The following is a 144,179-nucleotide window of genomic DNA, read 5'->3' as shown; positions in this document are numbered from 1 at the left end:
AAAAACGCTTCTTTTGTTTTCATCAATATTTGAAATATGTTTTGAAATTGTGCTCATTGTTAACCAATCGACTTAAAATAAATTCTTTCATTTTGAGTCGGCAGATGTATCGGGAGTTAATATATATGTACATACATTTACTCAATGTTTATTGTTATGAAATACCACTTTGGAAATTCTTATAAAAACTTTTTTGAATTTGAATTTATTTGCAGTTATATGATTTTTTATATAATCGTTCAGTTTCTGAACAACCTGGTCGACAAATATACTTGAATAATTGAATGATTTTATTTGGTACAGAACGGATGACCCATCAAGTACATACCTCTTTAAAGTTCAATGTTATATAGGTTAAGCCCTATTTGATATGATTCACCTTCATCAAACAATCTAATCTTCTGAATATCTTTATCATACCGATGGAATATAATGTACCTAGTATTAAGTATACGAAGTTTGATAAAAAAAAGTACTCGGCCCAATGTACGTCCGGTAGTCAGAGAACCCAACTAATGGTCTTACTTTTCAATATAATCGCCCTCTACATCAATGCACTTTGCCCACCTGTGCTCCAACTTATTTAACCCTTAGAATTGGAACTCTCTATTTTGGTCATAAAATACCTCATTGACCGCTTTCATGAGACCTTCATTGCTTCCAAAACATCTGCCACGGAGGTTGGTTTTCAGTTTCGGAAACAGATAGAAGTTAGAGCGGGCCAAGTCCGGAAACATGGGGGATAGGAAAGAATTTTCAAAGTCAGTTGCAGCAGCCAGAGCAACTTTGGCTGTGTTAGCTGGCGCATTGTCGTGAGGGAGCAGAACGTCTTGAGTCCGTTTGCACCTCATTTTACGCGCGATTTATTGACGCAGATGTCTCAATTTGTCTGCAAAGTATGTACCTTTTATGGCACGACCTTGCTCAATATAGTCAATCATGATTTTACCCTGACTTTCCCAAAATTAGTGCACAGCTTTGGCAGTTTCATCGTTGTTGGCCGCCCGGGCCACTCATCATCTCCAATGCTCTCCTTGCCCCTCTTAAATTCAGCATCCCATTCTTTTCACAGTGCTTTAGGAAGGGGCCTCTTTCCCAAATGTATCCATGAAGTCTTCATGGATTTCCTTGGGGACATTCCGTTCTTACAGAGGTACTTAATGACGGCTTTGAATTCAACTTTCTCCTTTTGGTCTAAACGACACTCCCCTCTGCTGATCAAAATGTGTTTTGTGTTACTTAATATGTTATTTAATCTGGGTAAAACCGCGTGTAACTCGGTCAGTAACCTTTAATTAGATATTGGTATCGACGTATTGTGCCCTAATGTCAGAGTAATGGCTAGAAGTATATCGGACCAAAATTTTTTTGATCATACCTCGTATAATGACTAAAAGTACAATGGTATAATAAAATGAACAATTAAGTGAAGACCGCACTTTTTAAATGACAAATATAAACTGTAATTAGATATACCAATAAGCTGTAGTTATGATATTGAACACCGTAATGTATGTTATCCCAGCTTTATTTCCTACCCACAACAAGGATAAATTATTCAACATTTAGAATGGATAGAGTTGGTGTTAGTCTAAACAATTCATTGACATATGTTGAAAACTCTCTTTGACGTTAAATATGGAGCAGTAAATGACAATACGTCGCCAGTTTGAAAATAAGACAGAAAGCCAAGTTACTTTTACCAAAAAGCTACATCAAAGAAATACAGACTAAGGTGTGTTTATGGGGCCTGTGAGCACAACACCTAGGACGGCTCCTCCGAAACGTTATAATATGGTAAATTAGCAAAGTAAGACATTTTTCTCTGATTGGGAAAACGGTAAGTTAAGTGGCATGAAATAGGTAAAAATATTGATAAGTTGCCTAGGTATTTGACTTGAGATTTGTAGTGGCTGGAAAGTGCATTGTTCCTGGTCATTATATTTTCAAAATAAAAGTCAAACTTAAATAAAAGTATACAAGGTGTGTTCTAATTACACATGCGTAGGAGTGATTGAGTTGTCTGCAAAGAACCTTTGTTTCCTCAGCCCGAATGAACTTGTTTTTAAAACCACCCCTATAACAAAATTACTCCTCATAACGATTATGTACGAGTAACATTGTTTGATTTGAATACTATATATGTACAAGTTATCTCGTACACTAGATACTATTATATAGGGTATCTTCAAAATGAATGTCAGTTAAATCGGTGAAGGTTTTTTGTACCAATAGACATATTAAGGGGGTTTTGAAGGTCCTTTTAATTATAAGTAATAACGAATAAATTAACAAACAAATTTAAACAAACATAATATTTTCGTGTTTCTCTTTTCATAGTGGTTGTTTGGGAATTTGGGAAATTTTTAACCCCAAATTAATCATATTATATCTATAATGAGGTGTGCATGCAAATGTATGTGTTCACATACATTATCGATTGCATTATCCATTTGTATTGTTTACTTAATGGGAGACAATTGATTCTTTTTATCTTAATGTACGTACATTCTCATGGGTATAATAACCTAATTTTCAACTATTTCAAAATTATGTGATCGACAATAAAAGGATGATTTTGTTAAATATGAATCATCCCCTACATTATTTACTTTTTGTGTTTCAACAAATCGTGTGTACAGTATCATGTATATTTGAATATATAAAAACAGATAATTGTAATATTGTTTGTTTATTCAGATAGTGTATCCTTAAAATGATAAGTATTTAGTCACAAGAGTCGTGAGTAGATATATTGAAAAAAATAATGATACAATGTACGTTTGGTTGAACTGAAAGTGAAAGTCGTTATTTTTACCAGAATTATTATGAACCACTTAAAAAACTTCTTGCAAGCAGAATTACAACAATATTATCAACAGCTAAAGATGTATATTACGTAGTCAGATTTGGTGTCCACAATTAAGAACAGGCACGCGTCTCTGTTGAATGATATATCCAATGATAAACAAATGGCTTGTCACATGATTGAAACTATAGATAACAATAAGTATAAAACTTTAACACCCGTCAAATTAAAGTAAATCAATTGTTGTTTGTGAATAGAAAGAGGGAATCATTTTCAAAGGAGATAATGAAAAAGCGTTAAAGGTAAGTTGTTATATCAGCATATATGATTCTTAATACTTACAAATTTATTTACCTTCGATTATTGACCAATTCATTTTAATATATTTATATAGTTAAAATTCATTTTACATTTAATTTTATAAAATATACTAAATATAAAAGAAACTTCCAATTTCGATACCACTCACAACTCAATTGTACGCATCTTACACAAACGCTCACACACAAGTGAATCGTTATATGCCATTGCATGGCAGTTTCTGTGGTGGCATAAATATGATCATAAGGGCTGCACGTAGCATTAGATAACATCGCTTTCTGACCTGGTGGCTGTTGATATCAATAAGGATGGTTAAGTGCCGTTTTTCGATCAGTAAAATTGGTATGCAGGCAGCATAATTTTACATGACGTCAATTCTTTTATATTTAAGTTAAATATTGAGACAGTTATATGGCCCTAATAAACCCTATTTGTAATTATAGCCCCAAGCCGCTCGCGGGCGCTTATATGCAAACAGCCGTTTACATACGGCCATATAAACTGTCAACAATAATTATAACGAATTTAGAGAAAAAGTAAGATTTCTTCCTGAATCGACAGCAGCTGTGTTTATATTTTTTTATAAAGGTTGTTGACAGGTAAGATGGCCCTATATAAACGGTTGTTTGTAAATATAACCCTGGCTGTCTGGCGAGGCTTATATTGCAAACACCCGTTTATATTCGGCCATATAACCTGTCAACAATCATTATAACGAATTTATAATACTGCAAACTTCCTTTTTTAGAGATAAAATTGACAATTCTTTACAAATTGACAGCAGCTGTGTATATAATAAGATATTTATACACGGCAGAGTAGGGCCGGCCCGCAAAATGAATAATGGACCCGAGAGCTTCAGCCCGAGGGCATTATTCATTTCAGGGCCGATTATCACCTTCTGGCACAACTATGACGTGTATTAATGTCTTTGATACACTAGATTTTTCTAAAACAAATACTTTGATATTTCTTTCGTTGAAATTCCTGGTACAGTTACTTCTACAGAGTTGTTTACTTGTTATGTGTACAAAGTACACTAAAATCTAGAAGCAAACTTGTATTTCTTTTTTCGGAATGAATTTGTCGTATTCATTATGTCGTAAATTTCAATAGTTGAAAGGATGTGCTTGTACGAAATACGCTTAAGCTCTCATAATAAAATCAATCGATTCGTACTTAGAACCTACTTTCACTTTTACAGTTAAACTGTTTAATGACGTAAAATCTGACGTCATTGTTTCAGTTTGTGAACGTGCATTAATTCTGCGGGCTGATAACTAGTTCTTGGCCCCGGGCCGCAAACTCATAATAGGTAACTTGACACTCATAATCAGTTGAAATCATGGGCAATTTTGTTACTATATATAGTAACAAGTGTATTAATACTATATAAACGTCACGATTATCCACTGAAAAATGACGTTACAAAAGTGCAGTATTATAAACGTACGTATAGGTGTTCCCAGAGGTGGCCAAAAGTTTCAATAGTGAGGCAAAATTTAACTTGTTAACCCTGAACTAATCAAATGGCTATAGTTTGTACCCACTGTGCTTTATTTTTATAGAAAAATGATTAATCATTTATGCCCATGCATCATTGTCATACATTGAGGTTAAAGACGTATGAGGAAAATCTTTGTACCACAATAATTTAACTGGCAATTGTTACCGTAAAGTATGCTTGTCTGAGGCATGCACGCGAGCACAATACTTATTTTATAAATATGGACTTATTGAAAATTAATAACACCAATTGTGAATTAAATTGATAGATCACAAGGTACAAACGCTGGAATTTCATTGGTTACATTTTGTGAAAACTGAAATATTTTCACAAGTGCGTGTATATATAGGGCGAATGGACCCTCATTAAGCATAGAATACATACATACAATGTCTATGATCTTTTTGCTTTTCGGTGTGTGATATGTAGCGAAAAACAAACTCATTATTTCTTTTATTTCATTCAAAATGTCTCCGCAAACAATACTCAATCCTAAGTTATTTTAAAGCTTCATCATTACTTTAATCTATTTAAATGAAGTAATGATATTTGAATTGAGAAATGTGCTATGACAAACAAAAAGCAATGAGTTGAAAAGGAGGAAAGATACACTATCGGAAGGATCTAATTATTATTCGAAAGGACACAGTAACAAGTACAACTGGACATATTTGTAAAGAAAGTACAAATCAATATTAACACTAAATCAATAAAATGTATAATCTTTCATATGAAGGCCAACTGAGAGATGACAATGAGTAAGCTTCTGACCTAAACAGTAATGTCTTTTAATCGAAATTCTCAAAAAATTCACATATCCCGGAATCTGCATCCTAAGTAACCAAAAACGATAGTGTTGACTCTAAATGAGCTGTTGAACGGTCATTTTAGTGAACATCGTAATACACTAGTCGGTCTATTTGATACTTTTATGATATTTATATGCATTGTATTTGTTTTAAAACCGCAACAAGTAAAACAATCAGATAAGTAATTATATTACTTTTATCACGCCTTATAAAATATACCGATAAACTTTCAGCATTTGAACTACGTGATGTTCCAATGAACATCAATATTGGATCTTATCTTTTCACTTTAACCGCGTTCCCAATTTCAGAGTCCAAAAAACATCATCAAATCCATATTGTATCCCATACAGCATCGTTTTCATTTCAATGTCTAAAATATTTATATTAGATCCAAACTTGAATTTGTCTAGCCTTATTATTACTTTTAGGGTCAAAGAAAGTTATCATGACCAAAAATTCTGGACCGTTTTTTTGTATTGGTTTTTGCTCTTGCAGATCACAAACAGTCACGTGGTACAGGCACCATGAAATTGAAAACATCCAATTATACAATCTGCGTATTTCTGAGAACTATATAACGCAACATTTGTACATGCCTTACATTTGGATGCAGATAATTAAACAGTAAACATTGTAAATTTAATTTGAATACATATATCTTTCTAACCTATAATACTTTATTAAATACATGTAAATATTCAATATATATAACTGTAATATCCAATGAGTATATGTCACAAATTTTAAATAATACGAAGTGGAATTTTACTTAAATTAAAATAAAAGCTTTAAAAGCCGGACTTTCATCGTTTCAAAAAAAAATGTTACTTTCACATGGGAGATATAAATGAATTTTTATAAATATCTGATAGCTTTAGTCATTTTATATATTATCACGCACCCGTGCCGATTCTGCGACTCCGTAAAAATGGTATTGCACGGCCGTGCATATATTTTGTCGTGGCGTTATTAGCGTTATACAAATATAGTGTAAAGACGCGCTAAATGTTCGCGTTATACTATAGGCGCGTCAATGAAAAATGGCTCTTATTTCACTTTAAACGGTCTTTAATTTAGTAATATGACAAATAGAATATTAAATTCGTGTAAGTTCATTACTGAATTTATTGCACTCGTTGAATAAAATAATATTATGCTCGCCTCAATATAATTTTATTCAACTCGTACAATAAATCCAGTATCGAACGTACACTCATTCAATATCCTCTATTTATTTGTTACGGAACGTCGGTGGTTCTACTCAGGTGCCCGTTCGTGCCTGAAATAATGCACGGAAGGGCACCTGAGGTCTTCCTCCACCAGTAAAGCTGGAACGTCGCGATATGACCTATACTGTGTCGATGTGACGTAAAACCCAAAACAAACAAACAAATTTATTTGTTATAAAGATTGTTGACAGGTTATATGGCCTATATAAACGGCTATTTGTAAATATAACCCGAGCCGCCAGGCGAGGGTTATATTCGAACAGCCGTTTATATACGGCCATATAACCTGTCAACAATCTTTATAACGAATTTATAATACAACAAGCATCATTTTTTAAAGAAAAAAGTAAGATTTCTTCATGAGTCGTTAGCAGCTGTGTATATAAAACTATATAAACGTCACGATTTTTCAATGAAAAGTGACGTTACAAACGTGCTGTATTATAAGTTTAACTATATAATTTACGTGAAATTACTGATATTGTCTTCATTTGGATAAATATAAGGGTGGTCAGTACACGTTTCCGTAGTTTTGTACGGAAACGTATACTGACCCCCATATATTTATCAAAATGAAGACAATATCAGTAATTTCACGTATTAAGTTCTGCAGTAAAACAGATATAAAATGACTAAATCTGTCTGACATTTATAAAAAGAAAATCAGTTATAACGCCCACGTGAAAGTAAAATTAGTTTTATTGAACAATGAAAGCCCAGCATTTTCAGAAATTATTTTCATTTGTGCTTATGTAAGTTAAATTCCACATCGTATTCTCTAAAATTTGTGAAATAAAATCATTGGATTTTACCATAATATAATGAATAAATATTTAATTTCATAATTTAATTATTTTAATGTACAAATCTTATTCACAATACTAGTTTAAGATAAACGTCTTAGATAAGTAAATAAACATACCTGTATGTCTGGTAATCTAACGGGTTGTAATTCTTTATGTTAATTAACATCAATTGCAGACGACACAGGTCAGAGGAATACAAATTCTCGTTTTTTCTCGTGCTTAATGACATAAGACAGTCGATACTTGAAGCACAAAAACTAAATATTTCTTTTCGTTCTTTTAACCATATGTTTATAACGTAATTGTGTTAAATATTCTTGTAATCATTTGTATCTAAAACATTTAAGAACTAGCATCGCATTGTTTTCTACATTAATTGGTTAACCATATTTTCCCTTTGATGGGATTAGCTTAAAACAATTATTTCTTTATTCATAAGATTTTTAACATTTTTTCTTTATTCGTTATTTAATTGTATACCATGTTTGGATAGACATCCGATGATTGCTCAAGCGTATTGATTTTTCTTTGAATTTATAATGATTTCGATATTTTATTGGCAAGTAGGATAATATGAGTGCTCTCCCCTTTTTTGAAAAGTACTCTATATGCGTACATTTTGTTAACTTCTATTGTTTAGTTTATTTAATCTCTCACCATCTATCTTATTGCATCAGTGCTATGTAGCTATAAAGTATACATGTTATATATGCTTTTATATTATTTTACCATACATGAATTAAAACTTACTTATACATGTATAACTACTTCAATATATCTAAAATAATTTATTACATTATACATATCATAACTATTTACACCCCAAAGATTCTACATCTTACAAAACAATAAAACCTCTGGTGACCGATTATAATTTTTAAAAATTACTTAACCCATTACTTCATGAGCATTTTGTGAAAAATGGCTTTTTTCATTGAAAAGTCTCTCGTCACAAGTTGCTATTAAACTATAAAAACTACCTTAATACTTATCAAACTTGGCACAAATGTTGACTTGACCATTGCCTTTGCAACAAAATGTTCAGGCTTAAATTTCCTGTTACCATGGCCTTGATGAACATCTCAAAATTGCAAAAAAAAATCACTATTTTTTCCATCAAAATGGATTTCAAAGTGCTGCAACTTCTCAATGGATTGAGATAGAGTCAAATGCTTTCAGCGTTGGTTACACGTTACCTTATAATCGATCTGGGTTCATTTTTAGCCAAAGTCCAAAATTTTCATGGCAATGAGGGGGACTGCCGCCACCTTCACCCCCCCCCACCCCAGAAGGGGGCACATCCCCCTTCTGGCAACCCCCTGATGTATCTTTTGGTTGAGGGGCCGCGTCGAAAAAGTGGACACTTTGTTAAACAACATTCTCAAACAAAAACAAGTGTTGGGGGCCTAAATAAGTCATTTTTTAACCATTTAGACAACAAAAAGGGGGGTGAAAAAGGCTTTGAGAGGCGTGTATATTGCGTAATGGGTTAAGTGATTTTAGCATAATGTTATAGTGACCAGTGCTGACCAGTTAGATTTATTCATCATGAACTATCTTTGTACTTGTCGAGAAAACTTATGTATGACTGACAAAATAAATACAAGGAGTCTTTCTATTTTGTATTTTATAAAGACTTTTGAAATCTACATTGTTATCATTATCATTTTCCATTTGATTGCCTGTAACTTGGTAATTATAGTAAATAGATAAGATTCATACTTGGACAAAACAACATGAATATTATTATGAAATATTGATCTGACATTGACATGAAGCTTTAATTGACATTGACTGTCAAGTTAAAATTATTGAATTTTGTGTTAAATTGTCAGAATTTTGTTATTTATACACGAAATTGATTTAAACTTGGATACAACTATTGTGGTTCTACAGATCTATTTAAATTATAAAAAGGAAAAGTTAACCTTTTTTTTTTGACAATTGTTCAAACCGTTTATTTGTTTTCTTTTAGAAAAAGTAAAAAAGTCGAGCGTTGCTCCCGCCCGGAGGAAGCTCTTGCTCTAGCTGTACTAATTGCCAAAAGTAACAGCGGAAAAAGAGTTAGATAATTCACAATGGGTCACTTTCCAGAAATTTTAGAATTTCATTATATATTAAGGCTTTGAGAAAGAAAAAAATTCTAAAAATTTCGAAAAAAATATAACCTCAATTATCACGTTTTCTCTAAGGCAAACTCGTTTTGAAAAGACATATTAATATTTAGCATCGGTTAGTAAGTAAGTAAGTAAGTAAGTAAGTAAGTAACGACTTTATTTAACGAGGCTTACACATTCAGTTTCCCGATCTTCCATGTGGGCCTCAGCATAACATTATTACAATCAGTTTACATGTACACAACATATACACAACATATATACACAAATATTATTAAAATAGATCAATTAAATTGAAGTAATGATTGATAAAGCAAAAGATGATATGATTGTACAATAATACAGAGAAAAAGAGCAATATGTACAGATAGGTAAAACTAACATAGTACCTGTTTAAAACAATATTTAGTACATATTTAAAACAATATTTATACTTATTAATACACCATGGAAATTCAAATGATAATTTAAGTGATATTATTATCTAATACATATTGGCTCATGAGTTATTTTAAAATATAACTAAAATATATCTATATATATACATAAATTTAAGTTCAAATGGAGTAGGAAATCATCATTTGGCATCATTGAATCATAAATTTTCCTACTGGGAGAATATGGGACAAAAGTAAAAGAAACGATAACAATAGTAATATAGTAATAATAAAAGTACATATAAGTAATTTATACAACAGGAATAAATCAACAGCTAGTTTAAGGTGAAAACTGCCATTTGATATAAGCTGATTGAAATTTCCGAAGAGTATCGGAATTTCTTATATGTACTGGTATGTCATTCCATATTTTTGGTCCAGAGTATGCGAATGATTTTCTGAAGAATTCTGTTTTAGGTTTTGGTATAATTAGCTTTGCATTTTGTGCTGATTTGAGGTTTAAGTTGTGCCTTTCGTTTACTGTCTGGAATTTATTTTTCATATATGTTGGAAAGTCAGGTTCATTAATTGATTTATACATAAAAATTGACTTTTTGTATATGATTCTTTGGTCAAAAGACATCCAGTTTAATTCTTTGAATAATTCACTTGATGGTGTATCAAAATTTTGGTCAAGGAGTATTCTTGCTGCCCTTTTTTGAAATTTAATGACATCAGATAGTAATTCGTTATTGCAGTTTCCCCAAATAGTACAACAGTAGTCCAAGTGAGGCAGTATGTATGCATTAAAAAAAAGTTTTCTTGAATGAAGATTAAGATACTGTTTAAGTCTAAGAAGTAAATACAGCTGTGAGTTGCATTTTTTTATAGTTGACTGGACCTGTGTTTTCCATTTAAGATTGTTGTCTACATACATTCCAAGTAGTTTTTCAGTGTTTGTGTATTCTATTTCTTGGTTATTAAGAAACAAAGTAGGGGGTTGCATATTATCTGTTTTTGTTCTTTTTATTGATAAATGCATAGCTTTAGATTTCTGAGCATTCAGAACCATTGCATTTTGCATGCACCATGTGTTAACATTATCAAGATCTTTTTGAAGGTTGCTGTTTACTTCTTGTAAAGTATTGCCAGTAGTTGTCAGAGAAGTGTCATCTGCAAACATATCAGTAATTGATTGTTTGATATGAAATGGTAGATCATTGATGAATATAATGAATAGAAGGGGCCCAAGGACTGAGCCTTGGGGTACACCTGAGACAACTTCAGCTGGTTCAGATAATACACCAGAAACATTTACTTTTTGATACCTTTCTGACAGATAAGATTTAATCCAATTTATAACTTGTGAAGAGAGATGATAAAAAGGTAGTTTTTCAAGTAGTAGGTTATGGTTTACTAAGTCAAATGCCTTAGATAGGTCCAGAAAAAGTGTACCAACAAGTTCGCCATTGTTTAGTGTATTGATCCAGTTATCAACTATATTTGTAAGTGCTGTTTCACAGGAGTGGCTTGTTCTGAAACCGGACTGTGTAGTGAAAAGTAAATTATTATTTTCTAGAAAGCATTTCAAATGGTCTGATACATGCTTTTCGAATATTTTAGAAATAAGTGGAAGTATTAATATTGGTCTATAGCTATTTTTGTCTGATTTTGACCCTTTTTTGTAGACGGGTATTACCTTTGATTGTTTAAGCTGTGTTGGGAATTTTCCATGTTCTATACTTAGATTTATTACAGAACAGAGAGGTTTACAAATGACGTCTGAGGCTGTTTTTAGGAATTTTGCACTTATGCCATCTAAACCAGTTGCTTTTGTAATATCAAGACTGTCCAACTTTTGTTTGACATAACTTATTTCAACAAAGGGTATTTTGAATTTATTAGAATGATTTAGAGTGTCAGATTTCAGAGAATCATTTAAAGCGGTTTTCATAGAATCCGATAATTCATAAATGTTTTCAGCCTTTTTAAATATATTTGCAAAAAAGTTGTTAAAAGTTTGTGCTGTTGATTTTGGGTCAGTTATTGGTGAACCATTCTCATCATTTATGTAGTTTGTTTGATGATTTTCTGTTTTGCCAGATTGAATTTTTAAGTTTTTCCATAATTTTCTAGGGTTTTTCTTGTTTGAGTTTATCTCTTGTTCAAAGAAATCTGTTTTTGCCTTATGTGTTAATGTTTTTACTTGTGATTTCCAGTATTTGAAGTCATGAATATTATTTTTCTTTTTTGCATAGTTCCTTTTTTGTATTGCATCAGCTATATCATCATTAAACCAATCAGCTTGGTTTCTATGTTTTACTCGTTTCTGCTTGAATGGAGCATGCTTATCTAAAGTTTGTAAAAATAATTTGTTAAATGTATCTAAAGCATCATCTGGATCACTAAACATGTCAATGAGAGACCATGGCTGCTCTGACAATTCATGTACGAAATTTTCTGCATTAAAGTTCTTTAAGTACCTATATTTTATAGTGGCATGCATTGGACCTTTGTTAACAGTTTTAATTGTTCGTCGTGTGAAAAATATAGGATAATGGTCGCTTATAGAGAGTATAGGGACTGCAGTGTAGGATACATTATGTGGCTGGTTACTGTAAATGTGGTCAATAGTGGTAGAAGTCAATGGTGTGACTCTAGTAGGATGTGTTATAAGTTGAGAAAGGTTAAATGTGTTAATAATATTATTCCACCTTGTATTATTTGAGCAATTTGTAACAAAATTATAGTTGAAATCTCCAAAAAGAATTAATTCTTTGTTTTCAATAAATATTTTATCAAGGATTTCTTCAATTTTATCATTCCATGATGCCAATGATGAAGGTGGCCTATAGATGTAACCCACCAGAAATGGTTTCTGTTTGTCAAGTTTTATTTCAAGCCATATTGACTCAATATCCTCTGATTCTAAGTCAGATCTTAATTCACATGGTATTGTAGACTTAACATATAACACAACTCCACCACCATTTGATATCCTATCGCGTCTAAACAGTTGATAATTTTTTAAACATATCTCTGAATCAGAAAAAACATCACTAAGAAAAGTTTCTTGTAGTCCCAGAATGTCAATATCTTGATATTTGTCTACCAGGTGTTTTATTTCATCTATTTTTGGATAAAGATAATGGATATTTAAGTGCATAAGGTTAATACCTTTTTTGTCAAATTGTATTTCATCTAAAATGGGACTTGTATTTACTTTATCATTGTCTTCTGTTAGAGAAAGGTTATGTGATGATGTTCTATCAGTTACATTTTTCACAGTCTGTTTTGGTTCAGTATTGGTTATAGCTGAATTATCAATTACAGTGTTATTTACCAGCGTGGCATCATCCAAGCTGTTCTGGGCCAGGGATTCCAGGCATCGCGATATGGTTTTCTCCGAAAATGTCTCTGACTGCTGTGGACGTTGTGAAAATTTCCTTGCTTTCTGGAAGCATTATTGGTACTTGATCTATTTCTGTGTACAAGTTCTTGGTTGGTGATGCCGAGGATATCTCTAATTCCTGCATTTAGCTGTTTTCCTAGCAAGACTGAGCCTTCTTTATTTAGATGTACCTCATCATCTAAATACCTTTTTAACCTTTTTTGAAAATCGAGTTTAAAATAGAAAGACTGCGAGGCGTGTTTGATAAGTTGTGCGACATGTTTTCAAGACGTTTATCAGCCCTACTATTCCTTTCCTGTTTAAGTCGTACTTATACTTCAGAACCTTTTTAAATACTCATATCTTGACGTATTTTTCTGAAAGACAAATAGTCCCCAGAGCCTTTTTTCCGTCGGGCCGTTAAAGGGCGGATTTCACGCATGCAGTTTTTCCAAAGATTTGAATTTACATCAATTTTCTTCTTTCCCTTTTGGAAATATACCGCATTATTTTCCACAAAAAATAGGCCAGAACTGCTTTCCCATCCAAAATGTTTACCTGATACCTAAGCATCAAAGATGTTGTATCAATGTGAAATCTTACTCTGACTTTTCAACATTGAACATTTTAGATCGTCATAGTTGCAATAACTAGTGTTCTCATGTAATACCTAATGCCACACAAATCAATCTAAAAACTCAATATTTGAGTATTCTGTACTCTCCAGTAGAATCATACCAAAAGTGGTTCATCAACGTACTTGAACAGATACAGATTCAGGGTTACTTATGAAAAAAAAACTTTTCTGCTTTCCAGAAAATACTTCCTTAATTATTCTACGGAATTCTTTTAGGTAGTTTAATTTGTAGCATTACGTAATGGCACAGAACAATAACAGGACCCGAGAACAGGAACACACGGCCAGCATAGAACATAGCAAATTAACTGCTTGGGTTTTAATTACTGTCGTAATTTCTGGCGCTCAAACATTACAATTGAACAATTCTACATGAAATGACAAGCATATAAATTTAGACTTTAACTCAAAATATAATATATCTACAAACAATGAAAATTGAGCCCAGATTTTGGACGAACCGGCACCGATATTTACCCGATCTTTGTTTCGGTTAAATAAATAAATTTATCAAATACACGACCTAAGTAGGTTATCATTAAGGTAAATAATCCTAAAATGTCGAATCAAATGATTACCTTGTATCACATATAATTTTTTTCAAATAGTAAACTGGCGTAGTTCATATAGATTTCTTTATTTTCAAGACAACGAACGTAAGTCCAATTAATCTAAATACGAGCAGTTACATAGTGTTGTTTAATAATGAAAACATATGTTTGATATTGTGCTAAGTAGGTAAACTTAGTATATCTATTCAATAGATTTAATGACGTTTATTGAACCAGAGAAAACAGCGGCACTAAATTCATATACAGGTTAGGGATATAATTTCAAGATAAAGAGGATATTTAAGATTTTTAAAAAAAAAAATATGTAATAAAGGATTTATTATATAGAAAGGAATGAAAATAAATATTTCATGAGTTCCGATAGCCATAAGTGAAATATGATATTTTTCATATTACAATTTCATCTCTTTTGTAAACTTTAAAATTTTGTAGAATCCCCTTATATATTGTGTATTGGCTGAATTTAGCCGACAGTGGTCCGGCAAGACATCAGTGAAAATATAGAAAATATATTCCAATGAAATGAAAAAACAACGTTTTCAATGAAAATACGGAAAGTAAAAATATGCATTTTCTTAAAAAATATTTTTCAATATTTTATTTATTATACCGCTATAGAAATCATATGTTAGCAAATATATCTTTAATACATTAAACATGTTGTCAAGCAATCCATACTGTGTTATATGTACATTGTTTGATAAATGATGAATTATAAATCTATATTTAAGAAAACTGGAGATGGCAGAGTCTTCTGACAATGAGATTTTCCGAAAAGTAATAGTTAAGAATTATGTGGCAGTCAAGAAGTATTTGCATCCTGATCCTATAATTGATTGTGAAACAGGCTTTGAATTACTCACCGTTACAGACAGAAAGAATATAAAGGTACGATATAAAACAATTTAAAGGCCAATGAAATTTAGTTGACTTTATTCAATTGTCAGTATTTTATGATAAACTTTTATTTAAATTGTTGATTGTAGTATAAAAATCTGAGGCATTTGAGGAATGATATTATTTCATGCTTGGAACTTACATTTTTTATATTCTTATCATTTCTGCATTAGTTATTTCAACAGAAAGTGATTTTTTTAAAATTATCTTATTTTTACTATCAAAACACAAACTGAACAAGTACCGAACGTATTGGAATTGTAATCAACATTAAATTTATATAAAAATAAAACAATTGTAAATCTTTTTTATTAAAATACAATGTTTCAGGTTAAAGACCCAAGTGATAAGAATGAAACGATATTGAGAAAAGTAAAATCCAAAGGTGCTGAAGGTTACACAGATTTTAAAGAGCGTCTGAGAAAGACCTGGCAGAGAGAACTATTAGAGCTTATAGTTTGTGCAGAAAAGGGAAAGGACACTAAAGAGATTGAGCAACGGCTTAAGAAAACCGCAGTGTTATGTCCAGAGTATATCAAACACAGAGGTGGTAAGTCAATTGTTTTACGCTCACATTGTTCAGATGTGCACTTTTGTCACTACAAGCTTTTGGTTGTTAGTTGGCTATCATTTGTTGTGAATATATGTCTTTAAACAACATCTCCACCCAAAATAACCGATAAATAACAACTTTTACAGAAATGATTTAAAGTAGGCTTCTACAATATTTCCCCTGTTGATAATTGCCTCCTACCCAGTGTTAAATATAATTTATTTGGGTCGCTTATTATTTCCTGGTAGTTTTTTTACTCAAAGTTATCACTGTCATCCTATTATTAGACGCCGCGTGCAGTAGATATGCATTCGTTCGGTCAGCAATGGGGAACATTTTAGTCTTGTTTTAGTTTATTTTTTTTGTCCTACAACAGTTTTCAGATTTTCGGATAAAAATAGCTTTTCTGATGATCAACATGTCCCCGAGCGTCATGGAATAATAATAAACGATCAACAAAAGTGATACTTCCATGGTTAAATATCATATTCTTTTTACTTTTTTTTTACAATTTACCAATAAAATAACGTGCCAGTGAGCCAGTCTACATTCCAAAGCAGGAAATTGTCGAGCGGTATATCCTCGGCTATTATCAATATCAACAAAAAAGACCGAAAAGTTGCGCTCGAGGAAATTAGGGTATAATCAGCGTAATTATTTTAATTACCGCAATGCATTTTCAATCTAAATATTGTATCGACCATATATAGAATATGTTTTACAACAAACACGGATAAGTGTAAACTTGCATTTTGAAAAATAATAAAAAGGGGTTAAATTGAAAATCTTAAATTTAGTAAACAAACATTTAATTATGCCTCGGCACTACAGGCTAAACGTGTAATATTTTATTACAAAAAAAATCATTCTTTATTTCATTCATCCAAATCATTTAATAACAACGAAAAAACGTTTAAAAGTTTTATAAAAACTAGTTTATTTCTCTTCCTCTGTCTTTGTCTTCAATTTATTTTAAGTATACCAATCATTTCATTTTTATTTGTTACCCAATTTATTTTGTTTGGAGTAGACCTTTCAATCTTTGTCAAAACAGACAAACGTTGTCTAGCATCAACATTTAACTTGTCTATTTAATATTATTTTACTACAAAAACTACGATTATGCGAAAAGCTTGATTTATGTTTATATAAACAATAAAATGGGCAGATTTGACACTTCCTGCAAGATAATAAAAAAATGAAACCCAACCCATTGCAACTATGGTTAAGAAATAATAATCCCAAACAGCGATAAAGTCACTAGTTTGAATATATTATTTCGATTCTGACCTACATGATCAATCTCCCACGCAGTGATCTCCCCTAAAAGCCAGTCAAGATTTTGACGATGTCATTTTTTTTTTAATTTTGACATTTCTTTTAAAAAGTAATCACAGTTTTGCTTATGTGTCAAGACCGTAAGTGTTAGTTGTGAACTAAAGCAAAAACTTATTTCGGAAACATAAATATTATGTAAATAATTTTTATATCGCACAATTTATTTCCATTACAATAGCCGCCTTCGAAAGAGAAGTCATTCAAGTAATTAATTATTTCGATTCTACACTTAACAAAATTGATTTTGTCCAATCATATCGACTGACTTGATACAAGAGCTCAAGATATAGTCACTGCTGTACAGCGTCAACCGAATATAGCCCCACAGAAAACAAAAGTAAAAAGGTTTAGTTTAAACATAGCTTATTTCAAACAATGAAACAAGTACATCATGTTGTTAATACATTTACAATAATTAGATACACGAATGAAAAAGGATTAGAGACGAAAGCTATAAAGCTTATAAAGGTCTTCTCCTATATATTGTTGGCATTTGCAGACGATGTTGATATTTACCTGTAAATCAAGACCAAAAGGCATTTGTTCTATTAAAACACGCAATAAAAAGAAGATGTAGACTTTTTTCTACTTGTATTTGAGTGGTCATCCATCAAATCGAGCTGTTTTAGCAATTTGCGAAAAACGGTCTTTACTTGTGTACAGAGTCTAGCAAGAAAAACACATTTAAGTGAATGCGGTGTAGAACTTTAATGTTCAGGGCTAAGAAGAATGTTACGGTGTATAGCACTCACATATTTTTATTTTTTTTGTAGTCTTTTATGAGCTGCCAGTCATTCTGATGCAAGGAATGACACAAGATATTGATTGTTTAGTTCAATAATTAGTTAAATTCATACTATAGAATCATGAGCATATCATCACGACACTTTGACAAGTTAACATGTTGTCTGCACAAGTCATCATGATACTTTGACAAGTTAACATGTTGTTTGCACATGTCATCACGATAATTAGACAAGTTAACATGGTGTTTGCACATGTCATCATGAAATTCTGACAAGTTAACAGTCATTTGCACAAGTCATCACGATACTTTGACAAGTTAAAATGTTGTTTGCACATGTCATCACAATAATTCGACAAGTTAACATGCTGTTTGTGTGTGTATTTGCGTTTATTTATACTCGCCACCGGTTGCCCATATGGGCGAGCCCTCCAGAAGAGTATTAGTCATTTTATTTTTCGGAGGATAGTGCAATTACAGATACAGAAAGATGCCCCAATTCCAGAAGCTTCTCCTGGTTCTTTAGCGTGCCAAGTGTTTAAGCACCCATACACGGGACCTCGATTTAAAGTCTCATCCGAAAGACTGATTAGTAATTTTAGTTGGCCAGCCCGGGAATCGAACCCACAATGTCGAGATTACAAGTCTCGCGCTCTAACCGATTGAGCTATGCGGGCTGGCGTAACATGCTGTTTGCACATGTCATCACGGTTATTCGACAAGTTAACATGGTGTATGCACAAGTCATTATAAAATTTTGACAGGTTAACATGTTCTTTGCACGTGTCATGACAGTAATTCGAAAAGTTAACATGCTATTTGCACATTTCATCATGAAATTTTGACAAGTTAACATGTCATTTGCACAAGTTATCACAATACTTTGACAAGTTAACATGCTGTCTGCACATGTCAACATGATAATTTGACATGTTAGCATGGTGTTTGCACACGTTATCATAATACTCTGACAAATTAACAGTGCATTTTGACATGTCAGCATGATACAAGATAAAATGTCGTTTGCACAAGTCATCACGATTCTTTGACAAGTTCACATGTTGTCCGCACAAGTCACAATGATAGCTTGACAAGTTAACGTGGTATTTGCACATGTCATCACGATACTTTGACAAGCTAACATGCTTTTTGCACATGTCATCATGAAATTTTGACAAGATAACATAAATTTCATAATAAATAATATATACATGTAATGTGTTCGAATACACATCAAAATCTGCATTCATTAGCGTAGTGGTGGAGAGTTTGCTTTTAAGGCTAGCTTAATTTATACTTTAATGTAACTCTATTTATTCATTAAATTGCATATAAAGTAACATTCACAAACATTCCACAACAATGTAATTCAGATTGGATTGGAAAACAAGTAAAACGATACTTCTCCAGCTAAAGTAATTTTCAAAATAAAGATACAAAAATGATAAGGACAGATGTAAGCTCTTTGTATGGTTAAAACATTTTAATTTAAGCTCGATTATGAAAGAAGTTCTTACAACAAATATGAAACACTTTCGAGTCTGCTTCCTGGTGTCATATAAAGATACATGGTCGTGACCCGAGTAGGGCTCAAACCCATGATCTTTGAAGTAAGCTCCTTGAAGATACAACGAAAAATAAGAGAAAATAATTGATTGTTGAATTATCACTATAGAGTGTCTTGTGTTATATAGAGAAATATTAGAAGAAAAGAAGAATGTAAGAAAAAAATGACTGAAAATATTGGATATTTTCAGTTCTTAAAATAAACATGTTTTGTTTGTTTGGTTTGGGTTTTACGTCACATCGACACAGTATAGGTCATATCGCGACATTCCTGCTTTACTGGTGGTAGAAGACCTCAGGTGCCCTTCCGTGCATTATTTCAGGCACGAACGGGCACCTGAGTAGAACCACCGACGTTCCGTAAGCTAGCTGGATAGCTTCCTCACATGAAAGAATCCAAAATCCCTGTCGGGATTCGAACCCAGAGCGGTGAGGGGCAAGTGAAATAAACATGTAAATTAATATGAGCGTTTTGAAATGCCAAGTTCATTCACTTTGATAGTAAACCTTACAATTGTGAAAAAGATTTTTGAACATTCTAAAACTACTCCGCGCGAAATAGTTCATTCAAATTACGAAAATGTTCTTCGGAATTCTGTTACCGTAGGTAACGTACTTAATGAATTACTGTGGGTGTAAGTTTACTTTGTCTGTACTTTGACTTCACGTAAACATTCTATTCTATGTTCTATTTACGAGTATGTGTAACCATAAACAATAAAAAGATGTTTTCGTTTATGAATTATGGAAGCATAAAATCTTATTGGCTGTTTGTGTGACATCATCATTGTCCGGTGAAGCAAGGTGGCATTAAGGATGAGTTTCTATTTCATGGCGTTCTATTTGTTGACCTTAAAGTTTCTTTTTATTATTTTCTAATTATATATTCAGACATTATTTTTAATTTTTAAATTTTGATGTTTGATGTTTGCTTAAAATTTTGAATAAATTTGTTCTCTTTAGTTCTGGATTCATATATCATTACCCCAAAGTTATATACGGAAAAAAGCTCTTTTTGCCACAATGTCACAATGTAGCTTTGCGTTATTAAGTTAGTGGTATAAGTATGGTCATCATTATATTGATGGTAATAATGTAACCAAAATGCAGCAAAATTATGAATTCTCTTCTTTCAGAACATGCCTTAACATACAGAAAAAAAAATCAAACATCTTCTTCTACAGAACTAATGGATGGATGATCACCAAACTTTGTCTGTAGCATTCTTGGGTAGTCTTTTATCAAGTTTGCTCATATGAATTTGATTGTCCCCTTTTAGGGGCCGCTTAAGCTAAAAATAGAAACACGTTTAAATGTCTATTTCTAGAGAACTAATTGATGGATGATCACCAAATTTTGTATGTAGCATTCTCGGGTGGTGTTTTATCAAGTTTGCTCATATTAATTTGGTTGGCCCCTTTTAGGGGCCGCTAAGGGGCCGCTAAAGCTAAAAATGTAAGTACAGTTAAATGTTTATTTCTAGAGAACTAATTGATGGATGATCACCAAACTTTGTCTGTAGCATGCTTGGGTAGTCTTTTATCAAGTTTGTTAATATTATTTTGATTGGCCCCTTTTAGGGGCCGCAAAAGCTAAAAATAGAAATACCTTTAAATGTCTATTTCTACAGAACTAATTGATGGATGATCACCAAACTTTGTCTGTAGCATTCGCATTTTCGGGTAGTGTTTTATCAAGTTTGCTCATATTAATTTGATTGGCCCCTTTTAGGCGCCGCTAAAGCTAAAAATAGAAATACCGTTAAATGTATATTTCTAGAGAACTAATTGATAGATGATCACTAAACTTTGTCTGTATTATGCTTGGGTAGTCTTTTATCATGTTTGCTAATGTGATTTTGATTGGCCCCTTTTAGGGGCCGCAAAAGCTAAAAATAGAAATACCTTTAAATGTTTATTTCTACAGAACTAATTGATGGATGATTACCAAACTTTGTCTGTAGTATTGTTGGGTAGTCTTTTATCAAGTTTGCTCATAATAATTTGATTGACCCCTTATAGGGGCCTCTATAGCTAAAAATAGAAAAAAAACCTTGAGATATCCTTTTCTAGAAAACTAATTGATGGATGATCTCCAAACTTTGTCTGTAGCATTTTTGGGTACTCTTTTATCAAGTTTGCTCATATGAATTTGATTGGCCTCTTTTAGGGGCCGCTTAAGCTAAAAATAGAAATACCTTTTAATGTCTATTTCTACAGAACTAACTGATGGATGATCACCAAACTTTGTCTGTAGCATTCTTGGGTACTCTTTTATCAAGTTTGATTTGGCTCCTTATAGGGGCCGCTAAAATTAAAAAAAGAAATACATTAAAACATCTATTGCTACAGAATTAATTGATGGATGGTCACCAAACTTTGTCTGTAGCATTGTTGGGTAGTCTTTTATCAAGTTGGCTTATATTATTTTGATTGGTCCCTTATAGGGGCCGCTAAAATTAAAAATAGAAACACGTTTAAACGTCTATTGCTACAGAACTAATTGATGGATGATCATCAAACTTTGTCTGTAGCATTCGCATTTTCGGGTAGTGTTTTATCAAGTTTGGTCATATTCATTTGATTGGCCCCTTTTAGGCGCCGCTAAAGCAAAAAATAGAAAAACCGTTAAATGTCTCTTTCTAGAGAACTAATTGATAGATGATCACCAAACTTAGTCTGTAGCATGCTTGGGTAGTTTTTTATCAAGTTTGCTAATGTTATTTTGATTGGCCCCTTTTAGGGGCTGCAAAAGCTAAAAATAGAAATACCTTTAAATGTTTATTTCTACAGAACTAATTGATGGATGATTACCAAACTTTGTCTGTAGTATTGTTAGGTAGTCTGTTATCAAGTTTGCTCATATTAATTTGATTGGCCCCTTATAGGGGCCTCTATAGCTAAAAATAGAAAAAACCTTGAGATATCCTTTTCTAGAGAACTAATTGATGGATGATCTCCAAACTTTGTCTGTAGCATTCTTGGGTACTCTTTTATCAAGTTTGCTCATATGAATTTGATTGGCCTCTTTTAGGGGCCGCTTAAGCTTAAAATAGAAATACCTTTTAATGTCTATTTCTACAGAACTAATTGATGGATGATCACCAAACTTTGTCTGTAGCATTCTTGGGTACTCTTTTATCAAGTTTGATTTGGCTCCTTATAGGGGTCGCTAAAATTAAAAAAAGAAATACATTTAAACGTCTTTTGCTACAGAATTAATTGATGGATGGTCACCAAACTTTGTCTGTAGCATTGTTGGGTAGTCTTTTATCAAGTTGGCTTATATTATTTTGATTGGTCCCTTATAGGGGCCGCTAAAATTAAAAATAGAAATACGTTTAAACGTCTATTGCTACAGAACTAATTGATGGATGATCACAAAACTTTGTCTGTGGCATTATTGGGTAGTCTTTTATCAAGTTTGCTCATATTGATTTGATAAGCCCCTTTTATGTGCCGCCAAAATTAAAAATAGAAAAACCTTTAAACATCTTCTACTTTAAAACCTATTGATGGATGATCACCAAACTTTGTCTGTAGCATTCTTGGGTACTGTTTTATCAAGTTTGTTTATATTAACTTGATTAGTCCCTTTTAGGGGCCACTAAAGCTAAAATAGAAAAACATCTTCCAACATCATTTCCTACTAAAATAATTGATAGATGATCACCATTCTTTGTAGAATTTTAGGTAGTTTTTTATCAAGTTTGTTCATATTAATGTGATTAGCCACATTTAAGCTAAAGCTTAAATGCCCCAGGTCATGGCATTTCTTCAAATTATTGTTTAAACATATTCTATGCTTAAATTTAATATTAGGAAATATTGACATTCCAACACTGAAAAGCATTTGTTTCTGGTTGGCGACTTAGGGCCATCATGGCCGTCTTGTAATATTATTTCTTACCACAGCGTCTGTATCAAGATATTTACTTATAAAATATTTGAATACAAATTGAAAGTAAGCAGTAGATCTAATATATTTAACTAGTTTAACTATACGTCTGACTTGTAAGAAATTATGCACATCTCATCTTGGTATGAATGGTTTCCATAAAATGTAATTTTAAGCCAGTAGCTGCAGAGAAGTAGCGGGGAAACAATTATTGCCTTATATGCATACTGCATAACAAATCAAGGGCCATATCTCTGGGTGAGCGTCTGATCGAAACAAAGCGCGATATGCGCATCTCCTGTTGGTGTTGAAGGTTCACATAAAATTTCGTTGAATTCCAGTTAGTCGTTGCAGAGAAGAAGCACGAAAATTATTATTGCTCTATATGCATACTGCATAACTAATCAAGGGTCATAATCTGGGTTAAAGAGTCTGACCGGAACAAGCAAATGATATGCGCATCTCCTCTTGATATTGATTATTTCCATAAAGTTTCTTTGAATTCCAGCCAGTAGTTGCTTGACTGGAACAAGGCAACGATATGCGCATCTCCTCTTAGTATTGAAGGGTCCCATAAAGTTTACTTGAATTTCCACTCAGGAGTTGCTGAAAAGTAGCAAAGAAACGATAATTGCTCTATACGCATACTGCATAACTAATCAAGGGCCATAACTCTGAGGTAAAGTGTCTGACGGGAACAAGACAACGAAATGCGCATCTCCTTTTGGTATTGAAGGTGCACATAAAGTTTTGTAGAATTCCAGCCAGTAGTTGCAGAGAAGTAGCGGGGAAACAATTATTGCCATATATGCATACTGCATAACTTATCAAGGGCCGTAACTCTTAGTTAAAGGGTCTGACTGGAACAAGCAAATGATATGCACATCTCCTCTTGATATTGATTATTTTCATAAAGTTTCGTCGAATTCTAGCCAGTAGTTGCAGAGCAGTAGCGCGGAAACGATTTTTGTACTATATGCATACTGCATAACTAATCAAAGGCTATATCTCTGAGTTAAAGGGTCTGACCAGAACAAGGTGACGATATGCGCATCTCCTCTTGGTGTTGAATGTTCACATAAAATTTCATTGAATTCTAGCCAGTAGTTGCAGAGAAAGCAGCGCGGAAACGATTTTTTGTGTTATATGCATATTGCATAACTGATCAAAGGCCATTTAACTCTGAGTTAAAGTATCCAACCAGAACAAACCGATGACATGCGCATCTACTTTTGGTATTAATGGTTCCCATAAAGTGTCGTTGAATTTGGTAAAAAAAATTCGTCTCTACCTTGAAGGTCAAGGTCACAGCATTATCTTGCAGCAAAATCGTATTTTAAGTCAGATTTTAAAACTATTTTTCTTATTCAGTACATTTTGCATTATCACTTAATCCAGTTTATGTGTTAAATTTGCCATAGTTTCAATCTATTTGTTGCCATAGCAACCAGAATTTTCAACATAGGAAGAAAAAAACGTGCATAATCTTCAGACAGCCATCAACCCATATTTCAAGTTTCATAGAAATATTTTCTGCACCTATAGCATTATCACTGGATCCTGTTTATAAGTTAAATTTCCCATACTTTCAGTCTATTTGTTGTAATAACAACCAGAATTTTCAACGTAGGAAGAAAAGAAAAAGACGTGCATAATTGTCATACTGTCATCTATATATATATTAAGTTTCATAAAAAATTGTTCAGTACTTTTTGCGTTACCACGGGGTCCAGTTTTGTGTACTGACGGACTGACACACGGACGGATGAAGGGACAGACGGACGGACGGTAAACCTTAAGTCCGCTCCGGTAAACTGGTAGGGGACTAAAAAAATACTTAAGTAGTTGTTTACTATTAGTACTATAATTTTACAGATAAACATTTCAAGATAACAAAGGTACAAAAATGACAATTCATGTAGTCTAAATGTGCAAATAAGGTGTTAGAGTTAGTCTAATATGGGAATGAATTGTAACAGTAGCAACAGGAAACCCGAATAACAAATTACTTATAAATAGAATATATACAAAGATAATAAAATTGTCAAAAAGTAGGAGGCATATGAAAGTAAATTACATAAAATTGTAATTTAGCAGTAGACATACACTGGGGGATAGTCCCTTCCAACAGTTTTGTCTGTCTTGTTAACGAGAGGTCTGTCTCGTGAAAAATATTTGGAATTGTTTCATATTTTGTGAAAATTTATTCTATATTCTACTGAAACGAAAAATATCCTCTTATTATTAATGAGATATGTTTTAAAATTTAGGTTTATTACATGCTTTCTGGTGGTTTGTAGGAATATATCATTCAGTGAAATATAAAACTGATAATTTCAATATAGTTTTAATGTGTATAATGTGCATACATGTCGGTGATTCTCAAATAAACAAATGAATATGAAACCTGCGAAATAAAATGGAAGTGGAACTTACATCTTAACAGCTATCTCATATACAATGTATTCGTTTTGTATTTAATATCTCAACCAGAAATGATAAATGTTCCGAAACAGACTAGATATTAGTAGATGCTATATCGTTTGGTGTTATTTCAAGTAAGATTGAATCACATATAATTGTCTCCGAGACGTTGAAAAAATATCAATTATGAAATATACCTTCGTGACAATTCAAATGCATATTTTTCTCGTATAATTCCGTTAAGTGATTGCATATGTACAACCGTTTTGTATGTTTGATATATTTTTTTTCTTATTCTCCTTATTAACAGCAGTTTTTAATCAATTCTCTTCGGAGTTTAAAATATATTTATCTATATTGTATAATTATATCTGTAGTCTTTTTACATTTTCTTTTTTTATTTTATAAATTTAAGAAAACAATCTTATTTGAAATATATTTGATTTTTTCCTTAAAAGGACTGGTACATGCATTGAATCATTGCTAAGCGGTGAAAAACCCTGAAAACGTTTCTTAATTCGAATTTAGTCTAACCGCTGAGCTCAGACTAGATATGTGCTAAAGGGCATTAATGTTGCATTAACCACTACCATTCGTAAACAGGCTCAAACAATCCGACCCTGTATCATTTCAATTTTTCCTGTTTGTGACATTTAATATTATTAACATTCTCAAGTTATATGCTTAATGATACGGATGCATCGTAAAAATTGAATACAAATTGACATTTTCCCCTTACTTTTGAGAAATTCTGCCTCATGAGATATATAAAAAGCCCTTTGTTTTTCCGGGGCATTTAGTAAGAGGAGAAATTAAAACATTTGCGAAGTGTTATTATCTATGCACTGACTAACAGAAGTTCGCCGACGGAAAATGGTATGTACATATAACTCATTCAAGAGTCCGAGTAAAACGGATGAAAGTTTGAGAATTTGACCGATTTTTACCTTCTTTGCACTGTTGCGTTAATGAGATAGCCTTAAGCTTTTTTTCGCGCCATTTAATGGCATTTTCGCGCCATATGAGTTAATGATCTTTAAATAGAACTAATGACAGTTGTATCTTCATATGAAATAGCCATTAAATTATGTCGTTTGCAGTTCATTTAGTACATAAAATGAAACTCCAGACGAGAATAATTAACCAGGAATTTTGATGCTGTTTTCATTTTTTTTATTAATGTCTAGGTAAGAATTTGTTTTCCTGTATTTATTATTTATAACTTTACTTTTAAATAAATTTACATATTTCTTTTTTCATTGACAAAATATATATACTGTTAATAATGACTTTTGACTGATTTTATCTATAAATTTATAATGCCGGACAAATGCACAGTAAATTGTATCTTTGGTCTGATTATTTGGAGGGGGTGGAGGGGATATATTTTCATTTCCTATGTTCCTCCGGATCAATATTTGGAGCAACGAAGAATTGTTAAACACTTGGGGTCGGTTATTTTACGGTCAGATTGTCCCTCGGTGCTTTCTTTCTTATTCAATGGCATTGTAGCATGCATACAGAGAAGTGAAATGCGTTACGGAGGGGGGAATTAGGGGACATAAAAACATATTTATAAAATATACTATATGTATAAATATATGTAACTCACATACCATTTTGTTTTCAGACAACAATATCCCTGTCTGTTCCACTTTTTGGAAAAAGTAAATATATTTTGTTTTGAAGGGGTTATTTTTTTAAAAATGAAATAGCGAGAAAACATATTCCTTAAATGTAGGGAAATTTGGTCGCATTTCGTCAAAATGTTGGCCCTAAAACTCAGTTCCCGTACAGCGGGACATTGACCACTTGTATGATCATAGACAGACTCGCGTGGTGACAGAGCGGGACCCCTATAATCTGCGTCTGACCCCCAAGTGTCTGTGTAATCCATACAATAAAAACGCTGTCAGCATTTTTTCTACTTTCACTGCTGTGTACATGCAGCAATGATTATTTGGCATACATGTATATTAAGGTGCAGGAACATATGATTAATGTTTGACAAGTAAAGTTATTAAGTGTTTCTTAACAAAGTGTTTATAGAATATACAAACATTCAAAGGAAATTATTATTTATTTTATTTAGGAAATTAAGTACAGATGCATATTTTCATTTTTCGCTTTATTGTCATTATTCAAATTTAATCCATTGCATCGAAGTTACTAAGTATGTCCATTCATTATAAAGGTGCTAATTTTGGAATTTGTATAAACAATTGAAATGTTTATCAGGTGAGCGACTTATCTGTGACCATTCTCTTTATGTAGAATTGTGTGGAGAATAAATACACTGTTATCATGTCATATAAAACAAAACATCTTCATATTTTTTATAAATCTGTTCCGTAGCTAAAATTGTTCAAAATGAAATTGTGGACACTATTTCATTTGAACCACTAGCATGATTTAATGGTTAGGGCGTAATTAAGACTATTACCCAATTCTCATAAAGATCCTGCATGTTTCAATTCAAATTGTAACAATACTTCAGTGAAATTTTATATATGTATATAATCTTGTTTTTAAAAACAATTTTCGAACATCGAAGAATATGTAAAATATGTACTGCAAATATTGGTTCACATTAATTATGTGTAATCATTAAAATATATCAGGCTTGTTCCTTCTACAGCAGGGGCCAATACAGGCTGCTTTCCCAAAGAAAAATTCTTTAACATCATGCCGTTTTCCCTAAACAAATGAATTGACGTCAAGTTTTTTCTCCCCATTTTGCAAATATACCATGTAATTTTCCCCAAAATTAAGGTCAGGGCTGCATCCCAACCTGTGAGTAAAAGCCCTGGTATGCATTCATTTCTTATTGAAAAAATAGACTTTATAGAAAATGAATTTCTAATTACCTTCCTTTATTAACATGAAATTAAATTCTTTAATAATTTTACAATAATGCTTTTTTGAACTTACGAAATTGATAAATTTTAATTTGAACATTATATTTATTATATAAAACCATAAAAAAATCGAGGATCTTTAAATGATTGACAAGAACAACGTATTCGATTTGTAACTTCTGTCACTTTGTAAATGAATATGAACAGCACTTTCTTGGTACAAAGTCGGCACTGGTAAATTATATCCAAAAACTGCAAAAGTTATAAACAGCATATATACTTTGATATTATCAAAATTAATATGAAAACTGAATGAAATGTAAAAATTAACAAAAACAGTCTAAACATGTGATTTTTTCTTCATTTTTGTTCTTTTAACGAAATGAAACATCGTTTGACCTTTTCTATTTACATATTAAAAAAACTACACAAAATAGTAATAATTTATATTACCGATAGTCAAACATGTTTTACTAATCAGCATGTTACGTCAATATTGTTTAATTGAAATACCGTTCGAATCCTTGTGACAGTGTTACTTTAATACATTGCTTGTACAGTAGATTTTTATTTTTTTTTATTCATATAACATATAACATATATTTTTTTCAAAATAAAATTGTATACATGCAATTTATAGTCATATATATTTTCAAATACTGTGTGGTGTAAAGTGTAAGTTAAAGTAAGTTAGCCGAGAAGTATAAACAACGGTTAAGACATATCTAACACAGTTTGCATAAAGAGAAAGATATTTGTTAACGTTGCATTATATCTTTAGTCGATTATTAATATACTAAGCATTTGTTGTCGTATTAACTTCCTTTCTACCAATCTTCATAAGGAAAAAAATGTGTTTATGGATACTATAAGGGTAAAATCTTAAGTTATGTCCTTTCTTTAAATGCATAATACAGATAACTTGCCAGATTATTAATTGTTTTGATATTTGTGCATGCCATTAGTGTTTTGAATTTCTGCATTGTAGGCCATCTTCAAAATATGTCTAATAGATGTAAATTATTAATTATTAATAAAAAATGATATTCTGTGTCTACCAAATCAATTATGACATTATCGATTTTCTCTTGGAATATCATCGTGACTTCCCTTTTCTATCTCCAGAAAGTGAGTTGTCTAAGTTTGGTTAATTTCAAAAAGCACATTGATGCAAAGCTTTACATTCATTGAGGAATTGTATTTAATAACAAATAATTACCTTAAAATATTTATACAGTTTTCATTTATCATCTTTTCTTTTAATTAATTTCAAATTCATTAGTATGTAAACATGTGTTTTTATTTTATACTTCAGATCTAAAAGATGGTTTGATTGAATTCTACAAGGCAAGACACAGTAAAGTTTTCCTGTCGCCTCTTTTTGAAGAGAAAGACACACCGTTGGCTTCTTTCTATATCAGACCGGAACTGAGCTCAATAGTCTCAACATCGACGAGAAATGATGAAAAAATACCAGTCAAATCAATATCAGAATTGTTCAAAACTAAAAATATAGACAATCGAGAAATATATGTACTCGCTGATGCTGGACTCGGGAAAACTGCATTTTCAAAGTATCTGGCGAACGTGTGGTGTCAAGCACATTGCCCGGATGAAGACTTAAATGAACTTTTGTTAAAGGATGATGTAGACTGTATGCAAGAATTTGATTTCTTATTCCTAGTCTTATTGCGAGATTCGGACGATTTGTGCTCTATAGATGGGCTCATATTTGAAAAAATTGTTTCAAATTTGGGTCTTGAAGAAAAGCTTTCCAAAGAAATCCTGCTTAAAATTTTGAAGAAGGAGAAATGCTTAATTGTACTTGATGGACTGGATGAATGGACTCACTCCGACAAGAAATGTTACAGATCGCCACGATCGATCCCCCACAGGAATGACCAAAAAAGCTGTACAATACTGACAACCACGCGACCATGGAAATTAGGTGTTTTGGATCTAAATTCGTGTCAAATAGGGAAAAAGGTAGAAATTACACAATTAAGTTTCGACTCAGCCGTCACACTTATAAGAAGGATATTACAAAGATTGAAATCTCACCAGAATATGGATTTATTAGACCGTGACGTCAGGCAGTTCATACAAACAATCAATAGAAGACAAAACGCCCAGCTTGCTTTTGTGCCTCTTCTTTTGATATATACTATTTGTTTATGGTGTGACGGTATTCAAATAGGATATTCAAAATGTGATCTATATATAAATATAGTCGAGCTTCTTATATCGAGAACGATTCAGATCCACGGGGAGCTTCAACAATTGCAGGAACTTTCTTCCATTGCCATCCCAGAATGCTTTGCTAAGTATGATAACTGTACGAAATACTACCCACTCCTGATGCATTTAGGGCAGTTAGCTTACAAAACATTATTCAGTAAAACAAAAGAAAACACGCTAGTATTTAATGGATCAATTGCTAGAAAAAATCTCACATCAGACGAGATTAAATTCACCCTTCACTCAGGAATGCTGTCAGAAAGTACATCTAAAACACTAACGAAAAAATTTAGTAAAGTATCGTTTTCTCACAAAACAGTTCAAGAATTTTTTGCCGCCATATATATGAGTTCTCACAGTGACGCTCAGAAAACTGTTGTAGAAAAATGTAGAAATGTTCAAGATATTCTGGACATGTCAAAAATTTGTGAATTTATAAGAGAAATGAATGCTGACCGGATGTGTGCAATATCAAATGATTGGATGTCTGTGATAAATGAAGACGAGATAACACGCAACTATAGAACTAGGACAGGTGGCGAGAGCTTCGTGTACAATAAACCATTGTATAACATACAGAAAATGTTCATGTCTTGTTTACAAGAAATGCCTGAAAGTGACAATATTCAATTATGTTTACAAGATTTCTTCATTGACGAGGACACCAAGCACAGTAAGCAGTTACAACATTTGTTAAAACAAAATAAAACCAACATAAAATCACTTTATATATACCCCGATGAAACTTCCATCAGTTTACGTGAAATTATAGATTTATTCTCTCTCACAGATCTCAGTCATATACAGAAACTTTACTATCGTGGTGACTGTCGGGAGAAGAAGGAAGCTGAGATAACCCGGATATTGTTTCCCAGTTTACAGAACGTATATTTGGGGTGGGGTAAATGGACAAATGATGAAGAAAATCTGAGTGAAAATTTAGCGCGAGTACAAAACTTACACTATTTATATATTGAACACTTCAAGTTATCTCACAAAATACTGGAACCATTGTTCAATTTTATCCCCGGTCAAAAATCAATGATAGAGTTAACATTGTGGGGGTTATACTGTAAAGAACATGGCGATGATGATTGTAAGAGATGGAACTTGGACTTGTCTCAACATTCAACTCTATCAAAGTTATACTTGTCAATGTTACCTGGAAGGCTACAATTAAATATAACAACACCGTCATTAGTTGATGTTACGTTGAGGAGAATCAATCTAGATAAAAGTTCATTGCTACTGTCACGTGACATGTTGAATATTAAACGTGTGGGGTTGTTGTTTATAGAAATGTCTGCAGAAAGTTTACAGAACTTTATTACCGTGCTGGAAAATCTGCCGCAGTCAGTTACAGTAAAGATGAAATGGATTACACCAAAATCAGAATATAGACGTGTTAGAGAAAATATTCGGAGTTCACAAATTTTTCATGTGATAGAAGGCGACTGGTGGGATATTGAGTTCAAAACAATAAAATCAAGTAAAGAATAAACAAACGAAAAACATTGTACAATAAATTAATGAAATGACTTTAATAATTTTGATAAATAAAAACAATTTAAATATGGACACTTAGAAAACAAAATGGTGATTTCTTCAACGTTATACATGTACTGTATAGTTTGGTTATTTAATTTACAAACATTTATTTCTGTTTAAAGTTTAGTTAAGTGACAGTTGTTTATAAATAAAAAATAAAAACAATCTTAAGAGGAGAAATAATTCAAGGAAGTTTTTTATCGGAAGTTAATGGACAACTTGGAATTAGGATTTGGCAATATTTTACAGGTAAGAGATTTTATATTATAAATTTTTTTTTGAATTATTTATTTTTTATATTATTTCATCTTACACACCTAAGTGTTGAAATAGATTATTCTAATTGATTTATAAGATTTTCCTTTAACTAAATAAAATTGATCTTCTTTTAATATTTTTCATATTTTTTTTATTTTATAGTTAAAACAAATTTAAACTTTTAATTAACCTAGACACGTGAACAGGGTCAATATATGACCAATTGTTGAATAAATACCACCTCAAATATCTTCAAAGTCCATGGACATATTGCTTTGCTACTTTGTACACTTTTTTACCATCGTGCCCCCTCCCAAGCTGTAGACAGGTTGAGGTAACACTATTAAGCATTTTGACAGAATTATGTCCCTTCTTTGACTTAGAATTTATGCTTAAGTTTGCGTACCACTTCAAATATTTTCAGAGTCCATTGATATATATAACTTTGTAACTTTGAACATTTATTCAACACCATGCCCCCAACATGTAGACACAGGAGGTAACTCTATTTTGCATTTTGACAGAATTATGCCCTTTTTTGACTTAGAATTTATGCTTAAGTTTGTGTACCACTTCAAATATTTTTTAAGTCCATTGACATATAACTCATTTATTCACCATTATCATGACCCATATCTGTAGACAGGTGGAGGTAACTCTATTAGGCATTTTGACAGAATAATGTCCCTTTTTTACTTAGAATTAATGCTTAAGTTTGTGTACCACCTCAAATATTTCCAAAGTCCTTTGACATAAAGCTTTGTTACTTTGCTCATTTATTAAACATCATGCCCCCAACATGTAGACAGGTTGAGGTAACTCTATTAGGCATTTTGACAGAAAAATGTCCCGTTTTTACTAAGAATTTATGCTTAAGTTTGCGTACCAATTCAAATATTTTAAAAGTCCTTTGACAAATAGCTTTGTTACTTTGCACATTTATTCAACATCATGCAGACAACATGTAGACAGGTGGAGGCAACTCTATTAACATTTTACAGAACTATGTTCCTTTTTTACTTAGAATTTATGCTTAAGTTTGCGTACCACTTCAAATATTTTCAAAGCTCATTGACATATCGCTTTGTTACTTTGCACACTTTAATATTCAACATCATGATCACAAGCTGTACACTGGAGGAGGTTACAGAATTATGCCCCTTTTTCAACTTACAATTTGCGCTAAAGTTTAAGTACCACCTCATATATTTTCAGAATCCATTGACATATGTTTTTATTACTTTGCACACTTATTCATCATCATGACCAAAACATTTAGACTGTAGGAACACTGCGAAAGATATACTGATATACGGGAATATACGGTCCCGTATTTTTGACATTTACGGGCGTGTACGGGATGTATTCGTCGAATATACGGACCAAGTATACGAGTACGTATAGGGAACACCGGGTATACGGGAAGTCCGTATATGCATCAGGCATATACGGAATTCCGTATTTGCCCCATATACATGTACGTATATCTGTTCGTACTTCTGAAGTATACGGAGAATAAAATCCTGTATACGGACTATATCAAGGTTGTTATCCCTAGTATACTATATATATACCAAGGATATACGGGACCGTTTTTTCTACATATACAGAGGATATACGGACTCGTATTTTCTACGTATACAGAGGATATACGGAACCGTATATTCTACATATACATAGGATATACGGACTCGTATTTTCCACATATACAGATGATATACGGAGTCGTATTTTCTACATATACAGACGATATACGGATTCGTATTTTCTACATATACAGGGGATATACGGAATCGTATTTTCAATATATACAGGGGATATACGGAATTGCATGTTTTAGTTGTCCACAGGGAATACAGAACTGTATTTTCTTGATAAAAGAAGATACAGATAATATCAAAAGCATGCATTTACATATAAGTGACACGTATGCATGACCGAAATGAAGACTTGTACAATAGAACATGTTTTATTACACATTTTGAATGGGAACTGTAAAGTCATATGCTTAAGAACTTTATCTTCACAATTGGAGTATTTCAAATAATAAAGTAAAAACCAAATCGAGTCACTCTTAAATATTTATTATTTCATAAACATATATTCAATATGTATACATATATTAAACAAAATAAACATGTCTTCGCTACAACAGTCATATATTGTTGCAAGCCTTATTCCAGAGGGACAAATTAATGTAGCGTTGCAACGGAACAGCGATATACCGTTATGTTGCGATACAGAATCATGAAATACGTATCACGGTGGAGAAAATCCGCACTGCGATATTTTCTTTAGGGATCGAATTATACATGTACAGTTTTCGATATTTTCAAGCCGTAACCTTTATGAATTGCATGTTGTTTAAATCTAGAAACAACTATACAAACTTGAAGTTCTTTTCTATTTATCTTAGCAATGATTTTTATGAGCCACTTGTATTACACCCATAAAACATTTTAAAGATATTCATATCATTTGTTCGTGTTAACATTCACATATTATTTTAGGAAAATGAGTCCATAACACAACTTGATTATTACAGAAAGTTTTAATAATATTCATTAAAACTAAAAATCCGTATTCACAGAAATTCGTCATTCAAACACAGTTCTTAAAAACACTTTAATACATGTATATCAATCATCTATAGGAATGTTACGTAGACCAGTGTGACGGTGTCTATTTCGTGACGTAGGAAATGTTATCTTAAGATATTACAATCTTCTTCGGCATGTGTGTATCTGAAAAAGAGAGTTTAAAATCTTGTTTAGATAGTGTCATGAAATAGTTATCACAACTTTCAAAAAGACTATACACGTATACATATATACATATTTTTTTCTTACGCAAATTTCAAAATTATTTTATATTATTAGGATAAAGATGTCATATATAAGCAACCATTTACACAGGGTTTAAATGAAATGATTAATCTATGACGGATGATAAGTTATATGTTTTTGTTATAAAACCTTTACGAATATATTTATTTCACACCTGTAATATAAATAATAATGGTATCTTTGTTCTATGTAAAGAGTGTTTTAGTGATTAAAAATATATTAATACAAAATAACATTGTATCGGGAAAAAGTGCTGACATAATCTTTTTGGTCGTTTTACGATGTATATTAGCATCGTTAGTAGGAGTCAATTCGTTTGAAAAAAGGCTTAAACAGTACAGATATTTGCTACTCAGATGTAGATCCGTGTTTGCACAATGATATCCAGTTAAGTAAAAGGCGGAATACCCAGCTATACTTCTCATTTGTATAAAAACGTTAATCTTAACAAATTTGGATTATTGTTTGTTTCAATTTCAATTGTTTCAAAAACTATCTCAGCAACGAATGAATACCTTCAATATACAATAGTGTAGATTAATATTTTTTATTATTAAGACTGTTTAACTAGGTAAGTTGACAATAGAATCTCTTACAGTGTGCTATCTCTAAAAATTAAGTGATTATTCTCACAAAATATAAATCAAAATATCCTCCCTTGCCTATAGCATTAATCTGATGGTATGAAATCAAATTCAGATAATAAAATATACGTATCATATGTGACAATTGCATAAAATAACATAGTTAATATTTTAGTAAATACATGCGAATACGACTATTACGTGTGCACGTGAAACATTTACGTATCAACGCAATATGTTTCACGTGCGCACAAGTACAAATATAATAATTAAGTGACGAGGTGGTCAGGTCCACTATCCAGGTGTAAAACAGCTATCATATTGTGTTTATTATCTTCAAACAGGCTAGCTATATAAATTAAATTATCAACAAATTTACCAACTCTCAGCGTAATGCAGTAGGTAAGGTTGTGGTAAGTATCAATGCAAGACAGCTAGGCTCGGATTGCACCTTTTTCCCAAAAATATTGCTTTATAATTATCAATCAGGTAAGAAAGTTTTGTATCATTTATTGTAAAGATTATAAATGCTGTGATTTTTTCTATTAACTTCTCATTTTGTTTTAAATGTAGCTATATTTAGCCATATTTAGCAAGTTGGTGCAAACTTATACGGAATGCATGATACTGTACGCAGACTGTTTCAACAATAGTTAAGTTAGCACGAAATACTATTGCACTGCAAAAGTACTATGACTACTACATACTATACAGGATAAAAATCACTATCATCTGTGCTTGTATATCTAAATTATTAAATATCATAACAAAACTGCCTTTCTATCCCAATTCATTTTTCTAATGTAATATTAAAAAAAATATATGGAAAGAAAAACGCAAAAAAGTAAGACAACTTGTGAGGCTCGAACTTGTGATAAAATTTAATGTGTATGAAGTTCTAATGACTTTACTAACTTTGCCATCAAGACATTTCAAATTCTGTTTCTTATCTTACATTATATTCGCTTTGAAAACCCTGTTTTACCTATTCAGACAAATGTTGTTAACTTTAGTGTACATGTACAAAAGAAAATGTAACGTGACTCTCACATTATCAAAGCGGCGTACTTATCGCTTACGCACGTAGTAACTATAAAAAATACTATCATTAACATATATAAAAGTGATTAAACTGTAAAGAAATACATATGAGCCATGTCACGACAAAACCAACAGAATGGGTTTGCGACCAGCATGGATCCAGACCAGCCTGCGCATCCGCGCAGTCTGATCAGGATCCATGCTGTTCGCTATCCGTTTCTCTACTTGTACTAGACTTGGTAAGCGAACAGCATGGATTCTGATGCGCGGACGCGCAGGCTGGTCTGGATTCATGCTGGTCGCAAACCCATTATGTTGGTTTTGTCATGACACGGCTCATATTTTTTGATACAGTAACATATTTGAGAAAAAAAACTAATTTAATAAAATAAAGTCACATGCACAGTTCATCTATATCAAACCATTGTGTGTGTTCGAGTTAATTCTTATATTTTATATAATTATTTGATTATATTAAAAGCAAGTATATTTTAGCATTTTCAAATGCGCGGCAAAATGCTTATATCATATATGCCTTAAGAAGTTAATTGACATCATTTTATGAAGTGTGACATCATTCCGCCTAAGAATTGATTCTAACAAGATATAAAAGAGAACCAATGTATTTATAACTAACCACATTTATTCATGTCAAAATAAATGTGTGTAATTAAGGAAATTTGACTTTGTCTTGAGAAAGAATAAAACACATGATGTCAGTACAGATGGGGATATATGAGTCTGGGTAACTCTTCTTTACAGACAGTACGTCCGTGTAATTGTCTTATTTTATTCACAAAACACAACAATGTATATACGTGAATTTACATCTATATAACTTGCTACCATAATTTGCTTCATCTATAATTGCTGTAAAGAGGACACAGCTGCATTTCTAGAAGATTTAAACACGCTGTACACTGTCCTGAAAAATCATAATATAACTTCAGCATAAAATGATAAAGAGCACATTGAAAATATTTCATAAGTGATCACATGTGCGAAAGTGTTAATACTGTAGGAACGTGTTCACTTTTATGTGCATGTGTAGTTATGTATGGTTGTGTGTTCGTGCGTGCGTGCGTGTGCTACCATATTGCTTTATGTGAAATATAAGTCAAAATATGGAATGTCGAAAAATGTGTGCTGTACAAAGGCTCAATACAGTTTACAAGCGTTTAAATTTATGTATAACGAAATATTAAACTGTTTCCTCAAACAGGCGCGTGTTTGTGACTAACCCATGCGATATCACCTTATGCATAATGTTTATCTTAAAAACTAAACAAAGAGTTTTAATTTTAATAAGAAAAAAATAATTAAATTTTAATTTGTCCAATAAAAAATCCAATGTAAATGTTGAAAACTCAGTTCATGTATATACAACTTAAAATCTGGGTAATCCTGAATAACGCAGATAAATAACCAAAAATATCGAATGAAAACCAAGAGTTGTCTGTCCTGAATTGCGAGTAAGCTCGATCTTGCTAATTACTATTAATGCTAAAACAATACAAACAAAACCGTTTTAAAACTTCTGGTTCGTTGCGATTTGTTATATTCACGAGTTTTAAAATTCTTACACCGACAACGGGCTCCTGATCTAAGCTTCGTATCAAAGTGAACAGCATGGATCCTGATCAGATTGCGCGGATGCGCAGGCTGGTCTGGATCCATGCTTGTCGCAAACCCATTATGTTGATTTTGTCGTGACGCGGCTTATATCTTTTGACACCAAGGGTAAGTGGATTAACAGTTAACTGTTAAACTTAACACCTGTCGGCCATATAACATGCAATCATACAGATATGTATCTGTCATTCTTTGTATTAATGTAAATAAAACATTCCGACAATTATTTTTATTTTATTTATACATCTAAATGTATAATGATTTAAATAAAAAAGAAATATTTGTTTGCTATTTTTGTTAAAGATTTGTATTCATTTAAGAATAGGTTAATATAAATAAGAAATATATAACAACATGTGTACAGAAACTTAAAAAAGTGAATCAAATTGAAAAAGAGCGGAGTCTTTAAATTGACTTATGTTTGCATCAAATAATGGGGATTTGTATAAAAATAAAAACTGAGAATATAAAACAAGTATTCTGCTCGTTAAATTATTAAGACTGAGAAACAATTTTATCTAAAAATTTATAAACCTATTTTTTAGAAGTATTAAGCAATTTTCTTTTATAATAATATTATGTTAATCTTTTAAATCTTATAATTTTTGTTATTATATTGAATAGATAAAAAATAGCCTATTTTTCGGCTATCAATTTCATAAATTACTATTAACTGAAAAGATATCATCGTATGTCGATAACATACTCAAACCACATATGGAATCATTACCCTCATATGTCAAGGATACTACAGATTTTATCAGAAAAATACAAAACATAACAAATATTTCAACAGAATCATTCTTAGTAACAATGGATGTATCATCTTTATACAGTAATATACCTCATAATGATGGAATCAAAGCATGTCAGTACTACCTTAATCAGAGAACAGGACAACAACATTCAGTTAAAGACATTTTACATCTTATTGAAATAGTGCTTACAAAAAACAACTTCCAGTTTGGTGATGATAACTATATACAAAATTTAGGAACAGCTATGGGAACTAAAATGGCACCATCTTATGCTTCATTATTTATGGGAAAATTTGAAATGGACTTTTTAAATACATGTGAAAGAAAACCCTCAATATGGCTGCGATTTCTTGATGATATTTTTTCCATTTGGGACCACAGTGAAGAGGAGCTTATTACATTTTTTAATGAAATTAACAACTATCACAACACTATTAAATTTACTTATAACTACTCAAAAACAAATGCAACATTTCTAGACGTAAATTTGGAAAAGAAAAATAACTGTGAAATTGAAACTAGTGTCCATGAAAAAATAACAAATGCCCATCAAGATATTGAATTATCTTCATGCCATCCTTTGTCGTGTAAAAAAGGTATTCCATTTACCCAGGCTAAACGATACAGACGAATTACATCAAATAACAACATATATGAAAAAGACTGTGACAAACTACGAGGTTATTTCCGTGCCAGAAAATATCATTACAGACACAATTACCAGAGCATCAACTTTATCGAGGGAGGATACATTAAAATTAAAAGACAAATCAGAAGAACGTGAAAATATTATCCCCTTTGTGTGTACATATAATCGATCTTTACCTAATATAGTTAAAATAATTAACCAATATTGGAACCTATTGAAATTTTCTCCAAATGAAAGTGTACGTAAATTATACAAATACAAACCAATTGTTGCTTATAAGAGACCGAGAAATTTACAAGACAATTTAGTTCATACTCATTTAAATGCCAAACTCACGGTTGGTTCAGTATCTAAATGCTGTCGACCTCGTTGTACTCATTGTAATAATATTGTTGAAACTATAGTCTATAATATTTTTTCAAGTACTACTATACCTAAAGAATTTGCTATAAAACGTGATTTTTCATGTATATCTTCAGATGTCATTTATCTTATAACTTGTAAAAAATATAAAAAACAGTATGTTGGTCAAACTCAGCAAAAATGTAGTCAAAGAATGAATAGCCAAAAATTTGATATTAAACACTTTCCTGACACTATTACCAATGTATCTGAACATTTTAATTCTGAAGGGCATTCTATCAAAGATTTTTCATTTATGCCAATTGATAAAGTAAAGAATAATTGGCAAAGATTATTAAAAGAAACTTCATGGATGTATAAGCTAGGTACAATTATTCTTGATGGCATGAATTCCAAAATACTTTATTAATTTTGTTGATTATAATTCTTCATTTTATTTTTTTTTTTTAATAAAAAATTGTATTTTCTATTTTTTGCTTAATATGACTTAAACTAATTTCATGTCAATATGTAGTTTATGCTGGTTTTCTTACTTTACATTGCTTTTTACTGCATCTCCACCAGTGTTTTGTATCTTTTATAAATATCCTACATATAACATTTATACGCCAAATTATGTATTACATTTTGACGTCGTTGTCCTTGACGTCATATGACGTTGACGTCATTTCCTATAAACAAAGTATACCTGATGAAGACTTTTGAGTCGAAACGTTGTATATTTTTCAAATAAAATAATTACATTTTTAAATTGAAACTGGGGTTGATTTCTATATTCAAACTTACATTATTAAAATAAATAGAATTTGAGTGTCTCTTTTCAGCTTGATTGCACATTGATTCGCACCCCTGACTTTAAGTGAGATCGCTCAAGATTATAAAGTCCAATCAGTTGACCAATCAAGCATACATAGGTCGTGTCACACACACTGATTAATCCCTTTGTACTACCATGTCCAGGGGCTGTAATACCTTGACATCTTCGATGTTAAAATGTCGTAATTTTTAACTCGGTGTCTTTTTTACCCTGAAGGGAAGTTATGATTAACGCATTTATCAAATGCCCTTTTCATTTTTTTTTTTTTTTTGCATTTTTCATACAAATTATTAATTAAACAAGATACAGTTTAGAAATCAAAATTAAACTCGTAACCTCCCAGTCTAAATTTGGGTATATAATCCTGCTTTAATTATCTAATCCGGCGGCCATATTGAATAGCGAAACAGATTAAAGAGTGTTAAAGTTTTCTAAAAACAAATCAGTTTAACCCTGAATTAAGCTGTTGTTCACAAAATGCAACTATTCTATTGATCGCATATTGATATTGCAACGATAAAATAACTTTTAACCTACCTTGTTTTGCAATATTTTGAATTTTATTAACTATCCATTTCCAATCCCGTTTTTCTTTTTTCATTTCGCCCGCGCTATTTCCGATTGGTTGATAGGATTCACGTGATACAAAACCAACGCTTTAAACTCATTGGCTGTTTTAAAAACGCGTTAGCCAGCCCGCATAGCTCAATCGGTTAGAGCGCGAGACTTGTAATCTCGACATTGTGGGTTCGATTCCCGGGCTGGCCAACTAAAATTACTAATCAGTCTTTCGGATGAGACTTTAAATCGAGGTCCCGTGTATGGGTGCTTAAACACTTGGCACGCTAAAGAACCAGGAGAAGCTTCTGGAATTGGGGCATCTTTCTGTATCTGTAATTGCACTATCCTCCAAAAATCTAAAATGACTAATACTCTTCTGGAGGACTCGCCTATATGGGCAACCGGTGGCGAGTATAAATAAACGCAAATACACACACACAAAACGCGTTATATGCCTAGATACCGTTTGTGTAATAAAGCATTTAGCAGTAATAATGCAACGGATTTATATTAAGGTCAGTGATAACTCGGAAGAAACCACCATACTAAGACCTTTATTCAATCCAAAATAATGCAATATTAAATTGGAAATATCATGTATCCATAAACGATAACTTTGCATACATGCATAACATAACCATTGATACTTTTTCATAGGCAAAACTTTGATTCTAATGCTCAATCGGTTATTTATTTTTTTTGATAATAATAATAATAATAATAATAATACGTGTAATAATAATAATAATAATTTTATGATAATAATAATAAAATAATAATAATAATAATAAATAATAATAATAACAATAATAATACATATGATGATGATGATGATGATGATTGATGATGATGATAGATGATGATAATAATAATAATACTTATAATGATGATGATGATGATGACTATGAGGATGTTGATGATAATAATGATGATGATGATAATAATTATAATAATAATAATAATAATAATGATTATGATGATGATGATGATGATGATGATGATGATGATGAATAATACTTATAATGATGATGATGATAATAATAATAATAATACTACTACTACTACTACTAATAATAATAATATTTATGACAATAATAAAAGACGTTTTAGAAGCGCTAAGAAATATTTATAAATAACACAAATTTTTTTTACAACAACAAGAAGCGGGTAAAACAAAAGCCCCCCCCCCCCATTAAATTTACACATATGACAAAAGCCCCCACCCCCCCTCCATCAAAATTACAGGTAGGACAAAAGACCGCCCCCAGTCCATCAAACAAAAGCCCCCCTAAGGTTTATAGACCAGACTGATTACTATCTTTTTTACATGCCCAGTGTTCGGGAACTTAGGTTATACTTCAAATAAATCTTAACAAGCGATTCTCTGAAAATATTTATTTACATTAATTTGTACTGCACAATATATAATAAAGTAAACATAAAAACATTCATATCATCAATGAATTATAAGTACGAATTACACAATAAATCAAATTAGAACTTTTGTACCTTTAAATTTAAATCTTAATTAAATTATCTTTTAAAACAATTGCATTTATTTGTTAAAATACATCAAGTTCCAGATTTAAACTGACGAGATTCTCAATAACAATTGTTTGATGGACTGGGGGGTCTTTTGTCCTACCTGTATTTTTGATGGGGGGTTTTGTCCTTAGTGTAAATTTCATGGGGGGGATTTTTGTCCACCTTGTCATTTTTAGCTTTCAACAAGGGGGGGGGGGGTTGTCCGTATCCCCATTAAAATAAATAAATTACTTACTAACTTACTTACTTACTTACTTATACACATAAACGAAGTATAAAGATCCTTTCACATTATCTTCGGATTTCATAATTAAAATAAAACTTTATTATAGTATAAGAATATTTGGAGTATCGGTAAAAATTCGAAAGTCCAATTTAAAAAGTGATTTTACTATCAATATATAATTTAGTATGTTCTTAACTTGAGTTTTTAAATCAAGCTACGATAATTTTCATTTTTTAAACAGAAAATCACTTTTACAAAAACTGTTTCCAAGATACATAATTTTATTTTAACCAGGGTACAAATATTAATTATATAGCACGGTCATGTTCCCCTGTCCTGAACAATGTTCAAGTCACCGAATTATGCAGAAGCATGGCTGATGGGAGACGAGGAAACTCGGGAGATGATGATGATATTTTTCAAGAAATGTTATTTCGAATAATTTGACATCATCTATCAACAATACATGTACATACACCCCAGTGACATCCATCTGATTCTAGCTTGATAACTTAGATATAAATGGACCTGGCGGCAGGGTACTTCAAAATTTACTTTAAGATAAATCTTAATTGTGTCTTGTTTAAATGACGAATTCCGCCAAATAAAAGGATAACAACAACACGAAAAACATTGGAAAGAATACAGCAGCTATGTCTGTTTCATTTTAATATGTCAGGTTATAGTCTTTATAATATCTGGAACAAAATCACATAGAGACTCGGTTATGAGATCTCAATTTAATTCCCTTATTTCGTACATGAATTATATTAGAAATTGACAGTAAAAAATACCGTTAAGACATTCAACACCAATTGCGCTAACTTACCTAATCGGAGAAAACCGACACTCGATATACCCTGCTGCGTTTATGATCAATATCCGGATCAATATCCGGCTTAATCAGTATTGTCTTCGATTATGGCAATACAGCACGTGGCTATTACACAATATTATGTCATAAATGAGACCGCGCGAAAAGAATCAAAATTGGGGAATTCGGAACTTCATAAGATTTCTATTCAAAACTTGTGTACAGAAACGCAAATCTTTGTTTCCTGAAATAAAAGATTAAATAAATAAATAAATAAATAAATAAATAAATACCGCGTCTGCATGTTACAGGTGGATGTCTTACACGTTCTGTGCACTGACGATATTATTTGTACGCAATTGACGCGTTAATAACTCCAGGAAATTTTGCATTGTGTTAATTGTCAAATGTCTGACAAATATATGATCAGACTATTTCTTTACTCTTACAGGAAATAGGCTATTCAGAAGTAAATTTTCATTCGCTATTTCTATATACAGAATCCGTATTTGCACGAATACGGAATTTCGTATTTAAGTAATATACGGACTTGTTATAAAAATTCCGTATATTAGTAAAATGCGGAATTCGTACATCAAAGTTCCCGTATATTACGAGTGTACGTGTACTAGTCATAGACGGACTGATATAATATACGGTCCCGTACATCTCCGTATATCAAGTTTCCCGTATTCTTACACGTATATTAATGATGTACGGAATTCCGTACACTTCCGTATATCCATGTCTTTTTCGCAATAGAAGTAATTTTATCAAGCATTTTTATACAATTATGACCCTTTTTTGACTTAGAATTTACGATAAAGTTTGCATACCACTTCAAACATTTTCAAAGTCCATTGACTTATTGCTTTGAAACTTTTCAAACTTGTTCAACATTATGCCCCCAACCTGTAGACAGGAGGAGGTAAGTCTTTCAAGCATTTTGACAGAATTATGTTCCTTTTTCGACTTAGAATATACGTTAAAGTTTGCATACCACCTCAAATATTTTTCAAAGTCCATTGGCATATGGCTTTGAAACTTTCCAGACTTGTTCATTATCATGTCTGCAATCTGTAGACATGAGGTAGTAACTCAATCAAGCAATTTGACAAAATTATGCCCCTTTTTTTCCGACTCAGAATTTACTTTAAAGGTTGCGTACCACCACAAAGCATTTCAAAGTGTATTGATATATGGCTTTGAAACTTTGCACACTTGTTCACCATCATGCCTTCATTTTGTAGACAGGTGGAGGTAACTCTTTCAAGCATTTTGACAGATTTTTGCCTCGCCTCTTTTCAACTTAGAATTTACATAAATGTTTGCAAACCACCTCAAATATTTTCATATTCCATTTACATCTGACTTTAAGTTGAAACTTTATACACTTGTTTGAGAGCATAATTTGGTCAATCTCCAAGGTCTCTAACATGGATTTGAAAAAATGTATTTTTTTTTAAAATTGAAATTGTTTTTTTTTTCATTATCAAGGCTTTTTTACAACTAAGCATTGAGAATTATCGAGCATGCTGTCATAACGACAGCTCTTGTTTCTTAATGACATGTCTTCATCCTTGGATATTTACAACCCTTTGGAGTGCCTCTTGTTTATTTGTGTGTTTGTTTTCCAGTGAGTGTTAAACAAGTTTGTTCAAATAAAAGCCCTGGGGTCAACATTGGCACCGCCCGGAGGGGGGTGGGGGTCATTGATTTTCTTTATATATATGTATATATCAAAAAACTAATGTTTATACACATGCACTATTTCAGATAGTCATACAAATATATATTTTGTGATATCAGTTTAAGATTTAGATTTTATACCTGTTTTTGTTTATAATTCAATATTCAACTTGTTCCTTGTCACGGAGAGTATCTTTATACAGGTGAGCGATTTCAGGGCCGTCATGACCCTCTTGTTCACTGTTTCAAATATGTCCGCCTAATATTCATAACAAGGGTATTTTGATACCCATGTACCAGAAAACGTAAAACATTTATTCAATTATGCAGGGCTCTAATAATGACGTCAGAATTCTGCACGTCTTCTGCCGCCTATAACAACTTGTGTTTCATGGAAATCAGTTTATCACAGATATTTACGTTTAAAATGTTGAACTAGTAAAGAACTGTACAATTTCGTCAAACATTGACAATTTACGTGCTGCTTTAATATTTCTTCAGGGATTTAATTCATATTTAACAAATATGTTTGGTATCGAAGCATTATCTTGTGAAATTAGAACTCTAGCTCCTGTATAATCCAGAACTATCTCCATTTGATTGTTGATAAATATTTCTAAGAATTATCTTTTTGTTATATAAATGGTATCTAATTAAGACTTGATAAAATTGTTCTTTGTCATTATTCCGGCATGTATGACAAGGTTCATAACTCCAGCATCTTTATTTTGAAGAGAAATTTCTTCTTTGAACTTTAGATTTATTTTAAAATTTTCTTGCTCTAATCACTTTTAGTATTGAACGGAAATGACTCAGATTGTTCGTTTGAGCATAGAAATGTATGTTTAACTTCTATTGACATGGTGTCATGCAAATTATGTGATGCAAATATATTGAATATATGAATGCTTTCTTGATTTCTATACAAAAATGTATTTGTATCATTATTATTTTTGTTATAGTTTTGTCTTCCTTGTTTAATTATCGCTGCTATAAAATATGTAAATTAACAAAATGAATAAAATCCATCAAGTAACAACGGTTACGACCAGTATAGTTTTAGATGTGCCCATTCTTATGTTAATATTCTTTGCTTATTTTAGCATTTTTAAACCTTTCATTGATAATTATAGGTACTGATTTTACTTCAATTCTGTATTGGTAATTGATTGACAGAAAAATATAAATTATACATTGAATAGAGGATATTGAATGAGTGTAGGTTTAATTTATTGAACGAGTGGAATAAAATCATATTATGCGAGTCTCTGGCGAGCATAATATTGTTTTATACAACAAGTTCAATAAATTTTGTACAGACTCTACACGGATATAATTTTTTATTTATCACATCAATAAAATAAGAATGTAAAACTGTTAAAGATTCATTTATCATTGATGCGCCTATAGTGTTACGCTTTACATTAGCGCACATTAACGCTGTATTATATGTAGCGCAAATGATGTCACGTTAAAGTGTAAAATTCTTTTATATATGCCCGAACGAATTTCGGGCATATTATGTTATACCCCCTGGCGTTCGTCTGTCTATCCGTCCGTCCGTCCGTCCGTTAGCAATTTGGTTTCCGGAGCATAACTAAAGTTTCATTTGGCCCACATTATTAAAACTTGTTAGGATGATTGTCCATATTGGGTAGTAGACCCCTATTGAATTTGGGGTCACAAAGTCAAAGGTCAAGGTCACTATCACCTTAAAACTGAAAACAGTTTCCGGTGCATAACTTAAGGTCTATTTGTCCCACAATATTCAAACTTCATAGGATGATTGTCAATATTGGGTAGAAGACCCTTATTGATTTTTGGGTCACAAGGTCAAAGGTCAAGGTCAGTATTACCTTAATACTGAAAAGTTTCCGGAACATAACATAAGTTTCATTTCGCCCAAGGTGTTCAAACTTCATAGGATGATTGTCCATATTAGTTAAAAGATCCCTATTGATTTTGGGGTCACAAGGTCAAAGGTCAAGGTCACTTTTACTTTAAAACTGAAAAAACAGTTTCCGGAACATAACTTAAGGTATATTTGTCCTATAATAATCAAACTTCATAGGATAATTGGCCATATTGGGTAGAAGACAACCTATTGATTTTGGGTTCACAAGGTCAAAGGTCAGGGTCACTATAACCTTAAAACCGAAAACAGTTTCCGGAATATAACTTAAGTTCCATGTGGCCTACAATATTCAAACTTCATAGGATGATTTTGCATATTGGGTAGAAGACCCATATTGATTTTGGGGTCACAAGGTCAAAGGTCAAGGTCACTTTTACCTTTAAACTGAAAACAGTTTCCGGAGCATAACTAAAGGTCTATTTCTCCCACAATATTCAAACTTCATAGGATGATTGTCCATATTGGGTAGAAGACCCCTATTGATTTTGGGGTCACAAGGTCAAAGGTCAAGGTCACTATTACTCGAAAACTGAAAACTTTTTCCAGAGCATAACTTAAGTTCCATTTGGCCCACAATATTCAAACTTTATAGGAGTATTGCTATTTGAATGGAATGAGGTAATACTTTATTTAATTAATGATAAGTCTTACAACTTACTTCATCCTTACTAAAAAACACTTTCGGGCATATAATGTTCCGCCTAGCAGTGTTTTTGTTATTAAATGGCTTTATTGCACTCCTGCGCCGCTTTTTATGTGATAATTTATTTTATCTCAAATAATACAATCAGTTGCAAATCACAAATTATATATGATGTGTTTGCAGATTTTACTTAGATTACAATAAACTTTCTTTTTAATTGCAATACAAAAGGTCAGTGAATCTACTTGAATACTCTCTGGTTTGGTTCCTTAACTTTAAGCCTCCTGGTGGTTACATATTCTATACCCATGTGACCAATGCAGACCACGATAAGCCGGCATATACATAAATATTTTAAAAATTTTCCTAATATGGTGAATGGCTCCGTCCAAACTGAATGATTGACAAGTCTATGAAAGTCATTTGGATTGGTTAGCTTAAAAATTGACAGGAACTAGAAATGTGTCCATAGGACACGGGTGCCCACAAACTCCACTGTTTTATCAATCTTATGACTCTAGGTCAAATATATTTTTAGGCTACATGTGCCACAAGTTGAAAACTAAAGATCTTTTACTGAGGAAAGGGAATGAACTGTACAAATACTGAATATATCCACAAGCGAATCTCAAGGGGCATAATTACACATGCTGACCAACATTCTTGTAAACCCTCAGGCCTATACAGGTCAAATACTTTTTGAGCTATGCATGAACAAGTTGAAAGTTTGCACATGTAAAAATCCCAGGTGCATTGCTTCAAACTGATGTTGATCATTATTGCTGCAAAATTGATTGATTCTAACTCAACCACTCAAGGAACAGATAACGCAACATAATGAAACGGATTTTACTAAGTCAAGGGCAATAACTCTATAAATACTTGATAAATCCACAAGCGAAATCCAATAACTCTGACAAAATATATCAATTCATAACTGAAATCCCGGATGCAAAACTTCACATGCTGATCAACATAAAGTTTCATGACCCTATGTCAAATACTTTTTGGGCTACATGTGACACAAGTTGAAAATTGCAAATTTTTACTAAGTCAAGGGCAATAACTCTAAAATTACTATTTATATATCCACACGAAAATACCCAGGGTCACAACTTCACATGCTGATCAACATTCCTGTAATTTTTCATGACTCTATGTCAAATACTTTTGTGAGCTACATGCAACACAAAAAAACCGGATAGACGGGCACATGCAACACAAAAAAAACCGGATAGACGGACAAGGATAAATCTACCCCCCCCCCCCCTAAAGTGGGAGAACAAAAATCGGTACATTCAAAACACATAAAATATAAATAAACTTTTAGAATAGGAAAATCTTACTACATGATCTTATAATTATCACTTCTTGCTCCCCTTTATTTCAGAATATCAGCTAAAATAAACCTACAGGGACAATGAGGACAATCACAACTGTTTGGCTTTTTATCCATCAATCTCCGGATGATTATCAGTGGGATGTTCTGAATGACAAATATGTAAAGGTCATCAATAGTTTGATATTATGATTTCACACCTGATACCTTGCTGTATGGGGACAGACGTGGATTAAATTTGTGATTAACAACAGCAGAAAAATCCCCCAACAATCATTACTTGCCAATGCATTGAATAACATTCTGGTTCCTAGCTTACTGGAAACATCACAAAGATATCTGGTATCGGTTTTGTACAATTAGAATTTAAATCTCAAAGAACAATTACATCAAGACCACTGTCAAATATTCCAGTATTCCTTTGAATAAACTTTTATGTTAAAAAAATCATTGAAATAATTTCATTTAATTAGATATACAGTACGTGTATAAATCTGTTTCTGCAATTTAAGAATCTTATTTAATATCTAACAAGAATTGTTAAATATTTTCTTATTAAAGGTCTATAACGCTTTAGAAATTTTATCAGTTTTATTTCATTTTTCAAGACTTTTTATTTTAGTTCTTGTGTTACAGTTTCTAAAAATAAACCCTTTTGCCATATACATAATTTCTCTAATGCTGATTTTGTTATGTAATAATAGTGAATTAATTTTAGAAGGGAAGTCAAAATACTTCTTTGTTTACAATTTGCTACCTTAATAACACATTACTGCCGGTTCAGTGCTGTTTTTTCACTTGTTAAACATGTAACATGCTTTTAAATAATAATATCAAATCATTATTTAACAAATGCTTCACTTCTCTAGAGAATATTTATTTTCTGAGGCATTATATGCCTTGTTAAGTATAGCGTAGTGTTTGTTAATTAGAATTAAGGGAATTTCGTTGCTCTGGCCTGGTACAGCCAAGTGACAGATTTAGTATCACAATTTTACTATCGGTTTAAAGACTGTAGCTGTTGTCAGCATAAGGAAACTACATTTCTCTGGTGCAACTAATTTAATGGAATGCTGACTTAATAAACACTAAACTATTTAATGGTTGCCTTTATGTTTTCAATCTTTTCTCAGATCAAGTATTGCATGCTGAGTTAAATGGATAATACTTAAAGTAACAAATGTGTTGATAAAATAATTGTACCACTAAATTTGAAGCTAAAAAATACCATCTTATAAAGCAATGAACCGCTAATTCTAGTATTATATATATTATTATACCCCCGAAACGAAGTTTGAGGGGGTATATAGGAGTCACCTGGTGGTCGGTCGGTCCGGCGGTCCGTTGCATTTTCCTTGTCCGGAGCAGAACTTGAAAACTACTGGTTTGAATTCAAAACAAATTAATACAATGGTCAAGCAAAATAAGAGAATGTGCAGTGCACAAGAACCATAACTCCATCTTGACTAATTGCAGAGTTATTGCCCTTTGTTACTTTTCTTTGTCACATGCATAACTTGAAAACTACTGGTTTGAATTCAAAACAACTTCATACAATGGTCAAGCAAAATACGAGAATGTGCAGTGCACAAGAACCATAACTCCATCTTGACTAATTACAGAGTTATTGCCCTTTTTTACTTTTCCATTGCTTTTTTTGTCCGGAGCATAACTTGAAGACAAATGGTTGGAATTCAATATAATTTCATACAATGGTTAAGCACATTGAGAGGAAGTGCAGTGCATAAGAACCATAACTCCATCTTGACTAATTACAGAGTTATTGTCCTTTGTTACTTTTCCTTGTCCGGACCATAACTTGAAAACTACTGGTTGGAATTCAGTACAACTTCGTACAGTTCTCAAGCACATTAAGAGGAAGTGCAGTGCACAAGAACTATAACTATATTTTGACAAATTACAGAGCTATTGTTCTTTGATACTTTTCCTTGTCTGGAGCATAACTTAAAGCGTACTGGTTGGAATTCAAAACAATTTCATACAATGATCAAGCACAATAAGCGGAAGTGCAGTGCACAAGAACTATAACTCTGTCCAGAGCAATTATAGAGTTATTGCCCTTTGCTACTTTTCCATTACTTTTATTTGTCCAGAGCATAACTTGAAAACTTCTAGTTGGAATTCAATACTATTTCATGCAATGGTCAAGTATATTGAGAGGACGTGCAGTATATAGAAATCATAACTCTTTCTTGACTCATTTAAAAGTTTTTGCCCTTTGTTACTATTCATTGTCCAGTGCATAATTTGAAAATTAATGGTTGGAATTCAATGAAAATATATACAATGGTGAAGGGCAGTGAGATGAACCATAACTCTTTTTGGACTAATTACAGTTATTGCCCTTTGTTACTTTTTTTGTCCTGTGCATGACTTGTAGTTGGAATTCAATACAACTTCATACAAAGGTCAAGTGCAATGAGAGGAAGTGCAGTGTACAATAACCATAATTTCATCTTCAGTATTTATAGAGTTATTGTCCTTTGTTCCCTTTCCTTGTCTTCTGGACTTATTGCAGAGTAATTCAATAAAACGTCATCAATGGCCAACCACATTGAAAGGAAATGCAACATACAAGAACCACAACTATCTTTAATTGCCCACAACCATAACTCTATTTCAATTCCTTTACAAGGTGTTCTGTTACTAGTAACATCTTCATTTCAGTCTTGCGGGGGTATTAATCACATTTAGTGATAGTTCTAGTTAGTTTTGTAAACAGTTTTTAAAGTGTGTATGATATTTACAGAAATAATTTTCAACAGTTTCCTTCTTATTTTTAATAATTTCGTTTTCTGAACAAACCTTCGCGTAACTTTATTTTTTGGCGATACATGGAAATTATGTATACTGTATGAAGATACATTATAATTCAATATGATTTTGACAGGACTGGTTATATTGCCCAATATTAAGAGTTTTAAGTATAAAACCCAAGTCACCAGATGATGGTTATATAACAACATTTCATGCATGGCCATATAACATTTCATAAGTCTTTAAAACGAAACTTTGATATTGCTCTCCTGCATTCTTTGTTTTGAAACAATAAATGGTAATTTGCATTTGCAGTGTATATTCTTAGTTATGAAGATTTTAGATTTGTTACGGCATTTTATAACCCCAGCTGCCAGGTGGGGATTATATTGCTTAAACCCGTTCATATATACGGCCATTTCACCTATAAAGAATCTTATATATGAATTTATAATAGAGCAAAATTCCTTCATTACAGAAAAATAAAGAATTCATAAATTGACAGAGAGTTGTATATAGTATTTATAAATGTCATGATTATCCAATGAAAAGTGTTAGTTTCAAGTGTGCAGTATTATTTTATTAAACTGTATATTTGTGTTACCATTGATTTATTTTTAGCTAGTGTATGATTTTTTTATTTGTAAATAATCATAGGTCAGAGTGATGTGACTTTAAAGTTGCATGCCTCATAGATAAGTACTTCTATAGAATATTGTACATTTTGGAGATAAATTGATAACAATGTTGAAGGCTTGAGTATTTTAATGACAATACAGAGTGCACTTCTGAACAATAGAATTCGCAATATCAAATTGCACATTTTTTTCTAAACTGTACATAATATTTCTAATGGATAGATATGATATGAATCATCTGAGCATGCTTTCAAACAGCATGGCTCCGGATACTTTGAACTTTTTGAAAATGTATTAAAAAGTAAAATATTGTGAACTGAACAAAGAAAGTAATTGACACATTGCAAACGATGCTTACAATTTCATATAATCCACATATTCAATTACCGAAAAGAAGTGAAAATATGTTGCAATAGCCCTTAACGAAGCAAAAGTAAAGGGATGTATTCTGTATTAAAATTAGTCATTAATCTTATAAAACATGTAAATTACTAATTGAATCTTAAATCTTTATACATTTTGTTTAAATGTTAATACATTTGTCTCAAGTTTGATTTTATTGAACTATTTTAGCTCATCTGGAGGCATGCAGCTTTAAAAAGCCGAATGGTGTTTTCATAGGAATTTGTGTATATGTATAAATTTCTCTTAATATCTGTATAGAATGTAAAATAATAAGAGAAAACTTTTTTGTTTGGGTGAAATATTCAATATATATTCATGAAACATGATAAGCGGCTGAATTCAATAACAATTTATCACAGCCAAAACTGTCTTGAAAAAACAAAAACATAACGAGATAATTTATTTTCTGATGATGAAATGAATATCTGAAGATAGTCTTTGCAAAAGAGAAACATCTTAAAAAGTAGTGATTATCATATTTATTTTCTGTATTTTTTTTTCACAAATATGATATATATTTGTCTGATATAGCACCATATTTCATGGGTTAAACTAAATAAATTCTTTACTTTTATCCTTATACTGGACATTATTAAAGCGACACGCCTACAGTTTATATAAATTAACCCCTTAAAGATGATCCTATTTTTTATCTGGAGCGCAAAACATGTTTACTTAATGTTTTTGAAATACAGTTTGTATATGAAATCTTTTGAAACTTCTTTGGTTGATACAATTCATTGAGAAAGAGCGCAGTGCACAAAAATAATATTTCTTCCCATCAAATTTTTTAATTATTTCCCTTTTTGTTTTAAAAGTGTCCGTAATTTTCATAAAAAGTTAGTCTTCTTTGTATAACACGAAATGTATTTGATATGTAGACTGGAAACTTCAAAAGTATTTTTGTTCTATATGAATTTAGAACACAAACTGTATTTCAGGTATAGACTTTAAACTAAAATCAATCGTGATTTCTGTTTTGAAAATGTTCTTTCTTTCATTTATAGTTTGCTTTCTTTGTATGATGCAAAATGAATTTGGGATATAAATTGGTAAAAAGGAGAAGTTTAGTAGGCAAGAATGAAAATTTTATCATTTGTATTTTTTTTAATTGTTGCACTTTGAAATTGTTCATGCTTTACCATTTTGTGATAATTTTCATGTTTTATTGTTGTACTTTTTCTCTTTTGCAATATTTTCATCCAGAACTTAATTCATCAAAGCTCTAAAGTTACTAATTTTAAAAGATTGTATGATTATGCAGTTGACAAGAATGTCAACTCTCTATTTTATTATATGAATACTTTTTTTTCTTTACCCGAAATGTTATTGAAATAATTATAACGGCTTGAATGTTTATGGATGTATATTTCTCATACTAGTAAAATAGAGAAGAGCGGAATGACCAATCCTGGCGAAAAAGATACTGCAAGTGTAAAAGTAAAAACCAATACTAAATGTCAATTAATATTTGTTTATTACGAATGTAGGAACATGTCTTAATTTAAATGTAACTAAGAGGAAAGTCACGTCGTGTGTCTATTTACTTTCTTTTCTTTGGTAGCTATAGTCCTTGGACAGAAGATATCTTCTGTCCCAGCATACACTTAGAAATGAAATTTTACCTTTATTTTCTTAGAGGGCGCTTCATGCATTTTGGTTGGTCAAAACTGTCCCTAGAAATAATTATTTTACGCAAATGCAAGATTTGCCGTGTATCCAAGGCGCAGTTGATATTAAGTTGATGTTAAGATTTCGGAATGTAAAGTACGAATCTTGTGTGTTTCAATTTATTAAGTTTCAGGCACAGATACCATTGTTTAGTAACTTTATTTTTGTTTTATTTGCCTTCGTACGTGAAAATTATTGTTTAAATGTTTGTTCTAAAATAATTACATTAGTTATTGTTAAATACATTTACAATTTTATGTTAAGATAGATAAAACTGTATCATAGTTCAGATGTTGCTGTAAAAGTTAATAATCTCATTCTGTAATTCTATCAGTTAATTAATTTGTTAACATTACTAGCAGCAGGTATTTGTTAAGGATGAATTATATATGTAACTTGTTAATTTGTAAGTATGTATGAATTGTGTGTTTGTTGTTTTATTTGTTATTATTGAAAGTATAAATGTTTTAATTTCAGATAACCGCTATATACGCTACATACGTTGTACGATCCTAAAGCTATATGTTGTTTCTGTAATAAAAGTGGAAATATAGCGAGTGTATTACATCTTTTTGTTGCCCAAACTTAGTGAAGCTGCCCACATCGGCTGTGTCGTAGTATCTATGTAATTTGGTGAACAGTTGAAGTGAACACTCGTATTATCGTGTTTTTTCTCAGCCACGTAATCTACAGTGGTTCTTTTTAGTTATTGAACAGTAGCACTGTGTCCTACAGACAGAACATAACAACAATATCCTAAAGGCATAGCTGTCTGTCTGACAGAACAAAACAATAATGCTCCAACGTCTAAGCTGTCAGTCTGACAGATCGTCATAGCTGTCTGTCTAACAGAAAAGAGCCATAATGCTCCAACATGACAGCTGTCTGCTTGACAGAAAAGAACCATAACGCTCAAACGCCATAGCTGTCTGTCTGACAGAAAAGAACGGTAATGCTCCAACGTCATAACTGTCTGTTTGACAGAAAAAGAACCATAACGCACAAACGTCATAGCTGTCTGTCTGACAGAAAAGAACCATAACGCTCAAACGTCATAGCAGTATGTCTGACAGAACATAACAATAATGCCCCAAAGGCATAGCTCCCTGTCTGACAGAACATAACAATAATGCCCCAACGTCATAGCTGTCTGTCTGACAGAACATAACACTTATGCTCCAACGTCGTAGCTGTTTGTCTGACAGAAAAGAACAATAATACTCAAACGTCATAGCAGTCTGTCTAACAGAAAAGAACGATAATGCTCCAACGTCATAGCTGTCTGTCTGACAGAACATAACAATATTGCTCAAGCATCATGGCTGCCTATCTAACAGAAAAGAACCATAATGAACCAACGTCATAACTGTCTGTCTGACAGAAAATAACGATAATGCTCGAACGTCATAGCTGCCTGTCTGACAGAACATAACAATAATGCTCTTACATCATAGCTGTCTGTCTGACAGAAAAGAAAGATAATGCTCCAACGTCATAGCTGTCTGTCTGACAGAAAGGAACGATAATGCTCCAACGTCATAGCTGTCTGTTTGACAGAAAAGAACGATAATGCTCCAACGTCATAGCTGTCAGTCTGACGGAAAAGAGCAATAATGCTCAAGCGTCATAGCTGCCTGTTTGACAGAAAAGAACGATAATGCTGTAACGTCATATCTGTACGTCTTACAGAAAGGAACGATAATGCCCCAACATCATAGCTGCCAATCTGACAGAAAATAACCATAATTCTCTTATTTCACGCATGTCTAACGGAAAGAACAAAATCATTATTCCCTAAAGGCTAAGGCATTGCTTTCCTTCTAAAAAAACTATAATTTTCTTAAATCAGAACTATATGTCTGACAGAAATAAAATGTCTCTTAGTCAAACATGTCTGTCTGACAGAACTATGAAGCTCTTAAGTCATAGCGCTCTTTTTGACAGAACAATTATTCTGAGCTGTCTGTCAGACAGAATAATTAAATTCAGACTTTGCTGTGTGTCTTGCAAACTTATTATGATCTTAAATTATGGCTTTCTTTCTGACAATACCAAAATGCTGTTAGGTTTGTATTTATGTATTTAATACATAAATTCGATTCGTAACAAGTTTTTGGAAAACTAATTCGCAAATCTAGTTAAAGTGCAAAGTAACTAATACATTGCCTTTCAGTTCTTACAATACGGTGATGGTATTTGTACTGAAGCAAAAGTTGTATCAGGAGTTATAATTTTAAGTAAATTTAAATGTTTTATACTCTCATAACGTATTAGTAGTTGTTTACATCTAAATCACGAAACTAGTGATCAAATGAAAGTTCATACGTAGATTTAAAAAGATTATTATTTCACACTTTCTGCAAATCTTGCCTGAGGAAGCCAAAGAATTATCTTTTATGTGTCGATTTAATCACGCCATACAAAAAGAAAACAAAATGTGCTATTTGAAAATTCAAAATTATTCATTCAAACATGCAGTTTTATGGAACATAATTTTTCAAACGTGCTTGTTGAGCGTATTATAGCGTATAGAATTTTAAAATTCAATCAAAATTACAATTGTAAAATTTTGTAAAATATGTCCGTAATTTATGATAACGGTTGACCTGTTTTAGAAGCTTGCTGGTAATAAAAATATCCCGCTCGTTGAAATCCTTTACGCTGTTACAAGCTCTAGCGAATCTAATTATCTGAGAAACATATACCCCGTAAGATTTTGCATGGGGTACTTCTCAATCTAAATGTGAATAATTAACTATACAAAACTCAAAGTCATCTCTTTTATCATAGCATTTCGTGTGAATAAATATCTTACAAATAAATCACTCATTCGTTTGATCATATTAAATAATATTCATAAACAGTTTTGACATTAGAAAAAAGCGATATGTGCATTTTATCATTCACATATTTATCATCATAATAGTGGTTATAAACTGAAAGCTATTTCATACAAACAATTAAATACAATATTCAGTTCAATCGCTTAAGATTGATTCTTTTATTCCATCGAAAAAAGGAGTTTATAACGGCCCATTTGTCGGTTCAAAATTGAAAAGTTATTTTAGCACCTATATAAGAAGCAAAGCGGCGTGGTAGCGGTCACTTTCGGATGAAAACTTCGACGAAGGTAACATGTAAATTTTCAAATTATTGCAACTTAAATTTAATCTAGCTTTATTCAATAATAATTGAAATAAAATTATACATTAGTTTACGCTAAATAGTAAGTTTGATTAAAACAAATGAAACAAATAGACTTTAGCAACTCTACAGCCTATATGTAAAATGGAGGAAAACTTCAGGCATCTCTCTTTACCTTGTTTCAGGCATTGGCGAGTGACTAAATAGAACCACCAACCATCAGAAAGCAAGTTGAATACCAGATAGTTTCATCACTTAGAATAATCATATTAATAACTCATCTTGATATAATCACTATAAAGAGTTTAAATCCTTGTTAGATGTAGACTTAGACTTAAAATTGATTGTCGAATTTAATCTTCACAAAAGTTTTGCCAAATGCAGGTGTTTGACTCATAAACTGGGTAACAAACTTGGTAGACATACATGTATAGGGGGATACCCAGAGATGAAAGACCTATGTACATATTGTCTTGAGCATCAAATAACAGTGGTATAAGATTAATTCCATGTAATTTGCGAGTGTAAAAAGTATTCGCAGGCAAGAGATTTATGCCTGGGTAATATGTTGCATAATATATGCTATGTGTTTTGATGGTAAAATGTCTACAAATAACAAACAAGATTGTTAAAAATATGTATGTTTATTCATACAATAAAAAATGAATAATTCTTGCTTTTCACTATATAAAAACTTTCTTAAAATAATTTGGAGCAACTCTACAACAGTGTCCATTTGGTAATGTAACGATTCGCCACACTAACGATTCGCCACATAACGATTCGACACAGAGTAATAACGATTCGCCACAGTTAAATAACGATTCGCCACGTGTTCAAATACAAATTTTTTTCACATCTGTTTTCAAACTGTTGATGGAAAACTTTTTTCCATTTTATATTTCATTTGTTAATTACATCAATTAATTACACTAAATACACATTTTATTGAATAAAAACACACGAAAACCAAATATTTTATTAACAAAATTACATAACACATTTTATAACTTCGTTATTTATATAAACTGGAAAAATATACGTGTACGTATATTTAGTTTGTCTTGTAATTTGTCTTTGAATTTCTGAATATATTTAAATGCCATTATGTTTGTAATGTTTTGTACACGGACAATCTTTAAATATGACATTTTTTAAATGGATAAGTCATGCCTTCTACTACCTTTAAGGTCTTTTCTAGTAGATGTTTTCATTGCCTTCTTAAGTTATAGCCATACCTACAATTAGAAGAACTTCTTACGAATACAAACAGAACGTGTAAAGCGCATTACAACATAAATATTACTATTGCGAACTTTTGGAAGGAATTTGAATTTGACCATCTTTTGAATTTCATGAAAAAAAATCTTGAAAGATTTTTCCAGCATTCTAAAGGATTTGAAAGTTAACTAATCCCGTTTGCGTCTACAGCTTTCTTTTTCTAGACATTGAATCAATTTGAAGGTATTAAATTGTAATGGCTAAAGTTATAACAAGAGGGCCATGATGGCCCCGAGGTCGCTCACCTGTATATAGCCCCCCCCCCCTGGGCCAATTTTTACCCAAGGGCTTTTATTTGAACAGACTTGGTAGACACCAATAAGAAGATGTTTCATGCTAAACATCTAAGTTCTAGCTCATTGGGTTTTTTAAAAGAAGATTTTTAAGTTTTTACTATACACATATAGTTAAAAACAATAACACCCCTGGGGCAGGGCCAGTTTTGACCCCCGGGCTTTTATTTGAAGAAACTTTGTGGATATTTATTTAAAAATGTTTCATGTATAATATCTAAACTCAAGCTATTTGGGTTTTTTCAAAGAAGATTTTTAAGTTTTTGCTATACACATATAAGGAAAATCAATGACCCCCGGGGCGGGCCAGTTTTGACCCCAGGGCTTTTATTTGAACATACTTGGTAGACACCCATTAGAACATGTTTCATGCTAAATATCTTAGCTCTAGCTCTTTGAGTTCTTTAAAAGAAGATTTTTTAAGTTTTTACTATATGCATATAGGGAAAATCAATGACCCCCTGGGGCGGGGCCAATTTTGACCCCAGGGCTTTTATTTGAACAAACTTGGTAGACACTCATTAGAAGATGTTTCATGTCAAATATCTTAGCTCTAGCTCTTTGGGTTCTTTAAAAGAAGATTTTTTAAGTTTTTACTATATGCATATAGGGAAAATCTATGACCCCCTGGGACAGGGCCAATTGTGACCCCAGGGCTTTTATTTGAACAAACTTGGTAGACATTCACTAGAAGATGTTTCATGTCAAATATCTAAGCTCTAGCTCTTACGGTTCTTTAAAAGAAGACTTTTTAAGTTTTTACTATATGCATATAGGGAAAATCAATGACCCCCCGGGGCGGGGCCAATTTTGACCCCAGGGCTTTTATTGAACAAACTTGGTAGACACTCACTAGAAGATATTTCATGTCAAATATCTTAGCTCTAGCTCTTTGAGTTCTTTAAAAGAAGATTTTTTAAGTTTTTACTATATGCATATAGGGAAAATCTATGACCCCCTGGGGCAGGGCCAATTTTGACCTCAGTGCTTTTATTTGAACAAACTTGGTAGACACTCATTAGAAGATGTTTCATGCTAAATATCTTAGCTCTAGCTCTTTGGGTTCTTTAAAAGAAGATTTTTTAAGTTTTTACTATATGCATATAGGGAAAATCAATGACCCCCTAGGGCGGGGCCAATTTTGACCCCAGGGCTTTTATTTGAACAAACTTGGTAGACATTCACTAGAAGATGTTTCATGCCAAATATCTAAGCTCTAGCTTTTACAGTTCTTTAAAAGAAGATTTTTTAAGTTTTTACTATATGCATATAGGGCAAATCAATGACCCCCGGGCCGGGGCCAATTTTGACCCCATGGCTTTTATTTGAACAAACTTGGTAGACACTCACTAGAAGATGTTTCATGCCAAATATCTTAGCTCTAGCTCTTTGGGTTCTTTAAAAGAAGATATTTTAAGTTTTTACTATATGCATATAGGGAAAATCAATGTCCCCCTGGGGCTGGGCCAATTTTGACCCTAGGGCTTTATTTGAACAAACTTGGTAGACACTCATTAGAAGATGTTTCATGCCAAATATCTAAGCTCTAGCTCTTACGGTTCTTTAAAAGAAGATATTTAAAGATTTTTCTTTCGGTTGCCATGGCAACCAGAGTTCTGCATGAAATGGAATTCTTTGAACAATCTTGATAGAGCTTCATACAAAGAGTATTCCTGCCAAGTTTCATTAACATTGGCCTTGCGGTATCATAGAAGATGTCCTTAGAATATTTAAAATGTGGACGGACGACAGACGACGGACGCCATTTGGTTGGCCATCCTAAAAGCTCACCTGCACTTTGTGCAAGGTGAGCTAAAAATAGATAAAAAATGTCTACAAATTTATGTGGGTATTTTATCTTTATTTATTTATATTATTGTATATACAAAGTAAAATGTTGTTATTCTTCAAATCTAAATCAGGATTAAAAACATACTTATTTTGTTGTTTTTGTTTCTTAGGAGCATGTGTTGCAAAGCCAGTGACCACTTTTCCAGAGGAATACTAAGGTTTTTGTCTAAGCATTAAACTTGTGTATAGAAATGACTGTGTTAAACAAAATATATAGAACAAATACTTTTGGATAAATAAAAAAAATATAAAATTGAAAATTGTTACACAAAATGAGCCTATGAACCCCTCTCGAAAAGAACAACAACAAAAAATAAAAAACATTGAATCTCAGTTATAAAGCACTCAAAAAGCTGAACAGTTCAAAATTGTAATTGTATATTATACACCATTAAAGCGTAAACATTAACACAACATCAAAAAGTATAATAGCACACTTTATTAACCACTGTATAATAAGTAATAGGATTTATCCCTCAAAAACTACATCTAAACCAATATGACAAAGACCAGACAGATCTTTTCTTTTTACATCAAAATTTAGCATTATTTAGAAGCTGGTTGTAATATTTCAGATAGCGACTTATTTAGTACACTGTATGTACATTATCCCTCATGAACAGACTCAATCAAACCGCAATATTCATGTAATTGTGTTGTGGTTAATGTTTCCCAGGGATCGCCCTTCTTTCAGATATTTAAACTGTTTCATTATAAATTAAAACAGTAATTCGATGTAAATAAAAGGCATAGAATATAAGCAATATGTTTATTACTTGTATACTGCAAAAAGTAAGATTTTCATTCTTTCTTCAAAGGGATTCCACTGATTTTTGTTTGACAAGATTGGACTAGAAATATTTTTTTCGAGATTAATATTCCATTTCATGTGAGTCTAAACCGACCAATAACTTGTGTGTAAAATTTCAGCCACTAACTCTGTGTTCCCAGTAAGATTAATTGTGAAAAATGACACAAAATTGAAAAGCGTGCACTCAAATTGGGCTAGGAGTTGTACAAAGATATGATTTTCAACAATGTATTTCCTAATTATTTGTTACATTTAGTTTTGTTTCAAGTGCGGCAGCCGATTTATGTGCGAAATTCAACTTTTATGTTTTAGGCTTTTGGATTTCAGTAGAGAATCTTTAAAAACACTAGTTTGCACGTACGTACCTTTAAAACATTTTCTTATTCTTCAATAATTTATTATATTGATATAATCATTATATTATACAAAATAAAATGTATTAACAATAAAGAAGCTTACTGGTTAACAATAATTTACATCTGAAAAATATGTAATAATTTATATATACATATCAGGCTATATAATATCAATATCACAATGTTTAATAATGGACGGATATCATTTATATGACAGTGTTCCACATGAAATAATAACAAATAAATCATAAAAGAAAATAATAATAATAAATTAAGAAAAAAAATCAAAATGTACAAACACACAAGTTGATTAAGTATATAATTTGTAAACAGTCTTCTACCACATTTCTTATGTTTTAAAAGTGTATGTTAAGGAAACATTAAGTGACTCGACTGAGTTTTTTTTACATGACCTGACTAGAGATATTTGTTGTGCGGGGATCTCTGTACTATATAAGTCTGGTATTATAACTCATGTGAACAAATTCAGATCATTCTATCACTTTATTTTCTCAGTATAATCATTTAAATTTTAAAACGGGTCAAAAACTAGATAAGTGTTTAATCAAAATTGGTAAAAAATATCATTTCCAATTTAATTTGAGTATATATCTGTTTTACCTTTTACATATTTTCCCTGTTTAAATTCCCCGATTGAAAAAAAACTATATACTAATTTCAAATTTCATTTATTAATTAAGGCATTTTTTTATTATCGAACTGGAACTCCTTTAAGATGATTTTCTATAGGAATAATTACTTCTTAATTCATTCATTCAATCTATAAAATTGAGAAATCACAACCAATCATAACCCAATCAATCAGGCAGTCTGCAACATTTTGAATTAACCGCTTTTTTGCGTTACTTATGAAAGTAACAATCTACCCATCAATAAACAACAATCTATTTTAAAATAGCTTGTTCATAATATGGTTCATATTGAACACATGGTTGGAAACCAAATTCTAATTAATTCTACAAAAACTGTCCCGAAAACAGTTCAAATTAGATAAATAAATTACAAAACAAGGGAAAAGTAAATAAACATATAAATAAATAAAAATATATATATATATATATATATATATATATATATATATATATATATATATATATATATATATATATAATCTTTACGCAATTTCTTAGAAAAATTAATACTAACACCTCAAACAAACAAAAAAAAAACCTGCAAACATGTCATAAAAAGAAGCTCACTCCTAGTCAAAAATTGGGAAACCTATTATAGGAAAAGAAACTCCATATAAATATCTTGTTGTAACAAAGACATGTTCCTTACAAATATAACATGCATTTAAAAATTTGATCATATAGTAAGATGTTCCACACTAACACATCTAAAACTATTAATGACACATCTTCAGTTTGTAAATTTCATAAATGCTGATTGATAAAAAGAGTATTTTGAATAGTCTAAAGAAATGAATTCACAGAAAAGGTTCTATACAATCCTGTCATTGACAAGGAATATATATATTTTATAAATAAGGAATGCTCCATTCAAACATAGGATTTTTTACAAACATTTCAAACAACAGAAATGTTCCATTAATTCATGCAACAGTGGAATAAACAGAATGCTACAATCTGACATGTTACATGAAAGGAATGTTTTAATCAAAATGTTATATGAAAAAACATTTTAATCGAAAGGACCATTTCAATCAAACACATGTTATATGAAAAGATCATTCCAATGAAACATGTTATATGAAAATAACATTCTTACAAACATGTTATACGAAATAACATTCTTACAAACATGTTTTATGGAAATAACATTCTTACAAACATGTTATAGGAAAATAACATTCCTACAAACATGTTATATGGATATAGAATTCTTACAAACAAGTTAAAGGAAATAACATTCTTACAAACATGTTATACGAAATAACATTCTTACAAACATGTTTTATGGAAATAACATTCTTACAAACATGTTATATGGATATAGAATTCTTACAAACAAGTTAAAGGAAATAACATTCTTACAAACATGTTATAGGAAAATAACATTCTTACAAACATGTTATATGGAAATTACTTTCTTACAAACGTGTTATATGGAAATAACATTCTTTCAAACATGTTATAGGAAAATAACATTCTTACAAACATGTTATATCAAAATAACATTCTTACAAATATGTTATATGGAAATAACATTCTTACATACATGTTATACGAAAATAACATTCTTACAAAGATGATTTAGGAAATAACATTCTTACAAACATGTTTTATGGAAATAACATTCTTACAAACATGTTATAGGAAAATAACATTCTTACAAACATGTTATAGGAAAATAACATTCTTACAAACATGTTATATGGAAATAACATTCTAACAAACATGTTATATGGAAATAACATTCTTACAAACATGTCATAGTAAAATATTATTGTTACAAACATGTTATATTGAAATATCATTCTTACAGACATGTTATAGGAAAATAACATTCTTACAAACATTTTATATGACAGAATCATTCTAATCATAAAATATGTTACATGAAAAGAACGTTCCAATCAAACATGTTCAGTGAATGAACATTTTAATCAAGCTAAAGGTGAAACATTTCAAACATGTAGCAAGTTGTCACCAGACGACACATGGAGACGAGGTTGAAGTTCTATCAATGACTCATCATCAAGGTCATCATGTATACAACCGGAGTCCTGTAGTGGTTCACTGTCGTCTGCAGTGTCTTTCATTATAGACTCATTTTCTTCCATTGCAAAATTTATGAACACCTGAAGAGGAAATTTATCAAAACTATGAAATAAAAAAAAATAAAGCTTTCAAACAACTTTGTTTCTTAAATTAATACCTTAAGAAAGCAAATGAAATTTTTACCTTTAGCAGAACTGTATTTTAACCACAATCATCCCGAGAAGATAAACACAATATAAACTGATATAAACAGGTCGTAGATTTCAGTTTGTATTCAAGATTTCAATAAAGCTGTTTTATTATGATTACTTTAAATAAATTCAGCATTATTTTCAACACTTTTTACATATTCATCCTGTAAAATGGACTCCTTTTTGCTAATAAACAAATGTGCAAATATAACATTGAACAGATGTGCAACCTGGTCTAATAAATGATACTCTTAAAATACTTTTCTATAAATAGAATAAATGAAGCTCTATAAATAGATGATGTTCTATTATTAGACAATGAAGTTATATAAATAGATCAAGTTTAATTAATATTCCATGCACTTACATTATCAAGAGAGTTTTGATTTACTGTGTAGTCAGCAACACTCAGATAGGCTGGAATATCTTTCAGCACTTTATACACATCTGCTAGGTCAGAACAAGTTATCTTCAAGTCAAACACGAGGTTCCGGTGCCCTTTATACCTGAGCTTGGAACCAGACATGTTTGAGAGAATATAGTCCTCTACACTTTGACCAGCCTGTTCTGATTCTAGGACAACAGTTACAGTATATCCATTTGCATATTTATCCTGTAGGTAAGACAAAACAAATCAATTATTAACAAACAAGAATATAGGATTACATAAATGCAGTGTCAATGGTAAAAACATCTCCAGTTAGACAGGGACTTTAAGCCCCGGCCAATGGATATGCACTTAAATTATTCAAAACAAAGTTCTCAACAATGATAATTCTTCTTTTTTAACTATGAATTTGGTAAATTTTATGCATATGCTACTTCCACTGATTTATTATCATATCAAGCATTGGTAAGATTTTCCATATTTAAAAAGGGCCATATTTCTGTCAAAATCCATGCAAGTGTTTAACCTAGACAATTATCTCCTATTATGCTCTAAAATAAGTTCCCACTCATAGTCATTCCCTATGGTACTTCTGGAGATACCAACTTGCAAGCAAAGCATAAATGAAGTGTGGCGCCGAGACTAGGGCGACTAAAACAGGTCTCCATATTCTTTGAAAACTCAAGTTAAAACAAATAAATTTTAACCAATCTAAACTTATATGCAATGTTGAAACAATGATGAAATTGGTATATAACTTTGAAGCTTGTGTAGTACCTTTAAATGCTGGACACTGCCAAGACACTTCAATTGTCCTTTAGCCATTATAGACAATCTAGAACATAAGGTTTCACATTCTTCCATGCTGAAATAGTATGCAAATTTCAGTTAAACACATGTTTCTAAAATATCATGCAAATTTAGTTGACAACATTTTTTTCAAGCTGAAATAACATGCAAATAAAGGTTAGCACGTATATGTTGTATTTAAAAATAAAATGGATTGCAGTATAGTAAAACATTATTTTTTTTAAAAAAAACTATGTCTTTGCAAAGCACCACTGAATACACTTCTTTGTGCTGAAATAACAAAGTCTTTTTAAGGTAAGTAAAATTATACAGGAGCAAGTTGGTAAGTATATTGATAATTAAAGCTAAACATGTTGACCACTCTACTTGCATCACACAAAAATGTGTGTAAACTCTAGAGCAATGTGAGCCTACAATAGTAAAAGTTTGATTGTACAAGATTAGATGGGGAAAAATCCCAAATTTGCCAGAGTTCCGGATAAGGTTTATAGGTTCAATACCTCTCTAAAGCACATGTGTATGTTACAGTATCAATTCACCTACCTATGTGAGGATACGTCTTTAGGGGTAAATACCTCTCTAATACCTCTCTAAAACATGTGTACATATTTGGGGATAATAACTAAAGGGTCAATACTTCTGTTATACCTCTTTAAAACACATATACATCTACCTATGTGAGGATAACGTCTATAGGGGTAAATACCTCACTAATACCTCTTTAAAACACATGTTCATGTTACAGTATCAGTTCACCTACCTATGTGAGGAAAAGACAACAGATGTTCCAGCTTGTACAAGTCTCTGTATAACGTCCCAGAGAAACCTTCGGGAATATGGGTCCATACCAGATGTAGGCTCATCCTACAATATACAAGTATCAGACCTTCTAAATAGTGAATAAGTAACCACTGCAGGTTGCCGAATATGGTAAATTGCAATTATTGCAGGCCTTAATCCGATTCCTAAATAACATTTGCATGAGTTTTCTCAATGAACAGTGAAAAGTTTCCATACATATTATGCTGTGTATTAGAAAAGGCTTTCCAAAAAGAAATGGTAGTTAATAGTTTCAATAAATAATACCATCAGCATAAGAAAGGTATCCGATAGTTTCAATAAATATTTCCAAGCAAATGAGATAATGATGTTCATTTAGGGTAACAGCAGAGAATAGTTTCAATATTAATCACGTTGAGTATGAGAAGAAGGGTTTTCAATAACAGCAATGGAAGTGAATAGACTTGATAAAAAGTACCATGAGTATTAGAGAAGGGTTTCCAATTAGAGCAATGGCAGTGGATAGCTTCCTTTTGTTTCCTCCACTCAATGTTCCAGCAGATTTAGTTCTGTACTGTGTTAATCCTAACAACTTTAAACATCTCTCCACCACCTGAATATTAATAATGTGTTTTATAATATTAGACAATTATACAATAACTTGCACTCACTGACTGACATGTGTCGCTTTTAACTTGAACCCATCCATTATTATATTAACATGCACCTTATACCTTAGTAATGAATAAAATATTTCCTTTCATAAGAAAGACAAAATTTGATAATGTTTAAATCATTGTTTTAGAGCATGTTAGATGATTGTCACCTGAAGGAAGTAGCGCTGAATGTGGAAGCATTTATAATACATAAAGTAACAAAATAGTATTTTGATACACATACAAAATATTAAATCACTTTAACAGTACTAAATACCAGAAGGCTACAGAATCAATAAATGGTTTAGGTATATGGCAAATGTAAAACTTTTTAGAAAATTTAAGAGGAATTATGGCGAGTTTATACAAGAAATACAAACATTCATCTGGATGAAATTATAAACCTAGGTCATCTTAATTGATGCTTGACAACATGTCAAATCTCTGACAATCTTTCTATTTCATCTATTTCAAAGAATTCTACAAAACACCTCTACTGGAGATGATATAGTTACTATAGAAACAGTAAATAAAATTTGCAAAAGCAATAAAAAACCTACTTTTTTATGGTGTCTAACAGGTATTCCTCGTAGTCTGGCATACAGCTGAAGATGTTCTCTGGGTGTTAGTTCACTAAACACAGCATCAAACTGGGGACAATAACCTACACATTGCTGGATACCCCGTCCACCTTTCACAACACTGTTTAATAATGAAATATAAGTTTTTACTTCAATTACTGTTTAACTCTTAATCTCTGTCCACCTTTTACAACACTGTGAATGAAATAAAATCTCAGAATCATCAGTTTATACTTCACAACATTCTTAATAATGGCATATAATTTTAAAACAATCCAAAACTTTTCTAATCAATATCCTAAAAAATGCATAGCTGTTATAATTTACTCCCTAGTATATTATAACAATAGTTCCCTACAACTGGTCAAATACTAACCGTTAAACATTTTTGAAGGATTACAAAATTATAGAGTCACATAAACAAAAATTTAAGAGGTAAAATGGAAAAAATAAAAACTGACTCAAAACAGCAAAATTGAAATTGTTGCTTCCTCAGTATGTGTAAGACTGTTCATGGACTAGGACTTAACCCATTACTAAAATAAGATGACAAAATCAAAAACTTAGAAACATCTGATTCAGCAGATGTAGGCATACAGCAGTTATCATTTAACCTTAAATTTGACACGTTTGTGACAAAGGTGTCTGCTAATTTTCAAAAATACATATATGTATAATATCATTGTTACCTATGAGAGAGAAGTTTAGCATCACCACTTGTTGGTGTCAGATCTCCCGTCAGCATACGAAATGTTGTTGTTTTCCCAGCACCATTAACTCCAAGTAGACCAAAACACTGAAATATAAGTTAAGTTTATGCAATGCTTGTAATGTCAAGGATTTTTAGAAGACACACAACAAAACAAAAAAATCCAGCTTATGATTCCTAAAATTGCTAATGAACTGTTCCAAACATGTGAGCTAGAAAAGTCAAATTAAGACTTTCAGGAGAATAGGGATTAAAGAATAGTCAAACCTGTCAACAAAGGCCACCCAAGGGAGAAACAAAACATGGTCTTTACAGACAAATGGTCTTTATTTGGGGGTTATTTCATAAAGTTTTATCAATGAAGTGTTATCAAAAAGTTGTCATAAGGGTATTTTTATTCAGAAGTGACCTTTAACAAAGGTTTGACTGTAATGCAAAATCATCATTATTCCTGGGACACTTATTTTTGTGGTTTTTGTGGATGGGATAATCCATGAAAATATGACCAAATGGAATTTTATTTTGTCTGCTGGAAAAATATTTTTCTACATTATTTGCATTGTACTTTTTTTGCAAAAAATAGACAATGCACAAATTGAAGAACCCACAAAAACGGCATAAACCATGAAATTTCATGCCAACAAAATTGAATGAATTCACATAAATTGTTGAAATGGATAATATAACTACCTCTCCTTTTGGAATAGAAAAGCTCAGCTCTTTAACTGCCTGTATCTTTCCAAGTTTCCTCGTTCTGTACACCTTTAAAACCAGATTAAAATAAATGTAGTTAGTTTATAATACAAAATTTATTTTAATTCTATTGTACAAGAAGTTAAACACAGGTTATAGACACACTCTAGAATTGATTCCTGGAAGCAAACAGTACTGAGCAAGCAGGTGTAAAGTTTCATGCTCAAAGGAACATTATGGCATGCCCTCGATTAATTTTGAACCCATGCAACTATCGTCATATTCATGCTACATGGTAGAGGATTAAAACACTTAATTTGTCCATTTTCCTTTTTTTGCATATTACCAGAAAAAAACATAAATAATGTAAAATTTCAATATGGCATTAAGTTTTCAGCTTAACTGATAGAGGAAAACCCAAGTATATACCCCTTAGGCAGATATGTTTGTAGAACTGCAGATTTTCCATTCTCTGCATTGAAACTTAATAGTTAGCATACATGACTAGACTTGACATGCAGAATATGAATTCACAGTAGCAAGGAGAAACTGATTTGAAGTCATCAAGTTAAGTTGCCAAACAAAACAGACATCGAAGTTAACAGTTAAATCAGCACTTAAATGAACTTTGTTGTAAAAGACAATCTTCAAATTTGCTAATTGACTTCAGATGAACAAAATGCGATATCTAAATGCCATGAAAAAGAAAAACAAAACTTATAAATGATACAGCATACTTTACTAAGTTTCTCCACAGATAACAGTGTATCACTGTATTGTCCAATTAGAGTGTTCTCCCTTTCCTGTGCTACATCACAGTCAATACTGACGTCTTCACCATTAGAAATATTCTCCTTTATCCTATTAAACATATGAAATATTCTTCCTTGTGATCCTTTATACATTCAGAAATTCATTTTATTTCTCATAATTAAAAACTGTACAGTACTATACTGGTTACAAGTGTCAAGATGATTCAAAACAAATCAAGAAACCATACACCTGGGCAAAGACTGTTTATATACATGTACCTTTAATTAAGGCACTTAAATTCAGTCATCTGAATGGAAGTTAACTACTATCTTGCAAATTCTAGCAGCATGCTTGAAAAACTAGAAAAAAAACATTTACTTATGACTAGCTTTTTTATGAAACACTAAGAAAACATAAATATGTTTATGCATATTTAAAAGCTAGTGGGACAACTAAGAATGTCTGTTTTCTACATAATGGTCATTATTTTTTGATGGAATCAAGTGAATGTTTATCTGATACAGACATGAGCAGCATTAATTAACAATAAAATACCTGTTTTTGATGCAGAATCTATATTCACAAAGGATAGTAAAAATAAAAGATATAGCACCAACAATTGCCATAACAACCAGTTTCTTGCCAGTAACATCCCAACTTAATGCAGCCTGTATTTTACTTGTCTCACCTGTAATAGTTTTGTAGAAAGTATTATAATGCGAATTTAGACATCGACTACAATACCACAATGATAACTTCCCTTTTATTTTACTAGATGTACTGCAGAGTTTGTTCCCTTGGACACCACTTGAAATTTAAAGGCGCATTATTCCCCCAAAATATGTCTTTATTTTCATTTCTCAAAAGCTTTTAATATTTGGTGTACTTACATAGTTTCCAAAATGTTATTCAATATCAAATAACCTGAAACATCTTTTTCTTCTGTTGCTTTTTGGCAATAAGTACAGTTATAGTTATTTAGTATTTAGTCATTAAAATACTACTTTCCTTACAATTTGATATTTTCATGACAAAAAAGTTCACATTTAGTGCTATTTTATCCAGATAAAATGAATCGTATTCTAAAACCATTATTAAACCATTATAAAACTCATGCTTGCCCTCTCTAAAGAATTAAAATCTATTCATTTTGGAGACATAATGTGCCTTTCAACACAGAAATAACTTACAGGCATATTTAAATATTGACATTAAAACATTTGAATACATTGAGTGGGTTACCATAGATTCACCATATTATAGTATTATGTTCTTTCTAAATAATTTAGATTGTGTCAATTTCTGTTTTACAAAAAGAAACCATATTATTCTATTTTGCTATGAGTTTTTTAGCTTTATTTCTTTATCTAAGTCATAAATTTCATCCATTTCATATATATCAAATGTATTTTCAAATCAGTCGGGCAATAAGTTTGAAAAAAAAGATATGAAATACTTAGAGAAATAAATATATTTGTTTGGAGCTACAGCAATAAAAGTAATGGCTGACCTTGTTCTAAACTGGTGTAAAAGACTAATCACTTTTGGTCCCAGAATTTACAGGTTTTAGAAAAATGTAAATAATATAATACATAATAAAATTACATCTATAGTAAGTGATGTCATAAGTAATGGTTATTATCACATTTTTTAAGAAAAGATGTCATATGTCATGGTTAATGTCACATTTTAAGTAAGTGATGTCATGCTATTAATATATATGCATGTATACATACCTATATGAGAGTAGTATTCATTCTTGTACTGATTTATAGCAATATTCATCATTCCGTTACCTAGGCAATAGTTCGGAAACACCAGAAATATGTTGCTTAATACATCATTTACATGTGCTAAACTCTGAAAAATAAGGTATTTCATTATTTTGTCTTCATTCTGTTATAGATAAATAAGGAAATAAAAATTACTACATTTTTGAGGAAACATCAATGTTCAAGGAAGCACCTTTTAGTTATTATGAAATTATAATATATCACGCATTACTGTGTTTCTGAAAATTTTAAAATGATTTGGAATCTTCCTAATATGTTATCACTTTTCTTTCTCTCTTTATTAATATATTAGACAGGAATGTGACTCACAGCAACACCGTAAATGTAACATGGTGAATTCTTAGCAAATCTTACGTACCACTTTGTGTTTTATATCAGCCCCTTGATCTCAGCCAACAGGTGCATATTTTAGCCCCTACGGGCATTTGCACAGTCTTATCCAACCAGCAGTCAGTATATGTATTTGAAATAAGTTATTAAAAACTAAATTTGAAAGCATGTACATATAAACTAAGACCACTCTTCATATACATGTAAGTTTTGCATTCAATTTCGGAACCAGGTTAACCCCGAAAAACATCATTAGAAACAAAAAAATGTATAAATACCTTATCAAATGCAAACTGTTTTAGCATGACGCTCGAGACGACACAGGTTATTCCAGTGAACAGATTAAGAACAATCAAACATATATACGCCACACTCGGCTCTGAGAATAAAAAACTCGCTGGATACATCATAGGTGTGATTGACCAACTGAAAGAAATATTTTAAATTATGTTTTCATTGATTCTTTTGTTTTCGATTGAATTTCTTATTACTAGTTATATAATTCATTTTATATACAGACATACCTGTGTTAAAGCTCACATATGTAAAAAGACAACACTGAAAATAAAGGTCACTTTTTGATAATTCTTTATTGATAAAACTGAATAAAATAACCCCCAAATAAAGACCACCTATCTGTAAAGACCATGTTTTGTCTCTCCCTTGGTTAGCCTTTGTTCAAGGAGTGAATGTATGTCTACAGGATGCAGAAGCTCTTGCAACATGGGCTCTAAATTGGTAAATACTAGTATAGTATTTTTTAACATACTGATATGCACAAACATAGTGTCTACTTATAGTGGTCTTTTGAAGAAATGTCACATTTAAAATCTTATTATGCATGCTGAATTATTAGGACCAAACACAAACCCCAAATTACACATATTGTACATAATTATGATAAATATTCTAGGTTGAAATCGCCTGCAATGACCTTGACATTTGACCTAGGTTTTGCACCATTTACATAATGATTTTATGGTGATCACATGTACACATAAAATGAAAATCCTTCCATAGCAAACCATGGTACAGTACAACATTTAAGTATACATATCCATACTGTAAGAAACCTAAGATTACATACCTATACAGAATCTTAATATGCATACACATACACAAACAAATATGAAAATACATACCCATAGAGCCCAAAACCAAATAATACATACCCATATAGTAAGAAATACACAGAAAGAAACTTGAACATACATGTATAAAAGTAAAACATCTAAGTAAACATTACACTGCAGTTAGAATCCAAAGAAATATATGCTCACACAGTATAAAACCCAAATTGTCAGACATATTTGCCCATTAATATGTTTTCATACCCGCACAGTAAAATAGTCGAATATACAAACTCAAACAGTACAATAGTAAAATATACATACCCATACAGTAAGAAAAGGGCAATAACAGCCTCAATATTTCCATGGCCAACATAACTTTCAATGTGGAATAACAAGAGGATTCCCAGAATACACACAGCTGGTATCATGTAATTGCACTGAAAATTAACGGTATTATTTATCATATACTTTTTACTGGATTACAATGGAATACTTTAAAGTTTCTTCTTTTTTGTTAACTTCTTCATATATTTTAAGTCACAATGATACTATAAAGGTGACAATACAACAACTTCCCAGCTTTACTTGTGGTGGAACACCTCAGATGTCCATTCATGCATTTTCCCGGCACAACTGGACATTTGCTAGTAGAACCACTAACCTTCAATAAACTAGCTGGAAAGCTTCCTCACAAGAATGGCAGGATTTGTACCCATAGCTTAAACGTAATATAGTCTTATAGACAAGATAAGATACTTGAGATTCTCAACCTGCTGTAACCGTAAGTGATCAGTCTTTGTCAACAGTGATGATTCAGACATACCCCCACATCCATGCAGTCTAACCACGCTCTACTCTGTTTGTAGTTCAATTGTTGTTATTCAATATTAAGAAATCCCTAACTTTGAATGGAATGTTCTACCAGATTTAGGGTTAAGAAACAGCTAAATTGACAGTTAATGTAGTTAGGTGCTTTGCTGTATTGTAGTTTAATTATTATGGTATACTAAATTATCCAGAAATAAACATGTATTAAGTACATGTACAAGGCAAGTGACTGGTTCCCGGTCAACTGAATAACTCACCATATCCCATAAGTAATTAGACAGCCAGTATACAGCTGGGTGAAGCCCACTAGAAAACTGTAAATGTTTTGCTTTTATTGCACGTTCATGAACCAGAAACACAACAAAACTTGCTGGTACAAATGACATAGCTACAATTATAAATATTGCCATCAAAACGTCTGTTCCACCTTGACTGAAAACAAAACAAGAAACCTATATTTGTATTTTAATATACAGTAAGAATGTTTACGTACTTTTGAAAAAAAAATGAAACAGTTGTTGCGAAGTTACGCAATAAGCTTACAGACACCACTTTGCATCCTTCTATTCATTATTTTCTAAATTTGAGTTCATAAAGATTTAAAGGGTCGACCAAACTGTTATGTTTGATGATAAAGTGGCATTTATTTTAAGTGACTGTCATTTTTATATAACAATATCAGCAAGCTAGCACCTGTTGGCCACATTTCTCCCAGTGATTGATGTTTGTACTAACCTATTTTGGAATTTCTATTGAAGGAAAATTATATTACTGTTTGTGACAGGTGGTCAGTATTGGCAGGTGGCCACTTGCACAGGTTTGACAACAGTTTGTATCAAGAATTTAATTATAATCATATAAAAATGTGATATACTTACATATAGTCTGAGTTCAGTAAATTGTTGGTCTTCTTCATAGGATGATTTGTGAGTGTTATACCTGTAACAGAAATATCAACATCAGCAATAAATTACAGCTCAACCTCTGCAAACCAACACCCTTAACACACAAATATTTGTGTTGGTTGTTGATGAGGATATTTGCTCTAGGGAGGTTTATTTTATTATGAAATCTTAATTTGGAAATATTTGCTCTACAACATTTTGCTTTACAACATTTTGCTCTACAACATTTTGCTATACAACATTTTGCTCTTCAACATTTTGCTCTACAACATTTTGCTCTACAACATGCTGACATCAACCATATTGGACAACATGTTGACTGACAACATGGTGACAACTACCATATTGGACAACATGTTGACACCTACCATATTGGACAACATGCTGACACCTACCATATTGGACAACATGCTAACACATACCATATTGGACATCATGCTGACACCTACCATATTGGACAACATGCTGACACCTACCATATTGGACAACATGCTGACATCTACCATATTGGACAACATTCTGACACCTACCATATAGGACAACATGCTGACACCTGTCATATTGGACAACATTCTGACACCTACCATATAGGACAACATGCAGACACCTGTCATGTTGGACAACATTCTGACAACTACCACATTGGACACCATACTGACATCTTCCATATTGGTCAACATACTGACATCTTCCATTTTGGACAACATTATGACACCTACTATATTGGACAACACACTGACATCTACCATATTAGACAACATACTGACATCTACCATATTAGACAACATACTGACATCTACCATATTGGTCAACATGCTGACACCTACCATGCTGTAAAATTTTTGTCAAAGCTCCTGTAGAACTTGCTCTAAGCATACCATTGTTCCAACAAATAAAATATAATGGCAAAAAGTGAGAACCAAACTGGAAAAACTCACCCCAAAACATTAAAACAATTTTCTTTTTTTTTTTACTTCAAAATGAAAAAGGAGCATACCATATTGATCAGGGTGTTGGCTGTTGCTATGGAGATTGGCTCTTAATAAAGCATTGTTCATAGAGTTCACATAAACAGGTATGGAGTGATGGCCACGCTGGTTGAACCAAACCTTAAAATATATAAAACAATAGTTTAGAAAGTACTAATTTAAAAATGTCCTAATTTGGAAAAAACAAAACAAGATGCATAAGTGTATATGTATTAAAACTTGACATTTTTATATTAAACTGTTTCATTTTTCCCAGATCTTAGATGTATGTAAAAAGTAACCTAAATATCTTTAAGAGAAGTAAGATTCCATCAGCATAAAAATAACAAATGTCTGAATAATTGGTGACTGTTTTACATGAGTGTGAACCTACAACAATTGCATGCAGTGTTGTATTTCTTTCATTACTTTAAAAAAATATTGACTTGCAAAACTTATCTCCAATCAAGAAGCATATGTACCTTATTGATGACTTTGGTTGCCAACATGTCATAAAGCCATGTAAAGTCATGTGACCCAGCTGAGGTATCAGGCACGTAGGGTAAAGTGGTACCGAATGTAAAACCTCCATACCTGCAATAATTACAATTACTGGTTTAAACTAGAACTACTACCAATAAGTGAATGATTGTAGATATTGATATATTATAAACTTGTCCATCTTTCAATCCTGACAAAACCATTCATCAGTTTAAGAGTTCATTTTAAAATATATCCTGACTAAATAGTGAACAGTGCAGACTACCATAAGGCACTCATCTTGGTCACTGGTGACATAGGTAGAATATGTAGCCACCAGTGGGCTAAGAGTTATGTTAGCTGACTTGTGAAGAAATAATAAGATTATTTGATCCATTCTATACGTTAGCTGAATTTTGAAGAAAGAATATAATCATTTGATGGCAGCATTTATTTGTTATTATATTGTTAAATCGAAATTAAACAGTTAACTACATAAACAAACATGCCTATGCCTCCTGTATTTATCATTGGTATTTAACAGATAGTTTTCCTCGTCATTTACACCACTTGTAATATTCTGTAATATATCCCCAGTAACCAGTCTCCATTCAGGGGGAACGACTGTGTTTCTCTCGTTACAAGTAAAACCAACATTGTCCGACTTACAGTGACAAGAGGGGTAAAACTGAACATTTTCTGGTAGTTGAACTGAAATTTAATGTTGTTATACTGGTAAATATTATATCAGAATATAGAATATATATCTAAATTCAATGCAATACAAAGGAAGAATGATTGAAATACAACTGTAAATATATTACAAAATGAATGTTGTTTCGTTTTCTTGTTTTTCTTTTGCAAAACAACTAACATTATTGCAATACAAAAGAACAATATCTGCAACAATACAACTATAGATTTATTGCAATGCATACTAAAATTATTGGGGTCAAAGAAAGAAACTTATAGAAAAACAACTGTCAATTCGTTCTGACCCAGGACATAACAAGAAGAACAAGATGAACAGAATAATGTTTGTCCCCAATAGTCAGTAGATTGATCCATCAACTAATATATTAATGACGTTATTATAATAAATTACAGCAATGAATTTTCTTTAAATAAAGACCATTTTCATGGTAAAGAAGGCTTATGTTCCTCTCATGTACACCCTGGACAAGAAATATTCTTCCACAAGCATCACCCAGAGAAAATCGTGATGGGTGCGGTGTGCTTGACTGGACAAAACGATAATGCGATGTTATTTTTCATTTGCCAGTCCCATTTTATTATGTAATATAAAAATTATTGCAATAAATTGCAATGTTATTCAAGTTACAATACAACAAATACATTTTGGCAAACAAACGTCTATAAAGAAAACATGAAGCAATATAAATGTACAAATACTAGTAATAAGGAACCAGGAGCACAAAATTTACAATATTTACCTGATGAACTAGTCCATCCATTTCTCTGTACACTGTTGGAAGTAAATATATCATCACAACCATCGTCATAGCAACCGTTTGTTAAATTATTCCCATCACATAAAGCACCTGATAAATTAGATTTCAAAACACAGGAAGCACCTATACCAGAGGGCATGAAAAATGTGTCGGCTAATTTTTCCGAAAACTTTGTTACATACAAACTATTTAAATGTTTTGAAGTCTTGTTAAGCGTATGAATAGAAAATGGAATAAAGTTCCCGCGTGGTTTGGTGAGATCGTGGTATTGAGCAGTTGACATAACAAGTGGCTCCGGATCAGAATTTTTCGGTGCAGTTAATGCTATCGTCATGGAGATAGACACAAAGACCGCGGGTAAGATTATCTGTGACAGTAAAGCTTTCCGGTTCCGTAATGTATAGAAGAAACGTTTTAGCAGAACAGTTTTAAAATGGTTTAACCATTTACATTGTCCTTCATCCATCTGTACGTCCCAGGATTGGAAGTTCATGTTATCCGCTATATCTTCTAGAAAAATAAAAAAAGAGTTTTGATAGCTTTTTTGATAAGTTGCCAGAATCTCTTACAAACATTTCAAACTTGAGTTATATTAAAATCCCTCTGTGCATGTGGAAGTTACGCTCCGGAAACGTGTTTTGAGTTGACTCCTAAGTGTGACCTTGACATTTGGGCAGCTAACCTGGGTTTGTGTGGGACACACCACTCCACCATGGTGAACATTAGTACCAAAGTACATGTTTTTTGTAATGATTTAAAGAATACGCAAAATATAGACCGGAAAAATCAAGCATGGATGGACAGACAAATAGAACTTTACACCGAAAGTGATGACTAAGTCATGTTCACCACAAGCGGACTCGACAATAAATTGATGAATTAAAAAATTTCAGACCCATGGGAAGAGGGTTGCTGGAAATATTGTAAAAGATCAGTCGAGTCTTGAAAGTGCTGACAAACTAAAATTCTGATCCGCCATTCAATTTTGAGTTTGATATTTCCGATTCAACATCTATACTTGCAAACAAAAACATCTTAATGCAATTTTAAACTTAACCATCAAATATTGGGATATCTTCAGCGTGTAAATACTACATTGTTTGGTGATTTATCAATGCCTTACAAAACTATTCACTTAATTATCAGTTAATAACACTTACCAACAGACCGTAACTGGACATAATCTCTATCACTACTATCAACGCCAGGGTCATCAAAGCTCAGGTTACTAGTGACATCCGCCTCCGTGTAGACAGTCCCAGCTATTTTGCCATCCTCGCAACTTTTCGTGATCTTGACAAACACCTGTTCAAGGCCACTGTCTGATATACCATAACTCGCTATCCCCAGCTCACATTTCTTGTTCTCTAGAAGTCTAAATAATGGAACAAAGAGGTGACGTTCGTCCGTCTGCACTGGGATTGTGATATGGACCTCATTGTCTACATGCTTGGATATAAACGCAGCTGGGACTATCTGTTTTACCATGGTAAGGATTTGTGCATCTTTATCCCTGTTCAGCTCTGTAGATTCATTAGTATGCATATCTAAAAGAAAAGTTGAGTCACAATACACGTGAATCAAAATGATAAAACTTGGAAAATAAATTACAGATCTTGTTTCTTTTTTCCCTTTTCAATGAGTAAATACATTGAAAAGTCATACACTATAATTTGATATTTTCACAAGGTCAAAATTTCTCAAAATCTGTATTTCAGACTAATTGGCATAGGTTAAATATTTGAGGTTCTCTTACTAAGATATTAAACCATTATTTTCATGAAAATCTTCAATAAGCAAAAATGACAAAAATAAATCCCTCGCAATTAATTGCTGATTATACATTATCTTATACATGTTATTTAATATAATGCTGTTAAGTTAGGATGTGAAACTTGTTCTGCCTGAGACAAGTGTTTTAGACTAAGATATCATCAAATTATATTACTTTACTTTTGATTGAAGTTATTTTCAGCGGAATTAAAGCCGCAGACCTTAGCCACTAGACCTGACTGCTCAATCGTTCGAAATCAAGCCATTTGAGAAATAGGGAAAATGTATGCCAAACATGGCTAACATGTAACATAAAGAAATAGACTCATGAATACACTGCTGTATCACATAAAAATGCAGTCTCTCATATATAAATCACCATAAATGATATGTAGAAATAGTCCTCAATTCATATGTAACAGGGTGAAAATATTGTGAATTCAAGTTGAAATGTCTACATGACAATTGATCTCTGACATTCAGTCTATTGGTCATTGGTCTCTAACTATTGATAAAGACATCATGTTGGGCTAGTCACTTGCGGAGATATTGGTAATTACTGGTTAGTTTATTCAGGAAAGTTTTATTTGACCGACTGTTGATATATGATGAACAATATGTTATAAGGTGTAAATACCTGACAATCAAAAAATAAATTAAAAATGTTATACTTTTGAATTTTTAAACATTTTCTTACACTGTAAACATAATGTCCTTTAAGATTGAATGTAAGACAATTTGTTTAATATCTTGACATGCACACTTAATGACTTTTAATTTCAACAAATGTAAAAACATTCATCCAGTTAAAAATTATGAAAACTATAAGACAATATCATCCAAGCATTATGTCATATATCGGCTTTATGTTGAACATACCTTCATCTTTCAAAATGCAGAGCCGGTAACCATCCCCTAGTTTAGACTTGAGGTAAGATGGGGTACCAGCACATTTCAGCTTGCCGTCTGCTATAATTAGAATCCTATCTCCCAAAGTCTCCGCCTCATCCATGTGGTGTGTGGACACCATTATTGTCCTTCCTAAAAGATGAAAGTTAACTATCAGCTTGTTTTATATTCTTTATATTTTAACTTTTAATATGCTAGCATCAATAGTAAGTTGCCTGTACCAAAACCAGCCTGCACTTTTATGCATTATGCAAGTAATGCAAAAAAACAAGCATAATTGTTGAATGGGTTATGCCAAAGAAAGCAGTACTATTGATAGTTTTACAATATTTACCTGTCTTGCCAAAACTGGCAGCCAATAACTGAGGTACATTTTCTATATCAAAATAAGAAAAAGCAATATAAACAGCGGATTTAGGTGGATTCTATTGAAAAAATGGTGTAGGTGTCAAAAAATTCTAATGCTTAATGATAAGTTTAAATCCTAGGAGGTACATGTATAAGAAAAGGGTCATTAAATGAGAACTCAATCTTAAGTTATTTTAATTGGCTCTTGTGAATTTTACCAGGTTTAAATAAGGCACTGCTTCAGGATTTTTTACAACAAGGGGTTAAAAAGTTTAGACACGAAGTAATTCATTTTCAAAAGAGGTTTGAGGGGTGGTTGGGGGGGGGGGGGTTGGCAATTCCACTTACATTGTGTATTTCAGTTCATTTTGCATGGTTTTCAATAATAAATGTAATTGGACATTCAATTCCCGAAGGGGTTGATATACAGGCCAAATTCCTGTGTTGGAAGGTGACATGACTCAACTAAAATTACAGTCATCACTTTAAGTATACCTGTCTTGTATTTGTTGAGCAGATTCCAGATGGCTCTACGTGAGTAGGGGTCGACACCGGCAGTAGGCTCGTCCAAGATCACTGTGCGTGATCCTCCAACAAATGCTATGGCTATAGAAAGTTTCCTCTGCATGCCACCAGAGAGTGCATCTGGGCGTGAATCCCCTTTGTTCTCTAGGCTGAGATCTGACAACATTCTGTCAATAAAATAATAATACTCAATAATTGTAATATTACGTAAATAATTAACAACTTGAGGAAACCTATTTATAGATATATATTTGTTTGGGCCTGTTCAAGACTTTTTTGGTTGGGTATTAAGTTAACACCAGTACTAAACTTTAGGTCATATGGTGACTTTCCGATCTAGGAAGACCCCAGGTTCCTCTTTGTGCAAAAGGTTCAGGCATGAGCAGGCACTTGAGTTAAAAACCACTGGCATACTGCAAGCAAGATCAGGATAGCTGCCTGATGTGAAATAATCAAAAGTCACTGTCAGGATTTGAACCCACAATGATGTTCAAGAATATGTTTGACTGTAATCCTGTGTGTAGCATAGCATAGGTAAATATCATTGATTGTATGATTTCTGTAGCTACAGAAATAACTAATACATTTTGCTTTGTGTTTGCGCAATTAAAAATTAAGCAAACAAGAACCGGTTGAACCGGGTGATGCTCCCCGAGAAGGTTCTGGACACAGGAAAGTATAAAAAAAATGAACAAAGGGCAAAAACTCCAAAATTAGGCAAAGCGGAGTTATGTTTTTTTGCACTGCACTTCTATTCAATGAGATCTATCTATCTATAAAGTTTCCTGATGATATCAGAATTATGTCCCAGGTAAAAGTCAAAGTGTAAAAATGAACAAAGGGCAATAACTCCAAAATTAGACCAGGCTTTGTTTAGGTTCTTTAAGCATTGCAATTCTATCCAATTATATCTAGCTACCTACAAAGTTTCATGTTGATATCTCTAATAGTTTTAAAGTATTGTCCAGGACAAAGTCAAAAAGTAAAAATAAACAAAGGGCAATTACTTCAAAATAAGGCAAGGCAGAGTTACGGTTCTTGTGCACTGCACTTCCACCCAATGAGACCTATCTATCTACAAAGTTTCATGTTGATATCTCTTATAATTTTAGAGTAATGTCCCAGACAAAGTCAAAGTGTCAAAATGAACAAAGGGCAATAACTCCAAAAGAAGGCAAGGCAGAGTTACTGTTCTTGTGCACTGCACACCTACTCAATGAGATCTATCTACCTACAAAGTTTCATGTTGATACCTCTTATACTTTTAGAGTTATGTCCCGGACAAAGATCAAAGTGTAAAATAAACAAAGGGGGATAATTCAAAAATAAGACAAGGCAGAGTTACCGTTCTTGTGCACTGCACACCTACTCACTGAGATCTATCTACCTACAAAGTTTCATGTTGATACCTCTTATACTTTTAGAGTTATGTCCCGGACAAATTTCAAAGTGTAAAATAAACAAAGGGGGGTAATTCAAAAATTAGGCAAGGCAGAGTTACGGTTCTTGTGCACTGCACACCTACTCAATGAGATCTATCTACCTACAAAGTTTCATGTTGATACCTCTTATACTTTTAGAGTTATGTCCCGGACAAAGTTCAAAGTGTAAAATAAACAAAGGGGGATAATTCAAAAATTAGGCAAGGCAGAGTTATGGTTCTTGTGCACTGCACACCTACTCAATGAGATCTATCTACCTACAAAGTTTCATGTTGATACCTCTTATATTTTTAGAGTTATGTCCCGGACAAAGTTCAAAGTGTAAAAATAAACAAAGGGGAATAATTCAAAAATTAGGCAAGGCAGAGTTACGGTTCTTGTGCACTGCACACCTACTCAATGAGATCTATCTACCTACAAAGTTTCATGTTGATACCTCTTGCTGTTTCAAAGTTATGTCCCGGACAAGAAAAGGGGACGGACGGACGGACGGACGGACGGACGGACGGCCGGACGGACGGACGGACAAGGCGGCGACTATATGCTCCCCCGAAATTTTTTCGGGGAGCATAAAAATGCATTTTCTTAACATAATTATGGAATGTGATTTATGTTTGAAATATTTAAATGATAATATTTTGTATGATGATGTATTTTGTACAAGTCTGAAATAAAGTTTATGTTTTGTTCTGTTTTAAAAGAAAATGTACATGCATAAGTACATGTCTACCTAAATTACTATCAATATGTCCTAAGACAATGGCTTTGCGGGATCGAATCAAACCGAGCCTGCAACATTTTCAATTTTGCTGTGTTGGGCTTTCTTTAGGGATTCTGTATTTATCTGTTTTATGATCACATCCGTGTTATTTGTGCCGTGTGGCGGCTGTAAAAAGTCTCCCCGTACATTTAATCAATGTTTTTTATATTTTCGATCCTTGAAGATCGTTCAGCACGACATTATTGTTGTGCTTGTGGTATTTTTAGTTTCAATTTTTCGGCATTTTCTAGTTGGGTGGTTCCAATATTCCTACTTGAATAATGTTGAATCATCCTTAGGATATGCTGCCTGCTTTTTTAATTTGTCTTTTGACGTCTTATCTGTGATACGCAGGCTTCTTAACCTCTGATCCCCTTTCAAAATTCCATTTTATTTAGTTCCGCCTATTGTTTTCTCGTTTAGGGCACACGCTTTTTATTACTTGGGGACCATATGCCGCTTTTCATGGAATGGCACGGAAGTGTCGCATTGAAGGTTCCATGATAACCGCCGTATGAACACATCTGCGGATGTTTCTAAATTCAAAATTTTACTATTTCACGTTTTAATGTTGAATTCTGCTTAAGCCGGTGCTAGGGGGCGTGGACGGTAACTTGCACTTTCCAGTACCGTCCATGAACAGGCTCAATCAAACCGAGCCTGCAACATTTTCAATTTTGCTGTGTTGGGCTTTCTTTAGGGATTCTGTATTTATCTGTTTTATGATCACATCCGTGTTATTTGTGCCGTGTGGCGGCTGTAAAAAGTCTCCTCGTACATTTAAGCAATGATGTTATATTTTCGATCCTTGAAGATCGTTCAGCACGACATTATTGTTGTGCTTGTGGTATTTTTAGTTTCAACTTTTCGGCATTTTCTAGTTGGGTGGTTCCAATATTCCTACTTGAATAATGTTGAATCACCCTTAGGATATGTTGCCTGCTTTTTAAATTTGTCTTTTGACGTCTTATCTGTGATACGCAGGCTTCATAACCTCTGATCCCCTTTCAAAATTCCATTTTATTTAGTTCCGTCCATTGTTTTCTCGTTTAGGGCACACACTTTTTATTACTTGGGGACCATAAGCCGCTTTTCATGGAATGGCACGAAAGTGTCGCATTGAAGGTTCCATGATAACCGCCGTATGAACACATCTGCGGATGTTTCTAAATTCAAAATTTTACTATTTCACGTTTAAATGTTGAATTCTGCTTAAGCCGGTGCTAGGGGGCGTGGACGGTAACTTGCACTTTCCAGTACCGTCCATGAACAGGCTCAATCAAACCGAGCCTGCAACATTTTCAATTTTGCTGTGTTGGGCTTTCTTTAGGGATTCTGTATTTATCTGTTTTATGATCACATCTGTGTTATTTGTGCCGTGTGGCGGCTGTAAAAAGTCTCCCCGTACATTTAATCAATGATGTTATATTTTCGATCCTTGAGATCACAGATCGTTCAGCACGACATTATTGTTGTGCTTGTGGTATTTTTAGTTTCAACTTTTCGGCATTTTCTAGTTGGGTGGTTCCAATATTCCTACTTGAATAATGTTGAATCACCCTTAGGATATGTTGCCTGCTTTTTAAATTTGTCTGTTGACGTCTTATCTGTGATACGCAGGCTTCATAACCTCTGATCCCCTTTCAAAATTCCATTTTATTTAGTTTCGCCCATTGTTTTCTCGTTTAGGGCACACGCTTTTTATAACTCGGGGATCATACGCCGCTTTTTATGGAATGGAACGGAAGTGTCGCATTGAAGGTTCCATGATAACCGCCGTATGAACACATCTGCGGATGTTTCTTAATTCAAAATTTTACTATTTCACTTTTAAATGTTGAATTTTGCTTAAGCCGGTGCTAGGGGGCGTGGACGGTAACTTGCACTTTCAAGTACCGTCCAGGAACAGGCTCAATCAAACCGAGCCTGCAACATTTTCAATTTTGCTGTGTTGGGCTTTCTTTAGGAATTCTGTATTTATCTGTTTCTTGTCTCAGAGATTTTCAGCATTACGTTGGTTTTAACATGAAATCTAGATCTAATTTTTTCTATGGCAAATAGACTTAAAACTACCATTTTCACTTACAAATATATTTTAAAACCCTTAAATCTTAATCAGCAGATTATACAAAATTTCATTATGGTAAACTATTCTTACCTTGGAATATTTTCTTGTATATCTCTAGCTGGAACACCCTTCAAACGTGAATAAAACCAAAGATGTTCTTCCACACTCAAACTGTAACAAAATGTTAACATGTAATAAAAACTAATCAAATATTAAAAAAAGATTACAAGATGTATAAATGGTAAACTTCTTATAAAACATAGAGAAGGTTTACCAACACTTTACACAAAAAATCCTATTACCTACCTGACCTTTAGAAATATTTTATTTCATTTTTAAATTGAACAAATATTCCAAATGTAAAATGATCAACTTTGACTTTCTTGAAGAAATTGACTTGAGCAAAAACAAAAACAAAATAAAAAGGGGATTTTTTAAGAATTATCTGCCCTATTTAAAAAAGTGATATATGTTGATAGGGAAATACATATGGTGAACTTTTTTGAGACTAGAACTCCGCGAGTCGGATGTGTCGCCTTGTGAACAATATAGTTTAGGAGAAATGGCCAGGACAAAAATGAAATACGAAAACTAACAAAGGGCAATAGCTCAAAAATAATAAGTGCAGAGCAGCAGTTTCTATGCATTGCACTTCTTATCAATAAGATCTATCATTCTAAGAAGTTTCAAGTCCATCTCTTTTATAATTTATAAGAAATGGCCTGGACAAAAATAAAATATGAAAATATATAAAGGGCAATTACTCAAAAATAAGAAATGCAGAGTACCGGTTTTGTACACTGTACTTATTCTTAATGAGATCTATCATCCTAAGAAGTTTCATGTCTATAGCTTTCATACTTGAGGAGAAATGACCTGGTTAAATGAAATACGAAAACTAACAAAGGGCAATAGCTCAAAAAATAATAAGTGAAGAGCAGCAGTTTCTATGCACTGCACTTCTTATCAATAAGATCTATCATTCTATGAAGTTTCAAGTCCATATCTTTTATAATTTATGAGAAATGGCCTGGACAAAAATAAAATATGAAAATATATAAAGGGTAATAACTCAAAAATAAGAAATGCAGAGTACCGGTTCTTGTACACTGCACTTTTTCTTAATGAGATCTATTATCCTAAGAAGTATCATGTCTATAGCTTTCATACTTGAGGAGAAATGACCTGGTTAAAATAAAGTACGATAACTCAAAAAATAAGAAATGCAGAGTACCGGTTTTTGTGCACTGTACTTCTTCTTAATGAGATCTATCATCCTATGAAGTTTCAAGTCCATAGCTTATATACTTGCGGAGAAATGGCCTGGACAAAAATAAAGTATGAAAATTAACAAAGGGCAATAACTCAAAAAATAAGAAATGCAGAGTACCTGTTCCTGTGCCCTGCACTTCTTCTTAATGAGATCTATCATCCTATGAAGTTTCAAGTCCATAGCTGTTATACATTAGGAGAAATGGCCCAGACAAAAATAAAGTATGAAAATTAACAAAGGGAAATAACTCAAAAATTAGACAATGCAGAGTACTGATTCTTATGCAATGCACTTCTTGTTAATGAGATCTATCATCATATGAAGTTTCATGTCCATAGCTTTTATAGTTGAAGAGAAATGGTCCGGACAAAATTAAAGTATGAAAATTTACAAAGGGCGATAACTCAAAAATTAAAAAAATGCAGAGTACCGGTCCTTGTGCACTGCACTTCGTGTTATTGAAAGAAGCATGCATACCAAGATTGAAGTCAATCCAACGTAAAGTGACTGAGCTATGCTCTGGACAAGCTTTAGGGGACGCCGACACCGACAACGACGCCGACACCGCCGACGCCGCCGACAAAAGTAATCCCTATATGTCGCCTTTTCAAGGCGACACAAAAATGGAACAACTTTGCAAAAATTTATTTTAGGATTATCTGCTCTTTTATTTAAATAAACATGTGAATATAACTTTGTTTCTGAGAAAATGGCCCTCAATGAAAATGTTTATCATTGCTGATGCATATTCCAATGCTTCCGAAAGGCTCATGACAAAAGCTTGAAAAGTAAAGCTTACAATATATTTTGGTGAAGATAAATCAAATATAATCATATATATTCCATTTTTCAAAACTTAATAAAAAAACATAGGGTATAGAAAAGTGTATATCAAAATTATATTCAAAATAAATTACGCACATTTTATGTAGATATTGTCAGTCATTTTATCATTTTGTAAACATGTATATGAAATTCCTATTTTACCTTTCAAACAAAACATTATATTGTGGACACATCCCTAGATCCTGTCTTATAGTATCCATATCTGACATCACATTATGACCATATATGGTAGCAGTACCAGATGTGGGCGGGAACATGCCTGTTAATATTGACCTGAAAAAAGGTGTTCAATATTTTAAAATAACTAGAGAATTAACATTTCAATGAAAACCAGCAACAAAATTACCATATACTATACTGTTTAACATGTTCTTTAACGTTTACCATGCTCAATATCTTAAACAGACTCATCAACCTTTTAAATCCAAACAAAAACATTCATCATTTATAAGAAAAAAATTCAAAATGTTGACTGACTGAATGGCGAACAGTGCAGACTATGAAGAAACAGAAAGGATGGCATGTATTGGTAAATTATGTCTCCGCAAGCATGCTAACAGTTTAGCTGCAATAACAATTAGGCATTCAAAATGTGTAAGTTAGATCATATATAACAACTGCATTTCCACAATAACATGAAACAATTTTTGTAAATAAGACCCTATATAACAATTGCATGTCATAAATAAAAAGAAGCAACTTTTTTTCTTTCAGTTTATTAACTGTCACATTTCTGTAGGCCATAGTGATTGTTCCTGAAGATATGATACATTTTCTGGAGGTAGAGTTAAGATCAATTGTTAAATTCAAGAGTCGATCCTGATCCTTCAACATGTCTGGTAAAGTGCACCTACACACGTGACCACCGTTAATAATGTTTCAACGGAAAGACCAATACTACAGAAAGTAAAGGAGCTGATACCCAAACCTGTGACCTATTGATAACCAGTGCAGAACGTTATCAATTGAAGTGGAATGTGAAACATGTTACAGGTTACTACAGAGTTTAACAACAAAACCTGAATGAAATCGCATCTCACCATAATTTAAGTTTCCTCAACCATGAAAATTTAAGCTGACACGCTCTAAATGTTACAAATAAAATGGCGTGATGTGATTAAACATTAACACCAAGTTTCTGTTGTTTATACAAATAATGTACATCATAGAAAAAATTCAACTGTTAACTCAATGTATCTAATATTAAAATTGGGGTAATGATTACAGCTAAAACAAGATATGTTTGTAAAACATGTATCCCCCCTATCAGCAGCCAATTAGTCATGTGATAAGGTTACTATGCATGACTTCTGACCCAGTGATCAAACAATTAATAAGGGTTATCAAGTATCTACTGGTCATGACCTTGACCTTTGACCCCTTGACCCAAAACTCAATAGGGGTCATCTGCTGGTCACGACCAATCATCATACAAAGTTTGAAGTTCCTAGGCCTAAGCGTTTTTAGTTAATTGATCAGAAACCGTTTTTACCTACAAGGTCAATGTGACCTTGACCTTTGACCCCTTGACCCCAAAATCAATAGGGGTCATCTGCTGGTCATGACCAATCACCATGCCAAGTTTGAAGTTCCTAGGCCTAAGGGTTCTTTTATTATTGATCAGAAACCGTTTTAACATACAAGGTCAATGTGACCTTGACCTTTGACCCCAAAATCAATAGGGGTCATCTGCTGGTCATGACCAATCACCATGCCAAGTTTGAAGTTCCTAGGCAGAAGCGTTCTTTAGTTATTGATCAGAAACCGTTTTTACTTACAAGGTCAATGTGACCTTGACCTTTAACCCCTTGATCCCAAAATCATAAGGGGTAATCTGCTGATCATGACAAATCACCATACCAAGTTTAAAGTTTCTAGGCCTAAGCGTTCTTAAGTTATTGATCAGAAACCGTTTTTACTTACAAGGTTAATGTGACCTTGACCTTTGACCCCTTGACCCAAAACTCAATAGGGGTCATCTGCTGGTTACAACCAATCATCATACAAAGTTTGATGTTCCTAGGCCTAAGCGTTTTTAGTAAATTGATCGGAAACTGTTTTTACCTACAAGGTCAATGTGACCTTGACCTTTGACCCCTTGACCCCAAAATTAAAATGTCCTCTGCTGGTCATAAACAATCATCATACCAAGTTTGAAGTTCCTAGGCCTAAGGGTTCTTAAGTTATTGATCGGAAAGCATTTTTACCTACAAGGTCAATGTGACCTTGCCCTTTGACCCCTTAACCCCAAAATCAATAGGGGTCATTTGCTGGTCATGACCAATCACCATACCAAGTTTGAAGTTCCTAGGCCTAAGGGTTCTTTAGTTATTGATCGGAAACCGTTTTTACCTAAGAGGTCAATGTGACCTTGACCTTTGACCCCTTGACCCCAAAATCAATGGGGGTCATCTGCTGGTCATGTCCAATCACCATACCAAGTTTGAATTTCCAGGGCCTAAGGGTTCTTTAGTTATTGATCGGAAACCGTTTTTACCTACAAGGTCAATGTGACCTTGACCTTTGACCCTTTGACCCCAAAATCAATAGGGGTCATCTGCTGGACATGACCAATCACCATACCAAGTTTGAAGTTCCTAGGCCTTAAGGTTCTTTTGTTATTGATCGGAAACCGTTTTACCCAAGAGGTCAATGTGACCTTGACCTTTGACCCCTTGACCCAAAAATCAATAGAGGTCATTTACTGATCATGACCATCACCATACCAAGTTTGAAGTTCCTGGGCCTTAAGGTTTTTTAGTTATTGATTGGAAACCGTTTTTGCTTACAAGGTCAATGTGACCTTGACCTTTGACCCCTTGACACCAAAATCAATAGGGGTCATCTACTGGTCATGACCAATCACCATACCAAGTTTGAAGTTCCTAGGCCTAAGGGTTCTTTAGTTATCACTCGGAAACCATTTGGTCTACGGACCGACGGACCGACAGACCGACGGACCGACGGAACGACAAGTGCAAAGCAATATACCCCCTTTTCTTCGAAATGGGGGCATAATAACTCTGTTTCTGCTTAAAATACATAACAAAGAACAAGAACAAAAGCCTACTCTTACTTTAACATATTGTGTGTAATGGTGTTAACTGTATATAGTTATACTAACATTGTTGTTGTTTTCCCAGCACCATTGTGACCGAGGAACGCAGTGATCTCATTCTCATACAACTTCATAGACAGACTGTCTAATGCTGGTTTATCTCCCTTCCTGTATACCTAGCATATCAAAAAATAAATACATTATGTATATTTTTCAGTATTCATATCAAAATAAAGGGAAAGAATTTAGCAAACTAGAATTCCGCGAGTCGGATGTGTCGCTTTGTGAACAATATAGTTTAGGAGAAATGGCCAGGACAAAAATAAAATATGAAAATTAACACAGGGAAATAACTCAAAAAATAAGGAATGCAGAGCGGCAGTTTCTGTGCACTGCACTTCTTATCAGTACGATCTATCATCCTATTTAGTTTCAAGTCTATAGCTTTTATAATTTATGTGAAATGGCCTGGACAAAAATTAAGTATGAAAATTAATAAAAGGTAATAACACAAAAATAAGAAGTGCAGAGTACTAGTTCTTGTACACTGCCCTTTACCTCAATAAGATCTATCATCCTATGAAGTTTAAAGACCATAGCTTTTATACTTTAGGAGAAATGGCCTGGACAAAAAGTATGAAAATTAACAAAGGGCAATAACTCAAAAATTATAAAGTGCACAGTACCGTTTCTTGTGCACTGCACTCCTTCTTAATAAGATCTATCATCCTATGAAGTTTCAAGTCCATAGTTTTTATACTTTAGGAGAAATGGCCCAGACCAAAATAAAGTATGAAAATTAACAAAGGGCAGTAACTCAAAAATTAAGAAATGCAGGGTTCTGTTTCTTGTGCACTGCTCTTTGGGTCATTATAAGAAGCATGCATACCAAGTTTGAAGTCAATCAGACTTATAATGACTGACTTATGGTCCGGACAAGCTTAAGGGGACGCCGACACCGACCCCAACAACGACGCCGACTTCGCCGCAAACAAAAGTAACCCCTATATGTTGCCTTTTTCAAGGCGACACAAAAATGCCCTTCAGGATTATCTGCCCTTTAGAAATGCATTTTAATCTTTTGAGTAAACATGTAATTATCAAATTGTAAGTTATTAAAGGGACATAACTTTGTAAAATATAAATTTAGGATTATCTGCCCTTGTGAAATTGTATTGGATGAGTAAATTAGTTTAAAGCTGTGATAGTTTCTAAGAAAATGGACCTTAACATATAAAAGGTCACAATGATCTTTGACCTTTTGACCATATAATCTGTGTGACAGGCTGAAATCACCAAGGTTTATCCACATTATAGTCGTGTTGGGGTTGGGTTCATTGAATGCAGCCTTTCCGTGTTGATCTTGTTTATCAAATTATATTACTATTGAAATTACTGACGATGTGGAAACTTAACCAAAAAGGTTAATCAACGCCGACAAGCTGATCATGACAAAACCTCTTAATTAAAAAAATCAATCTTGACATACCAATGCAATATATTTAAGTCTTGTATAATATGTATAGTTAAATCTTGACCTATGGATGTATTAATCTTGATAGAAGGGTATATGATTCATATTAACCTTTCTCAAGTTGTTCACAACTACTCCTCTTGTCAAGTCTCGTGGGTCCGGTTCAAATGTACAGATACAGTCTGTGTTACACCCACACCAATATATACCTGAAAATATTTATTATATGTTGTCACAAAGTGAAACTGTCCTGAACTCATATTGTTCAGCGTAGGGAGATTTCTCATAAAATATGACATTTTATTTAATTTTACCCATGAAATTTGGAGCTATATCAGTCATATAAAATTTCATATTTGTTTATTATAAATATGAAAATAGGCGGTGTCAAAACTCATACTTATTTTAAGGGACTTTTTTGCCATTTTGTTTAAAAAATCTGATAAATAAAAGAACAATTGTTGAATTTTGTTTTGAAAACTATCCAGAATGATAGAAAATGGTCTAACTAAGAAAATAAATCTGAACGCCAATATCTTTAATTCGGTCATTAATGCTGTACAGATGTTTAAAGAGCTGTTTACGTGACATCACAATGTGGCGCCAAACATCACGTACAAAACAAGATGCATCTATAAATAATAAATATACTGTGCGCTGTACAATTGCAAGGGGATTCGTAACAATTTTTCTTGATAATGAAATTAAAGATCCTGTAACACATTTTTTACCATGGTTTTATTTCATAAATATGATGCTCAAATTAAAATTTATCAATATTGTAAGTTCCAATAAGCATTATTTATAAAGATATTACCGAATTTAACATTTCATGTAAATAAAAGGAGGTGATTAGAAATTTATGTTCTATAAATTCTAAGTCAAATTTTCCAATAAGAAATGAATGCATATAATTTATTGGTTAAATATAATGTGCACAAACATTTGCAGTTCACATTCGTTTTTCGTGAAAAATGGTATCGGGGTATATATTTTCACTCGTGGAAATATGTGGAATTTTATCATGTTTTGTGAAAATATATTCCAAATTTTACTCAAACAAAAAAATATCCTATTAATATCCGTTAAAGCTTTAAAATGATCATTTACAGTATGGTTAAATTAAGGCAAATATATTGAAACATTGAGCCCTGTTTCCACAGTAAAGCATTCATGTTATCACTAAGAATTGATTTATTTAACTATAGGTTATATCTACATGTATATAACTTCCTAAAATAATGGAAAGGGAAAGAACTTCAAAAGATAAACTGAAATCAGATATACCTGAGTCATCATCAACAGTGACATCATCATTTTCCGGATCATCATTTACGAGGTTGTAACGACGTCTGCTACGATGAATTCCGAACAGACGTTTAAAACTACATGTTTCCCAAAGTGATGTTCCACACCAGTAAGTGCTTGTGAATGGAAAATACCATGGCTTTGGTATACCATAAGATCCTAATATAATAATAAAGAGTGCCATAAGATTATACCATAAGATCCTAAAATAATAACAATGGGGCCATGATGGCCCTGAGTCGCTCACCAGAAACAACAGCTTATCAGTGTTGGAATGTCAATATATTCTATTAAATTTGAGCATAGAATATGTTTAAACAATAATTTGAAGAAATGCCATGACCTGAGGCATTTAAGCTTTAGCTTAAACGGGGCTAATCAAATTAATATGAGCAAACTTGATAAAAGACTACCTAAGAATGCTACTAAGTTTGGTGATCATCTATCAATTATTTCAGTAGGAAATGATGTTCGGAGGCTTTTTCTATTTTTAGCTTTAGTGGCCCCTAAAAGGGGCCAATCAAATTAATATAAGCAAACTTGATAAAAGAGTACCCAAGAATGCTACAGACAAAGTTTGGTGATCATCCATTAATTAGTTCTGTAGGAGAAGATGTTTAAACGTATTTCTATTTTTAATTTTAGCAGCCCCTAAAAGGGGCATATCAAATTAATATGAGCAAAATTAATAAAAGACTACCAAAGAATGCTACAGACAAAGTTTGGTAACCATCCATCAATTAGTTCTGTAGCAATAGACGTTTAAATGTATATCTATTTTTAATTTAAGCGGCCCCTAAAAGGGGCCAATCAAATAATATGAGCAAACTTGATAAAAGACTACCCAACAATGCTTCAGACAAAGTTTGGTGATCATTCATCCATTAGTTCTGTAGAAATAGACATTTAAAGGTATTTCTATTTTTAGTTATAAAGGCCCGTTAAAGGGGCTTATCATATTAATATGAGCAAACTTGATAAAAGACTACCCAAGAATGCTACAAAAAAATTTGGTGATCTTCCATCAATTAGTTGTGTAGAAATAGACATTTAAAGGTATTTCTATTTTTTAGCTTTTGCGGCCCCTAAAACGGGCCAATCAATTTAATATGAGCAAACTTGAATTTAATATGAGCAAATTTGATAAAACACATCCCGAGAATGCTACAGACAAAGTTTGGTGATCATCCATCAATTAGTTCTGTAGGAGAAGATGTTTAAAGGTTTTTCTATTTTTAGCCCTACAGACCCCTAAAAGGGGCCAATCAAAATTATATTAGCAAACTGGATAAAAGACTACCTAAGAATGCTACAGACAAAGTTTAGTGATCATCCACCAATAAGTTCTCTAGAAATAGACATTTTAAGGTATTTCTATTTTTAGCTTTAGCGGCCCCTAAAAGGGGCCAATCATATTAATATAAGCAAACTTTATAAGACACTACCCAAGAATGCTACAGACAAAGTTTGGTGATCATCAATTAATTAGTTCTGTAGAAATAGACATTTAAAGGTTTTTCTATTTTTAGCTTTAGCCGCCCCTAAAAGAGGCCAATCAAATTAATATCAGCAAACTTGATAAAAGACTACCCAAGAATGCTACAGACAAAGTTTGGTGATCATCTATCCATTGGTTCTGTAGGAGAAGATGTTTAAATGTTTTTCTATTTTTAGCCCTAGAGACCCCTAAAAGAGGCCAATCAAATTAATATGAGCAAACTTGATAAAAGACTTCCAAAGAATGCTACAGACAAAGTTTGGTAACCATCCATCAATTAATTCTGTAGCAATAGACGTTTAAATGTATATCTATTTTTAATTTAAGCGGCCCCTAAAAGGGGCCAATCAAATAATATGAGCAAACTTGATAACAGACTACCCAACAATGCTTCAGACAAAGTTTGGTGATCATCCATCAATCAGTTCTCTAAAAATATACATATAAAGGTATTTCTATTTTTAGCTTTAGCGGCCCCTAAAAGGGGCCAATCAAATTAATATGAGCAAACTTGATTAAACACTACCCAAGAATGCTACAGACAAAGTTTGGTGATCATCCATCAATTAGTTCTGTAGAAATGGACATTTAAAGGTTTTTATATTTTTAGCTTTAGCGGCCCCTAAAAGGTGCCAATCAAATTCATATGAGCAAACTTGATAAAAGACTACCCAAGAATGCTACAGACAAAGTTTGGTGATCATCCATCCATTGGTTCTGTAGAAGAAGATGTCTAAAGGTTTTTCTATTTTTAGCCCAAGAGACCCCTTAAAGGGGCCAATCAAATTAATATGAGCAAACTTGATAAAAGACTTCCCAAGAATGCTACAGACAAAGTTTGGTGATCATCCATCCATTAGTTCTGTAGAAGAAGATGTTTAAAGGTTTTTCTATTTTTAGCTCTGCTGACCCCTAACAGCGGCCAACTGGAATAATATGAGCAAATACAAGTGTGACTGTCACAAGGATGCTACAGACCAAATTTGAAGTAAATTGGCTTAGTAGTTTCAGAGAAGAAGATGATTGTTGACGCATGACGACGGACGATGGACGCCGGAGCATCCCTCTTTGATAATAACAGCTCACCCTGAGCCTTCGGCTCTGGTGAGCTAATAAAAAGTGCAATGGCCTAAATATACCATAAGATTTTGAAATAATGAAAAATGCCATGGCCTAAATATACCATAAGATTCTGAAATAACGAAAAAAGTCATGGCCTAAATATACCGTAAGATTTTAAAATAATAAAAAAAGCCATGGCCTAAATGTACCATAAGATTCTGAAATAATAAAAAATGCCATAGCATAAATATACTATAAGATTCTGAAATAATAAAAAAAACTGCCATGACCTAAATATACCATAACATTCTGAAATAATGAAAAATGCCATGGCCCAAATATACCATATTAGTTCCTGATATAATGGAAATCACTATATGGTTTGATGTACATGTACAAAGAAAATAATATGGGTCTTGTATTGGCTTTTGTATACTGGAAGTTCATTAAATAATGAAACAATACCATGGCTATGGTAGACAGTTATTATAATGTTTCTGAAATAATGCTTTGGTATGCCATTATTCCTGGCATAATGGAAATTATATCTAAAGAATGTGACTCATTTGATATATAGGATGAACGTAAGTTGATGGCATTTTCCATGCAAAAACTAGAAAATCCAGGATAATTTGCAAGAAGAACGGTTAATTACATATACCAGTTCTAAAAAGAATAAAAGACTAAGTTCTAATTTTACCTGGATTTACATTCTCTATATACCAGGCCAGTATAAAGTAAAAAACAGTGTCTACTGCTATCATTATCAACACAATCTGTAGACTAAAATTATCATATTCCCGTGGTGACACATGTAGGTTCTCCCACTGTACACCTGAACCCTCTAACTCATAAAACAGGAAATACTTCCCACCTAGACCCAGAGCTGATGTTGGAAATATTGCCTGAAAAATAAGTTTTTATTACTGAGATTATATAAAAAATACAATGTATTCTGTTTCATTAATTTCAATTTTCCTATTTTTAAGACAAAATATCCCTCAGAAATGTTATTATTTTTATTTCACAAAGCATTTTAGTTTTGGTGTTCTGTTGTAGTTTATAGACAGTTTATCGGCCATTTCACAACTGAACCATATTTTGGTTTTATTGCCTTCTGTGAATTAGAAACATTATAGTGACTTACTATTTTGCTTTACTCAGAATTTACTTAACTTTGATTGTGTATGAATCTATAAGCGTATAATAGACATACTTGCAAATCTGTTCCTGAAACCAATCAGTACTGAGTGTAAATGTGTGTAAAATTTCTTGCTTAAGGAAACAAGGACTAATTATTGCCTCCAACAGTTTTTACTCTTTTAATCAACTTAATTCTACAAGTTTCTAGCAAGAATATAAAGGCTGGCCTGACCCTATAATAATGTCAAAGGCGTGCTACTTGGTTATGGCAGGGTAAGGGCCAACATGTATAGATGTCAGTTACTTACAGCAATAGTTTTAATGTATGCTGGTATCCTGGTCCCCGTTAAATCCTCTCTGATGGCTATATACATGTATGGTACGTATGTTATAAAGTAAAATATACCCGCACATGCTGCAGCAAGTTTAGCTCGCGAGAACATACTGCTAATCAAAAACCTGAAATACAATAGAAAAACAAGAACAAATTAGATGTTTTTAACTCAATTTGGGCTTCAATGACACCATATAATGATCTTCAATTGAATTACAAGTACATTTTTTTATGTTTTTTCATATGTTTCTGTTTATTCTATGTATGATTTTTAAATTTCATGGCTTTTCGACCTCAGTCTTAGTTCCTTTAACTGATATACTTACGAAAAGGCAATAGAAGACAGGGCAAACATTTCCAGGAACATAAACACTATGACTGGATTACTATGAGATAGTACACGTCCATAATATAACATTAACGTCAGCGTTACCACGGTAACAGTCATCTGTACCGCGGCAGTTATAAACCACGCCCACCAGTGTACACTGTCTGATAAGCCCATCATCTTCATTACCTGTATGAATAAATCTTATATTATAATAGTGGGATACATAACTAATGAGTGAAATATAACCTATATCGTTTATCATATATCATTCATCCTATATCGCTCATTGTTGACCACATATATCACACATAAAAAGCAAGTTCAGTTTTTAGAATATGCTGCTTCAGTATAACATTTTTAATAAACAAGAATACTATAATCATTATACGTTCATAAATGCTTGTAAAATATTTTATGGAAACCAAAGAAAAGCAAAAAATACTTAATAACCATTTTAAGGGATATTAACATGCAATATCAGGAGTGCCAACAAGTCATTTGAAAACAAAACAAAAAAGGCAAAATATTAAAGAGGTAAAATAAGATAACAAAAATTTACAAGTATTTCAAACCTCTTTTAATCTCTTCTCCTTTTCATAGACAATTTTCTGTACGAGCATAGCTACTGAATAAACCCATGACAACATCAAACATAGTGGTATTATATGTTGTATAAGCCAGATAAATCTGAAATCAAACATAGTGGTATATAATATGCTGTATTAGCCAAATGAATCTTAAATCAAACATAGTGGTATAATATGTTTTATTAGCCAGATAAATCTAAAATCAAACATGGTGGTATAGCATGTTGTATTAGCCAGATAAATCTGAAATCAAACATAGTGGTATAATATGTTGTATAAGCCAGATAAATCTGAAATCAAACATAGTGGTATAACATGTTGAATTAGCAAGATGAATCTGAAATCAAACATAGTGGTATAATATGTTGTATTAGCCAGATAAATCTGAAATCAAACATAGTGGTATAATATGTTGTATTAGCCAGATAAATCTGAAACTAAACATAGTGGTATAATATGTTGTATGAGCCAGATGAATCTAAAATCAAACATAGTGGTATAATATGTTGTATAAGCGAGATAAATCTGAAATTAAACATAGTGGTATAATATGTTGTATTAGCCAGATAAGTCTGAAATCAAACATAGTGGTATAATATGTTGTATTAGCCAGATGAATCTGAAATCAAACATAGTGGTATAATATGTTGTATTAGCCAGATAAATCTGAAATCAAACATAGTGGTATAATATGTTGTATTAGCCAGATGAATCTGAAATCAAACATAGTGGTATAATATGTTGTATTAGCCAGATAAATCTGAAATCAAACATAGTGGTATAATATGTTGTATAGCCAGATAAATCTGAAATCAAACATGTGGTAAAATATGTTGTATTAGCCAGATATATCTGAAATTAAACATATTGGTATAACATGTTGTATTAGCCAGATGAATCTGAAAACAAACATAGTGGTATAAAATGTTGTATTAGACAGATTAATCTGAAATCAAACATAGTGGTATAAAATGTAGTATTAGACAGATAAATCTGAAATCAAACATAATGGTATAATATGTTGTATTAGCCAGAATGAAATCTGAAATCAAACATAGTGGTATAATATGTTGAATTAGCCAGATAATATCTGAAATCAAACATAGTGGTATAATATGTTGTATTAGCCAGATGAATCTGAAATCAAACATAGTGGTATAATATGTTGTATTAGCCAGATGAAATCTGAAATCAAACATGGTGTATAATATGTTGTATTAGCCAGATAAATCTGAAATCAAACATAGTGGTATAATATGTTGTATTAGCCAGATAAATCTGAAATCAAACATAGTGGTATAATATGTTGTATTAGCCAGATGAATCTGAAATCAAAACATAGTGGTATAATATGTTGTATTAGCCAGATAAATCTGAAATCAAACATAGTGGTATAATATGTTGTATTAGCCAGATGAATCTGAAATCAAACATAGTGGTATAATATGTTGTCTGAAATAGCCAGATGAAATCTGAAATCAAACATAGTGGTATAATATGTTGTATTAGCCAGATGAATCTGAAATCAACATAGTGGTATAATATGTTGTATTAGCCAGATGAATCTGAAATCAAACATAGTGGTATAATATGTTGTATTAGCCAGATAATCTGAAATCAAACATAGTGGTATAATATGTTGTATTAGCCAGATGAATCTGAAATCAAACATAGTGGTATAATATGTTGTATTAGCCAGATGAAATCTGAAATCAAACATAGTGGTATAATATGTTGTATTAGCCAGATGAATCTGAAATCAAACATAGTGGTATAATATGTTGTATTAGCCAGATGAATCTGAAATCAAACATAGTGGTATAATATGTTGTATTAGCCAGATAAATCTGAAATCAAACATAGTGGTATAATATGTTGTATTAGCCAGATGAATCTGAAATCAAACATAGTGGTATAATATGTTGTATTAGCCAGATGAATCTGAAATCAAACATAGTGGTATAATATGTTGTATTAGCCAGATGAATCTGAAATCAAACATAGTGGTATAATATGTTGTATTAGCCAGATAAATCTGAAATCAAACATAGTGGTATAATATGTTGTATTAGCCAGATAAATCTGAAATCAAACATAGTGGTATAATATGTTGTATTAGCCAGATTCATCTGAAATCAATCATAGTGGTATAATATGTTGTATTAGCCAGATTAATCTGAAATCAAACATGGTATTATAATATGTTGTATTAGCCAGATGAATCTGAAATCAAACATAGTGGTATAACATGTTGTATTAGCCAGATGAATCTGAAATCAAACATAGTGGTAAAATATGTTGTATTAGCCAGATAAATCTGAAATCAAACATAGTGGTATAATATGTTTCTATTAGCCAGATAAATCTGAAATCAAACATAGTGGTATAATATGTTGTTTTAGCCAGATGAATCTGAAATCAAACATGGTGGTATAATATGTTGTATTAGCCAGATGAATCAGAAATCAAACATAGTGGTATAATATGTTGTATGAGCCAGATAAATCTGAAATCAAACATAGTGGTATAATATGTTGTATTAGCCAGATAAATCTGAAATCAAACATAGTGGTATAATATGTTGTATTAGCCAGATGAATCTGAAATCAAACATAGTGGTATAATATGTTGTATTAGCCAGATAAATCTGAAATCAAACATAGTGGTATAATATGTTGTATTAGCCAGATGAATCTGAAATCAAACATAGTGGTGTAATATGTTGTATTAGCCAGATAAATCTGAAATCAAACATAGTGGTATAATATCTTGTATTAGCCAGATAAATCTGAAATCAAACATAGTGGTATAATATCTTGTATTAGCCAGATAAATCTGAAATCAAACATAGTGGTATAATATGTTGTATTAGCCAGATAAATCTGAAATCAAACATAGTGGTATAATATGTTGTATTAGCCAGATGAATCTGAAATCAAACATAGTGGTATAATATGTTGTATTAGCCAGATAAATCTGAAATCAAACATAGTGGTATAATATGTTGTATTAGCCAGATGAATCTGAAATCAAACATAGTGGTATAATATGTTGTATTAGCCTGATAAATCTGAAATCAAACATAGTGGTATAATATGTTGTATTAGCCAGATAAATCTGAAATTCAACATAGCGGTATAACATGTTGTATAAGCCAGATAAATCTGAAAACAAAAATTTATTGTCATAATAAGTTAACAAATTTTATAAGGGGAGGTAACAAGTGCCTTAATTACATAATTAATATTAGGAGATAACAAACCCTTCACAAAAAAGCTTTACCAATGGAGATGAAGTAATAAATGTCTTCATAACTTAATAATAGCAACAATAACTTTTTTTACAAATTGTTACTAAATCACTTATAAATTACTACATTAATGTTTTTATTATTATAAAATGAGTTGTACATGAAAAGTCCAAAACATTTTAGAAAGTCTAAGACAAAATGAAACCTTCAAATTGATAAATGTAGCTTCAGTCTAATTTTCAAAATATTGAACTCTTATAGTTAACAGAGTATCAAGGGAGACAACTCACGCATCCCACAGCCAACAAGGATATGGCATTCTGTGTAGGAAAGTTCCTGGTCTGGTTACCGGCTTCCCAACCTGTATCTCAATAATTGCTCTCTCTACCAGGTCCTGTATGGATGTAAAGTAATAAATATGATTACAATGATTCCAGTATTAGAATTGTAACCTTAAAGGAACTCAACTTGGATTCAAAAACCTAAAACCAGAAAATTTGAATTTCTTATATAGAAAGCTTGGGCAAACTGAAAATATATTTAAAATATAATTAAAATTATATAAAGAAATTAATTTGAAAGCCTATTTTCGTGCTATTCTTAGTGAGTGAAAACATGACATAACTTTTTAATTTTGGTCATTTTGCACATTAAGAATAATTATTTTGGAAAAACAGAATGAGAAAATGATCTGAAATTTTGCAAAAAAGTTATTGGTCTAGACCTACATCAAATGGAAAATTAATCTTGAAAAACTATTTTCAGCCTCATCACATCAAAAATCTCAGTGGAGTCCCTTTAAGAGACGTATTACTCTGTCTCAATTATTGTCAACAAAAATGTGTTGAAAAAGGTGTTGAAATGTCCGGAATTTAGAAAAAAAAACCTTAAAGGTTCTTTACCTTGAATGTCAAGGACTCTTAAAGGTCAAGGACAAATTTTAATAGGTTAAAAGGAAAGCTCTTGAATATAGGTAAATTTGTATTAAAGTATGATATCATCTAGCATTCAGAAGGAAATGCCAGAAAATAATTTTAACTTTTTTACCTGTATCCACACAAAACCAAAGTCATAGTAGAGTAAATTATTTGAACCGGGGCTCGGGTACCAGAATGGTGGTCTAATTTTGTTGGTTTCCGGATTTAATGTTGCGTTTTGTCTGATCTTATAGCGGACATGTGACGGCAGTGTGTACACGTGATCATTAAAGTTCTCGAAAACCAGCCCTGAAATATAACAATAGAAAAATCAGTTACTAATGATAAAAATATATACATGTATATAAAATATTAATAAATTACACTGCTTTATAAGGTATTATAAACATAACATCACATGCTCTAGACAAACTAATTAAGTATGAAAAATAACAAAGAGCAATAACTCCAACATTATACAAAATAAATTTCTTTTTCACTTCTTAATGAGATTATCCCCCAATAAAGTTTCATTAAACTTATAACTTTTGAATTATGCCACAGTAAAAAAAAGAATGAAAAAAAATACAAATGGTTATTAATCCAAAATTATGCAAAAGAGAGTTGCGATTCTTGTGTACTATATTTTTGTAATAATATCTATCCATCTATGGAGTTTCAAAAGTAATAATAAATTTAAGTTCTAACTCAGCAAAATTGAGTATGAAAACTTGCAAGGGCAAATTGCTCAAAATTACGCAAAAGTGAGTTATTGTTCTTGACTCATGATTCATTTAAAATTTGCTTATCTATAAAGTTTAAGTTTCCATTATAACTCGAGTCGGATGTATCGACTTGTCAACAATATAGCTGTCACATAGGCATTTTGTAGGTTATTTATAAACACTACTTTTGCAATGTACATGTACCTTTAACTTTAGTGGCATTTGAACTGATTGTAACAATTTAATGTCAGGATTAATAAAACTGTTATATCATCAATAATAAAAATACCATGGAACAATTATACACTGACAGATCAAATGGAGGGCTCTGTGATGGATTCTTAAGCTCTGCACTTCAGGTCAATGGGGAAAAAAGCTTGCCTACCAAATTTGGAGTCAATCAAACTTATAGTGACCAAGTTATGCTCTTTACAAGCCTATAAAGTATGAAAACTAACAAAGGGCAATATTTAAAAGATCATGAAGTGCAGTTTACAAGTTCTTGTGTACTGCACTTCTTCTCAAAAAGATCCTTCATCCTATGCCGTTTCAAGTCAATAGATTTTAAAGTGTAAGAGAAATGGCCTGGAAAAAAAACTTTGAAAATTAACAAAGAACAATAAGTAAAAAATCATGAAGTAGAGAGTACCAGTTCTTGTGCATTGCACTGTTTCTTAATGAAATCTATCATCGTATGAAGTTTCAAGTCCATAGCTTTTATGATTTAGAAGAAATGGCCTGGGCAAAATTAAAGTATGAAAATTAACAAAGGGCAATCACTAAAATATATGGAGTGCACAAGGTAAGAATCTAGTGCACTGCACTTCTGGACATTAAAAGAAGCATACATACAAAGTTTGTTGTCAATATGGCTGAGTTATGCTCAGGACAAGCCTAAGGGTACTCCTAACTAACCCCTATATGTCGCCCTTTTTAAGGCGACACAAAAATAAACAACAAACCTGCCACAACGGTGACATTATCCTGGAACTGTCTGTTTAAGAAATAATATTCTAGTTCATCCTCAGAACTGAAGCCAGTGAAGAAGTTCATATCTACATCTTTCACCAGGTTTAGCCAAGCGCAGGCAATGTTGTCCAGAAATGAGAACACTTGACTCAATGTCGAAATTTCCTCCTTATCCATTCCAGCAATGTCTCCACTCTGAAATATTTTTCCCAGTACATGGGTGTCTTTAACATTGTATAAATTTCAAGTTATTACAGACTAATAAATTGTCTAATTTGGGGTTAAGAAAGGAGGAATATTCCTCTATGTTTTTACCAGTCTCTATTTAAGCCTAAAACCATGCTATATATGTACTTTTGATATATTTCAATATCCGTGAGGAACAAAAGACCTAAAAAGAGGTCAAATAAAATATTTAAATCACACAGGACTGGCACAATGCTAAAATAAATTCTGGAAAATGAAAGCAATTAAACCTACATAGACGTAAATTGCAGATTTTGATTGAAGTATCAGGCAACCTTTACACTAAGATGAAGTTTGGGGCAACATTTTACACTGAGATGAAGGATATGGCACATTTTATACTGAGATGAGGCAAGGGACACCATTTAACACTGAGATAAAGTATTGGGCAAAACTTTACACTGAAATGATGTATGGGGCACTGCTTTAGAGCAACCAGTCACAACCCTTTTTTGTATTTATTAACATGTTAAAAAAGGGGTAAAGCAACAAAACAAAACTTCATCATTTTGTAAAAATGTACATTTAGCACTAGTTACCTTTAAGATATAAATCTGTTTACTAATATTTCCAGACATCTTCTGCCACTGTTCAGCATAGTATGTTATATTACTGTACATTGCCATGCTTGAATTCACCTAAAATAATAGATTATAAGTTTCAGATCTTTACAATATTTACCTCCATTGACAAAAGTGGCAGCCAGTTTGGAGCCATTATTCAAAACAAAAAAGGAAAACATCCAAAGCATGCATCTGTAATTTTTGCCTGTTTGTTAACTTTATTTGCTTATTTATTTATTCATGAAAGTAACATGTTTTCATATGCTTATGTAATTCACCTTTTGTATAATTTTGTTGGCAAGTGTATTATTTGGAGCAAAGAGGATTTTGGGATTGTTGTACAAGATATGCGTCAATATTTCTATCTTCTTCTCAAAACTCTCCATATCTAAAATAACAGAAAGTAAAATATGCTTGTTATTTGGTCACAAATTTTAAATGTTGGTGTTATATTTATTGATATTATATAAGACAAAGTTATAATTATAACTTAAAGTTATATAAACATGGATGTTGTAATCTTTGGTTATTTAATCTATTTAACTAAGGCTGTTTGAGTTATTGTTGTTCCAGTTTCTACTTGTGGGCCCTCATGTACCTTGAAATATACTTGATATACCTCATCCTCGGTAACCCAGGCTCTTTACCTTATACTAGTATTAAATAAATATATTCGGAAAGTGTATCGTAGGTTCCGATGATGGATATACCGGACACATCAAAAGATGATTTATGGTACCCAAAATTAATTTTTGATACCCAGTTATACTAAAAGAATCTCAGATTTTTTCCCCTACATACTTATATATTACATAGTACTTTTTGAACTCTGTACTATCTAGTATACTATATATGTGGGGTCTACAATTAAAACCCACAACAACAATAACCCCTGGACAACAGTTACATAATCAATGACAATTGCATGCTTTAGTTATAGAAAGGCAAATAAAACAGTTATCTAACACCTAAGCCATTCATCTCCCTTTTTCCTACAGACATCACATTGTGAACTAACCGGGGTATAAAAGATACAAATCTTACCCTGATGTGGAGGGACTTCACTGTTATTTTGACGAGTGTTGTTGTTTATGTTGTCTGTGACGACAGCGTTATTTTTTCCGCATAATAGAGGTTCAATATTCTGCCATATTGAATTGAAATGTTTCATCTTCTTCTTTTTTGATGTTTCTGGCTATATATGAAATAAAGAAATGTAAACATTGGTTTACCCCTTACCTTACTGAATTTATATAATCGACTTGCCGAGCTTTAAATTTAGAACAGTCCGTTTATGAATTAAGGTCACATGTGACAAGTTCAGTAAAGAGAAAAATTGAGATGCAAACACTTTATGCCTGGTCAGAATGTACCAACTAATGCTTGATTCAATAAGGAAACATAATCAAAATAGAAATTATTAAAGATGTAACTAGAAATGTGTCTAGACACATAGAGGACACAGCGGTCCAAACAAGTCTTTGTTTTGTCAGTGAACAGACAGTCAGTGTGACAGCAGGTTAGGTGAAAGCGAGACAGAAGAACAAGAGCATATCTTTTACCTCCCTTTCAAGGGGAAAGACAGGTGAACAAGGGCATATCTATTACCTCCCTCCTCCTAGGGGAAAGACAGATGAATAAGGGCATATTTATTACCTCCCCTTCTCCTAGGGAACAAAGGCATATATATTGCCTCCCCTCCTTCTGGGGAAAAGACAGATGAACAAGGGCATATCTATAACCTCCCCTTTTCCTAAGGGGAAAGACAGATACACAAGGGCATATTTATGACCTCACCTCCTCCTAGGGGAAAGACAGATGAACAAGGGCATATTATTACCTCCCCTGCTCCTAGGGGATAGACAGATGAACAAGGGCATATTTATTACCTACCCTTCTCCTCAGGAGAAAGACAGATGGACAAGGGCATATGTATTACCTCCCCTTCTCCAAGGGGAAAGACAGATGAACAAAGGCATATATATTACCTCCCCTCCTCCTAGGGAAAAGACAGACACGTTGACATCCTCTGCTGCTATGTTTACATCAACTCAGAAAATTTTAATTAAAAAACTTAAGAAACGAACAAGTAAATGAACACTTCTCATAGGAAATAGGAAAGTTAAAATGGCGACGTTCGAAGAATTCGCGGCACAGTGAACATGTCACTCAGGTTCCATGACTATTTCGAGATGACACATATTACAATTTTAAACAAATATACCAAATAGAACAGTTTAGCAACATATCCTGAGCACTTGTGTACAAAAGGCATAAACGGAACCAGAGCGTTGCGCTACAAAAAGCGAAAATAAGGAAAACACGGATAGGAAGACCGATCTTCGTCACCTATTTCCTACAGCTAAAAACAGGTGTAACGAGACCGGAAGTTTGCGTATAGAAAAAATTAATGTATGCCATCAAAACAGTCAACAGACATTAACAACCACATGATTTAAGTCAGAAATTGACGATTTATGGGTATCATTATTGCGTTGAAAGCCATTAAGAGTATTTGAGAAAGGCGCCTTATATAGATTTAACGCCGTTTTTGACGTTGGACGTGAGCCGCGATTCAGTTAGTTGCCACGGTGTTTATGGCATATTTTTGTTGTTTGTTGATATTTTTCTTTGAAAATTTGTGAAAATGTTTAAATTATATGGGTTTATAACATATTAAAATATCAAATTCGTACCTGTTTTATCTAGCTTTTAAACAATCTTGTCACATAATATTGGGACAACCCACGTATATTACCTCCCTTCCTCCTAGGGGAAAGACAGATGAACAAAGGCATATATATTACCTCCCCTCCTCCTAGGGGATAGACAGATGAAAAAAGGCATATTTATTACCTCCCCTCCCTAGGGGAAAGACACATGAACAAAGGCATATCTATTACCTCCCTTCCTCCTAGGGGAAAACAGATGAACAAGGGCATATTTATTACCTCCCCTTCTCCTAAGGGGAAAAACAGATGAACAAGGGAATAACTATTACCTCCCTTTTTTCTAAGGGGAAAGACAAATACACAAGGGCATATTTGTTACTTCCCCTCCTCCTAGGGGAAAGACAGATGAACAAAGGCATATCTAATACCTCCCCTCCTCCTAGGGGAAAGACAGATGAACAAGGGCATATTATTTCCTCCCCTGCTCCTAGGGGAAAGACTAATGAACACGGCCATATTTATTACTTACCCTTCTATTAAGGGGAAAGACAGATGAACAGGGGCATATCTATTAACTCCCCTCCTCCTAGGGAAATGGCAGATGAACAAAGCATATCTATTACCTTCCCTCCTCCTAGGGGAAATACAGATGAACAATGGCATATTTATTACCTGTCTTTCTCCTGGGGAAAAGACAGATGAACAAGGACATATTTATTACCTCCGCTTCTCCTAAGGGAAAAAAGATTAACAAGGGCATATTTATTACCTCCTTTTCTCCTAGGGAAAAGACAGATGAACAAGGGTATATTTATTACCTCCCCTTCTCCTAAGGGGAAAGACAGATAAACAAAGGTATATCTATTACCTCCCCTACTCCTAGGGGAAAGACAGATGAACAAGTGCATATCTATTACCTCACCTCCTCGTAGGGGAAAGACAGATGAACAAGAGCATATCTATTAGCTCGCCTCCTACGATGAGAGACAGATGAACAAAGGCATATCTATTACCTCCCCTCCTCGTGAGAGGAGAGACAGATGAACAAAGGCATATCTATTACCTCCCCTCCTCCTGAGACGAGAGACAGATGAACAAAGGCATAACTATTACCCCCCCCCCCCCCTGGGAGAAGAGACAGATGAACAAAGGCATATCTATTACCTCTCCTCATAAAAAGGGGCATAAAAATTGGAGATCCTTAAAAGCGAAACGAAAACAGAATTAATGAAAGGAAATTGATGACACTGATTAAATTGTGTCTGTTAGATAAGGACAGTATATATTAAACCATCTTTTGTTACCTTTACTTTGATTCAATCCATCTAAAAAACCAACAATAAAAAAACTCTTCGACAATGATAGCTAAATGATGGCAACGATACAGGTACAACTGTAACACTTACAGTTCAATCTGCTTGTCTGAGGATTTTATATCATCTGATGCTTCAGAAACTTTTCTTTATTTTACTTTAGATTTGGTTAAAGATTATATGATAAATACACTTTGATTAAAGTTCTGGAAGAAAAAGAAGGGTTAAACAGTATCAAAACTAAAACCAGAATAATTCTATACATGTGTTAAATAAAGATATATATGTAAATAACCATTAATTACCAGAGATTGTGAGGAAGTTGTATCATCTGTGCTACACAACTTGTCAACATCAGAACTTGGCAAATCATGTATGCTTGAAACATAACTTGTTATACTGTCAATTAACAAGTTAAAGGGAAATTCTGAAAAATCATGAGTAAAATATATCATTTATAGAATGTGAAAATAATATTTAAAATCTTACAGGAACTTCACTAAAGTCCAAGAGCTTAAAACATTAAATCTAAGTTTTCTTACATAGGTCAGCACGGGCACTTAAAACAAAAAGATTGAGAAATATACTTGAGAAACAAATTAATTTTTTTTTGTGCTATTCTTAGTCCAATTGCATCATTTTTCAATTTGGGTCATTTTTCACAATTGGACTAATTATTCCGGATAAATGGAATGAGTGCATGATCTGAAATTGTGCATACAAAATATTGGGCTTAACCTGAATCAAATAGATCATTAACCTCAAAAAATTATTTACAGTTCTGCAATGTCAAAAAACCTCATTGGAGTCCTTTTTATGTCTTGCAAATTAAAGAATGAAAGAAAAAATGTTTGAGTTATTCTTATATGTTTAGACATTTAACTCTCCCACCCCATTTTTTGTTGTTTATTTTTAAAATAGATGTTTAAAATCTGATTACCTTTTGATAAAAGAAGAATCTGTGAAACATTAAGGACACCACTGTCAGGAACAAGTTTCCCCAATAACTGATCTATAAAGTCAGTTGGTAAACTTTGCAAAGTATCACCATTCTTTTGTAACACTTCATGAAATTTCTCAAAATACGTATACAATCTGAAACATATACAATATAATTATAATATTATATTTGCTTTCCCTGCTGAATTTGTGTAAAAGATATGCCCTATTTTTAACAAGGGATTGTTTAACCAAACCTCCCCAAAAAGTGCAGAAGTTCAATTAACCCTCCACCAAAGGGAATAGTGGAGAATTCTACGTGACTAAAGTTTCGATTAAATCATTTCACAGTAAGGAACAAAAACTATATGTTGGAACTCTGCCAACTCTCAATCCCAACCTAAAATGGAAACTGTAGGAAGTTGAAAATGAAATCAGTTAATCTTTGATTTATTGGGTGGACTTGCTGTGTTATACCATAATTTTGTCGCTACGTCTTATCTGATATATAATTATATCATACTGTTTAATATATTTAACAATACAAAACAACTGCTGGAAGGGAACTACACCACTTAAAACAAGGTAACTTTTCTCCCCCCTTAAAGCAGCAGGTCTCCAGATAAATGCTAATTTTCATGACATTTTGAAAATGTACTAAGTGAAGTGAACAGAGAAAACAATTTTCACATACAACCTATGTTATTAACAAAAAAAGAGGTCAAAATAACCCTTACGGCGTTAATAACATGGTAGAAGTATGGTGAAAAATAATGCAAATCAGTCATAAATCACACATAACATGGAAATTATTACTTTTATCTTGAATATTTTTACTTTTCTCAAAGTCTCAGTACTTGGCCTGCAGTTTGATTTTCATAATACCCTACAACGCTCTATACCCATAACAAGAAAGTCAAATTTTCTAAAAAGCTTCAAGAATGTTTAGGAATTTAAACATTGTAATTGATTTGAAAATTTCCCTGCAAGTTTATCTTAATGTAAACATATATTTACAATGTGACTTGATTAAGGGGGGATAATTTTGATAATATGAATAAAGTTTAAAATTTAATTAGAATCTATTTAAATTGAAAGGTACAGAAAACAAAATGAAACTAAATTAACCAAATTTCCCTTATACTTCCCTATCACGCAGAGACTCAGTTCAATCGTCTTCAAGATAAAGACAGCAGGTAAAAATCACATTATAATACAAAATGTGCTATCAGTCTACTTACAAATGGAGGCTGATTATATATAAAAGGGGAAGTAACTCATTCATATTTGGAAAAACTATCCGTTTAGGAAGTATGAGTAAAATCTTGCTATATTAGTAAAATTTCAACCTGGTGTTGTTTTTCTCGAATACATTCGCGTCATCGCCACAGAATGCCTGTAGAACAGGTATAATCCCCGCAGAGGGAAGTGGTTTCGGTGAGTAATGTTCTGAAACGAAATAAGAAAATACCGTAAAATAGTTCTTCAAATAGGTTATACACTTTTTTCTACGATATCTTATCCTGATGATAAAAATCAGTTAAAGGTCAAGGTCATAATTTGAATTATTTTACATGTCTGTTGTCTCACTGATGTTTATTTTTGTACAAAAATCACGATTTTAAAAGCAAATTTCAATAGTTTAACCTTAATTGCCGATGGCCTTTCTGAGTCAAGCTTAGTCAAACGTGGACATTTCAACATGTCGGTTTTTTCTTGAGTGTCGTTTTGTATACATTAAGTCAGATCCAGAAATAAAACAACTTTTATTGCAAATTAAGCTCAATTTAATTTGACATTGTATGACGACCAAAAGCAAGGTCAAGGTCAAATTTACACCCAAAAAAACAACGACAAGATTTCATAAGTGTTGTTTTGTACAAGAATGAATCGGATCCATAAACAGACATTAAATGAGTAAGATAACATAATTTGACATTGAATATCCTAATTTGACATTGAATGTCCATGTCAAAGTTTAGGGTCAAATTCAATCTAACATTCTTAAATGCCTTGTCCAAAGTGTGTATGTGTCCAAAAAGATGAAAGATTTCCATTGATGATTAGTGTTAAAGTATATGGACGAGAACGGCACCACTGTAACTGTAGCAAAAGCTTGATTTGTTTTTGTACGTTTGCTGGTTTAAATTTTGTGTTCTGGTTGTTGGTTTTGTTTGTTTGCTCTTTTCTTTTGTTGAAAAGTTGTGCTGGAGCAATCACACACAAGTAGAGTTTTTATTTTGTTTAACTGTAGCAAAATGGTAAATAGGACTCCATGAGTAAAATTTCTAAATTTTGTTCGGAAAACGAGCTTTATTTATCCAAGTGTTATCTTATCTTACCTTCGTTGATTGGGTAAGCTACCTGTGTGCGGCGGATACACAGAATTACAATAAACAGTGTTAGGGGTATGAAAACTTCGAGAAGAAATATTATCTGAAATAGAAGAACATTAAAAGAATTATAAGTATATTTTAGGAATTTTAAATTATTTTCATAAAATTTTGGCTCGTAGCTCACTTCATTAAAAATGTGTCGTGAGTATTTGCCCATATACTTTCTCAAACAGAACAGTAAAGTAATAAATATTTTATGAACATTGCCTTTAACTACCCAAGAGATACAGGTTTGTTTTGCATGAAGATCTTATCAATCAAAAATAATCGATTTGCAATACACAGATGCAGTTCCTTGTCACTTTTTGTACGATGTCTTTTCAGGGTCTACATTGTTCCAATCACTACGTATTTTTCGAAATTTCCATAAAAATGACGGATTGAAATATTGACAAGTCCATTTAGGATATCAGCGCGACAATGAGTATACATAATTATGAGACCCACTACAGCGATTATATTCATGAATAATAAATGATGCTTTAAGACAGTTCGTTGGGCATTAATATATTGTATATATCCTACCTTATATATCGGTACCTTACTTGGGAGCCTATATTGTATACACACCGGTCTCTCAAATATCGAATCAAATATCAGTAAGACCGGTGTACACAATGTGGGAGCCTATATATTTTAACTTGCATCTTTCTTGCGATAACAGAAGGTGAATTGTTTATATACTGTGAACAATGCTGGTCATCATTATTTTAAAAGATATTTAAACAAATTCCACCTGTCCCCGCACTACCGGGCTAATAAGGCGGTTTAATTTTGAAGCTGAATACATGTATATCTAACTAGCGTTATATAGGGACATTTGAAGCGGATCTGTATTCATTGAAAACGTTTACGCCTATTACACACTTTTAACATAAAAAACTAACATCAACTAAGGTCATTAATTAGAAGCATGGTAGTTAATCACATAATAAGCTACATGTACTGCAGGTAATTCTCTACCTTACCTGTGATTTACAAACTAAGACAACATTATTCAACCCACGCCTGCGGAAGGTATAGTGGTTCAAAATCCACTCACAAGCAGTCATTTTTTAACAAATAAGAATTGCCTTGCCTTATTCTTTTAGAAACTATATGATAGTTTTTATTGTTTATAAGGATTAGTGATATTAGTTTAGCTACACTTACCGGATGTCTTCTTTTGGTTATACAATTTTTCCATAGCAGAAGACGAAGTTGTAAAAAGAACGTCGGCTTGTTTCTGTCAACCTGGAGAATTGTATTAAAGCTATTAAAATGTTGTATGTATTTTACTTCACACACGGCCTTTTCAACAACAACAACAGCAACAACAAACACTAAAAACCTAATGGGTAATGACAAAGTAAAGCAAATTGTAAACAAAGTAATATTTTGACTTCCATATAATATCATGCAATAATGTCAAGTGATTTTATACTCAGTGCTACTTTTTTCTGAAGATAAATATCTATCATGCTCTAAAATAATTGTTTTATCAGTTTAATCATTTTGAAACTCATGGTTGCCCTTTCTAAAGATGGAAATATATATTCGTTTTCGGGCCATAATGTACCTTTAAGTTTCGTGACATTTTCGTTGTCATAATCTATGTCGGTTAGAACTCGCAGAAATTTTCTGCAAACTTATAATTGAAATAGATCTACTGCTTTCCTGGTGGATTTTTTTGTCAATAAAATTTTGTAAAGTACATATATAATTATGTAAAAAGAATTATTTTAAAAAGTAAAACATGACGATAAGAAATATTGCTTACTTTTTCCATCATAGCCCTGTTAAAAGATATTTATGTTGTTCTTTTCTGTTTTATTCTGTTCTCTTCTGTTCAACCAATCCGCAGGTCTCCATTTACAACTTTTTGTTCAACTTTTCTGCTTAAGTAAAACGCGAAAAAAACAGAAACTAAAATATTTCATTGTTGCTAGAAGAAATAAGTATGTAATATGTAAAGGATGTCAACAGCAGACGATAAAAAACAAAGGTCATAAAATACATGTATATTAACCATATGTAACGAATTTGTCTCACTTAAAATTGGAAATTGTGTAACGTTAGTTTCCGAATTGCTCTGAAAACAAATGAAAAAAATGACTAAATGATCATTCATTCAAGCAAGCGACCAACCTATCAATCAATCGATCAATCAATCAATCAACCAACCATTCAACCAATCAATCAATTAATAAACTTTTAATCAACAATTAATAAATTATCAATTGCAATATCAACCAATCAAACAGATAAAGCAGCCGAAAGAGTCAATCAATCAATTAATCAATCAAATATTACCTCAGTTGAAATCTCATTCAATCAATTTATCACACAATTATTCAATCAATCAGTCAGTCAATCAGTCAGTCAATCATTCAATCAATCAATCAGTCAAGTACTAGCTTAATCACAGCAGCCTCATAATAACGACCTGTTCGGATCTTTTGGCTTTGTTCCATATTTATGGCAAATGTTAGTACAATAAAGCTTATCCTTTTGTTTTATATAATCTGCCGTGAGCTTGCTGGGAGGCATCCTCACATGAAAGTATCCAAAAGTTACTAGCGGGATTCGAACACAGAGGACCGAGGCGTGCAAGGACGCTGACTGTTGAGGTACTGTACCATTGTGCTTGACATATTGAAGCTTATATAAACATGAAGCTACTCTTAAACTAATTGTAAATATTGAACTTAACTATTGAGCTAACTGAACTTACTACTGTACTAATTTAAACTATTGTGCAGACATACTTACTATTGAGCTGTTTGTTCCCATGTGATATTATCAACATGTATACAATGATCGCACGAGTGCAATTCTATTTTTTTTCCCATAAAAATGAAATTATATAAGAATTCTTTCGTTTAAGTTTGAAATATAAATACATTATACATAAATAACTTGATATATAACACTATTTTAATGTATTATATTTCAACTAGGTTTTAAATTTACCAACCAAATGATATCAGATTTAATGTATATTTTAGTTATCAATGTATCATACATATAAATGACCTACCTTTCTGAAGTTACCTTATTAATCCATTTGATAGTCTACTATTTATATATTTATATAGCAGACGACAGCCGTTATATACATGTATTATATACCCAAAGTCGATGTTAAGTGTAACACGCGGTGCATTTTTATAAAAAAAGCGATCAAAAATCAGCGTGATGTTATACCATTAAAATTCCAACTATAATATATGCATTAATATTATTGAAATTCACTGAAAAGATTTTACGCGATCAGACTTGACCGTGTATTAACGGATATTGAATCAATATTGCTTTGTTTACATCCGCTTAAAATCTACCCGGCTTGAACATGACTATCTAAAAATAGCAATTGTGTTTAAATATAATAGTACGCTCAAAGCGGTTTACTTTTAAACAGAATTATTTATTTGTATAGACCATGTAGAATACCGGAAAGAGTTACTTAAAACATATATTGACAGCACCGTTGTTTAAGATGCGCTTGATTGAAATTCACGTTATTCTATTGATTTTACAATATCGCAGCTATACCTGGGCAGGCCCGCCGTCTATTGGGTATTGACTTAGAGGCAATGCATGGCAGAAAAAAGAAAATCTAATGTTTTATTAACAAGTGTAAAAAAAGATGACAATTTCTTCATGCGCTTGATAGATTAATAATGATAATATATTTACCGAATTATGATGAACGTTCAAACATTTGGCCTAGTAAATTCTTACATAATGTTTGGAGAATATTTTAAGTTTAATCAATGCTGAAAAAGAAAAAATTATGACAAACCTAGACATTGATTATATTCTATTTTTAATTCAACAGCTGATACATGTAGTTTGCTTTGTTACGATTACGTCTATTGTACTCCATGCAATTAATTAAGTTATATTTTTTTCATTTTTTATTTATTTTTTTATAAACATTATCTACATTATAGGTCTACTTATTTTAACCATACAATTGCAAAACTACCAGCTTATTTCACGCCACTTCCGGGTGACATGGTATGAAATGACTATGGTGAAAAGCAGACACTAGGTCTGAATAAAAAAAACTATAAAAACAATATAAAATGCCATATGCACAAAGAATAACACAATTGATTAACGAATATGAAATCGATGATTTAACTATCGCCGACCGTGTTATGAAACAGTAATTGAAATATCGCCATGTTAACATCGATTTAACATTAACAAGTAAAAGTCATAAAATTACAGAAAGTCTAGTCACAGCTAACTTACATATAAGTAAAAATGGTGAAGTTCGCATTGCTATATTCAAATTCATAAAAGATACACAATTTACAAATAAATTTAATTTACTATGGATATAATTAAATAAAGTACATTGTATCGCATTAAAGATCGCCGCTTTATAAAATGGGATTGAAATGCCGAGGAATTGTCTATGAGTGTGGAACTAGGCAAGGCAAGCTTTAGTATGCAACTGCCCCACAGGTATACACATATCTTTGGACAGGCTCGCTAAGTTGGCACAATAATGATTTAGCTATTGCTGCCCAGAACATATTAATTTGTGTTCTGGGGGTAGGGGCTGCTCCATACTGGTATGTAACAAAAATTTTATTTGTAAATACAGACAGTGGTCCGATATGTAGATATGATGTTAATTATATCTACAATTACAAATTTAATCTAATTTATTATTTGATCTAAAAATAGCTGCAATCTCATTGGTCCAAACTGTAGTCAACAGAACTTTTTATAAAATCATATTCACTGGGTGTAGTATCATATTAACTGGCTGAATTGGATTTTCCAAGTCTAAAAATAGATTGAGACTCATATTCAATGACCATACACCGTAGACTGTTAATTACTTGTGTTAATTAAAAAATAATTGTTGCGTTTTGTTCTTTATAGCATATTTCTCGATTGAAATATCATTACTTTACTGTTATACTTAAAGGCTAAACCGCATCGATGAGTATAAACTTGAATTACTTTTGTATGCGCAGCGTTCGCGTAGTCGTTGCACGCCTCGCACGTGCGTCTTTTTTCCCGCGCTTCAACGAGGCAAAATTTGTACATGTATATAAAGTTGTACTTTTTCGTGATTTCTTTTTTAATTCTTAGCCTATACATATAATAAAACAATTATTGACTAGTGAGCCATTGAATATGATGTGATATTCACTGGCAGAAAGTCATATTGACCTCGGCTATCGCCTCGGTCAATATGTCATCTACCGGTGAATATCACATCATATTCAATGGCTCACTAGTCAATAATTGTATAATGTAAAACATCAAAATTTACAAAAATACAATAGTTAAATCTCCTTGTCGAGAGGTCCAAGGGAACTTTGGCTGGTAGTATTTAACAACAGTCAAGACAAAAATAATAAATATAATGAATGATAAATAAACTATGTAAAGAAAGTAGTCACCTCACTAGTGGTATAACGATTCACCGACTGAGAACTAAAATAATACTATCAATACAATGAAAATAAACTACATGTATATTAAATACTTTGTCGGTAGGCACCCTACAAGGGATGCGTTGCGTGGCGCACTGAATACTTACATCAAACCAAACAAGAATACTAAAAATATAAGAACAAGTATGAATTACGAGGACATATAATGTCCATCAGGCTGAAGAACAGCCCATACTCATGATAAAAATAAGAAAACATGCGTCCTCATCTCAACCAGAGATAAAAGAGACTGATTTGTTTGTTTATACAGGCTTCATAGTTACTTCTATAATTCACTTTGATACAAGTGCATGCCTGTATATAATAAGTTATACTATAGTAGCTAGATTTGTTGTTATTGTTATCAAAGTACTTCGTAGTGAAATAGGTGGTTGGTACTTTGTATAATTCATAATAAACCATTACAGGTTACAAATCCATAGAAATATCCCGCTCTGTTCTTATAGCACACATAATAAAACAGCAAATAAAGAACAACATTTAGTAATGAGAACATTATTTTAATTAGCATATGTATAGTACATTATTTATACAATTGATATTACGCCAGAGAAGAGATTGCTCCGCCCAATGCGGTCATTCAGAACCTTAGACAAAAAACGGTACCGACGTTTACATGAAACTATTATGCCACTAAAGTTACTAATGAATTTCCCTTATATAATTTGGTATATAAAATTTTACTGCTTTTCTTGAATAGTTCAATGTATAATGGTATTAAAAAAAGTAACAAATAGCTTAATTCATGCATTAATTATGAAGTAAACATTTGGCAAAGATCTTGTTATATTTCTCGTTGAATTCAAGGAAGATGTTACTGACAAAATATCATTTTAGTTTACAAATTCAGAGAAAGTTGAAATTTAAGTAGCGGAACATATGAATAGTAAAATTATATCAATAACACAGTGACATTTACAAATGTTTTAGGGTTTTATGTGCGAAATCATTTATATATAATGCATTTGTGCATAAATTGTTAAAATTGAATGAGAAAATTGCCCTTGCGTAACTATGTAATATGATATATGATTTTATGTATATTTGTACATAAGATATGTTTCGTGATAAAACGCAATATCATTAACTTCAAAATAAGTTTCGCATACACCAGTCGGTGAGACCTCGGTTTTAAATTAAAATCGTGATCAGGTATGATGTTATTGAAGCAGATGTATCGAAATATTTATTCTAACTTCATTGAGCTTAAATAGAAACATTTAGGTAGGATAATTTCACATAAAATATTCATAGCATATTCTCTCATTTTATTTTTCTACTGCAGCATTTTATTGACACTATGTTAAGAACGAACAAAATATGTCATATCAGACCTTATAATTATATTATATGATTATGAATGGGCATAATTGTAATAAAGGAAGGAATATAGTGTTTGCTATTAAATAAAAAATACAGTCATTTCACATCGCAACCCCATTTGAGACGTATTCCTTAGAATATTGACGGGGCCACCAACTCAACAATTACACTCATATGAGCATCTGCAAAAATGATATAGAATGGAGTCAAAAGCTACCCTCAATAGAAGGAAAATAAAACGAATTTGAGATGGTCTGTATCACTTGTTGTATCTTACATATGTAATTTTTATGTATTTAAAATTTCAACAGTATGGGAAAATTTTCATTATTAGTATTATACAAAATTGAAAAAAACCGATGTTTGGCTAAAATTTCATTCCCAATTCGCCTGTAAAGAATGCTCGTGCATGTCAGTCGTGCATAGGGAAAATGTGTGTCAGGTATCATTGCGAGTTTCATAATCAGGTATCATTGCGAGTTGCATAATCTTATTGGTCAGTCAAGCTCAACATTTATTTTTCTCCATGATGCATATAATGGTCTCATTGGCCTCCCGTGCATCTAAATGGTATAATCACACAAATCGACTTGCATAAATATTTAGTGTCATTCAGTAAATTACAGAATTTAAAAGTACTCTCAGTGCCTGAAAGGGCGGATGAACCCTCATTATGCCTAGAATACATACAAACATGCACGCACGCACCCACGCACGCACGCGCACACACATACATAAATGTTTGACCCTTTTTACGATATTGTTAGAACAAAGTAGGAAAATAGCTACATATACACGAGCCAATGACCAGGGGAAGTAACAAGTTATCAACGCAATGCAAGTTTAACACCGGCTACGGTGCATAAACAATCTCCTTAAAATCAGATCATCGTTTTCGCTCCGTTACTCTTCGCTCCAAACGAAAGGTAGTGGAGCGATAGTTAAAATACGATTTTTATGACATTGATAAAATAATATGAAAAAATCAATTAACTTCGTCGTTGGCTTCAAATTACAAAAAAACATTATTGTTTACTACATGAAATAGTCGCTCATAGAACGTCTGTGATACAGGTCTTAGATTAAACTGATCTCGACCATGCTAAAGTACACGTATACACATCAAATCATACATGTACAATGTAATTATATAGTACCATTATCATTTCCTTATCATTAATTTTAATATGACCACCTTGACCTCTGGGACCTTTTCGATTTTTATATGCCTTAAAGATACAGTGTTTCTAAACCGTTGGTTAATTTCAAAAGGGAGACAGATCGGATTGTCAGTTTTATCATGACATGTAAGTTCACCATGCAGTTGCCTTAAATTGCGTTTTCATTTCAATTTGAAATAAATATATGTATTTTCTATTTTCTCGTAAGCTTGCTGATTTCCTCAGTTATAAACCTTAAGGTGGCCCACTAAAGTTAGACATCGTATTTAAAACGTATTTCACTCGATTTTAATACTTTTTCATGGATAATTTCTATTAGTTGATGAATAATCTGGAAATATGATACAGGGTACGCGGAATTCTAAGCTAATTATCACATGGTGTTATCATGCTTCAAGATTTTGATTTTTACTTGAAACGAAATTTAGTGAGCCGCGATAGTATCAAAAGTTGTAGTGACTCTAACGTAAGCACTATGCTGAAAGATCAAAGCGCTGAAAGCACTAAATTACATGCAGGATTACTCAGGTTGACTTGGGTGTTCATGTTGTATGCAAATGAAGAATTGAATGAAATATATGAATATTATTTATAAAGTCAGGTTGGACAGACCATGTAACATTTTAGACACTCAGCACAGATCAGTTATTTTGCTTGGTGAATATTCAAGAGATACTCGTATAGATGAGGGTATCCGGAATTCAATGATTTATAAGATGGTGTAATCGTGTTTTAAGAACTTTTGTCCGTAAAATGATAATTTATTGACCTTGTTACACTTTTGTTTGTTTTTCTATTCGATTTACAGATATTGAGATTTGCATTATTCTCTTTATCACCGTTGGACCAGGTATGAATATTAAATTATATTCTATTTTATGAGATACTAAAATATATCAGTCAGATATCAGTCGTGTCACACTGTTTGGAATCGAGTTAAATATTTCTTATTTTGTAAGCCTACTAGTTTAGGGTTCTGAACAATAAAATATATAGATGCTTTTCTTGTGCTTATTACCCACCCGAAAGCCAATTGGATGTCATTCCGGCCCAATATATCATCATATGCTTAAGATAAGATAAAAAAATTATCTCATAATTATATAATTGGCTGTTTATAACGATTTCTTTCATATTTTGTCTATTATATGTATATTATATAAAATATTGAACCTCTAAATGGCTGCCACTTTTAGGTAATTATGTAAAAATCAGGAACTTTCTGTAGACCACACTACGTGTGTGGATTTTCATGACGTCTCGGTTACATCATATTGATGAAAGTGATACTACGCCTTTCTTGACGCCCTTTAAAAAAGTGAAAATGGGACCGACCCTTCGGACAGGCGACTATCAGCCAGTGTTCGGATTTTTCCGGAGCGGTGTTATCTTCTGCATACACGTATTGTTTTTCTTAGTAATTATTGAAATGTTCACACTCATAAGTGTCGTTAACATTTGTGATGGGCGTATTTTGTGACATGTTGGCACTCTATTTTCCATTATGCCGATAATTTTCCATATTTTTTATACAATGATGTATCTTTTCAGAGGTAGTGCGTGCATTGGAATGTTTATCGTGCAATGGCGTGAATCATACGGCGAACTGTCACGTGACTACAACGTGTTCACAATATGAAGTATTTATTTTAATTTAAAGAGTCATTCTGCGTTTAAATGAATACAATTTAATGTAAGAAACATAAACCCAGATCATCTAAAATACAACAACTTCCGAAATTCAATTGATTTTCTGAATTTCAAGAAAATTTGTCTTCCTTTTTTATTTCCTCATACATCATAATACTGAACTTACGATTTTTGTTTACTATTAAAGTTTGTATCCGCGAAAATGCCGACGTTGTGATAAAAGCGAAATACTGTATCCGCGAACATTTCTAGGAATACAGTAAGTTCTGAAATCTTAAAATATTTGTCCGTATATTTTTGGTTTATAGAAAATTGTCTTTTTTATTGTACTTAACGTATCGGTTCAATATAGAGAACAGTAGATCTAGGTATATACATCAGCTCGCAAGTTCAGGTCATTATACCAATCAAATTCGTTTGCAGATTTGGCGGCAAAACACAGAGTCGTACAACATTTTGATATTATAACTGGTTTGTTCACGCAATCGTTTCCTGAAATCGTTAAGATTTTATAATAAACTTTGAATTTTAACGAGATAATTCATAAATACTTTACTCGAATGTACTTATTTCTAGTAACATCTTTTTTATAATTTACTTTTAAAATTCGTTCGATTATTTGCGTATCTGGTGGTTATGTTTTTCACTAGCATAGTTGAAACCACCATTTGACGGAAATGATGCACACACACACACACACACACAAAAAAAAAAAAAAAAAAAAAAAGAACAGAAAAAAAAAAAAAAAACTGAGGGAGATGAACACTAAAACGGTGGTAAATGGAAGTAACTTTTATTTGCTATTTATATTTTTTTAGCATTGTTATACAAAAGCAGACGACTTTGGAAGCAGTGTTGTATACAGTCTAGGATGTCGTCCCTCAGCGGTATGTTTTAAACACATACATCTACATAGAACATAAATCAGATACATATAAATGTTACTTGAATGAACATAAGTAATGGGGGCGAAATTGTAATGTAAAATAAGATTTGCAAAGAAGTATCAGAAGTGAAAAAATAATATTTGTTGAGATTTTAATCCATCCGTCCGTCCATCTGTCTGTCTGTCTGTCCACAGGGAGACGTTGTGGAAAAAGTCTTTGTTTTCAAATTTAACATTATGAGATTTATTACATACCAAATGTAAGTCATTAAAGGTAATGTGGGTTTAAATAGGTTGACTGTAAGGATAAAAAGATCAAAAGAAGATCAAAGGAATAACCAAATATCTCTTTAGAATTTCCATCTATCCAGCCATCCATCCATCCATCCATACATCCATCCATCCATCCATACATATCTTTGTAACAATTTGATTATTTTTTAATTTCACCTTTTCGCCCCGCCACAATCATAGCATTTAATAAGTTATGTGTTTCAAAAGGTATATATTTTCTGCAATTCCATATATAGCAATGCTATGGGCATACATCTTCAGGAGGAAGTCTCGTTGGGCGAGATCTTAAGAGAAGAGTTTTCATTGCAAATCCAACGGGATGTAATCAGTGCTGTTCTATCGATTACTGCAATAGAGACGTATGCAGTCACTCTGGAGGAAGTAAATATTATATCTTTCCTTACGATTATTTTATACCAAATTAGTTTGAAATACAATTTTAACTAACATTTTATTTTCATATACATGCGGACATCTTTTTCTGAATTGTTACGTTCAATCACTTTTTCATTCCTCTTCACATTAACAAATAATTTAATTCATTAAAAACGGTACGATTTGAAGCAATTTTTTCGTCTGCTTTATTATCCACATCCCCTTTTAACCAGAGTCCCTTCTACATGTTGTACAAAAAAAAATGTAACCAAAAAGGCCCTTTTCCGTCTGTCTTATGAAAAATACCCGAGATGCTCCGATTGCAAAAATGCATGTTGGTAACTGAGATTGTATTAAATGACATCAGATTTCAAAACAATCGGAACACCTTGTCCCTTATTCATTACCATAGTCCTTATCAGCAGACTGACGGAACAATCGCACCTTTTCGGCCCTTTCGAATTGGACCTCGAACTAACATACGCTAAGAAACTAACATGTAAAAAATAGTCATTTAGTGCTGGCAGTTGTTGACAAGCTTTTTTTTCAAATATATCAAGTAAAATTTTACCTAAAATATCTACATTTGTAGATATAAAAGTAAACAATACGATATCTATATACTAATAAGTTCTATGAGTGTTGAAACCGAATTTAAGTCGGATATTCATCAGAGTTAACGGCAAAGTCATCAATAGTTTTACATATGCTTAAAATCTAATTGATAATATAATTATTACATCGATATCTTTATATTTAACAGTTGTAACAGTGCTGCAAATGTATATTTTACCCCTGTAACTATATTTTTTAAAGCAATAAGCATTACTGCATATTTGTATGTATTTTACCGCTGTAACTATATTATTTAAAGCAATAAGCATTACTGCATATTTGTATGTATTTTACCGCTGTAACTATATTATTTAAAGCAATAAGCATTACTGCATATTTGTATGTATTTTACCGCTGTAACTATATTATTTAAAGCAATAAGCATAACTGCATATTAGTATGTATTTTACAGCTGTAACTATATTATTTAAAGCAATAAGCATAACTGCATATTTGTATGTATTTTACCGCTGTAACTATATTATTTAAAGCAATAAGCATTACTGCATATTTGTATGTATTTTACCGTTGTAACTATATTATTTAAAGCAATAAGCATTACTGCATATTTGTATGTATTTTACCGTTGTAACTATATTATTTAAAGCAATAAGCATTACTGCATATTTGTATGTATTTTACCGCTGTAACTATATTATTTAAAGCAATAAGCATTACTGCATATTTGTATGTATTTTACAGCTGTAACTATATTATTTAAAGCAATAAGCATTACTGCATATTTGTATGTATTTTACAGCTGTAACTATATTATTTAAAGCAATAAGCATAACTGCATATTTGTATGTATTTTACAGCTGTAACTATATTATCTAAAGAAATAAGCATAACTGCATATTTGTATGTATTTTACAGCTGTAACTATATTATTTAAAGCAATAAGCATTACTGCATATTTGTATGTATTTTACAGCTGTAACTATATTATCTAAAGCAATAAGCATTACTGCATATTTGTATGTATTTTACAGCTGTAACTATATTATCTAAAGCAATAAGCATTACTGCATATTTGTATGTATTTTACAGCTGTAACTATATTATCTAAAGCAATAAGCATTACTGCATATTTGTATGTATTTTACCGCTGTAACTATATTATTTAAAGCAATAAGCATAACTGCATATTTGTATGTATTTTACAGCTGTAACTATATTATTTAAAGCAATAAGCATTACTGCATATTTGTATGTATTTTACCGCTGTAACTATATTATTTAAAGCAATAAGCATTACTGCATATTTGTATGTATTTTACAGCTGTAACTATATTATTTAAAGCAATAAGCATAACTGCATATTTGTATGTATTTTACAGCTGTAACTATATTATTTAAAGCAATAAGCATTACTGCATATTTGTATGTATTTTACAGCTGTAACTACCAGCATATATATTTTACAACAGTAACCAGTTTCTCTTAATTTTACAGCTGTAACCATATATTTTAGAGCTGTTACTCTATTATTTACAGCTGAAACTATATATTTTACCGCTGTAACTTACTCATTTAAAGCAACAAGCATGAATTTGTATATATTTTACAGATGTTATAATTTTACAGCTATAACTCCATATTCTAAAGCTACAACTACCAGTATTAATAATATTTACACAGTAACTACATATTTACACAGTAACTATATATTTACATCAGTAACTATATATTTACACAGTAACTATATATTTACATCAGTAACTATATATTGTTCAGCTAAAACTATATATTTGATATGTTAGACCTATAACTTTATTTTACAACTGTTATTCTATATTTTACAGCAATATGCATAACTGCATGTGTATATTATACAGCAGTAACTTTATAACTTACAACTATAACTCGACTTTTTTACAGCTACTAACAGAATATTTTTCCGTCGAGTGAAACATGGAATATCTTTTAAGGAAACATTTTAAAATTCCCTTTAGTTTACGAGTCGGAACGGCGAGTGAAATATATTGAATTTTATAATGTTAAATGAAAATATAAACCATACCCCCAAACAAAAATAAATAGAAAAAACAACAACAACAAACAAACAAGCGATGAATTTAATATTTTTATTTCATTTTCCACTATAGAATTTTAATTTTATATATTTAAAGTGCAGTAACTATATATTTGACAGCTATAACTCTATATTTGAAATTAAAATACTATATGTTTGGAAGCTATAACTCTATATGGTTCAGCTATTACTATATATTTTACAGCTATCACAACTTCCGGTTCATGCGTAGACAGTCCTGACTACAATTGTCCGTTGATCAGCAGTACATTCAACATATGCGGATATGTTCACCACGCGAAAATCGTCTGCCGAAAATTTTGTGGACTTTGCGATCTCGGTACGTAAAGTGCCCCCCCCCCCTTCTCAATTCCAACATAAGACTATTTAAAAGATTGTTTTTTATTTAATAAAATCGTAGGAGAGATGTTTAACAAAACAATCGGTGATTTTGAATTGGAGTGGATATTGTTATTCTATTATCGTCCACAAAGTCTTCTTTCTGAATTAGATACACGCTATTTAAGTAAGTGCAATGAAAATGTCGATCCAAATGTGTTACAGTATGCTTCCACAAATAAAAGAAATAAGTCTTAAATTATTTTAATAATGCGCTCATTGCTTTGCAAAATCAATGGGAAGCATTGTTTATTCGCGCATGCGCAATATTAAGTAAAGAAACCAGTGTCCTTCACAGAAATATATGTAGATATGTAGACGTTCATAGACATGTCTCAGTTATTTCACTTAAGAATAATATATTGCTAATAGTATAATTTTTAAGACATAAAGGTGATGATTTTATAATGAGCCAGAAAATATTCACATTTTCATACTTAATTCTTATTGCCATTTCTACTCATCATTCATATAAAAGAAAACTAAAAGCATATCAAGAGACCGCACTTGGAAGCAGTTCGTCATCGTTGTTAAATATCTTTTTATAAAGGTCCAAAACATTTATTTGTACAGTATTTATTTTTGTTCCAGAAAAATATATAGATATAATTGTTTCTGTTAATGATACTTTAAACAGAAAGCCTATTTACTGCTCGCATGTTTGCTGTGTTTTTTTTTCTTCAAAACATTTAGTTAGCGGTTTTTAAGGATTCGATCATGATGTTGATATTTTCCATTGGTTGGTCAAATATCACTTTTTGCCCTACGTAATACCAGCATGCGCGAAATATTGCCTCCGTTGCTATGGAAATATCGTAATGTAAGAAAATGTATATAGAATAACCCTTTTACTCATTGCAGTGGATGGCGTTTGGGGAGCTTGGGGTGATTGGTCTATGTGTGAAAGGACTTGTGGCAAAAGTCAACAGGTAAGAGTGCGAGCGTGTGATGACCCGGCACCAGCTCATGGAGGACTTGATTGTATTGGAAGCGGAATCGAGTATAGGAATTGTTCCATGAAACCATGTCCGGGTAGGATTTTTTTTAAAAAGTTTTCATTTATTATACAAACCTTAAAATTTTGATCGTTTATTAGATTCATCATTTACAAACCTAAAAATCAATATTACATATGCCTTACTTATTTTAAGAAGGTGATGGTCTATGGTGTGAGACTGGGTCTGTCACGTGTTCGAGTGGCTTAAAATATAAAAAAAAATATAAATGAGCACTGCTTACTGTAGCAGCTTCATGAAAAGAAGCTAAAAGAGAAAAAAATAAGCAATATCATGCTTATGGGAGGACTTGATTGCATTGGGATGGAATCGGGCCAGGAGTTCATATCCATGTCCGGTTATGTATGGTTCAAGGAACCCAGGTGTGCAAGTAAACGAACTTTTAATTCACTCCGCTGCGCTCATTTGTAATAGAGACGTCACATTTGAAAATATCTTGTCACGTGATTAAAATAAATTACAATTAAAATTGTTTGCTATTGCATGAATAAAAAGTTACTTAAAAAGATATAGTACGTAAATATTTTTGTTTATAAAGTGGCAGGAGGCTGGAGTGGTTGGACGCCTTGGACTGCATGCAGCAAGACGTGTGGCGTTGGTCTTCAGCGTCGGGATCGTACTTGCTCGAATCCGTATCCTAGCCATGGAGGTGATCATTGTTTCGGTGACTCCGTTGAAGACAAAATTTGTTTCGGCATGCCATGCATGGGTAATTATAGGTTTTAAACATTTGACAGGGAAAGAAATAGTCAGATTTGGCTGTAGTAAGTCAAATAATTTTAAAGAATCTTCACAGGTTATATAACAGTACAAACCATTGTAAACTTATATTACCCAAGTCGTTAGTCATTAGTTATTTAGAAAACAACCGTTAACACACGGCAAAATAACATGTAAAATGTATTTATAAAACCATTTTTAAAACTACACAATCATTTAATTTCTTTGAAACAAAAAAAGAGTCTTTACAGTTGAGTTACAGCAGCCGTGCGCATACAAATTTTTAAAAGTCACGGTTGCCCAATGAGAATTGACGTGAAAAACGTGCAAGATTTGTAATGCGATTACACCAGTCTTGCTTAATTAATACATGAAGGTTTATTTTTGTAGACTGCCATTTTGTCATATAGACATGTTACATTTCAATGATTTAGTTAAGGTATAATTATAACATTTCTTAGAGGATTTTAATGCATTAGTCTACATACATAGTATAATATACATTGTACATGTATATATGAAATACCACACTCATCGGGAATATTTCTGATACACCCAGGGCGCGTAACTCCTACTTGCCTCCGTATTCAGTATTAGTACTACTTAACTCCCATTAACTGGTAATACGTTTTTGTTGGACGCCGCGTTTGGATATTCAGCAATTATAGGGAAATTTTAGTCTTGCTATTTTTTTTTATTTTTTTTTTCAGATAATAAAACTGATAAAAATAGTTTTTCTGGTGTTCAACATGTCACCGAGCTATATAAACTTTTATCTTAAGTGATAGCGCCATGTTTGAATATCGTGTTCTTTTTATTTCTATCTTTTTAATTTACCTAATAAACAACGTGTCATTGAGCCAGGCTATATCTAATGCAGGCAAATTTGGACAGTAAACCAGAGATTAGGGTATAATCTGTTGTAATTCCGTTATTTACTGTTACAGTAATGTATTTTTCAATCGACTTTTACTTCCTTATATTTAGGAATCATTTTAGAATAAGTGTGAACTAACATTTGAAAGGTAAAATGGATTGATTTGAAGATTTTTAATTCAGTGTACTAACGGCATTTCTTGACAGCCAACGTAGATTTTTGTTGATTTTTAACGCGCATTTATTTCCTTTGACCAGATCTTTCAATTTTTGTTGCAACAGACAAACATTGGTTTAGTCAGAATATCAGGAATGGCATTCTTTGTGAATTTATGCATTAGGTTCTACTTATTCACAATAAATAAAAGTTCTAAGATATACCTGTTCTAGGATTGACAAAATCCACTATCACCTTAACTGTCCTGTATTAGTTTTACAGTAAGATTAATTGAAGTAGCTTGACTTAGGTTAAATTTAGTAATGAATTTACACGAATTTAACATTCTATTTATCACATACCAAAAATAAAGACCATTTAAAGTGATTAAGAAACATTTTTTATTGACTCGGCTATAGTATAACGCTAACATTTAGCGCGTCTGGACGCTATGTTATTATAACTCAAATGACGTCACGTCAAAGTATATGCCCGGCCGTGCAATACCATTTTTACGGAGTCGCAAAATCGGCACGGGTATGTGATAAAACAGATTATTTTTATTTATGATAATATTGTTTCTTCAAAAAATACAGAAGTATGTACACGTGTTTTTGCAGATGGCGGTTGGTCTTCGTGGTCTACTTGGGGTACATGCACGGTTACGTGTAATGGCGGTCTAAAGTCAAGACAGCGCACGTGCAGTAACCCAAAACCATCGTTGCTAGGTAGACAGTGCGCAGGAAACAATATGGAATATGCCTCTTGTAATTCTGCAGTATGTCCAGGTAATTATTGACTGACAGCAGACGACAGTCTGTATCACATTGAATATGCCAATTCGGCACCAGGTAGGAATTTCGGCTTTTAATTTTCAAGTTTGCTTCATTTTTTCATAATTCTCATTATTTCGGAATTGTTCGTTCGACCCAACCATTCCTTACAATAAGTATGCACATTGTTGAAAAAATAATGAAACTAGATCTATCTATGTACCATTACATCTAAAATGACACCTAGAGCTTGAATTACCTCCAGAAAACGTAGTGGCAACAGATCTACCAAAGGGACAAAAGTGTCTGATAAAATAGAAGAACATAGCTAAATATAGAGATATTATTATTTCCAGTTACATCCGCGACAATGCGGGTTTATTTCTCGGTGAACACGCCAACAGGGCATCTGTACAGTGACCACCATCCCGTGTTCTCAAAGATTGTTATTAATGAGGGAAACGCCTATGACATATCTACTGGAACATTCAATGTCCCAGTTCCAGGCATCTACCAGTTCTTTGTAACTTTTGTTACAACCCATTCCACTACACAGTGTTTCATAAGGAAGAATAGGGACGTTCTCGTTTATGCATTGACTACAGCAAACACAGACTGGAAGTCGGCGTCTGCGTCAACTTACGTACATTGCGTCACTGGTGACGTCATAGATATCTCGTGCGGCGGTTGGGAATACGTGGATCACAATCAGACATCAATGTTCAGTGGTGCACTAGTTTCAGCGGACTAGGGAGAAACATAAAAGCTTAGAAATAAATATTGTATTTGTTATTTTATTTTTGATATATTCGTTTTTTAACGTTTAGTAGGCTAAAATTAATTTCTTCGATTCGTTAGATTTATGATTAAACGTCCTTGTCAAATGGTGCAGACCTAGATCCTACATGTACGCGTAGACAAAAGTCCATACGTACACATATACTATATATGATATAATATATTAAAGGGTGTATTCCGTAAAATTGTCTTCTGACAGGATGTTACAATTATGGTTAAACAAAAACAATTTGTCATTTTGCCCCATAAAATAACATTCACTTATAAATCGGTAATTACGTGCAATATGTTCACTTAATGAACTTGACATTCAAACTTTCACCATTTCTTTGTTCGATTTTATTTTGTAAACAACAACGTGTTCCCGCCCATTTCATGGAATGACACTGTTTTATTGTGGGCTATAGTTTTATTTCACTTCAGTTGCACCAGTGACTTCTCTTAAATTGTAATATTTTTTACGGAAGATGTTGATAAATAACTAATCTAGACTTACCGAATTATATTTTCGACAAAATGCAATATTTTGTTGGCAATGTATTGTCAGATATTGATAACCTACGGAACAAGGTCAAGGAAACACAGGTCAAGTTTTGTGTCAGAAGACTTTAAAAAATATATTTGCCAACAAGTAAAAGGGATCGTGTCAATCAATACATGAATTACAATCCGATGATTCCGTTTGCCGTAATAGTGGAACCCCTAATTTTGACGTTGATGGGACCATATCGTTTGGGTGATGTCATAATAAATAATCAATGTTAATAAAAGTACATTTAGTTCTTATAACAGTCTAATTTGCAATTTACACGATTCATCGTTCAGTCAAGGTCTGAGAAAGTACATAATACTTTCCAGCTGCACTAGTGGAGGAAGACCTCCAGTCCCCCTCAGTTCATTCAGTGCATTATGTCATGCACATGTTGGATAGTTGGATTACTTGCACACATGGAACAAACCAAAGTCCCTGTCGGAAATCGACCCTACTCTCATGTTCACTTTTACTCTTCTATATATTGTAGTAAATAATTGAATTACTTACACAACCCATTATATCATAATTATACGACCGAATAATGTAAACGTTATCCTGTTCGACTTATACTTGTAGTATCAAATATTAACTCTCAAACAGTTGCAAGAAACTCGATACAAATTTTATCGATCTTTAGGATTAACAAAGAAGAGCGATATTCACGGAACCGAATGGTCATTGTTATTTTCTTTACACTATGTTATAGCCCGCGGTCATAAATTCAGTGAGAGGACATATTAATTCGAATTATATTGGTTCATGTAACAAAACATGAAATAGTAAAACATTATATTTTTAGAATTGGAAAATAGAATAAAGAAAATCAAATGAAAGTCTATGCATCTTTGGCTCAAGCAGGTGAGGTAGTTTTGACTCCTGATGTAACTTTGAATTTATAATACCCGATATATGCAAAAGTCAGCTTTCCTGTGTCGGCACTATATCCCCTATACTGTGTTTGTGCGCCGTAAAACCAAACAAACCAAAGTCGAGAAAATAAGAATTTAGGTACATAATGTTTTTTCCTATAGATATATGTTATCGAATGCTTCGTCAAGATGGAAAAGTATTAACCTGTTAGGTACCCAGCACCGATTGTTACACAATAGCTCAAGGTGATACACTGCCAGCTGTCCTCCACATGATATTGTAAATATAGTAGAAAAATAAATGTTAGACTGTACAAAAAATTCTCATATTCTGTATCTGATGAATATTTAGTAAAACACTCGCTGATACCGGGTAGTGCACCCAAACACCGGTTTGCGCAGATATTACTATAAGATTATGACATACTCAAATATAGTTTGTGTCGCGGAATTGATATATTATTGAGTGAAGTTACTATAAAGGAAATGTTTTGTACATTCTATTGAAATACTCATTTAAGGTATCAATTATAGAAGAACACGGCGTATCTATTACCCTGTTATTTATAGTGTATTTACGCGAAGACAATAACATTTATTTAGAGTGAATATTTTTCTTATGTTTAAATAATTTACACAAATTTCTGCTAAATATGATTCCTGCGAAGCATTAAATTCAACAAAATAACATGGAAATCTAGAGTCGGTTTGATTGAGTCTACAAACTTAATGCTTAATAAACTTATGATCTTATACTTAAAGGCACAATATACTTATTTAATTATTTAGAAATGTTAAATATATGTTGTGCAGTTATGTGTTGCAAAGGTAGCAAAATGTAAGTAAGCAAAGTAGTATTTTGAATTCCATACAAAATACTAATTCACTATAATTATACCAAATTGTCAACAGAGCAAAAGAAGCAAAGATAAATCATTTTTATGGCAAATTAGTATTTTATTGAAATTGTAACAAGGTACCAAAAGTAAACAGATTTTGATAAAAAAATGATTTCTGAGGCATAATGTTTCATTTTTCATGCAATGAAATCATTTATTTTAAGTTATTGCAAATTAGCGCCAAGCGTATATTACGTATTTGTGGTACACCCGCTAAATTTACGAGGAAAAGAGACGCAAACATCACGAGTACGTTATGAAAATACAAAGTCATGCAATTTAGAAGTAATAACCGTTCCTTCTGACAAGAGTATGCAATCACTGTAATAGGGTTGTAAATCTTAATTATGTCCTTGATGAAAAGTTAATTGCCCTTAAAATGATTAATAAATGAAAATGAGGAAAATCTTAAAAGTCAAAGATAGTCTTAAATCTTTTGTCCGAATGTGTTGTTTTAAAAAGTAGGATTATTTTGTGGAAACATTCACAATAAATGTTAATTCATGTACATATTTAGATATTTTGTTGCAATAGTTAATTGGGTCCTCCTGGGCTCCTTGACGCTGGTTTTTGTCATATAGTTTTAATTTAAATGTTGCGTAAATTTCTCATTAAAAGGAAAGACTACTTGAATTTAAAATAGATGTCGAGAAATCACAATTTTGAGGCAAGTATCAAACTAACTTTTACTGAATAGTAAAGTTCGACATACCTCTGAAAATTTAAAAGGCTGTTTGAACACTTATAATTGTGTACTTCTTAATAAACATAATTATTATATTCCAATGAAGAAAGTAATGTGTTATTTTTTCTTCTTGTTAAACATTTATATCTTAGCCAATGTATTATAGATATGCAAGGAGGTAATCATACACAAAAGAATCTTTTGTATCTTTTTATTTTGTATCCCCCTACAAAGAAGAAAAGCAATGAACGGACGAAACGATTTGAATAATGCAACACGTTAAAAATGTGATTCAGCCTGATATAAACTTTTAGGTTTTGTTTGGAAGAATGCTACTTAAATATCCCGATATTTCTCATTAGACAGATATTTGTTATTGAAATGCAGCAATTTAAAGTAGGAAAATGATGCCAAATTAATTGTTTTTCTTTTAGTTATATATATATAAGGTGAGCGATTTCAGGGCCACCATGGCCCTCTTGTTTATTTCTGTTCCATATATCGAGATATATATATATATATTATATATGGTGGCCCTGAAATCGCTCACCTGCACATAGGCCCTTGGGGCGGGGTTAATTTTACCCCAGGGGCTTTTATTTGAACAAATTTGGTAGAAACTCACTAGAAGATGTTTCATGCTTATAATCTAAGCTATAGGTCTATGACTTATTTAAAAGAAGATTTTTTTAGTTTTTACTATAGACATATAAGGAAAATCAGTTCCCTAAAGGGCTTTTATTTGAACAAACTTGGTTGACACTCACAAGAAGATGTTTTATGCCTTATATCTAAGCGTTAATTGTTTTGGGTTTATAAAGAAGATTTTTTAAGTTTTTACTATATACTTATAATGTATATATAATGTCACTTTGTGACAGGTGAGCTAAAAAGGTTATGCATGAGAAATACAAGAAGCTACACGAAGGTCTTAAAAGTTGAAAATCATCACTAAGTAAAATGAAAGTATGGAAGAAATATGCAATTGTAACTAAAACAAAATGGACAGACACCGTGTTTTCTTTGTATTGCATTGCAATCCCAAAAACGAGTAACAAATGGTCCACTTATTTTCTCGGTAGGTTTGCGGAAGTGATGTCCGACATGTTACAGTCCATTAAAAAAATCGGATTGAATTAAATTGTATTTCCGTTAATATATAAAAGAAAAATACATGTGTAAGAGTTGTGATATTTCTGTTTCCTGTTATATCTGTTCATGTTATATTGGTTACAGGTCTCTTATATTAAACTTAATTACACTGGCAATGTGCTATAATATGAAATGATATGTTTTGTTTGTGTAATAAATACAATTCGAATCACTGTTTTAAATAAATACCAGTTATAAATTGCGATTGATTGACAGTCAATAATGAATAAAGAATACTGTAATTCTACGTTTAATCAATTGATTGTAATCAGAAACGTCATGTTTAGTATTTTTTACATTCCGATCGCTATTGACCACAAATATCATAAATATCTGAAACTAACTTATTTTTAATGATTGGTTAAAAGAGAGCAAAGAGTTCATGTATTTGCAAATATGGTCACAAGTCACAATATGTGTTTGATTATAATTATACAGATTTTCACACATCTGTCTTTCCCATATAAATTTATCTTTATGTTGATTACTCGTGTCCAGTTCCCACACGATCTGTCATCTTATTATATTAAACAATCATCAAAAGAAAATAGAACAACTTGCGTTGATTGGTCAGGTAACAAACATGTGGTCTTTTCTCATAACTTTTTGTCAATACGTAGAACATTTATTTATTTGAAACCTTGTTCCTTCTTTTTGAAATTATATATATACACTTAACGAAACTTATAAGTACTCCGATTTCAAACTTGCAGGAAAACTCCGGTTTTTAAAATATATACCAAATCAATGTTGAAAATGTGTACTGACTCTACTTTCCGACTGCATGAATGATTTTAAAACAAAATCAATCATCCGAAACGCAATATGGCGGTCACATGCAAAAACCCGAAAATGGGCACGTGCATTTCGTGCAAGATGCCCATATTGTGTATTTTGATGCAAATTGTTACTGTATAGCGCATTATATCTGCGGTGTCAAATGTTGGCGTTTTTAGCTCGACTTTTCTATGAAAAGGGGAGCTATCCTACTCGCCCCGGCGTCGGCGTCGGCGTCGGCGTTGGCGTCACACCTTGGTTAAGTTTTTCGTACCACCCCACTTTATTTCAGAAGTATTACAAGTATGGCTTTGAAACTTACCATACTTGTTCACCATCATAACCTCCATCTACAGACAAGAGTACATAACTCTGTCAAGGTTTTTGACAGAATTATGGCCCTTTTTTGACTTAGAAAGTGTATTGAGCTTGGTTAAGTTTTTTGTACCACCTCACTTTATTTCAAAACCATTGGAGGTATTGCTTTGTAACTGACCATACTTGTTTACCATCACGACCTTCATCAACAGACAAGAGGACATAACTCTGTCAAGGTTTTTGACAGAATTATGCCCCTTTTTGACTTAGAAAATACATTGAATATGGGTAAAATCCACTTATTGCCTTAACCCTTTGAGATATTGCTTTGAAACTTTTAATGCTATTTCACATCATTACCCCCATCTGTACGCAAGAGAAGGTAACTCTGTCAGGGATTTGTTTTAAAAATTGAGGCCTTTTATCGACTTAGAATCTTGGTTAAGTTTTTTGTACCAGTCAACTTTTTGACTGAACTGGTTGAGATATTAAATTGAAAGTTGGAATACTTGTTTACCATCATGGTCCCAAACATGGGCAGGAGAAGGTAATTCTGTTAAGGATTTTATTTGAATTATGGCCCTTTTTGACTTAGAAACTCAGTTAAAATTTTCATTCTTGTCCACTTGTTGACCTAACCATTTGAGATATTACTTTGGAAGTTGGAGTTCTTATGTGCCATCATGAGACCTATCTGTAAGCAAGAGAAGATAACTCTGTGAAAATGTTTCTTGATTTGTACTTAGAAATTCCTAGTTAAAGTCTTGTGTGCCCTTAACTGTCAAAGTTTTGTTTTATAGGCAAGCACTAAAAAAGTCGAGCGCGCTGTCCTTCTGACAGCTCTTGTTTAAAGTGTTTTGAATTGGCGGGGTCATAAATTGGCGCAAACGCTTTTAGACCGCCAAATTAAAACACTTGTTGGCATAAATATGGGGTCATGAATTGGCGATTACAAATAAAGAATAAAAAAAATAAATAAAATAACACCGGTCACGCAGTAGTTGACTGTCCTCGTTTATTTTACGGCATACGGTATACCTATGCTTGGTCACCTTTATCTTTACATCGTGCTAATTCTGAACGATTTTAATAAAAACATGAACTATTTTTGTTATTATTTGTATCGTGATTAGAGAGATGTTTCTCAAATGAATAGGAATAACATTAGCACGAGCAATTTGTTGAGCTGATATCACAAATATTTTGCTATTTATAGGTATATATAGGCGCCGCTAAACCATGTATCATTTATTTAGCTGTATTTTTTCAACTTGTAAGTTAGGCCACAAGCAAGAAGTTAAATATAACATAAAATCATAGTTAATACTAGTACACGTTCCCGGAGGGATGGGATATATTTCATTCTCCATCTCACTGGTCTACGGTCTACGGAAGAAACCATGTTAAGATATGTTGAGAATGTAATTGTTCCTTACATCGATCATGTTCGGGAGGAAGATGACTTACCATTACGTCAACGTGCTCTGTGTATATTTGACGTATACAAGGCGCATAGGGGTCAAAGCCTGTTAGACCTTTTAGACAGGAATGGAATCAAAGCTGTGTTTGTACCTGGTGCTTGTACGGATCGCCTCCAGCCATTGGATCTCATTCCTAACAATTTATTTAAGTCTTATCTTAAGGCAGAGTTTCAATCATTTTACGGTGATGAAATTCAAAAACGGTTAGCTGCTGGGACGGATTTGTCAGATATAAAAATTGACCTGCGGACTTCTGTTGTGAAACCATTGCATGCACAATGGCTGGTCAAGGCTGTTTCTAAACTAGCCACAAAGCCCGACATCATTGCCGAGTCTTTCTCTAAGGCAGGACTATAAATTTCGTTAAGTAATTAAATGTACAAAGTGTAACATGATTCCATATCTGATTTTTATATGACATTTAGATTTGTTTCTCGTCGTGTGATCATCTTCGTAATAAATACAGTATATAGATATATAATTAAATGAATTTCGTACCAAGACTTAAAAATAAACAAATTCTTTTCAGCTTACTTGTAATGTTTTTTTTATTACAAATAATCAAGGGAGATTACTCGGACAAACCAAAGCTATTTTACCATGAGTTATCTACCTTTCAAAGAATAATGGCGATGATCTAAAATGGCGGTGCTTTAAATTGGCGGTGTTTTGAATTGGCGCTACTGACCCTGACCGCCAATATAGCCAAATATAAACCCCCGCCAAAATAAGTACTTATACAGTAGTTTATTGATGTGCCTAACATAAAAACACAAAATGGCCCGAATGTCCTGCAACAAAGAGGAATTGCCATTTGGCTATTACAGGGCGGCGCATCGCATGCAGAGGTAGGAATTTTAAACACGCAATTTTGTTTATTTATTGCGCTTTTTCAAAATATACTTTTGCTGGTTTGTTGTGTATCAAATTTCTTGACATTGATATCGTTTAGTTTATCTAGGTAGCCCGTGCAATGCATGTACAGAAGAGAAGCAGTACTAAGCTCCTAGTTAATTACAGACGAACCGGAAGTATCGCCAATCTCCCGGGACGGCCGCGTGGTAGAGCAACAACACGTACTCAAGAAAGATAACACATCTCCGTCAGCGGAGGTGCACATCGGTCGAAACATCAAGGGCGACAGTCGGCACCCAAGGACGACCAATTAGTGACAATACCGTTCGAAATCGCCTCAGATCTGCAGGACTACGTGCAAGAAGACCATTCCGTGGTATAGTACTTAGCAGAAACCATCGACTTGCACGTGTACGTTGGGCAAGAGCACATTTATGATTCACGCGTGCTGACTGGGCGCAAGTCTTGTTTACGGACGAGTCCCGTTTTAATGTTCAGAGTAACGACGGCCGGGACGTGTTTATCGCCGACGTTGAGAAAGATACACAGATCCGTGCGTGGTAGAACGGGATCAGTTCCGTGGCGGGTCTGTGATGATATTGGCTGGCATTTCATTGCGCCAGAAAACGCCACTCGTTGTAGTTCGTGGAAATTTAAATGCAGTCCGTTATCAGGTTGAAATTCTGCGCCCCGTTGCAATTCCCATGATTCAACAGAATAGGGGAATGATTCTCATGCATGACGGTGCTACGTGTCATACTGCACAGACCACACGAACACTCTTACAACAACAGAGAATAAACGTTCTTCCATGGCCTTCAAAGTCGCCCGATCTCAATCCTATAGAGAACATTTGGGATGAGCTGGGTCGGCGTGTATACAGAGGTCAAAATGCATCCACTACCCAACAGGAGCTACAAAACAGACTTGTTCAAGAGTGGGCGAACATTCCGGTTGGTTATTTCCGAAATTACATAATGTCTATGCGCGCACGATGCCTAGCTGTAATCAGAGCAAACGGAGGACATACGAGGTATTGACTAAATTGACTAAACTTGAAGGCATTGGATTTTTTTACAATGGTGATCTCAGTTACTGATTTTCTGATAAGTTTGAGTAATTGTAAAATGCATTTACTATTATAAAATGATGATACTAATGATTAAAGTTTATACAGTATCGACTTAGACTAGCTATAGTAATTCTAACACAATATAATAAAAAAATTGGTCGGAGTACTTATAAGTTTCGTTTAGTGTAGTTGTATCTCTTGACATGAAATATTCAGGGTATGCCTTTATTTAAAATGACAGGCCTATTCAAGTGTAAATGATAGGTCCAAAAATACTTACGTTTTTTTTCCATAATTGTTTCCAATTTTATATTTTACTATGCAAAACTAAACAATAATGCACATGATCAACGGACATTTCTATAAATATTGTTCGGAATGTACCGTTACCTTTATCAATTATCTATATTATGATCTGAATCAAACATCGCATGTGTTAACAAATTACATTTGTAATTTCTTGTGGATTTTATTTATTTCTTTTTTTTTTACAAATAATATAACTATAATATTTAAAATGATTATAACAATTGAGCGTTTGTAAACAATAACAAATAACTAATCCAGATTATGTAACAGGCGATAATTTTAAATACATGACTATGTTGCCAGATGATTATGTGATTGATACCGTTATGGAACGCCATTCACAAGATAAAGGCCACACGAATAATAATGGTATTTTGTTACTTGACTTTTGTAAACAGACAGGTCTGCGCATTTTTAATGGTCGTGTCGGCAGTGATAAGGGAATGGGGCGATATACTTTTGTTGGCCATAGAGGCTCAAGTTTAGTTGATTATGTTATTGGTACGCAAAATCTTTTAAAATCTGTTAAACGTTTTGATGTTTCAGAACCAAATATTTTATCGGACCACTGTTTAATCAATTTTGTACTTGAATTTGATAATCCTATCAATGTAGATATAAGCGATAGCCATGATCATGTTAGTTATAAATATATATGGTCAGGTAATTTAAAATCAGTTTATACAGATGAATTGTTGTCAGAAAGATCTAGACAGAAATTTAATTGTTTAAACGTGCAAATAAATTCTGCTGTGGATATGCATGATATAAATGAATGTGTAGACAGTTTTTCAAATATCTTGGACGAAGTTGCTTCCCTTTGTTTAAGAGAAATATCGGTGTTAATAATAAAGATAATGTAGTATATTCGGATCAGCCTTGGTTCACTGAAGATTGTCATGAAAAGAGAATTATTTTTAATAGAATGTTAAATAGATATAGATTAAATAAAAGCGAAGAAAATAAGATTAGTTTAGTTAATGCCAGGTCACAATATAAAACATGTATTAGGAAATGTAGATATGACTTTGACAAAGCTGAGTCTTTGAAACTTACACAAGCTAGATTTAATAATGCAAAACTCTATTGGAGTATGTTAAAAGGGACTGCTGGTGTTAAGCAGTCAAATGTACAATTAGACACTTTTGCTCAATATTTAAGTCTGTGAATAACCCAGCCGATCTATTTTATACACCAGATGAAGATGTTATATATTTTAATGAAAGATATGAAAGAGAGGAATTTAACGTTTTGTTTGATGAATTAAATGTACAAATAAGTGAGTTAGAGATAACAAAAGCTATTAAACAGCTAAAATCTGGTAAAAGTGGTGGCCCAGATGCCTTTTTTAAATGAATTTTTATACATGGTAGACAAATGCTAATGCCTTCATAACTTATATTATTTAACAAAATTTTTCAGACTGGATATTTTCCTGAAAATTGGTCAGAAGGTTTATTTATTCCTTTACACAAAAAGGTAGTTTAAATGATGTCAATAATTTCAGAGGTATCACTTTGTTAAACGTTCTTGGAAAATTGTTTACCCGAATATTAAATAATAGACCGTCAAACTGGGCAGAAGAATACAGTGTTTATATAGAGGCCCAAGCAGGTTTTAGATCGCATATGGGTACTGTAGATAATATTTTTGTGCTACATGGTTTAATAAGTCACATGATGAATAATGGGAGACAACTTTACTGTGCGTTTATCGATTTTACTAAAGCTTTTGATTACATTGTTAGAGATAACCTGTGGTTTAAGATGATTAAGCTTGGCATACGTGGTCACATTTTAAATATCATACGTTCAAGAAACAACAGTAAAGTTGTGTAATGAACTAAGTGATGAGTATGTATGTTCACTAGGCGTTCGTCAGGGAGAGTGTTTATCTCCGTTTCTTTTTTCCATGTTTTTAAATGATTTAGAACACAGTTTTATCAATAGTGGTGTACCTGGAATAGATATTAATATGTTTAAAATATTTTTAATTTTATATGCTGATGATATTGTAGTGTTTGCTAATACCAAAGATGAGTTACAAACAAGTCTAAATATTATTTCGGCCTACTGCGATAGGTGGAAACTCAGTGTAAACCCTACTAAAACTAAGGTAATGATTACCTTTTAGTCCTATTTTGAATTATGGTAGCGAAGTTTGGGGTTTTGTTATAGGTAACACTATAGAAAGAGTGCATATGCAATTTTGCAAAAGTATTTTAGGTGTGAAAAAATATTATTGCGAACTAGCACGTCTGAGGGTGTCCT

General features: G+C 32.4%; 2 protein-coding genes across 3 annotated transcripts; one reads left to right on the top strand and one right to left on the bottom strand.

The window, feature by feature from the left end:
• Positions 1–66,025: 66,025 nt before the first annotated feature.
• On the bottom strand, positions 66,026–117,990 carry LOC132719428 (ATP-binding cassette sub-family A member 2-like). Of its 2 annotated transcripts, none has more exons than XM_060703191.1 (44): positions 117,414–117,990; positions 116,154–116,271; positions 115,547–115,627; positions 114,341–114,434; positions 113,348–113,447; positions 112,000–112,154; positions 111,365–111,486; positions 108,119–108,269; positions 107,353–107,462; positions 107,051–107,149; positions 106,259–106,460; positions 104,702–104,880; positions 103,945–104,048; positions 100,390–100,504; positions 99,813–100,003; positions 99,461–99,611; positions 98,710–98,914; positions 95,429–95,608; positions 94,253–94,350; positions 92,734–92,843; positions 89,751–89,882; positions 87,581–87,661; positions 83,191–83,387; positions 82,318–82,479; positions 80,826–81,212; positions 79,648–80,175; positions 78,703–78,904; positions 78,196–78,307; positions 77,743–77,854; positions 76,719–76,779; positions 76,098–76,272; positions 75,334–75,449; positions 74,218–74,365; positions 73,553–73,676; positions 72,372–72,504; positions 71,801–71,924; positions 71,061–71,132; positions 70,351–70,457; positions 69,641–69,782; positions 68,903–69,037; positions 68,405–68,508; positions 67,612–67,699; positions 66,814–67,059; positions 66,026–66,335 (listed from the first exon to the last, which is right to left on the bottom strand). In XM_060703191.1, exons 2-44 carry the CDS (start codon positions 116,163–116,165, stop codon positions 66,162–66,164), a joined length of 6,321 nt encoding a protein of 2,106 aa, XP_060559174.1. In that variant the 5' UTR covers positions 116,166–116,271; positions 117,414–117,990; the 3' UTR covers positions 66,026–66,161. The 2 variants fall into 2 exon arrangements, with proteins under 2 accessions (XP_060559174.1, XP_060559175.1); XM_060703192.1 differs by having other exon boundaries at positions 116,154–116,268.
• A 4,383-nt stretch (positions 117,991–122,373) lies between these two features.
• On the top strand, positions 122,374–132,951 carry LOC132719427 (thrombospondin-1-like). The gene is made up of 10 exons (XM_060703190.1): positions 122,374–122,489; positions 123,172–123,213; positions 123,915–124,003; positions 124,832–124,900; positions 125,430–125,574; positions 128,424–128,558; positions 129,479–129,649; positions 130,172–130,342; positions 132,007–132,174; positions 132,516–132,951. The coding sequence occupies exons 1-10, from the start codon at positions 122,483–122,485 to the stop codon at positions 132,908–132,910; spliced, it is 1,392 nt and encodes a 463-aa protein (XP_060559173.1). The 5' UTR covers positions 122,374–122,482; the 3' UTR covers positions 132,911–132,951.
• The last annotated feature ends 11,228 nt before the right edge of the window (positions 132,952–144,179 follow it).

Source organism: Ruditapes philippinarum, unplaced genomic scaffold, assembly GCF_026571515.1.
Source record: "Ruditapes philippinarum isolate M1 unplaced genomic scaffold, ASM2657151v2 ctg3150_1_1_1_1, whole genome shotgun sequence".
Lineage (NCBI taxonomy): Eukaryota > Metazoa > Mollusca > Bivalvia > Venerida > Veneridae > Ruditapes > Ruditapes philippinarum.
This window is presented reverse-complemented; position numbering and strand designations above follow the sequence as displayed.

What these genes read in the sequence shown, in the direction of transcription:
- LOC132719428 (XM_060703191.1), bottom strand. An exon ending in TTCGAGAAAAACAACACCAG is followed by an intron (nt 112,155 to 113,347) that starts GTTGAAATTTTA and finishes TATATGTTTCAG; the next exon opens with ATTGTATACGTATTTTGAGA. An exon ending in GCTCAACAAATACAAGACAG is followed by an intron (nt 82,480 to 83,190) that starts GTATACTTAAAG and finishes TTCATCTTTTAG; the next exon opens with GAAGGACAATAATGGTGTCC.
- LOC132719427 (XM_060703190.1), top strand. An exon ending in CTTTATCACCGTTGGACCAG is followed by an intron (nt 123,214 to 123,914) that starts GTATGAATATTA and finishes GTATCTTTTCAG; the next exon opens with AGGTAGTGCGTGCATTGGAA. An exon ending in TTGTGGACTTTGCGATCTCG is followed by an intron (nt 128,559 to 129,478) that starts GTACGTAAAGTG and finishes TACTCATTGCAG; the next exon opens with TGGATGGCGTTTGGGGAGCT.